The sequence below is a fragment of the Budorcas taxicolor genome, chromosome 11 (genome assembly GCF_023091745.1).
Source record: "Budorcas taxicolor isolate Tak-1 chromosome 11, Takin1.1, whole genome shotgun sequence".
NCBI classification, from domain to species: Eukaryota; Metazoa; Chordata; class Mammalia; order Artiodactyla; family Bovidae; genus Budorcas; species Budorcas taxicolor.
The window spans coordinates 52,269,712-52,391,607 of record NC_068920.1 but is presented as its reverse complement, the minus strand read 5'-3'; the positions used below and the strand labels follow the sequence as shown (position 1 = coordinate 52,391,607).

Below are 121,896 nucleotides of genomic sequence, written 5' to 3'. Positions count from 1 at the left end.
TGTACACTTGAAATTAACAAATTTTAAAAACTAGACAGTATCCTTTGAGAAGAAAAAATTCATTTTAGTCAGTGTCCAAATGAAAAACTGCCATCCCAGGCACAAAAACATCTAAGAAGTGGTTAAATGTGTGATAGATGGATGAGACAGAGGGGCAAGCAGAAAGTCATAGTAACAGATCTTCCTACAACCTTCCCTGACAACTGTATACACACACACACACACACACACACACACACACACACACACACACACACACGCACCCCTATTGTCTATTAGCTTGTAGCAGGACTTTGCCTGGGTTTCCCAGGCTGTTTCTACGGTCTCTTACTGTTTGATGGTGTTCTGATCTTCTGTATAAAAAATTCAGCCTCTTAAGTGAATGAAAAAAAATTAAAAATGAAAATAACATCAGGTGAAATCTAGTATTACTGAAAACAACAGTATCCTGTCTGCTGCTAGCATCTCAAGAGATTTCTGCAAAATAGAAAGTAGGTTAGAATGATATGATAAAAAGCCAGTTTTCTTACACAGAAAGTGGGAGGCTTCCTGGTAAACAGAGTAGATTCTGAGTGGACCCAGAAATATATCCTAGTCCATAAAGGCACATGTTAAAGGAGACAGTGGAGTGTGAGACCACCGGTAGCTTCAAATATACACACCACCAATTCTAGAGTTGACTCTGCACAGATGTGGAACCCCGTGTTGGACCTCAGAGCCTGTAACTAATGGGGACAATTCTCTTTGACGTGCACCTTGTTCACAAATTTCAGTTTTAAACAAATCATAAAATGCACACCAAGCAGAAAAATATCAGGGTAGAAAAAAATGAAAGACGTTTATTGACTCCTACTAGTGGAGATCTTTTTGAGGACAAGTTTAATCCAAAGTATAGGAGGTAAGGTCCATGAAACTGGAATTTTCTGTCAGAGTGTTTCTCCTTTCATTTATACAATGGAAGTTCCTTCTGCTCCCTTTTGAATCTATGCTCTGTGTGAAAGTTGCTCAGTCGTGTTCAACTCTGTGACCCCATGGACTGTACGTCCATGGAATTCTCCAGGCCAGAAGACTGGAGTGGGCAGCCTTTCCCTTCTCCCGTGGATCTTCCCAACCCACGGATCGAACCCAAGTCTCCCACCTTGCAGGCAGATTCTTTACCAGCTGAGCCCCAAGGGAAGCCACAAGCTTCTTTCTTTAGGATCTCTCAAAACCGTTCAAATTTTCTTGCTACAAGCTTTACTCTTTGATGATTCCTCCTGTGTATGATATCCTTCTGCTCCCTTTTGAATCTATGCCCTTAGATAATTCAAAACAAGGGAGTTTTCCAGGCTTCTTACAGGTCTCTTCCTAAAAATGCTTCAGCTGGCAACTGAGGTGTCAGCTCAGGGAATTTCTCTGATGGGCTGAAACACGATAGAGCAGGGTGAGGTGTGGGCTGCTCCAACATGATTTCTCCAGCAGTTCTCTTTAGACCACCTTCCTGGTGAGGCACCACTTGGAACAGCCACTCCTGAGGATACCCTTGGAGGAGGAGGAGGATGAAGAAAGCTCTGATTCTGAGGGCTCTCACTCTGGCCGCCATGATGAGCCCCTGTGGAGGTGAAGACATCGTGGGTGAGTATACAGTTGAGGGGTGTGGGTTTACAATTGTGAAGAATTTTTTTAATTTTTATTTTATATTGGAGTATGGTGGCTCAGGTGGTAAAGAATCTGCCTGCAATGCAGGAGACCCAGATTTGATCCCTGGATTGGGAAGATCCCCTGGAGAAGGGAATGGCTACCCACTTCAGTATTCTTGCCTGAAGAATTCCATGGGCAGAGGAGCCTGGCAGGCTGCAGTCCATGAGGTCACAAAAAGTATGACATGACTTAGCAACTAAACAACTATATATATACATATATATATACATCTTCTTTATCCATTCATCTGTCAGTAGACATTTAGGTTGTTTCCATGTCTTGGCTCTTATAAATAGCACTGCTGTGAAATAAAGGTGCATTTATCTTTTTGCATTATAGTTCTTTCCGGATATATGCCCAGGAGTGGGATTGCTGGACCATATGGCAACTCTATTTTCAGATGTGCATTCTAAATAACAAAGAGTTGTGTGTATGTGTATGTGTGTGAAAGTCGCTCAGTTGAGTCCAACTCTTTGAGACCCCATGGACTAAAAAGCAATATAATGCCAAAGTATAGCATGATTTATTATAACTTCACATTTGATTGTTTGTTTCAGAAATTTAGGTAATGTTGGTGGAAAACCTGGGAACTGAAAACAGGTTAGTCTCAGCTTGTCAACCCAAACTACCAGTCCTGTCGCCTCCAGCCAGCAAAGCTCTAAAAAGAGGATAAAAGCAGATTAATTTTGGTTAATCAGCCCTCTTGGCTCCTCCGTTCTGTATTCACAACACCTTCTTGAAGGTGGCTTATTCCACTAAATTTCAGTGTCCTGTCCTAAACTTTGTCCTACTGTGTCATTGTCAATAGTTATTGAAACCCAAAGGTGGGGTGGGGGGGTGGGAAGTCAAGGAAAAGAGAAGAGGAATGGAATGGAATCTTCAAAACATTTCCTAATTGTGATTCATTAAGTCAACAAATATTTAGTGAGGTGTCAAGCACTCCTCTGGGCATAAAGCAAGATTTCTGGGAATGCCCTGGTGGTCCAGGGGTCAGGACTCCATGCTTCTACTGCCAGAGGACAAGGATTCAATCCCTGGTCAGGGAACTAAGATCCCTCATGCTATGTGGCACAAACAACAACAGGTCAGGATTACTATCCACGGGAAACTCATGTTCTTACAATCAGACAGATAACTTTAAAAAAAAAAAAAACATTTCATAAGTAAATAAATTCCATAGTGTGCTAAGAATGAGATAGGTGCTCTGAGAAGTAAGAGATTAGGTGATTAGAAATAAACTTAAGAATTAAAATTATGTAATCATTAACTAGGGCTTCCCCAGCAGCTCAGGGGTAAAGAATCCAACTGCAATGCAGGAAACACAGGTTTGACCCCTGGGTCAGGAAGGTCCCCTGGAGAAGAGCATGGCAACCCACTCTGGTATTCTTGCCAGGAGAATCCCAGGGACAGAGGAGCCCATTGGGCTACAGTCCAGAGGCTCGCAAACAATAGGACATGACTAGCCACCTCATGCAAAGAGTTGACTCATTGGAAAAGACTCTGATGCTGGGAGGGATTGGGAGCAGGAGGAGAAGGGGACGACAGAGGATGAGATGGCTGGATGGCATCACTGACTCGATGGATGTGAGTCTGAGTGAACTCCGGGAGTTGGCGATGGACAGGGAGGCCTGGCGTGCTGCGATTCACGGGGTCGCAAAGAGTCGGACACGACTGAGCGACTGAACTGAACTGAACTGAACTGAAGAGACTAGCACACACACAAGCATTTATCATTAACTCATTTAACTGAAATCTTGCTACGTGCCATGAACCCTTCACGTTACTGGGGGTACAGAGTGAATAAGACAGCATCTCAGCACCTCTTGGCGTGTACATAACCCTCCCTAACCCTAGAATAGAAAAGACGGAAATAGGAAGTGGTATCGGACCAGGCCAAATATGAACCCACACTCCTACACAGACCACTTCTCATGTGTTTTTATTTAATCCAATTCTTTCCCCTCCCTTGTATCCTGCCTCCTTGTTCTTACCTTCCTGCTTTGGCATAGCCACACACCAGTGGACCACGTGCGCACTTACGGCACAAATGTCTACCAGACGTACGGCGCCTCTGGCCAGTTCACGTTTGGATTTGATGGAGACGAGCTCTTCTACGTGGACCTGAGGAAAAAGGAGACTGTCTGGCGGCTCCCCGAGTTTAACAATATCACCATGTTTGAAATTCAGAGTGCCCTGAGAAGCATTGTTATGTCAAAAAGAAATTTGGACATCTTGATGAAAAATTCCAACTTTACACCTGCCACCAACGGTAAGTGTGGCCTCTCTTCACGGTGTCTACCTCCTGGTCCTGGTCTCTTTTTCCTCCCCAGGGTAGCTAGTCTTCCCCCCAACACTCTAGATTGCTCCCCCTTTCTATTCCATTTCCTGGCAAATACCCAGTCCTCAGCTACAGATTTAATCTTGAAATATCCCTCCCCTAAGTTCCAAGAACCTCTCCTTGAAGTTCTAAAAGAGGATATTCCCAAGCTCTTGGCCTAAGTAGCCAAGTAGTACCTCAGCCCTTGTCTCCTTTGAAGAAAGAATTCAGCAAAGAGACCAAGCTTGTGAAATCAAGACAGTGTTTATTAAAACCAGAGTACGTGTGGAAGAGCTCATAAAAGAACTCAGAGTTTGGATTTTTTTTTTTTTAACGTTTTTTAATGGGTCTCAAAATCCTGGACAGATTTTTTATCAAGCTATTTCCATTAGAAAGTACTGATTTTAAAAACTAATAACTGAAAACTGCCACACACAAAACAAATGGTCCATAAAAGATTCTCCTTTCCTTCTGAAGTTTTTACAATGCATTGCTATTATTAACCAGTCTTTTACTATTAAACGTAAATGGTGACTCACTCCAAATGGACTGAGCTGCACACAGTAGGGACGATTTAGCTTGCTTATATGGGGGCAGTTTTCTGGGCTGTCTCGGGCCAGTCATCTCGCTTGTGCCCAGTTTTCACCTGACTCAGGATTCTTCCTGATGGGCATGCATCTCTCAGCCAAGGTGGATTCCAGCGCAAAGGTTTCTAGGGGGTTGGCAGGACACCTTCTGGGCTGGCGTCTCCTTCCTCCTTTGTCCTCCTAGACTGAAGACCTCTTCTGCACATGCCTCAGCCTGGGAAATCCCCTTGACCACAAGACGAGGAAGCTGTGGTCGCTTTGTCTTTCACCTCATCAGGGCCCCGTGCTCCTGCTGGTATCGTGTCCTAAAGCGTCAGCAGGAGAACAGTTGCAGCTGCTCAGCCCGTGGCCCATCTGTCTCCTAGCTCTCACACACTGACCCACTCTGCCCTGTGGATTCCCAGCGAGAAGAACGTGTTCTAAGCTTCACAGTGACCCTGAAGAAGAGGACAGTTCAGAAGAGAATTCACAGCACAGTTCAGAGGACAGTTCAGCATCTGTAGATAAAGATGTCAGCCCCAGTTCTGAAGTCACCACAGATAGCACTAATCTTCCTCATTCCGAAGATAGAAGAGCCAAGGTCGAAGTTTTGGACGGTCCTACCAGTAAAATAATAATAATAATGATCAATATATAATCTAAGAAACAGGTGAAAATAAAGGGAGGTTATGGCTGACTGTAAAGTGAGTCTGAAAGGACATGGGAAATAATACACTAACAGCTGGGGAGATTGTACATGGGGTGGGGGAGCCTCCCCTAAACTGAGTAAGGAGCATAAGGCACGGTTGTCAGAAATTCCAACCCATCTTTGGTCTTCATTGTAGACATCCCTGAAGTGGCTGTGTTTCCCAAATCCTCCGTGGTCCTGGGGATTCCCAACACCCTCATCTGTCAAGTGGACAACATCTTTCCTCCTGTGATCAACATCACTTGGTTTTACAATGGACAATTTGTTGCAGAAGGTATCGCTGAGACCACCTTCTACCCCAAGAGTGACCACTCCTTCCTGAAGTTCAGTTACCTCACCTTTCTTCCCGCCAGTGAAGACTTCTATGACCGCAGAGTGGAGCACTGGGGCCTGGAAGAGCCCCTCGTCAAGCACTGGGGTAAGTGCATTCCAAAACACACGCCCTTCTCCACATCCAATCTACCTGCATTCCTTCTGAATCCAGCCTCTGGACTCTGAGACTGAATCAAATCTTGGAGACAGGGTTTTGGGTGAAGCAGAAAGAACAGCTTTATTTCTTTGCCAGGCAAAGGGGGCCCCAGTGGACTACTGCTCTCAAAACTGTGTGTCCCCGCCTGGAGGGGGTAGCGAGGAGTTTTATAGTAATGGTGTGGTCAAAGAGAGTGTGATCAGCTCCTGAACATTCTTCTAATTGGCTGATGGTGAGCCAAGAGGGAGTCAGCATCATTAACCTTCTGTTGACAGCCAGTCTGGGGTCAGTGTGTTGTGGGCAGCATATAGTTAATTTCGCCACTGGTTGGAGATTTCAACAACTGCCAAACAGCTCAAAGAGTGTTGTGTGTATCCCTTGACGGGGAGCCAGGACCCTGCCCCAAGGCTGCACTGATGTTTCTTAACTGCTCCTCCCTTGTCTCCACATCCCCTCCCTTCCCTGAATAACATCTGTTTGAGCCTGCCTCTTGAACTCAGAGAGGTCATGGAGGCTGAACGAAGCCCGTTTCCTGCAAACAAGAAACGGGGAGACACAAAAAGGCTTTTGTGCACAGGAGCATCACAGGACCCTGCTCGGTATCACTTTGACCCTATAAGTCTTTTTGTTCTCAGAGCCCGAGATTCCAACCCCTACATCAGAGCTGACAGAGACTTGGTCTGTGCCCTGGGGCTGCCCATGGGCCTCATGGGCATCGTGGTGGGCACTGTCCTCATCCTCCGAGTCCGGTGCTCAGGTGCTGCCTCCAGACGTCGAAGGGCCATGAGTCATGGCCTGAAAGATGGGAAGGTAAGGATCAGGTCTAGAAAGATGGCACTTCAGGCAGGGAAGGCAAGGGTGGAAAATTGGCATCCAGGATACATACATGTGTTTGAACAACTGTGGGCAAATTGGAGATGGGTTGACACTGGGACGGAGTTACCACCAAAATCTTGGGTTTTTCCTGCCCACTGATGCTGAATAAAAAATACGGAGACAGAGTTTGGAGGAATAGAAAGATGGCTTTGGTCGGCTGCAGGAAGAACACAGCAGAACGTAGGAGGCTAGTGCCCCGCGCGATGGGGAATTGGAGGGGACCATATAGCTGGGGTTCACAGGCCAAGGTCTGTGATCAGGAACAAAACAGTGAGAGTCTTGCATTCTTCTTTACTGTTTCAAAACAGAACTGGCTTCAGGAAGCCCAATCATTGGGTCAGTTTGTCTCTGATTTATAATATTGCAGCCCTCTTTCTGCAATGCAAAATGCTACAAGGGGTGGTCTGCAAAGGGAGCGCTGGGAAGGTAAGCACCAGGTGCAGGATGTAATTTGCGTAAGGTTAAGGGGCAGTAGGTACCGGATATAATTTACATGGTGTCAGGTTCATTCTGTGAGATACAGGCTACAGTTGAGTAAGGATGAAAGGAAAGCTAGGAGTGATTAACTCCTTCAGGTCTTCTCTCCTCTGTTCACTGTTCCTTTCACTTGTTCTCAGGAAAGGAAAGTCTTCATTTCTGTTTTCGCTGCAGCATCAGAAGCACAGGACCATCAGCCTCATGCTGCTTGGTGTTTCATGTGATCAGTCTTTACAAGAAAAGAAAGGCATGGTTCAGACTCCAGTTCCCCATCTTGACCTTGACTGAGACGTGCTCCTTGGTCCACTTCATCACAGAGCTCCTTCCACGCCCTCCTGCCCTCCCTGCTGGGGTGGACTTTATGGAGGAATTTTCCTTCGAAGATCACTGACCCTCATGAATTCTCCCAACTTAGTCTTTGATTCATTGCCTACCTGTCACAGAGACCTGGATTGTTCCACCCAGCCACCAAGTTCTTGGTCACTCTAATCCAACATCTGTTCCAAACAAATAAATAGATCTTGCGTCAAGAGATTGTCTTGCTAAGTGAAGTAAATCAGAAAGAGAAAGACAAATACCATAGGGTATGACTTCTGTGTGGAATCTAGAATATGACGCAAATGAACCTTCCTATGAAACAGAAGCGGGATCAGGAGCATAGTGGATGGACTGGCGGCTGCCAAGGGAGGAGGGGGATGGAGAAAGTTGGACTGGGAGTTTGGGATCAGCAGATGCAAACTGGTACATGTAGAATGGATAAACAACAGGGTCCTACTGTATCTTCAGTATCCTGTGATAAACCATAATGGAAAATGACCACAAGAATATATACAGATGGATGTATGTATAACTGAGTCATTTTGCTGTACAGCAGTAATTAACACAACATAGAAATTTTTTAAAAAGACAAATCTCTTTCTAGGGTATTTTTGTTCAGGGTGTCCATTTTCTCTGTTCCTAGGGCTAACTCCTGTATAAGCATGGAAGCCCCTGTGTTGGAAGGCTCATGGAAATCTCAGCTCCATGGAACCTGTTTCTCAGATCACATTAATACCACGCAGCCAAAGTGTGAAAATGGTATTCTTAAATGGGGACCTTTTTTCCTCCCTAAACTTCCTCTTTGCTCTCTCTCTCTTCTTACATTAAAGTATCAATGAATATAAAGCAAAATTTCTCCCCTCAGTGCAATGTTTATATCTAACATGCAAAAAAGTGGGGGGGAGGGGGGTGGCGGTGCCAGACCAGACACTGAAATAAAATCTTTTAAACATCAAAACTGGATTTTGAGAGTGCAAAGTCCGAAACATGGATCCGTGAAGGAGGCAGAATGATGTAAAGCTCTCCTCCCCATTTTCATCCTGATGAGATAGAAAGTCTCCAGGTGGGATGAGACAGAGCATAGAAGTGAGAACGATAGAAAAAGATAATGCTGTCTGTGTCTCAGAAAACGCCCTGCACTTTCTCTTATCTGGGTTAATATCAAGGAGAAAGGAGAGACTGGCTGACAGGCCCGGAGCAGGGGCAACCTCACTGCCCTGTAGGTACCCCCATTTAGCAATACTATAAGTACAATGTAAACACAAGTTCACAAATTATGTGTTTTTTTATTTTTATTTTATTTTATTTTCAGTTGTGCTGCACGGCATGGGAGATCTAAGGTCTCTGACCAAGGATTGAACCCGTGACCCTTACAGCTGAAGTTAGAGTTTTAATCATTGAATGCCCAGGGAAGTCCCCAAATTAGGTTTATTAGCATCCTATCTTTAATCGGTGTTGTTCTATTGTATGAGACTTTGTAAATAGACTGAGATTTCAGTAATGTATTAAGACCACCCTATTTCACATTTTTATACAATATAATCCTTTAGTAACCACAAAATGGGCTCTTGAGAGGATCCACAAGATAATACATATAAAACACTTAGCCTAATGAGTGTCACACGGAAAGCACCCATCATGTTACCTCTGACTGTAATTCATGTTATCTGGAATCAAAACTCCAATCTCAATGTCCAAACTCCAGGGGTCACATTTAGTCCTTGCTGAGCATTCTTTGTGCTTAAACTACTTAATTTTATATACATCTTTACACCAATTCCAGGCATGAGGTATTCTTAACTTCCTTGTTTCTTGCCCTTTCTCTTTCTTTCCTTTTCTATTTCATATGGTTCAGTTCAGTTCAGTTCAGTCGCTCAGTCATGTCCGATTGGGGTAGAAGAGCCATAACTAAAATTCACCATTTTAACCATTTTGAGGGTGTGGTTCAGGAGCCTTAAATACATTTACACTGTGTTATGCAACCATTACTGTCAACCATTACTTTTTCATCTTCCTAAACTGAAACTCTGTAACTACTAAATGAGGCCTCTATTTCTACCCTCCCTTCAGCCCCTGATAACCACCATTCTACTTTTTTTTATTAATTTGTGTGTGTGTGTGGCTGTGCTGGGTCTCCATTGCTGTGCAAGGGCTTTCCCTAGCTGCAGAGAGTGGGGTCTACTCTCTAGTTTTGCACGGGCTCCTCATTGCGGTGGCTTATCCTGTTGCTGAGCCCAGGCTCTAGGTGACCAGGCTCAGTGGTTGTGGCTCATTGGCTTAGTTGCGACGTGCGGGATCTTCCCTGACCAGAGATCAAACCCATTCCTTGGTTTGGCAGGCAGATTCTTAGTCCCTGGACCACCAGGGATATCCCCATTCTACTTTTTATCTCTATAAATTTGACTATTCAAGACACTTCACATAAATGTAATCATACAGTATTTGTCCTTTTGTGACTGGCGATGGCACCCCACTCCGGTGCTCTTGCCTGGAGAATCCCATGGACGGGGGAGACTGGTGGGTTGCAGTCCATGGGGTCGTGAACAGTCGGACACAATTGAGCAACTTCACTTTCACTTTTCACTTTCATGCATTGGAGAAGGAAATGGCAACCCACTCCAGTGTTCTTGCCTGGAGAATCCCAGGGACTGGGGAGCCTGATGGGCTGCCATCTCTGGGGTCACACACAGTTGGACACAACTGAAGTGACTTAGCAGCATTTTAATTTAGCATAATATCTTCAAGGCTCAGCTATGTTATAGCCTTTGTCCACTTTTCCTCCCTTTTTAAGGTTAAATAATATTCCTCTGGGCTTCCCAGGTGGCTCAGTGGTAAAGAATCCACTTGCGAACGCAGGAGACACAAGAGACACAGGTTTGATCCCTGGGTTGGGAAGATCCCCTGGAAAAGGAAACGGTAACCCGCTCCAGGATTCTTGCCTAGAAAATTCCATGGACAGAGGAGCCTGGAGGGCTTCAGTCCATGGGGTTGCAAAGAGTTGGACATGACTGAGCAACTGAGCACACACAGTATTTCGTATGTCCGTATACTCCATTTTTTTAATCCACTCATCCATCAACAAACGTTTGAGCTGTTTCCATCTTTGGCTACTGTGAATAATGCTTTTGTGGACATTGCTTTTTTAGTCCCTGTTTTCCATTCTTTGGAGATATAATAGAGAGTTCCAGTTGCTAGGCCATACGGTAATCGTATGTTTAATTTTTTGAGGACCCACCATACTGATTTCCACAATGGCTGCACCATTCTACATTCCTGTCAGCAATGTACATGGGTTCCTATTTCTCCACATTCATGCCAACACTTGTTATTTTCAGAGTTTTTGATAATAACCATCCTAATGGATGTGCATATAACTACACACAAGAAAATGGTGATTCTCATAAACAAAATATTTATCAAAAGAAACAAACAGAACCAATAAATAAAGTTATTTTGTATTTATATTAAATTCAAAGTCATGCAAACGTAAGAAAAATAAGAAGATAGTTTTCACAAAATTCAGAGTAATATTTTCCTCTTAAAGGAAAAGATAGTAATCAGAAGGTGCACACAAGAAGCTCCTGGGAAGCTGGTTGTGTTTTGCTTTATAAACTGCATGGTTTGTTATTGATGAAACTCTGCACACAGGTTTATGAAACTCTCTCTACAGAAGTTACATGTCACTCTAAAAGAAATGTTAGTATTATTATATCTCCTATTATAAAAATATTAGTCTCAAGTCATGAGCTGAAGTATTGTGTGTATAGCTTTCCTAGATATAAATCCAGTTCAGGAAATATAAATCCAGTTTACTTCAGGAAATGTGCTCTTTAAGGAAAATGATGTGTTTACACTTGAGACATGAAGACCTTTTAAACTAATAGAAATTTAAGATCCAATGCCCAAGGATATGGATCAATAAGGAAAATAATTGGAAGGATCGTGATGACTCTTAGCCATCCTATCCTCGTTAAAGGACCTGCAGGCTCAGTTCAAGGTAAAAAGATTACATGAAGCGTATATTATTGGACACAGTAGAGGAAAATAGTCAACATCTTCTGTTGGATGACCTGTTGGATGACGGGAGACCTTCTTGGGAAAGTTCTTCTGGTGGCAAAGTCTCAAAAGGAACATCACCAGAGGTGTTTTAGGGCAAGCGACAGATGCAGGCTTAGGAAAGATCTGAAACTGGAAGTGGTCGCTTCACACGTACCTCAGAAAGCAAGACAAGAAGGAAGAGGGAAGCACTTCAGGGAAAGGTAAAAACCCAAAGAATAAAAATAAAGCAGAGGGTAGGGGAGTGAATCACTGGTACAGCCAGATACTGGAAGAGCTGCAGGAAGGGAGACCCAACCCCCTCCAGGGCCCGAGACTGGACACTCGTCTAACACTCGGAAATGAGCCGTCCCAGGAGATACCCGTGCTGACAGAGCTAGAGACGTGATAAAGGCGCGCCCGGCGGGGAGCAGGAGGATCGGGGAGCCCTGGGGGACTGCTCCGCCCCCTGGTTCGAGGCCCGGGTTTTATGGCGACGGGTTAGTTTCCCGGTTGTCTCTGGCCAATCGTTTTGACTCAGGGTCCTTCCTGGTGGCTCACACATCACTCAGCCGAGATGAATTCCAGAGCAAAGGATTCTGGGAAGTCGGTAGTACATACTGTGGGCGGGTGTCTCCTACCCCCTTTGGGCCTTTCACAAATTCTCGCAGTTGGTTTTCGGGGGCCACACCTTGCTCCTTATCGGGAGATCCTTTTGTGAGACAACTCATGCAAGTGGCTATCATTGTGCCTGGCCAAGGCGGGTGGTTTTGGTCAATGGTTTCCTAACAGAAGTGGCAAAACAGAGAATTAAAAATAATGAATGAGGGACTTCCCTTGTGGTGCAGTGGCTAAGCCTTGGTGCTCCCAACGTAGCGGGCCCAGGTTCCATCCTTTGTCAGGGAACTAGAGATCCCACATGGAGGAACTAAGACCTGACCCAATCAAAAAATTATATAAATTGTTTCAATATAATGAGTGAGGCTTGTGTGCCCTGCAGAAGACCTTTGATTTGGATTTCGCTCATGTAGATATGCACTGAAAAAAAGTGAATGCTGACATGTAGTTAGGGGTACTTCATCAGAATCATTTTCTCTTGAATTTTACATTGTCAAAAAAAAATAGAAAAAAGAATTGTCTGGATCTCAACAAATTACTTTTTTAATACGTTGTAAGATTGTGAAGGAAAATATTTACTGATAGAGGCACACAGAAAGAGCTGATAATTACTCCCATATTCTTAAACTCAGTCTGGGAGCTCTGTTAACAACAAACATGGAGTTAACGGCTGTTGGATTAGCAAGGTATAGCAGTGATTTTAAGAACCTCATAATCAAAACTTAGTAGATTAATATATTGTCTCTTTAAATTTACAGGGAAATAAATCCTACTGGAAATCTGTTACTGATTTTGAGGTGAGAAATTGTAATCAGAATGCAATGAAGTGTGCTTCGAGGTAAACAATTATAGGTCTGCATTTTATTTATTTATTTATTTATTTATTTTTGCATTTGTCTTAAATCAGGTTCTCCTAAAAGCAGTCTAAGACAAGGGCTTTGGTATTTTGTAATTTTTCAGTATGGTGACTTATCATAGCCAAAGGCTTGTGGAATCTTAGTTCCCATTTCCCCTGACTGAGGTGGAACCTGGGCTATGAGCTGTGAAAGTACTGGGTCCTAAGCACTAGCCCACCAGGGAATTCTCTAGGTCCACATTCTTGATGAAACATGAAAAACACAGCATATATTGGGTTTCCCTGGTGGCTCAGCTGGTAAAGAATCCATCTGCAATGCAAGAGACTCTTGGTGGATTCATGGGTCAGAAAAATCCCCTGGAGAATGGATAGGCTATGCACTCCAGTATTCTTGGGCTTCCCTGGTGGCTCAGATGGTAAAGAATCTGTGTGCAATGCAGGAGACCTAGGTTCGATCCCTGGGTTGGAAAGATTGATCCCTTGGAAGAGGGCCTGGCAACCCACTCCAGTATTCTTGCCTGGAGAATCCCATGGACAGAGGAGCCTGGTGGGTTACAGTCCATGGGGTCACTAAGAGTCAGACACAACTGAGCAACTAAGCGTATATATATATATATTTGCATTTGGGTTTCCCAGGTGGCTCAGTGGTAAAGAATCCTCCTGCCAAGCAGGACACACAGGTTCGATCCAATGGGTCAGAAAGACCCTCTGAAGAAAGAAATGGCAACTCCAAATACCAACTCCAGTATCCTTGCCTGGAAAATCCCATGGATGGAGGAGGCTGGCAGGCTACAGTCCATGGGGTCACAAAAAGTCAGACACAACTTAGTGACTAAAAAATAACAACAAATTTACATTTAACCTGGCTCTTGACAATAATTGCACAAAGCATTTGTCTTAAATCAAGTTCTCCTAAAAGCAGTCTAAGACAAGGGCTTGGGTATTTTGTAATTTTTCAGTGTGGTGACTTATCATAGCCATTTGTTCACAATCTTGTCATTTTTTGCTGATGCACGCATGCATGTTCCATTGCTCGGTGGTGTCCAACTCTTTGCAACCCCGTGGACGGAAGCACACCAGGCTCCCCTGTCCTTCAATTATCCCCTGGTGTTTGCTCAAGCTCATGTCCATTGAGTCAGTGATGATATCCAAACATCTTATCCTCTGTCACTCCCTTCACCTCCTGCCATCATTCTTTCTAAGTATCAGGGTCTTTTCCAAGGAGTTGGCTGTTCGCATCAGGTGGCTAAAGTACTGGAGCATCAACATCAGTCCCTTGAATGAATATTTAGGGTTGACTTCCAGGATTGACTGGTTTGCTGTCCAAGGGACTCTCAAGAGTCTTCTCCAGCACCACAGTTTGAAAGCATCAATTCTTAGGTGCTCGGCCATCTTTATGGTCTAACTATCACATCCATACATGACTACTGGAAAAACTGTAACTCTGACTACATGGGTGTTTGTTGGCAAAGTGATCTCTCTGCTTTTTAATACGCTGTCTAGGGTCATCTTAATTTCTGTCCATGGGATTACTCAGACAAAATCACTGGAGTGGGTTGCCATTTCCTCATCCAGGGGATCTTCCCAACCCAGCGATTGAACCTGGGTCTCTGGCGTCTCCTGCATTGTCCAGCAGATTCTTTGTTGCTGAGCCTCCTGGGAAGCCCTTTTCTGGAGATGCACGTGTGATAAATCCCTAGTCATCCCCATGTGTCTCATCTGAAGGAGCACTGTGCTAGAGTTACTACTGCCACAGCTCCCTGGGGTCGAGGTAGACTTCCAAAACCTCACAAACAAGACATTGTACAGTCTGTGCTCTCTTTTGTCTGGCTTCTTTCATCCAACATGAGGCTTGTTGTTGCCTATGAGTTTCATCCATGTTGCCTGTATGAATAATTCTCTCCTTGTTATTCTCTGAAGAAAGGAAATGTGTTGATTTCCGATTTTGCTGAGACTTTTTAGTTATTTTCTGTTTGGGACTAATATAAATAATAAACAGTAGCTCTGAACATTTTTAATAAGCCAGTTTATGGACATATGTTTACATTTCTTTAGGTAAGGATTTACAAGCAACATTGTTGTGTCATAGGATAAGTCTATCTTTCCAAGAAATGGCCAGCCTTTTAAAGCACTGGTTGTACTATTTTCACAACCAAACGCAAAAGGTGAGCATTTAGGTTACAAGGCATCTTGACATTAGATAGTCTCCGTTTGTTTGTTTTTTAATTTAGCCATTTGTGTAGGTGTAGTGATATCAGTGGATTTAACTTGCTTTTCTATATAGAGTTCTATTTTACCACTTCAAGTAAAATGTTTTACAGCCGTAAAGAGACAAAGAATGTGATTTTCTGGAGTGAGAAGACAGAAAGTGAGTGAAAGCAGAGGGAAGGACAGACACTCTGTGGAAGAGTTACCCAGATTAGTCTGTGCTTTTCTGGAAACTCCCAGCCCACAGCAGACTGAAAGAGAAAGTGCGGTGATGCTGGCTTCTCCTTAGTGAAACCAAAGCCTGTGTTTGCAAGATAAGACCATTCTCAGGCCAGCTGTCAGTCACTAAAAGAAGGAAGCCATAAAAATAGCTTAAAATAGTGCATAAAGAGACAGGCAAATCAGTGATTTCTCACTGAGAATCACACCTAAATGAACTGGTTGTGAGTTTGAGACAAGGTTGACTAGACATTGTTGTTGTTCTAAGCAGAAAATGTCTACTGAACCCAGAAGCAGTGGATCCGCACATCACCTATTGTGTAACAATATCATCCCCCCTTATTTTTTATTGTAGAGGGTTCTAGCTGGAAATAACTGATATTACTAAGAGAAATAAAGTATTTTTAAGGATTCGCTGTCCCCTGTGTAGTGGGTTTTCAAACAATGTTCCTCTTGACTTCTTCTACTGCTTCTGTGCTGTGCTATAGACAGAAAGCACATTCACGGATAATCTTTTTTTCTTCATTCTTTTTTAAAAATATTTATTTTGTATTAGACTATAGTTGATTTACAATGTTCTATTAGTTTCAGGTGTATAGCAAATTGATTCAGTTATAAATATACACATATCGATGCTTTTTCAAATTCTTTTCCATTCATGTTATTACAAAATATTGTGTAGAATTCCCTGTGCTACGTAATAGGTCCTTGTTAGTTATCTATTTCATGTATAATAGTGTGTATATGTTAATTTCAAACTCCTAATTTATCACTCCCACCCGCCTTTCTCCTTTGATAACCATAAGTTTGTTTTTTATGTGAGTCTGTTTCTGTTTCGTAAATAAGTTCGTTTGTATCGTTTTTTCTGAGATTCCATCTATAATCATCTCATGATTTTTTTAATTTTGGGGGTACAGTTGATTTACAGTGTCAGGTTAGTTTCTGCTGTACAGCAAGGTGATCCAGTTATACATATGCACACATCCGTTCTTTCTTAGATTCTTTTCCCACATAGGCCATTACGGAGTCCAGAGCAGAGTCCCTGAGCTCTGCAGTAGGTCCTTCTTAGCTGTCTATTTTATATACAGCAGTGCGTATGTGTCAGCCTCCATCTCTCAGTTTAGCCCTCACTTCTCCCCCTGGTAACCATAAACTGGTTTTCTGCATCTGTGAGTCTGCTTCTGTTTTATGAAGAAGCTCATCCGTACCACTCTCTTAGATTCCACGTACAAGTGATTTGTTGCTCAGTCACTAAGCCGTGTCTGACTCTTTGCAACCCCATGGACTGCAGCACACCAGGCTTCACTGTCCTTCACTATCTCCCAGAGATTTTTCAGACTCATGTCCATTGAGTTGGTGATGTCGTCCAACCATCTCATCCTCTGTCATCCCCTTCTCCTCCTGCCCTCAGTCTTTCCCAGCATCAGTGTGTTTTCCAATGAGTTGGCTCTTCGCATCAGGTGGCCAAAGTATTGGAGCTTCAGCTCCAGCATCAGTCCTTCCAATGAATATTCAGGCTTGATTTCCTTTAGGATGGACTGGTTGGATCTCCTTGCAGTCCAAGGGACTGTCATGAGTCTTCTCCAGCACCACAGTTTGAAAGCATCAGTTCTTCGGCCCTCAGCTTTCTCTATAGTCCAACTCTCACATCCATACATGACCACTGGAAAAACCACAGCTTTGACCATATGGACCTTTGTCAGCAAAGTGATGTCTCTTGTTTGCATCATATGACACAAGTGATATCATATGATATTTGTCTTTCTCTGTATGACTTACCTCACTTGTTATAATCATACCCACGTCCACATTCCTGGATGATCTTAGGTGTCATCTGGCTTTGGCTGATCAGAGGCATTCTAGAGAAGCTTGGACATGCTGACGGTTTTCTTTCCTGAAAAGACACCAGTGGGTGCGCTTTGTTTTCTCGTCACAGAGTTAGGAGATACTGTCACTTCATGGTGTAAAGAGACAGGTGTCACAGTAGCTTCCTGTAGTCAGGACCTTCTGTAATGTGATGCTTCTGACTCAAGCTAGCTTCCCAGGTTGCCTGATTTGTTTCCACCTCGTGTCTTGCTGATTCTCTAAGCCATAGTAAGCCTTCTAATAAACTCCTTTCTGCTTAAAAGCATTTAAAGTAAATTTTATTCCTCTGGGCTCTTGTAGAAACAGGCTATGTTTATCACTTGAACAGCCGGAGGTGTGGGGAGGGAAACTCCTTAGGCCAAATCAATGCCTGCTTCTGCCATAAATAAATAATAGTGCTGAACGCCTACTATAGTGGAGCCTTATGTTTAGGAATGTGTATTCACAATCGCTGTCTATGTCAGTGCCAATTTATTACCTTCATCAGAAGTAGACCTTGGCATCTCCACCCAAGGGCCAAGACCCTGCTTCTAAGTCTTTCTACCAATTCATCATCTTCATGGGCATTTTCTTTCAGGGTACCAAGTCCCAATGGATGACATATTGACCTCTTATTCATTTATAGAGAACCAGAACACTGAAGAGTTAGATGTACTCTGAATCATATAAAAATGTCAACTTTTGAGTACTGAAGAGGTTCTCTTGGAGAAGCCATCACTTTTTAACATGTTTTCTGTGATTAACAGAAATTAGATAAACACCATTTTCTCTTGTCCCTGGCACTAACAGCCCCAAAATAGATACTTTGAATGAGAACTTCAAAACAGATGGATGATATGCATTCAGGAACAAAACAAGTATAGCAGCTTGTAATGACATCTATTCACTAGTTTACTAGATATCTCTTTCAAAGAAGTAGAGAAAGAAAGAAGCTATAAAGGTCAGAAAGGAAGAGACAAACCTATGATTTTTAATACATTATACCTGTGTACAAAAACTATGTTTGGGGCCAATCAAAAAATTTTTCAAGATCACTTACAAGAGGAGCCCCCCACAGCAGTCCAGTGGACCAGTGGTCTAGGGGCTTTCACGGTAAGGGGTGTGGGTTCAGCCTCTGGATGGGGAAGTTCTGCATGCTGCTAGGGAATCAAAAAAAAAATCACTTTTGAGGTTTATAAGAATTTAGGAAGATTGTTGACTTTAAGATCTCGTATGATGAAGCAATTCTGTTCCTGTAGAGAACACAGTATGGAGACAACTTATAAATCCCACTCAAATAGGTCCATTTCCTATGCATCAGAGAGACATATGGGAAACACCAAAGTGACATGGGATGATAATGATGTAATCCTGCTGTAGGAAGGCCTCTGTGTGTGTCGGTGTGCAAAAGTAGCCAAGACAGTTCTGGAAAGAAAATCTAGAGTGGAAGAGGGAAGACACTCCAGATACCAAAGCACATGATAAAATTGTAGTCATTAGAAGTGTGGTATTGGCACAAGAGTACAAATATACACCCAAATAGAAAAGATTCCAGAGAAAGAGGAAGCTCTGAAACAGAGATCTCCATGAAGCCAACCACAAATATGTACCGTGTGCCTGTTCTATATCAGGGACTATACTGGTGTTGACGGGCAAGTGTGCACAACCTAAAAGTTGGGAATTACATTTTCTTCACCGGCCTTGCTGATCTGAATTTTTAAGACTGATTTCTTAGAGCATCCAGTATAACCCAAACAGATGAAGTGGAACAGTAGAAAGGCATATGATGAACTCAGAAATATGGACAAAGACCAAGTCACAGAGGATTTTGTTAGCCAACTGAGGAATCTAGATTTAATTTAAAGTACTGTAGGGAAACACTTGAGATATTTAGGCCTTCTATAGATGTGATGTGATTTAGGTTTTCAGAATATTTCTTATTGCTCTGCGGAAAGTAAATTATAGGAATTGAGAAAGGAGTAGAGAAATGAGTGGGAGGCTGTTTCAATAATTCAAAAAAGAAATGACAGTGTCTTAAACAGGAAAGAATCAAATCTTTTCAATCTGGTCCATCAAAAGCATAAATATAAATCATCTTTAAGAGGCCTACTTTCTGCTCATGGCCAAAAATCCAACATAACTAAGTCAAATAGTTTAAAAATTAAAGTATCTGCTCTGTAAAGACATTGTTAGAAGTAAAGTTAGCCAAAAAGGGAACACTCAGGGTGAGATGTGCCTGCTACCTAGGAGGAGCCAGGGAAAATCTGTGTGAGGGGGTAGAATGACCACTTAGGAACCTTAAAATGTGATGCAGTTCTTCCCTAATAAAGGTCTAAATGCCTCTCATTTGAAGATTTTCACTAGAATGTAACCTGGGAAGATGGATCAAAGGAATCTGTCTCTTTGTCATCCTTTCCTGCTCATTCACAGGAGGAAAGAATAGATAAGCTGAGGACCTGAGGCTGCAGTTGAAATACTTGAAGTCGTAGCAAAAAGAAAGAGAAGCTACAGTAATTGAGCCTGCATTTCAGGATCTCGATTCATCAAGAATTTAGTTTTATCAATAGTTACTGCCTAACAGATTCCCCCATTAGGGTTTCATAATACACCACACAAAATGATAAATTATTGCAAAAATTCTCAGAAAAACTACAAAGCCACAGTCATCAAGACAGTATGGTACTGGCACAAAGACAGACATATGATCAGTGGAACAAAATAGAAAGCCCAGAGATAAATCCACACACCTATGGACACCTTATCTTTGACAAAGGAGGCAAGAATATACAGTGGAGAAAAGACAATCTCTTTAACAAGCGTGCTGGGAAAACTGGTCAACCACTTGTAAAAGAATGAAACTAGAACACTTTCTAACACCATACACAAAAATAAACTCAAAATGGATTAAAGATCTAAACATAAGACCAGAAACTATAAAACTCCTAGAGGAAAACATCGGCAAAACACTCCGACATAAATCACAGCAGGATCCTCTATGACTCACATCCCAGAATACTGGAAATAAAAGCAAAAATAAACAAATGGGACCTAATTAAAATTAAAAGCTTCTGCACAACTAAGGAAACTATAAGCAAGGTGAAAAGACAGCCTTCAGAATGGGAGAAAATAATAGCAAATGAAGCAACGGACAAAGAACTAATCTCAAAAATATACAAGCAACTCCTGCAGCTCAATTCCAGAAAAATAAACAACCCAATCAAAGAATAGCCCAAAGAACTAAACAGACAATTCTCCAAAGAAGACATACAGATGGCTAACAAACATAAGAAAAGATACTCAACATCACTCATTATGAGAGAAATGCAAATCAAAACCACAATGAGGTACCATTTCACACCAGTCAGAATGGCTGCGATCCAAAAGTCTACAAGCAATAAATGCTGGAGAGGGTGTGGAGAAAAAGGAACCCTCTTACACTGTTGGTGGGAATGCAAACTAGTACAGCCACTATGGAGAACAGGGTAGAGATTCCTTAAAAAACTGGAAATAGAATTGCCTTATGACCCAGCAATCCCACTGCTGGGCATACACACCAAGGAAACCAGAATTGAAAGAGACACGTGTACCCCAGTGTTCATCGCAGCACTGTTTATAATAGCCAGGACATGGAAGCAACCTAGATGTCCATCAGCAGATGAATGGATAAGAAAGTTGTGGTTCATATATACAATAAAGTATTACTCAGCCATTAAAAAGAATACATTTGAATCAGTTCTCATGAGGTGGATGAAACTGGAGCCTATTTTACAGAGTGAAGTAAGCCAGAAAGAAAAACACCAATACAGTATATTAACGCATATATATGGAATTTAGAAAGATGGTAAAGATAAACCTGTATGCGAGACAGCAAAAGAGACACAGATGTGTAGCACAGTCTTTTGGACTCTGTGGGAGAGGGCGAGGGTGGGATGATATGGAAGAATGGCATTGAAACATGTATATTATCACATGTGAAACGAATCGCCAGTCCAGGTTCAATGCATGAGACAGGGTGCTCAGGGCTGGAGCACTGGCATGACCCAGAGGGATGGGATGGGGAGAGAGGTGGGAGGAGGGGCTCAGAATGGGGAACACATGTACCCCCATGGTGGATTCATGTCAATGTATGGCAAAACCAATACAATATTGTAAAGTAATTAGCCTCCAATTAAAATAAATAAATTTATATTAAAAAAATAAAGAAAGGTTATGCAAAAACAAGAAAGAAGTGAGAGAAAAAATGAATTTCCAGGAAAAAAAAGAATTAGGGATTTTACATTCAGCATTGAGTGGAATAACTGCATAGATTCGAATATGAAGTTATCTTCTATGAAATTCTGCGTCTTTTCTAATGCACAATTAAAAACACACACATAAGCTTAAAAGTTAAAAATTTCTAGGTGTTATGTCAAATCTATCTAAAGATTGTTCGTTTCATAGCAGAAGAACGTCAATGAAAGCTTACTATGTAGTGTAGATGAATAATTCTTCAGAATGGTAGACTGAGATAGTATCCTTAATTTATTTCCAAATCATTAAAAAAAAAATACCTTGGGTAAATTAAAAAAAAAAAAAAAAGAAGAAGAAGTTTACATGTCTAAGATATTCCTCAGCATCCAGAGTGCCCACACAAAGCCACGTGCCCCTTTAAACCCACCAAAATGAAGAGGACTTCTAAATTGTGTGACACAGAAGAGCCCTGTCCTGGGCCATCTCACAGAGGGGCCAGGTAGGACCGGGGCAGTGTAGACCCTCCTCGGGAGCAGAGCCAAGGTTCAGCCAGATTCTGTGACGTATTACACTCCTCTGCCAGCTCAGTGAGTTGGACACACTCTGAACCTTTCACTCATTTGATGATTATAGTCTTGTTGTGGTTATGCCATCATTTCCTCCTGTATTAGTGGGGGGTGAACTTATCATTTCACCACAACTTTTGGACCACTAAGAGCCATATCCATGGTAGAAAAAGAAATTTACATCATCAGAGATCCTAGATTTGGAAGTCAATGTGATCTGGTATTTCTCCCTTTAGAATAGGAAAGTGAAGCATTGGTTGTATACGGGCTACATAAATTCTACATAGAGGAAACATCTGAATTTTTTTTCCAACAGAAAAGCAGAGACAGAGAAACTTCAGGTATCAAAGTTTTGCATAATGGATGATGGTGGTGACAATGTTGCTTATCCATCCAGCCTTACTCTTTTCCATCCTTGTTTTGGGAAAGGAAAAATGTCTCCATCTACGACAGAGAATTGAGTTCAAGCCTGGTCAATCAGAGTCCCTCATACCTATGGATAAAGTGACCGTCCTGTGACTGTCCAAGTGAAAGCTTGGAGTGTCACTCAATCAGACTTCATCTAGATTTTTAAATTAAACTCAACATAATGGTATTTTGTCGTTTGGGTGATGGGCTGAAAATCTGAGATGGCCGTATTACCAGCCATGTGGAAAATGCTTGATTCCCATAGGAGAAAATAGGAGACACAAACAGGGAAGCGCAGAACTCAAGAGACACGCACAGAGCATGAGCCAGAGAAAGCAAGAAACCCGTATCCCAAAAGAGAGGTGGAGACAGAGAGAAGCAGAGGGACAAACAATATCAAGAGAGAATGTACAGAAAAAGATAACAGGCAGAGAGAATGACAGAAAGAGAAGCGACAGTCAGGCACGTGAGCCAGCAGAGTGAGGCGTGGAGAGGTGGGCAGGAGACATTCTCAGAGGCGGAAATGCACGTGCGAGGCACAGAGAGAGAAGAGGTAGCAAAATACAGAGAAAGAGAGACAGTCAGAAGCTGAAACACGGATATAAGAAGAAAAGCACTCACAGAGACAGAAAGACAGGAAAACCGACAAATAGATTAACAGGGAGAGAAAGGGTCCTTCAGACAGACGGCAAAAGAGAAATGGAGAGAAAGACAAAAAGAGGAAAACAGAGATAGAGATGGAGAGAGATACAGAGAGGCACGCTGAGAGGAGAGACTGAGGCAGAAGGTGGGGAGAGGGCCCAGAGACGGGCTAAGAGAGAGGGGGGAAGGTCTCACTGACATCCTGGGATCTAGGCATTTTTCTGAAGTCAAATCCGAGCACAAACTTTCCAATTACATGAGACCCCCAGTGAATGTTTCCCTTTGGGCTGATTTTAGGAGAGTTTTCATCATATGCACTGGGAAAAAATACTTGCTAATAAAACCTTCCACTGTTAATTATACATTCCGGCAGTTTGGATTCAATGAGCAATAATTTTATTGATCTTTTGCCCCAAGGAGACAGGGCACTTGACAGAAGATATTTGTGCTCTCAGTTTGATTTATCACATTAGGCATTGGGTCCATGAAGGGACCAAACCGTTTCACTTGCACAAATATATAAAAACTCGTCAGACTGTAGACTGTAGTAGAAGCCAGAAAAGTCTGCTGCACACAATCCCAGCTTCCAGGACCCACAGACAATGGAAAATTGAATTTACTTCACACCTCACTTCATGTTGTTACGTGATACCTGAATTAGACCAAGGATGGGGACCCATGACTTTCCAGTCTCCTTGCCTGGATCTGACCTTCTTGGGGGCATAACTGAACTTGAGAATCTGACCTTTTCTTTGTCAGTGTTTCCCCAGGACCACCACCATCACACTCAATAAGAATTGGGAACACAAGGCATTCACGATTCTATTTAATTTTGAAAACTATTTGATGGAAAGATAAAAGAGTCTGACACTGAATTCACGGGCAGTCTTCAGAAGAGAATGAGATCAGAAATGCCTGTTGAGGCCATTTATGGTTCAAACAGACTCAGCAGGCAGCTCAGAGAGCTGAAGAGGAAAGTTGAGTCATGGGCAGAACTTCAGGAAAAATCGAAACAAAAAGAGCATGTGACAGCTGCTTCTGGGTCACCAGGAGTCAGGTCCTGACAGATGATGCGGGTGGAGCTGGCTTGTTCACAGGTCCTGAGAGAAGGGAGGCAGGAACCATGGAGAAGAATAGCAGGACAAGATCGGGAAAGAGTCCTGACAGACCCCAGGAAGAAGAACACTGGGGTCAGTGCCGGAACCCTGGAGGAGAGACGCAGGACTCACAAGTCACACCCACCCCGAGGCAGACTCAGCCCTAGCCCCTCTGGGTCCCTTGGGGACACTGAGATTAATCTCGTCTAACACCTGCTCTTCACTATGTCTCCTGGCACTAAGGAAGGACCATACTCTACCAAAGTGAGCACACATCTTCAGCTGAAGGGCCACGTGGCCAGGTTCTGAGCACAGGTCATGGACCAATCAGATTGGTGAGAACTGTGGGTCCTGCCCTTTCTCCTACCGGCAAGTTCAGGAGTACTTCCTGTCATGGTGGAGTCTAGGGCATCATTCAGACATTCCTGAATGGCTGATAGCAAAGGCTGGGTCCTCTTCTGGAGAAACCACCTCTGAGGTTTCCTGCAGAGACTGCACAGAAGGTTCCAGACTTTTCCCTGACCTCAACTCACATGAGTGAATGTGGTGTGAACCAAGAAAGGAATAACAGAGGCCGGTGAGAGAGTCCAGACCAACCCACTCCGCAGCTTCCTCTATCTTGTGCGTGTCATTGTTCCGGACCAGAAGGGGAGGGGTCTTACCTGTGGATGAGGCCTCAGGATTGGCTAGCTGGAAGGAAGGGAAATGAAAACTCATTCACCCAGCTGGTGAGAAAATAACATCTCTGTTCATCTCAGCCTCCAAAAGGAAATGAGGGGGGCAGTTCCAGAACGTTCTTTGCTCCCACCCACATACAATAAGGATTCAACTACCACGAAAGAAGACCACCCCAATGTCACTGAGACAGTCACTAGAGAAGGATCAACAGAGGCATTTCAGCCTAGTGCCTGTCTTCCCCTTTTTCTCCCAAGGTGCCTTACCTCTCTTATCCCAAAAGTGGACAAAAAGGCCCACACCAAGGAAGATCAGCCCCAGCACAAAACCTCCAATTCCGCTCCACATCTTGCTCTGGGCAGATTCAGACTGTGCCCCTGGAAGTAAAAGCCCCCACGTCAGTGTCCCCACGGCCCACAGCATCCTCGTCTGGAAGCCTGGAGTCTGGTCGTGTGTATAAGAGACAGAGGGGCTCAGAAACCAGACAGAAGAGGGGAGGGCAGGCAAAGATCCTGAGGGGCTCTGATGGACGATGGGGGGAGGATGGTAGCCCCAAGGAGGCATGTCCGTTTGTCTGTCCTCTACGGGTCACCTTCAGATACCAGCCTCTACGTCAAAGCCCAGAGCTTGAACACTTCAGAAGGCACATTACTCAGGCTGAACTGCAGCCTGGAGGAGAGGGGAGAGGGGTCTGGTCATGTGAAGGGACCACCACCACATCTTGGGGGGAGAATGAGATAAGGACTCAACAGATGCCTTTCAACTTGAGATACTGGGATCTAGTCCTCGGTCACTTCCAGCCCAGAAATTGTATCAGGGGGTTACACAGGACATGAGGGATGAAGACGGACTCCACCCTCACCAGACCCAGCGCTCTCCCTGAATTTTTTCTTTTCTGTCGAGTCCGTAGGGTCAATGAAGCGGCCCTTACGCCATTCTACTGTGATGGGGCTCTGGAGGCTGGGGTGGTCCATGTGGCAAGCATAGACGTCTCCAAGCTGTGGTATTGTCTCTAGCATCATGTGAATCTGGTAGGTCCAGTCCCCATTCTGAGTAAGAGGTGTGAACCCAACTCCAGCTATCTGCTCCTATTGATTCCGGAACCATTTGACTTTAACTTGGCGAGGATAGAAATTTGTCACTGAACAGACCAGCAGATTATGGAGGTTCAGGGCCTCTGTACCGGCTGGAGAGACCATCACTGTAGGCTCCACTAGGAGGAAAAGAGACAAAATTAGAGAATAAGGCAACAAAGAAATTCTTACCAGGGGCTGCAGTCTGTCCTTAGAAACTACAGTAGACCAGGTAACAGGTATTACCACCGCCTCTGCTGCTGCTGCTGCTAAGTCGCTTCAGTCGTGTCTGACTCTGTGCGGCCCCATAGATGGCAGCCCACCAGCCTCGCCCGTCCCTGGGATCCTCTAGGCAAGAACACTGGAGTGGCCAGAGGCAATTACTATTCTAATTTCCAACACCATAGATTAATCTTACCTGTTTGTGATTTTCGTGTGAATGGAACGTTGCCATCTGTGCCACCTTGCTTCTCGCTTCTGCATCTCAACATAGTTTCTATGAGACCCGCGCACCTAATGGTTTCCTGTCCCTTCCATTGCTGCATGCCATTCTGTTGTATGGTTATAACTCAATTCATTTGCCCATTCGCTTGTTTCTCTTTTTAACATTTTATTTATATATTTGGCTGCATCCAGTCTTAGCTGTGGCAGGGAAGCCTTCATTACAGCATGGATATTTTGTTTGGCGCATGGGCTTATTTGCTACACGGCATGTGGAATCTTAGTTCTCTGGCCAAGAACCCCACTACCCCTGCACTGGACCACTAGGGAAATCCCTGTTTGTTCCTTTTAATTGCTGAGTAGTAGTCTATTATATAGTTATGCCTCAATTTGTTTCTTGACGAAAAGTTGGGTTGTTTTCAGGCTTTGTTATAAATAATGCTCTTTTAACATGCTTGCATGCACACCCACAAAAATAACAAATATTTGTCACCTATTAGAATTCCAGCTCTGGGTTTATTTAGCTTATATGCTAGCCTAATTTGTAAGAGAAGAATACTTTTGTTTAGCAATCACTGGTTTCTTGAACAAGATCATTTATGTGAAAGCTCTTTGTAACACAGACTGGATAATTTTTTGCTGAAGTAGGGTTGATTTTACTGAAGTACAGTTGATTTTTATTGAGGTATAGTTGATTTTTTGGAGAAGGAAATGGCAACCCACACCAGTATTTTTGCCTGAAGATTTCCATGGACAGAGGAGCCTGGCGGGCTATAGTCCAGGGGGTCGTAAGAGTCAGACACAATTTAGCAACTAAACCACCACATAGTTGATTTATAATGTCTTTATTTCTCCTGTGCAGCTAAGTGACTCAATTATATATGTGTACACATATATACTCTTTTTCATATTCTTTTCCATTGTGGTTTATCACAGGATATTGAACATCATTCCCTGTGTTCTACAGCAGGACTTTGTTGTTTATCCATCCGGTATATGATAGCTTGCATCTGCTAACAGACAGGATAACGTTTAAACTGTATATACATACCATACGTGTGCACGGGTACATATATGCCAAGTGTGCTGTGCTCACAGCTGGAGGACCAAGGCCAGCTCCACCTAGCTCCCCAGCAAAGCGGACAGAAGCACTGCTCTTGAGGTTGGGACTAAAAGGATGAGAGATTTCAATAGAGAAAAAAAGGGAAGGTGGAGAAAAGGAGAGCATTTCAAGGACGAAGAATTACTTCTGCGAGGGTAAGGATGAAGGAAGCACACAAGAGTCAGATGCTGTAGGAAGGTGTGGGGTCTAGGAGGTCACAGGGACTCAGAAGCCTCACCAGATACGGCCAGGGCTTGGGACATTCGAAGGACTGAAGCTGCCAGACACTGTTCCCAACGCCTCAGGTCTCCTGCACTTGCAGGTGGGTTCTTTACCACTAGTGCCACCTCGGAAGCCCCCAGTGATTTTCACACCCAACTCTCCCCTGCCAGACCTTCCAACATTTTTCTGCCTTAGAGATTGACACCCCTCCTGGTCCCCCCAAGATGCTGGGAAACCACAAAAGATCACTTTCCTGCGTCCTTCCCCACGAGGCTCTGTGTGAAGGCATCTCGGCCCATCCTAAACCCACCTCTCCTCTGGACAGCGAAGCCGACCGTCTCCTTGTAGTTGTGTCTACACAGCGTCTCCACGTAGGCCCGAAACTCCGCCAGGAGGTCCTTCTGGGTGTTTCAGATCTCAGCACACACCCGGCCCAGCTCTGTAATAGCCACAAACTTGCCCAGGTCGCTGTCAAAGTGCAGGATCTCTTCCTTGTTGTAGATCTGTCTGGCCACAAGCCTCACGTATTCCGTCCCATTGGTAAAGTAGCACATGCCTTTAAACTGGTACATGAAATTCTCTGCGGGACAGCCCGTGGAGTGAGATTTAGTTCAGCCTTGCATCCCAACCAGCCACTTGTCTTAGGGAGGCATGGACGACAGAAGGAAAGTACCAAAGGATTAAATAAAATCTGCTCTCAACCCTTAGAATCGTATCCCCAGGAAAAATTTAGATGAAGCTAGACCATTCTTCACACCCTGTACAAACTAAACCTGGATGAATTAAAGCTCTGAGTATGAAATGCAATTCTGCCAATACATTAGAGATGAAATCTGAGACCATCTTCATGACTCTGGAAGTATAAAGTATTTCTTAAGCAAATCATGAAAATGACAAGTCATAAAGGAGAAATGAATGATCAACTTCATCAGAATAACAGCTTCTGCTCATCAAAAGATATCTTAAGAGAATGAAAAGACAAGCCAGGAAGTGCCAACAAATATTGGTAAAGCATGGGGTGACCACGTGCTTGGTTTGGAGTATAGTATTCTTTTTATTTCTTAAAAACAAATAACAGATACTATAATAGGAAAAAAAAAAAGGAGAAATGTTAAAATAGGTACTACAATAAAGACTAAACACAAGTAGACAATAAACATAGGCAGAGTTGCCCATCCTCATTAAAATCAAAGAAATTCAAGTTAAAAATACAGTGAAATACAGACACTGCCTTTGGGAGGGGAGGAATGGAGTGGGAGTTTGGGATGAGCAGATGCAAACTGTTGTTTAAGAATGGACAGACAATAAGTTCCTACAGTACAGCACACGGAACTGTATTCAATATCCTGTGATAAACCATAGTGGAACAGAATCATTTTTTAAAAGAATAACTAAATCATTTTGCTGTATAGCAGAAATTAACACAACATTGTAAATCAACTATACTTCAAAAGAAAAATACAGTGAAATACAACTCTATATCTACCAGATAAGAAAACATAACATCTAAAATACCAAAAGTGCCAAGAACTGGGTTCTTTTTATAAGAAGCAATCAATTTGAATAACTTTTGCATATTCTGTTGTAAAGATACATATTCCATTTTGAACCTCCAATTCCATTCTAAATATACAGCCGAAGAAAAAGCAGGCTCATATGCTCCAGGATACATAGGGGGAAAAGTAGAAGCAATCCATAAGTGCACATCGAAATGGGTAAGCACGTGAAGGCTTAGGCCAGGTGGTTGGCAGTGGAGGGTGTGACGAGTGTCTGGACAGGGGCGCATTTTGGAGACAGAGCCAGCAGATTGGACTTGGGGTCCTACAGTGAAGAAAGACTCAAGAACGTCCACCAGCCTCAGGGCCTGAACGTCTGGGTGGGATGGTGGTGGTATTTACAAAGGGGAGAAAATCTGGGGGAGAAAGAAGTTTAGTGGAGAAAATCCACAGTCCATTTGTCCTTGTTAAGCCTGCGTGTCCTATGAGACAGCAAGCAGAGATAAACGTGGCAATTAACATATATATTTGCCATTACACAGAGAAAAATCTGGATGGTTATCACCTAACTGATAAAGGGATTCTCTCCAGAAAGTGGAACTGGGGGTGGGGGGAGGGGAGAGGAAGGGGAAAGAAGTTACTTCTGCTTTTGACTTTATATTAATAAGGTTTGAAATTGTTACAATGAATATGTGCTACCTTTGAAATTCAAATAAAAGGAAAAAAAGGATGGGTAAGTACATTGTAGCGCACTCATCACATGGGATCTCCTACACAACAATGAAAATGGATTGATGATTGTTACATGAAAGATCTATGACAGAGCTCAAACATTATTCTGAGCAGAAGTGAGACAATACATTCATGGAACAGATGCAACCAAAGCTTATCATACTAAATGAAGTGAGTCCGAACGAGAAAGACAAATATCATAAGGTAACACTTAAGCGTGGAATCCAAAATACGACACAAACAAACCTGTCTCCAAAACAGAATCAGAGTCCCGGACGTGGAGAACAGGTGTGCGGTTTCTAGCAGCTTGCGGGGAAGGAGAGGAATGGACTGGGAGTCTGGGGGAGGAAACTACCACATTCAGAGTAAATGAACAACAGGGTCCTACTGTAGAGCACACAGAACCTTAGTCAACAGCCTGTGATACACCGTCACGGAAAAGAACAAAAAAAGACTGTGTGTAAATGCGACTCAGCAAATGAGTCACTTTGCTGTACAGCAGAAATTGGCACGACACTGTCAACCAACTATTCTTCAATAAGAAATAGTTTGGTAACAGTAAAAAACTTGTAGGACATTTAAAGAGGGAAATAACTAAGCTATATTGTTTAAGGACATGTTCATACTTGTCCACACCGTGAAGAAAAGCAGTAATATTAAGATTAGAAGAGTCAGAATAGAGCTGACTTCTGGAAATTAGAAGTGGGTGTGATTGGGAAGACGGACATGGGGGTCTTTTGGGGTGCTGGGCATAGTCATTTCAGACCTGGTTGTTGGTTTTTTGGATATTTCTGTATCACTTTTATTAAACTTTCCATATCTGTTTTGCATAATGTCTGTGTTATACAAATAATGTTGTATTCCAAAATAACCAATGTTTAAACATAAACGGTGGCTAACAACACTTACCCTAGAGTCAGCTGTGTGCATGTGCTTATGTTTTAGAGAGATGTGTATAATGTATCACTACAGCGTTTGGAAATCTGTGCGTGCACAGCAAATATTAATTCTCTTCTTTTCTCACTACTCTAACAGCCCTGTTCCTCAGCAATATGGATTCAGGGTTGTACATCAACTCAGAATTCGTGACAATCGTTGCCTGGACCCTTCCCGTTTCTCCTCTCAGACCCAACAAAGGGCCTGAGGACCTGCAGCTCACACTCAAGGAGCTCACCCTCTTCAGAGAGTAAAGCTGCAGAGACTAAAGCTGTCTTGAATTTCTCCAACCTTCAGTCCAAGCGGACATAAACACCCCTCGCCCCAAAGAGTGCCTAGGACAGTAAATCCTTGCCACTTACTCTCTGAGCAGTCTTAACGCTTCTCATTTTGCCTGGCCTTTGGTGTAGAAATGGACTTTCTCTTTTTCTGCCAGAACTCTGCGATCCCAAAGTCTTTTCCCTGAGAGACACTAGCCTTCCCTCTAAATGCAGAGGTTGCAAAAAGGAATCTAGCAACAGTCTTTTTTCTGAAGAGGAGAACTCTGGACCTTGATAGAAGCTCTTCTAAATTCTCCCTGCGATTTGGCCAGAGTGCACTGCATCCAGCCCTAAACCAAAGAGACATCAGAGGTTAATTCCCAGACTGGAGAGCTCTGAAAAGCAGCTGTCAAGCACTTACTCGGAGCCTCTCTGCAGTGAGCCTCGGGGATCCTCAGCACCAGAAACACAGCCATCACCATTCCAGCCACAGTCCCAGGGTTCCTGGGGATGGTCACCCTCATCTTTCCACCCCTGAAACAGAAACGGTGTACGAGAAGCTCTGGCAGTCACCGCAGCTGCCACCAACGGACCCGACGCTTCACTTTGCAGATCAGGAAAATGAGAAAACCTGTGAACTTTAGGATTGGACAGTACCTCGGGGAAAGGCCAGTCAATCCGGTGACTTGGGATCTCATTTGTCTCTGGGTAAAACACCTTCACAGAAAGTTCTCCATTCAAAAGGTATTCATGAACCATTGATAGGCACCCATCACTAGGTCATCACCAAAACCCACTGAACTGGATCGCTGAAAATGTGCTTGGAGATTTCAGGAACCAAAAAGGAAAGTGAATTGGCCTATTTCTTCTTGGGACATTTTTTCAACTTTTGCGGTGTTCATATTCAGGGTTTGACTGTACAGAGGTGGAAAGAAATGAAATGATATTCCTTGGGAAAGAAGATAATTGTCTAAAAGCTGTTCACTACCCTCCTTGACTTATGAGATACCATGAGATATGAAGTAAAACAACAGATTTTGAGGAAAATGTACTTGCATCAAAAGATTGAACTCTGTAACCATATAGCCCAGGGAAATTCTACTCAGTGCTCTGTGGTGATCTAAATGGGATGGGACCCCGAAAAAGAGGGGATATATGAGTATCATGGCTGATTCACTTTGCGACCCCATGGACTGTAGCCTACCAGGCTCCTCTATCCATGGGATTTTTCCAGGCAATAGTACTGGAGTGGATTGCCATTTCCTTCTCCAGGGGATCTTACCGACCCAGAGACCGAACCTGGGTCTCCCACATTGTAGACAGATGCTTTACCGTCTCAGCCACCGTCTGAGGGAAGTCCTAGAAACTAACACAGCATTGTAAAGCAACCATGCTCCAATAAAAATTAATTTTTAAAGTAATACAATAAAGCATAGAAAAAAGATTTTAAATTTTTTAAAATTAAAAAGGAAACAAACTAATAAGGACTTGCAAGTAAATTATAACATAATTTCATACAAGAAGTATTATGCTACCACTGAAAATTATAATGTAGAGTTATTTGACATGCTGTAGAGTAAAAGAAATCATTTTACAAAAAATAGACTCTGTGACCTTCAACAAATTATATAATCTCTAGTAGAGACTTTTTTTTGAAGTAGTATTGTTTGATAACATTATGTAAGTTCTCGCCTAAACCATCCACAGACCCACCACCACTCACCTCACAGCCCACTGAGGAAGCAGAGACATCCGTACACTGCCTGTCCTTGGGGGCCATACACGTGCCCCTCTACACTGCAGGCAGATACTCGTTTACTGCACCACCAGGTAAGTCCCCAGCCTTCGTTCGTACACTTTTTCATGATGGCCACTGTGATGATCAGTGTGAGGTGATACTTCACTGTAGTTTTGATTTGCAATTCTCTGATGATTAATGATGCTGAGCATCTTTTCATGTGCTTTTTGGCCATCCGTATGTCTTCTTTGGAGCAAGAAAATATTTTGATTTTTGATTTACAAGGGTGAAGTCCTTGTAATGATCCTGTTTGGCAACGAGCATAGACAGAGGGGCTTTCCCGATGATTCAGATGATAAAGAATCTGCCTACAATGCAGGAGACCCAGGTTGGGAAGATCCCCTGGAGAAGGGATTGGCTACCCACTCCAGCGCTCTTGTCTGGAGAGTTCCATGGACAGAGGAGCCTGGAAGGCTACAGTCCATGGGGTTGCAAAGAGTCGGACACGACTGAGCGACTAACACTTACATGTTCATAAACGGATGTGGACCTGGAAATAAAGGCTGAGAAGGCAAAGCCGTGGATATGGGCTGGAGGAGTGGACGACAGTCGAGAGAGACTTCTCTGGTGAGCACATCTGTGAAAGGCCAGTTCTCTCCGTTTTGGAAGTTTGTTGAGGACAAGCACTAACTTCTTTAGCCAGCATCTCAGAATCTTTGCTCTATGGATGGACTTCAGTGTCAACATCAGAATCTTCTATCAGAGAACCCAATGTCTTATTTTGTATTTAATCGGGAAACCAAGAATTACGACCAAATTTTTCTGTGATTTTATTTATGCTAACCTCAGCAATCTTAGGTATTCTCCAATGCACTCTCTCCTTTACTGGTGGTTTAGTCGTTAAGTCGTGACAGTCTTCATTAGCATCTACTAATTAATCAATTTCTGTGCAATATTTTTGAAGTTGGCACATTTTTCACCCATACCATCTTTGGGCAACCAGTTGCATTAATTTTGCCAATGACATCTAAAGAACTCTTCTGTCATACATTTCCTCTTTCAAATTACAAAGTGAAAGTAAAAGGGGTATTCTCTTTTTCACTTTGCAGAAACTAATGAAGAAACTGAATTAGTAGATGTTTCCAAATTTGTAAAACTTGATATACACCCTAGAGGCCAGTTGTTATGAACAGCAATGGGCAGGCTATGTACTAGAGAACTGCATGTGATACTTTTGTTAGAATAGATATGGCTTCCATTGTTTATATGGCTATCAAAAAGGGAAATGTGTTTCTTTTTCTAATCTCGTCTGTGTGCCTGAATTTTTTGACTTCCTACTCTCAGTGAATCAACATTTATTGAGTAGCTCTGTTCTAGGCACCAGGAATCCATCAGTGGTGGGGAAGAAGAAAGAATTCCTTGTCTCCTGAAGCTCAGTTCTAGCAGGACTGCCTGCATTATACTCTGAAAAATTCGTGGATTGGACTAGGTCATCTCTACTGTCCCTTCTAGGCCTTAGAGCCTGTGATGAGGTGACATCTTGTGGTGACTGGGGAGCTGGTCAGTGCCCTGAGGTCACAGAACAGTCAGTTTGCCCAGTGGACTTGCTTCTTATTGAATCGAGTTAAAATAAACCAGATTTGGGTTTGTATCTACATGATCACTTCATGGGAAATAGATGGGAAAACAGTGGAAACAGTGTCAGACTTTATTTTTGGGGGCTCCAAAATCACTGTAGATGGTGACTGCAGCCATGAAATTAAAGATGCTTACTCCTTGGAAGGAAAGTTATGACCAACCTGGATAGCATTTTGAAAAGCAGAGACATTACTTTGCCAACAAAGGTCCATCTAGTCAAGGCTATGTTTTTTCCAAGGGTCATGTATGGATGTGAGAGTTGGACTCTGAAGAAAGCTGAGCACGGAAGAATTGATGCTTTTGAACTGTGGTGTTGGAGAAGACTCTTGAGAGTCCCTTGGACTGCAAGGAGATCCAACCAGTCCATTCTGAAGGAGATCAACCCTGGGATTTCTTTGGAAGGAATGATGCTGAAGCTGAAACTCCAGTACTTTGGCCACCTCATGAGAAGAGTTGACTCATTGGAAAAGACCCTGATGCTGGGAGGGACTGGGGGCAGGAGGAAAAGGGGACGACAGAGGATGAGATGGCTGGATGGCATCACAGACTCGATGGACGTGAGTCTGAGTGAACTCCAGGAGTTGGTGATGGACAGGGAGGCCTGGCGTGCTGCAATTCATGGGGTCGCAAAGAGTCGTACACGACTGAGCGACTGAACTGAACTGAACTGATCCTCTTATAGAATATTAAATTCAATGTGTCCTTCACCCAGATCTGTATCGATACAGCAGCAGACTTCCTCTGTAAGGTCGGTGACAGTAATAATTAAGAACAGTGGCCTAAGGAGGGAGGGATGGATACAGGCCGTGAGGGGACAGAAACACAGGGCTTCTCTGGCTGGACTGGAAAGCGCCTCATCACCTCTTCTCCCTTCCCTGAATTTCCATGTTGTCCATTGCTCCATTCAGTGCCTTGCAGACTGAGGTAATATGAGAAAAAGGAGACGCGGAGGCTAGTGCAGAAATCCCCTTAGAAAATGTCAGATTTCCACCGGGACTCCCCCCATGAAATTGGAGAGTTCAGTTCAGTTCAGTCACTCAGTCGTGTCTGACTCTTTGTGATCCCATGGACTGCAGCACGCCAGGCCTGCCTGTCCATCACCAACTCCTGGAGTTCACGCAAACTCATGTCCATTAAGTCAGTGATGCCATCTAACCATCTCGTCCTCTGTTGTCCCCTTCTCTTCCTGCCTTCAATCTTTCCCAGCATCCGGGTCTTTTCCAATGAGTCAGTTCTTCATATTAGGTGGCCAAAGTATTGGAGTTTCAGCTTCATCATGAGTCCTTCCAATTAACACCCAGGACTGATCTCCTTTAGGAGGACTAGTTGGATCTTCTTGCAGTCCAAGGGACTCTCAAGAGTCTTCTCCAACATTACAGTTCAAAAGCATCAATTCTTCAGTGCTCAGCTTTCTTTATAGTCCAACTCTCACATCCATACATGACTACTGGAAAAACCATAGCCTTGACTAGATGGACCTTTGTTGACAAAGTGATGTCTCTGCTTTTTAATATGCTGTCTAGGTTGGTTATAGCTCTTCTTCCAAGGAGCAAGTGTGTTTTAATTTCATGGCTGCAATCACCATCTGCAGTGATTTTGAAGACCAGGAAAATAAAGCCTGTCACTGTTTCCACTGTTTCCCCATCTATCTGCCATGAAGTGATGGGACCAGATGCCATGATCTTTGTTTTCTGAATGTTGAGTTTTAAGCCAACTTTTTCACTCTCCTCTTTCACTTTCATCAAGAGGCTCTTTAGTTCTTCACTGTCTGCCATCTGCATATCTGAGGTTATTGATATTTCTCCCGGCAATCTTGATTCCAGCTTGTGCTTATTCCAGCCAAGTGATTCTCATGATGTACTCTGCATAGAAGTTAAATAAGCAGGGTGACAATATACAGCCTTGACGTACTCCTTTTCCTATTTGGAACCAGTCTGTTGTTCCATGTCCAGTTCTAACTGTTGTTTCCTGACCTGCATACAGATTTTTTAAGAGGTAGGTCAGGTGGTCTGGTATTTCCATCTCTTTAAGAATTTTCCAGAGTTTGTTGTGGTCCACACAGTCAAAGGCTTTGGCATAGTCAATGAAGCAGAAACAGATGTTTTTCTGGAACTCTGTTTCTTTTTTGATGATCCAGCGGATGATGGCAATTTGATCTCTGGTTCCTCTGCCTTTTCTAAATCCAGCTTGAACATCTGGAAGTTCACAGTTCACGTATTGCTGAAGCCTGGCTTGGAGAATTTTGAGCATCACTTTACTAGCATGTGAGATGAGTGCAATTGTGCGATAGTTTGAGCATTCTTTGGCATTGCCTTTCTTTGGGATTGGAATGAAAACTGACCTTTTCCAGTCCTATGGCCACTGCTGAGTTTTCCAAATTTGCTGGCATATTGAGTGCAGCAACTTTCATAGCATCATCTTCTAGGATTTGAAATAGTTCAACTGGAATTCCATCACCTCCACTAGCTTTGTTCATAGTGATGCTTTCTAAGGCCCACTTGACTTCTCATTCCAGGATGTCTGGCTCCAGGTGAGTGATCACACCATCATGATTATCTGGGTCGTGAAAATCTTTTTTGTACAGTTCTTCTGTGTATTCTTGCCACCTCTTCTTAATATCTTCCACTTCTGTTAGGTCCATACCATTTCTGTCCTTTATTGCCCATCTTTGCATGAAATGTTCCCTTGGTATCTCTAATTTTCTTGAAGAGATCTCTAGTCTTTCCCATTCTATCATTTTCCTCTGTTTTTTTGCACTGATCACTGAGGCAGGCTTTCTTATCTCTCCTTGCTATTTTTTGGAACTCTGCACTCAGATGCTTATATCTTTCCTTTTCTCCTTTGCCTTTCACTTCTCTTCTATTCACAGCTATTTGTAAGGCCTCCTCATGCTGGGAGCCAGCGTGAGGAATCCCGCCTGTGGCAAAGATCATGAGGAAGGAAGCCTGACATACGCAAAGGCGTGATCTGGCTTCAGGGGTTCCCCCTGGATTTTCCTGAGCATCTACCCCCAAAAACTAGAGTTTGCCTGCCTAATTTTACTGTGCTTTCCACTCTTCTGACATTAACAGGGGCTGTCCCCCATCACCTTTCTCTGGAAAAAGTTAACTTAGAGCTCCGATTAGTCTTCTGCATATGAAAAGAATGTTTCAGCTCAAATCCCTCCGATGGTTCTCTAACTTGCCTGACAGGTTTAACTACACTTGTGAATTGTTTATGGCCCCCCAACTGCGAGAGGCATGAAGCTTAAAGCATCTTAAAGATACAGAGACTTTTCTGAAAACTAAAAATTATATTGGTGACGGGTTTCATTGTTGAGTCAATGACTGTTTCCAGGCCTCCATATTCTTTATCTTTTAGGCACCTGAAGGATATTAATCAATGCAATTGGGATATAGAAAAAGGAATATAGTAGTTTTGATGTTAGCAACACTAGACTTTTGAGTTAATTAATTTTCTCTTTGTTATAAATCACTGTACTCCTCTTTTTTTGTTATAAATTGTTGTGTCCTTGCTATGTAAGAATGTAACTTTATTTAGTGCTTTCTGAGAGTGGCACCAGACTTTGGGAAGATCACACTATTAAGACAAATAAGTTTTCTGGTTGACAGACCCTTATCAGAAAAGGGCCGTAAAATGTTAATTGGCCTTCTGGCCAGAAGATGATGTAAATCACCTAAGACTTGTGTATACAGCTAGGTATGCCTAGTAAAAGCCTGGTCTCAATAAGAGTCAGGGCTGCTGACGCTGAATAACTTTGTATTATCCATTGATCTCTATGTACAACTAAAAGTATAAAAAGCCTTTCCGGACAATAAAGGATGGACCAGTTTCTCAGACCAGCTTCTTGAACTGGTTTCTTGGAAATCTGGCTCCCCCCATGTCGACTCTCTCTCTCTCTCTTTCTCCCTCTCCCTCCCTCTCCTCTTCAGGCTGAATTCCCATCTGGAGAGCGGAGGCTCACCACATCTACTTACTTGCCCTGGCTTCTAAGACCCACACCAGAGGGAGCCCAAGGCGGGGCACCCTCCGTTATTCAAGCAGGCACCGGTGGCCTAACGTAGATGGTGCAAACCTCTTGTCCTGAGGTTTTATTAGCTCATTTTGCCTTGTTGCATTTCTTGAACTTGGAGAAAACCAACTTAAATTCCACCACGATCACCATCTGGCTGTAGGAGTACCGCATCACATTTTCAGAGCAGTGGCCCATTGTTGCCTAAGCAAAGGCAACTCGGGTTTAAGATGATTACATTGGAAATAAAAGCAAAAATAAACAAATGGGACCTAATTAAAATTAAAAGCTTCTGCACAACTAAGGAAACTATAAGCAAGGTGAAAAGACAGCCTTCAGAATGGGAGAAAATAATAGCAAATGAAGCAATGGACAAAGAACTAATCTCAAAAATATGCAAGCAACTCCTGCAGCTCAATTCTAGAAAAATAAACAACCCAATCAAAAAATGGGCCAAAGAACTAAACAGACATTTCTCCAAAGAAGACATACAGATGGCTAACAAACACATAAAAAGATGCTCAACATCACTCACTATCAGAGAAATGTGAATCAAAACCACAATGAGGTACCATTTCATCCCAGTCAGAATGACTGCTATCCAAAAGTCTACAAGCAATAAATGCTGGAGAGGGTGTGGAGAAAAGGGAACCCTCTTACACTGTTGGTGGGAATGCAAACTAGTACAGCCACTATGGAGAATGGTGTGGAGATTCCTTAAAACACTGCAAATAGAACTGCCTTATGACCCAGCAATCCCACTGCTGGATATACACACCGAGGAAACCAGAATTGAAAGAGACACGTGTACCCCAATGTTCACTGCAGCACTGTTTATAATAGCCAGGACATGGAAGCAACCTAGATGTCCATCAGCAGATGAATGGATAAGAAAGCTGTGGTACATATACACAATGGAGTATTACTCAGCCATTGAAAAGAATACATTTGAATCAGTTCTAATGAGGTGGATGAAACTGGAGCCCATTATACAGAGTGAAGTAAGCCAGAAAGAAAAACACCAATACAGTATACTAACACATGTATATGGAATTTAGAAAGATGGTAACAATAACCCTGTATGCGAGACAGCAAAAGAGACACAGATGTATAGAACAGTATTTTGGACTCTGTGGGAGAGGGAGAGGGTGGGATGATTTGGGAGAATGGCATTGAAACATGTATAATATCATATATGAAATGAATCGCCAGTCCAGGTTCGATGCAGGATACAGGATGCTTAGGGCTGGTGCACTGGGATGACCTAGAGCGATGGTACGGGGAGGGAGGAGGGAAGAGGGTTCAGGATGGGGAACACGTGTACATCCGTGGCGGATTCGTGTTGATGTATGGCAAAACCAATACAATATTGTAAAGTAATTAGCCTCCAATTAAAATAAATAATTTTAAAAATTAAAATAAATAAATAAACATATTCGAGTAAAAAAAAAAAGATGATTACATTTCTGAACTTTTCTCAATGGAAATTTTATTTGATGGTTAATCTGGCATTGTGACCTTTGCCCTCACCTGGACCTAGACCTGGACCTAGGTTTCACCTGAGTGAAACCTACTCTTCTTTCAGCTCATCCCTGGTTTGCCGAGGATGCTACGGTTGAGATTGTTCTGTCCCCAAAAGCCCACCCACGTAAGACCTGTGACTGCTTCTCTCACCTTATTACCTTCCCCTCCCAAGCACACTCTGGAGCCCAATCCTAAGAGGTCACCGTTAAAATCCTTGAGTTTGCTGCTAAGTCGCTTCAGTCGTGTCCGACTCTGCACAACCCCACAGACGGCAGCCCAACAGGCTCCCCCGTCCCTGGGATTCTCCAGGCAAGAACACTGGAGTGGGTTGCCGTTTCCTTCTCCAATGCATGAAAGTGAAAAGTGAAAGTGGAAAGTGAAAGTGAAGTCGCTCAGTCATGTCCCACTCTTCACGACCCCATGGACTGCAGCCCACCAGGCTCCTTCATCCCTGGGATTTTCCAGGCAAGAGTACTGGAGTGGGGTGCCATCGCCTTCTCCTAGAGTTTATGAGACTACAAAAAACACTGTAATTTGAACACTAGTAAATCAAGGGAAAGAATTCAACTTTGATCTTTTCTTTCCGCAGTACCATGTGGCAAACCACTCCTCAGTGAAGGGAAGGATCTCTTTACAGAAGCAACAATGCATGTAAATGAAGAAGGGATGATAGAATTAGCTCATCCCCTATCTACATTCAGTTCAGTCTCTCCGACGAGTCCGACTCTTTGGGACCCCATGGACTGCAGCACGTCAGGCCTCCCTGTCCATCACCAACTCCAGTAGCATGCTCATTTCTGCATTTCCCAGGGAGTTAATTGACCCAGGCAATGGTTACTAACTTCACGGAGACAAGCAGGGTGTGTGTCTCATGGTGAGGTCACAGCACCACCTATGGACGTTTCAGAGGAATGACATCTAAGTATAATCCAACCTCTTCAAGCAGATGCTGATTTGCGAGAGCTGCGGAGGACAGAGGCACATGGCAAACGGCGCCGGGCGTCTCAATCCACAAATCTAGACTGCAGAGAGCTGTGTGGGCCAGTAGCTCAGAAACGCCACTGTGCTAATCATAAGGAGCAGACAGGGCTGCAGGAGAAACTTGTAAGTGTGAATAAACATAAACGGCAACTAAATTAAAAGGAGTACATTTGACTGGTTCTAATAAGATAGGTGAACCTAGAGCTTATTATACAAAGTTAAGTAAGTCAGAAAGAGAAAGACAAACATCATGTATTAACGTATATATATATGGAATCTAGAGCCATCCGTTCTCATGGCACTGATGAACCCTGTTTGCAGGGCAGCAATGCAGACGCAGACACAGAGGACAGACACAGAGCGGGGAGGAGAGGGCAGGATGAGCTGAGGCAGCAGTGCTGAAGCACGCGCATTGCCCTGTGTAAGATTAGAGAGCCGGGGTATCTGCTGTATGACCCGGGAGCTCAAAGCAGAGCTCTGTGACCCCCTAGAGAGCTGGGATGGGGTGGGGGGTGGGAGGGAGGTTCATGCAGGAGGGGACATACCTATATTCATGGCTGGTTCATGCTGATGTATGGCAGAAACCAACACAATATTATAAAGCAATTATCCGGTTAAAGATAAAGAAATTTAAATTTTTAAAGAGACACCTAAGCTAGGGTGTCCAAAAATTTATACTTGAGTAAACAGACCACCAAGAAATTTTTTAAGGTAGTTGATATAACAGTCCAGATATGATTACTTCTTTAATTTAATTTACTCTTTTAAAATATTTATTTATTTGTTTGTCTGCGATGGGTCTTAGCTGTGGTTCACAGGATCTTGTTCAGTTGTGGTGTGCAAACTTAGTCGCGGTATGTGGGATCTAGTTCCCCGACCAGGGCTTGAATCCAGGCCCCTGCCGTGGGAGCAGAGTCTTAGCCACTGGACCACCAGGGAAGTCCCATGATTACTTTTGCAAATTTTATTGAGTTATAGTTGATATACAACATTGTGTTAATTTCTGCTGCACAGCCAAGTGATTCATTTGTACATATATATATGTACATATACATACATACATTATTTTTCATATTCTTTTCCATTATTGTTTATCCCAGGATACTGAATATAGTTCCCTGTCCTAAAGAGTAAGACCTTTGTATTCCTCCATCCTGTGTATAATAGTTGGCAAACATAATCCCCTTTAAGAAGAGGGAGGAGGAGCTTTGATCGGCCCACAGCAGAGAGACTTCTGCAGTGGCTGGAAAAGTTCTAGTTCTTGAACTGGGTGTTGATTACAAGGGTTTTACCTTAAGTCATGTATTAAATAACACATTTTACATGGTTGTTGGTACCTCAGTTTTATTTTAAAGGAAAAAAAAAACTTTAAAAATCAATGAAAGGGGACTTCTCCAGGGGTCCAGGGGTCATGATTCTTCACTCCCACTGTAGAGGGCACAGGTTTGATCCCTGGTGGCAGCACTTAAGATCCCGCAGCCCTCACAGTACAGCCAAAAACAAACAAAAAAGCAATGAAAAGGAAGCAGTGACTATCTGAACACTTGTCTTCTGAAGACTGCAAGGCTGCATTTGGAGGAGACAAAGTTGAAGACCACGACTCAGAGGGCTAGGGCTGGACCACAGAAAAGTAAACCATTTGGGGCTGGAAGGAGCTAGGTCTTGGGGGAATTTCTGGGCACTGTCCTTGGGAATGAGGACTTGTGTAGACAAGGAGGGGGACAAAGGGCAGGAGGGTGAGAGATGCGTGATCTCAGAACACAGCACTCCAGAGTTAGTTCAGGACTCTTCCAAGGTCTCACAGAATGAGTCATCCCGAACATTGACCTCACAGCGTCCTTCACTTGGTCCAAGGCCACCTGATGGGTCTTCAGGCTCCCAGGGAGAAGCATCAATTAGAACCTAGTGCGGCTGTGGTGGAAGCGCTGCTCTTGGGACCTGCAGGGAGAGCGATAAAGTCTCTTGAGATCCCCACCCTCCTGGGCAAGGACTCAGCAGACAGCACACCCAGCCAGAGCCACTTACATCTTATCCCTCCCTCTGCCAAAGGCTGGGTGACTGATCTGGGACCCAAAGATAAGGAAGGAGACATTACCTCATTGCCAAGCAACGGAGTCTCCACACGTCCTGGAATTAAAAAAAGAAGGAAGAAATAGAATGCATCAGTTAGGATCAAAAGTGATTATCCTGAGTGGTGGGAGATGACCCACAACATCAGAACTCCGTCTCCAATTAACCCCTGGAATGTTTCTGGCTTCAGAAAAGATTATCCCAGTGATCCCTGAGAAGTTTGGTCAACCTTCCCCTGTCACACATCTTAGACGTTAGGAAAAGTGGAAAGTGGGAGAAGCTGGGGGCGGGCGGTTAGGTAGCAGGGTGCTCCTCAAAACTTATTACCTTTCCGGGCCCTGATGTGGATGGCAATTCCCACCAGAAAGAAGACTAGCCCGACCAGGAAGGCTGCAGCTCCACTCAGCATCTTTCTCCAAGAATATTCAGACTGAGCTCCTAAGGGAAACAGGTCTCAAAGTTGGCCAAAAGCTCCCAATATTTGGTGCTCCTTTCTGAAACTCCATCCACCTGCAATGCAGAAGACCCCAGTTCAATCCCTGAGTCGGGAAAATCCCCTGGAGGAGGGCATGGCTACCCACTCCAGTAATCTTGTCTGGGAAATACCATGGACAGAGAAGCCTGGCTGCTACAGTCCATGGAGTCCCAAAGAGTCAAACATGACAGTGACTAACATTTTCTCCTGAAATCCCAGGGTCTGTGCTGGACAGCAATACAATGCTGTCCAGAGAAAGAATACATCTTTGGGTCCAAGGTTTGTACTCATGGAGTTTCTGTTAATGATTCTGATGGCCAATAAGAATGCCCCCCTAAATGTTAAGGCCAAAGTACCAGAGGACACAAGTTCCCAAAACCAGAAGTGAGTGACAAGGTGATTAGACCTCCTTATTTCTTGGAAGATCCAAGGGTAGCTATCTGCCATGATTTTTCTCCACCCCAGCCCAACGAACCCAATTTCTATGACTCCTTCAGATCAGAGGGAGGAACTAGGGCTGTGGCCAAGGTGAATAGGAAGATAACACAGGCCCTGTCTAGGGTGATCAACCCGAGCTGGGTTCAGAAAGTACAAGCTGGTTCTCACTCCACTCCACAGAAACAGGGCTCGGCAAGCTGGGATGGTCAACAAGGCAGGTGTAGACCTCTCCAAGCTCAGGCGTCATGGGCAGCATCACCGTCGTCTGAAAGGTCCAGTCTCCATTCCTGATGAGGCCGGTGGACATGACCCCCTCTCTTTGTTCCTGCCCATTCCGGAACCAGGTGACCTTGATGTCCCCTGGGTAGAAACCTGTCACCAAGCAAAGCAGCAGATTGCGGTGCTGCAGGGCTGGGGTCTTCTCCGGATACACTGTCACCTCTGGTTGCACTAGGAGGAGAGAGAAAAAATGAGAGGTGGTGAAGGAAATCCACAAAGCCAACACCGGAGTGCCTGTAGGGGCTGTCTCTGCCCTGAGTCTCTTCCCAAGATCACCCACCTGGCAACCAGAAATGTGGGGAAAGCTCACCCCCAGGACTCAGACACTGGAAATGTCAGTGTCCACAAGGAGGATGTGGGCTTTATCAGACACACCCACAATTTTCCTCGTGTTCAGGAAGACACTAGCCCTCAAAGGCGCCGAGAACTGGTATCTGGGGCCAAGACCACAGTGACCTGACCCCTGAGGACAGTGAGTGAGTCACAACTGGGGACAGATCATATATAGTCTCCCCTGCACCTGACCCTGATGGATAGATATCCTGAAGCAGGAAACTGCCCAGGACAAGGAAGAAGAGCCACGCCCAGGCTCCCACCTAGGAGACCCCAACTCCCACCTCACCTCTCCTCCCCACAGTGAAGGGTGCACCCAGCTTGTAGTTGCGTCTGCAAAGCATGTCCACAGAGGCTCTACTCCTCGCCAGTATGTCCGGCCGATTGTTCCACAGCTCAGCATCGGGCTTCCCCAGCTCCGTCAAGGCCACAAACATTCCCAAGTCGCTGTCAAAACGTGCATACTCCTCCAGGTTGAAGATGAATCTGACCACAAACCGCACCTTTTCTGTCCCATTGGTGAAGTAACAGTCAGCCTTTGCCTGGGTCACAAAATCTTCTGGAAAACCAAAAAAGACTATGAACCAGCCCCCATCTTTAGGAAACCCCTACCTGGTATATTACAATGGACCATATGGATTGGAGAGGAGGGCTTTGACCTCAGTAAATCTGACAAAGTAGCCTCTGCTCATCTGGGCCACACCCTGGTTCCTCTTAGCAAACAGACATCTATTCTTTAAAAAAGAAGTGGTACACATATACAATGGAATATGCAGTTCAGTTCAGTTCAGTTCAGTCACTTAGTTGTGTCCTGTCCATCACCAACTGCCAGAGTCCACCCAAACTCATATCCATTGAGTCGGTGATGCCATCTCATCCTCTGTCGTCCCCTTCTCCTCCTGCCCTCAATCTTTCCCAGCATCAGGGTCTTTACAAATGTGTCAGCTCTTTGCATCAGGTGGCCAAAGTATTGGAGTTTCAGCTTCAGCATCAGTCCTTCCAATGAACACCCAGGACTGATCTCCTTTAGGATGGACTGGTTGGATCTCCTTGCAGTCTAAGGGACTCTCAAGAGTCTTCTCCAACATCATAGTTAAAAAGCATCAAGTCTTTGGCACTTAACTTTCTTTATAGTCCAACTCTTACATCCATACATGACTACTGGAAAAACCATAGCCTTGACTAGATGGACCTTTGTGGACAAAGTAATGTCTCTGATTTTTAATATGCTGCCCAGGTTGGTCATAACTTTCCTTTCAAGGAGTAAGCATCTTTTAATTTCATGGCTGCAATCACCATCTGCAGTCATTTTGGAGCCCAAAAAAATAAAGTCTGTCACTGTTTTCACTGTTTCCCCATCTATCTGCCATGAAGTGATGGGACCAGATGCCATGATCTTCATTTTCTGAATGTTGAGCTTTAAGCCAACTTTTTCACTCTCCTCTTTCACTTTCATCAAGAGGCTCTTTAGTTCTTCTTCACTTTCTGCCATAAGGGTGGTGTCATCTGCATTGCTGAGGTTATTGATATTTCTCCCGGCAATCTTGATTCCAGCTTGTGCTTCCTCCAGCCCAGTATTTCTCATGATGTGCTCTGCATATAAGTTAAATAAGCAGGGTGACAATATACAGCCTTGATGTACTCCTTTTCCTATTTGGAACCAGTCTGTTGTTCCATGTTCAGTTCTAACTGTTGCTTCCTGACCTGCACACAGGTTTCTCAAGAGGCAGGTCAAGTGGTCTGGTAGTCCCATCTCCTTCTGAATTTTCCATAGTTTATTGTGATCCACACAGTCAAAGGCTTTGGCATAGTCAATAAAGCAGAAATAGATGTTTTTCTGAAACTCTCTTGCTTTTTTGATGATCCAGCAGATGTTGGCAATTTGATCTGTGGTTCCTCTGCATTTTCTAAACCAGCTTGAACATCTGGAAGATTACTCAGCCATAAAAAAGAATGAAATAACACCATTTGCAGCAACATGGATGGACCTAGAGATTAGCATTTAAGTGAAGTAAGTCAAAGGCAAATATCATATGGTATTGTTTAAATGTGGAATCAGAAATAAAAGGCATACAAATGAACTTACCTACACAACAGAAATAGAGTACAGATATAGAAAACAAACTTATGGTCGCCAGGCATAAGGAGGGGAGGGATAAATTGGGAGATCAGAAATGACATATATATACCACTGTATATAAAATAGCTAACAGCAAGGACCTGCTGTATAGCGTACAGAACTCTACTCAATACTCTGTAATGGCCTATACTGGGGGTGGGGGGGGGAATAATAATGAAAAGAGTGGATGTATGTGTATGTATAACTGATTCACTTTGCTGTTCACCTGAAACAAATACAACATTATAAATTAACTATACTCCAATATTTTTTTTTAAAAAAAGAACATTCTTTCTTCTTTGAAAGAAGCCTGAGGTCCAGCCTATCAGGCCAGCCAAATAGGAGACATGTCACCCAAAGAAGCAAGTCAAAATGAGTCCAGGGACACGAACATTCATTCAACAAATATACATTCATTTGACCAATATTTATAGACTGTTTGTGTTTTGCCAGACAAAGTGCTAAGTGTCTCCAACCCAGGCTTCCAGAAGCCCAGACTTTTAATTCTCCTTATTATCAAGTCAAAACCAACCATCCCTGTATGGAATAGCTCAATTTTCTTGCCATTAGTAGCTTCATTCTATATATTCCTTCTGGAGTAAAATGAAAGGAAGATGGAGGTGAGGTGAAAAAAAAAAACAAAAACGAATGCAGAGCAGATTCACAGTAGTAGAAATTTCCTTTCTGCTTTCCACTTAAATAGGTTTTCTCAAGAATTTTCTCCTGTGCCTTTTCCTGTACATGGTTACTCAGAGACCTCATCCCCTCTCTTGGCTCTAGTAAAGTAATGATCTCATTACCTCTATCAACTTTGGGCAAAATAATATAAATCCCTGGTTTGAATACGCCTTTATCATCATCATCACCATCATTGGCCCTATATGTACAGTTCTAGTGGTTGTAATAACATGGTGATAAGGAATATAAGCTTAACTTAAACCTTCTCTGGAGCCTTTAATATTAAGCATTTCTACTGAGAATGAATTAAAAAATCCAAATCCAAGGATTCCCTAGAGGCTCCGTGGTTTAAAAAAAAAAAAAAATCCGCCTAGAAATGCAGGAGACACGAGTTCGATCCCTGATCCAGGAAGATGCCACCTGCCGCAGAGCAACAAAGTCCGTGGGCCCGGACTACTGAGCCTGCTGTGCTCGAGCGCCCCGGAGCCACAACTAGGGCAGCCCGCACGCCCCGGGGCCCGTGCTCTGCAGTGAGAGAAGTCCTGCGGCGAGAAACCCATGCACAGCGACTCGAGAGTGCCCCCTGCCTGTCCCGACTGGAGAGGAGCCCACGCAGCAATGAAGACCAAGCGCTTCAAAGTAACTAAACAAATTTTAAAAATTATTTTTGAAACTCCAAATCAAAAACAAAATCTAAATCCTTCAATATTCTGTGAGAAACCATAATGGAAAAGAATATGAAACAGAATGTACATTATATATATATATACACACATATAACTGAGTCCCTTTGCCATACAGCGGTAATTAACACAACATGTAATTCAACCATACTTCAATAAAAATAAATTTAAATAAGTAGAAAAATAAAAATCAAACCCATTCTCCATTATGATCTTCTACTTTCAAAGTACGTTACTAGTATTGGTAGTGATTAGTTTGAGCTCTGTATTAACTTTCATACACTGTACCTCATTTCTAAATGGTTCATGTTCTCCAGAACAGTTTTAATTTTCCAAAGTTATTTAATCAGTCTTCATAGGTGAGAAAAAGTGTGACTGTTTACTATGGTAAATTCATATGTTGAAATCCCAAGGATGATGGTATTAGTTGGTGGTTTCTGGGGAAGGACCCCAGTTGAGAGTGTGAGCTCTTGATGAATGGGATTAGCGCCCCTAGGGAAGAGGCTCCAGAGAGCGCCCCAGCCCCTTCCGCCACGTCAGGACACAGAGAAGGCATCAGCTCCAAACTAGGATGACGGCCTTTCCCAGGACACAACCAGGCTGGAGTCTTGATCTTGGACTCCTCAGCCTCCAGAACTTTGAGAAATCAATGTCTGTTGTTTATAAGCCACCGAATCTGTGGTATTTGTCATAGCAGTCCAAACAGACTAAGATAATGACAGCTGTCTTAAACTTGAAGATATGGGTGATTTTAAGAGAGAAACTGGTGTGTGGCCGAGGGCTAGGTCTCGGTTGACTGGGGTTCTGGTTCTGCATCTACTGGTGTCTCATAGAAACAGACACTTCCCCTTCCTGACCTGCTTCCCCATCACTAAAGATGGGGCTTCAGTTCCCGCACACCACCACCAAGGTAGAGCTCAAAAGCATTTGGGTCAAGTAAGAAAAGAAGCAGAATGTGAGGGAGCAGATGTGGCTCTCATGCACGGTGGAGCATTACTCAGCCACAGAAAAGAACAAGATGGGGTCATTTGTAGAGATGCGGATGGACCCAGAGACTGTCATATAGAGTGAAATAAGTCAGAAAGAGAAAAGCAAATATCAAATATTGATGCATGTCTGTGGAATCTAAAAAAACATGGTATAAATGACCTTGTTTGCGAAGCAGAAATAAAGACACAGACGTAACAAACAAATGTATGGATAAGTAGGGAATGGGAGGTGGGGGGGGTGTCAAACTGGGAGGTTGGGATTGATGTATAGACACTATTGATACTATGTATAAAATAGACAACAAATGATAACCTACTGTGGAGCAATGGCACCCCACTCCGGTACTCTTGCCTGGAAAATCCCATGGACGGAGGAGCCTAGTGGGCTGCAGTCCATGGGGTCCCTAAGAGTGGGACATGACCAAATGACTTCACTTTCCCTTTTCCTTTCATGCACTGGAGAAGGCAATGGCACCCCACTCCAGTGTTCTTGCCTGGAAAATCCCAGGGACAGAGGAGCCTGCTGGGCTGCTGTCTCTGGGGTCGCACGGAGTCGGACACGACTGAAGTGACTTAGCAGCAGCACTGTAGAGCACCAGGAACTCTACTCAGTGCTCTGCAGTGACGTAACTGGGAAGGAAATCCAAAAAAAAAGGGGATACATGTGTGTGTACAGCTGATCCACCTTGCTCTACAGTAGAAACAGACACAACATTGTAGAGCAACTATACACCAATAAAAATTAATTTTAAAAAATTAAACTTTTTTAAAAAGCAGAATGCAATTCAGCACATAATGCCATTTACTAATATTTTAAATGCACACAGAAAACTGCTGCGTCTTTTCTAAAGCCACCCTGACACTTAAAGCCACAGCAGACACGGAATGGAAGGGAGGGAGAGAGGACAGAGAGAAGCGAGTGATGACAAGGCGCTGTGAGCTCGCTGAGAGAGAGAACTCCACTCTGTGCACTTGAGAACCACGTAAAAGGATTTTCAAATGGGTTAGTAGTGCAGATGAACCAGGAACGATCTCCCGGAAGAAATGGCATTTCGGCTGAGATGTGAAGGGTGGTCCTGATCTCAGATGCAGACCTGCTTTCGTGTCGAAGTGCAGAGGAACTACTGGGCTGAGTGTCAGGAGGGCAACATCCTTCCTGGGCCAGCCAGACTGATCTCAAACTCAGATGAGTCTCTAATCTCCAATTCCCTCTTTCATCTTACAGTCTAAATTAGAAAAATAATTATTTTTCTGTCAGATCTGTGTCAGAGTTTAGGTCTTACTGATCGTGTGTGTGTGTGTGTGTGTGTGTGTGTGTGTGTTGTTGTTGTTGTTTAACAGAAATTATAAGCTCAGAGAGGTTTCTGTTCTCCAAGAACAATGATCTCCTCACACCCACCCTCCCCAACCCTAGGGTTTTGTTCCTCTTTTGTGTTTAACGACTGGCATTTAAAGGGGTTCTGTTTTAAGAATGTTGTATCCTGTTTTCTTCTGATAAATATGTTTTCGGAATGTCCTGTCATTTCATGTTTGCATAGCTTAACTTCTCAGCTAGACAAATACCAGTAAGCATATGTACCTGGCAATCTGAGGATGGGCATCACACATTCAATTTCTCCTGTTTGTCAAATTGCTTGGTACAATCTGACCATGTTACAGAGGCTTAAAAACGTCAAATGACGCAGTGAAGTCCATACATGCATAAAGAAACAGTCACAAATAAAACGAGTCACAATCATCAAACTCCTGGCTGAAAGACAGTGGCAGTTTTCAGCCTGCCTCAATTTTTCACAGTTCTCCAGATGGCCATCAATACCATAAGGACCCTGAGCAAGCAATATGTCGCCCTTTTGTTGAATCAGTGGTTCTGGGACAGGAAGTCCCTTTCCCCGCCGCTCCATTTCATGTGGTAAAGCGGGAGGGAAAGCTTTTCTCTGAGAAAGATTCTCTGAAGCCAGAGCTGCTTCCTGTCTGGACTGGAACCTGGACCTGTAGGGAAAGGCCTCTCTCCCTCGTGTCAATGTGTGCCTTTATACCTGAAAGAAATCACTATGTTCTTACCTGGAGAATCTCTGCCTTGAGTCATAGAAGCATCCAGCCTGAGAACCGTGGATGAGAAGGCCACGACCCAGGGAACCCAGATAGGACTCATTCTGGAAGAAAGCAAACAAGACAGGAAAATCTCCACCTCTTTAGAACGGGGCTTGGCCACACACACTCAGTCAAATATTCATGCAGAGCAGAGATGTCTTTCTGTCTACCCCAGGATTGGAAACTCCTCATCCAGATAACCAATCAAGCTAGAGGAGCTTAGTGTCATTAGGTGCTGGGTAGGATGCCTTCATAAAGTCATGTGATACCACTCCAGAATTTTTCACCTGCAGAATCACTGACTGCAGTTCAGGGACTTGGAAACTGGACTAGGAGAAAAAAGAAAAACTACTCTACAGGGTATGTGGTCTCAGGACGACTAGGCAGATTGTTCACCATGGATCTTTGTATCATCATCCAGCACCATCCCTGGCCTGTTGTAGCCAGTAGATCTCCATGATGATGCGGTGACTGACACTGTCAACAGAGAGCATCTAAACGAAGACAACAGCGGACAGTATTCCAAGGCATGGGCCTTATGAGGACTCAGGGAAAGGGCAATTAGAAAAAAAATGGAAGAGACTGAGAATTATCTGGAGAGGAGGATTTCCTATAAACCAGGAGAGGGAGGAAAAAACAAACATGGAGAGAAGCTTCTCGAAAGAATAAAATGATGCAAAAAAGTGTTTAAAAGGATAAAAAGAGAGAGTGTGGATATGTGTATATGATTCACTTTGCTGTACAGCAGTAATTAACACAACATTGTAAATCAACTATACTCCAATAAAATTTTTAAAATACGAAAAGGGTTTGGTGTATATCTGGGAGACAATAGCTCTCATGGATTTATATTTATAATAACAGCGAAAATAACACATAAGCATGGATAGTGAATCTAAATGTTAAACTTCTTAAGCTAATACAGGTAGATTTGAAACCATGTTTAAAGAGGATAAAAGGGGGGGAAAAGCATTATTATGTTTTATAATTAATGGGGCACCAATAGCCTTCAGTGGAACAGAGTATTAAAAGAAGAGGCAATATTTCAAAAAGGTAAAGAGTGAATTAAAATGAGAAAATGAAGGCAGGACTTCAGGAATTTTGGAAGTTGACATATGTGTACTGTTTTGTTGTTTGTACAGGCGCTCAGTTCTGTTCGACTTTTTGGGGCCCCATGGACTGCAGCACACCAGGCTTCCTTGTCCATCACCATCTCCTGGAGCTTGCTCACACTCATGTCCATTTAGTCGGTGATGCCATCCAAACATCTCATTCTCTGTTGTCCCCAATCTTCCCCAGCATCAGGGTATTTTCCAATGAGTCAGTTCTCTGCATCAGGTGGCCAAAGTATTCGAGCTTCAGCTTCAGCATCAGTCCCTCCAATGAATATTCAGGACTGACTTCCTTTAGGATGGACTGGTTGGATCTCTTTGCAGCCCAAGGGACTCTCAAGAGTCTCCCTCATTGCAGGCAGATTCTTTACCATCTGAGCCACCAGAGAAGTCCCATAAACTTCTTAATCAATTGTATTATTCAGTTTAGTTCAGTCACTCAGTCGTGACCAACTCTTTGCGACCCTGTGAATCACAGCACACCAGGCCTCCCTGTCCATCACCAGCTCCCCGAGTTCACTCAGACTCACGTCCATCAAGTCCGTGATGCCATCCAGCCAATTCATCCTCTGTTGTCCCCTCTCCTCCTGCCCCCAATCCCTCCCAGCATCAAAGTCTTTTCCAATGAGTCAACTCTTCGCATGAGGTGGCCAAAGTACTGGAGTTTCAGCTTCAGCATCAGTCTTTCCAATGAACACCCAGGACTGATCTCCTTCAGAATGGACTGGTTGGATCTCCTTGAAGTCCAAGGGACTCTCAAGAGTCTTCTCCAACTCCACAGTTCAAAAGCATCAAGTCTATGGCACTCAGCTTTCTTCACAGTCCAACTCTCACATCCATACATGACCACTGGAAAAACCATAGCCTTGACTAGACAGACCTTTGTTGGCAAAGTAATGTCTCTTCTTTACAATACACTATCTAGATTGGTCATAACTTTCCTTCCAAGGAGTGTCTTTTAATTTCATGGCTGCAGTCACCATCTGCAGTGATTTTGGAGCCCCAAAAAAATGAAGTCTGACACTGTTTCCACTGTTTCCCCATCTATTTCCCATGAAGTGATGGGACCAGATGCCATGATCTTCATTTTCTGAATGTTGAGCTTTAAGCCAACTTTTTCACTCTCCTCTTTCACTTTCATCAAGAGGCTCTTTAGTTCCTCTTCACTTTCTGCCATAAGGGTGGTGTCATCTGCATATCTGAAGTTATTGATATTTCTCCCAGCAATCTTGATTCCAGCTTGTGCTTCCTCCAGCCCAGCATTTCTCATGATGTACTCTGCATATAAGTTAAATAAGCAGGGTGACCATGTACAGCCTTGACATACTCCTTTTCCTATTTGGAACCAGTCTGTTGTTCCATGTTCAGTTCTAACTGTTGCTTCCTGATCTGCATATAGGTTTCTCAAGAGGCAGGTCAGGTGGTCTGGTATTCCCATCTCTTTCAGAATTTTCCACAGTTTGTTGTGATCCACACAGTCAAAGGCTTTGGCATAGTCAATAAAACAGAAATAGATGTTTTTCTGGAACTCCCTTGCTTTTTGGATGATCCAGCAGATGTTGGCAATTTGATCTCTGGTTCCTCTGCCTTTTCTAAAACCAGCTTGAACATCTGGAAGTTCTAGGCCAAAAAATTCTATTGATCCAAACTTATTTGGGGCCAACCCAATTCTTTCTGGTGGCCTAAAAGTGATATATCTCTATGCTGAGGGTCAGTCACCTTTAAGGTTAGTACTTGTTTTTATAGCTACCTTCTGCAGTGATGAAAGTAAGTGGTGAGTAACAGTGGTTTAAAATTATTTTTTTCTGTGAAACTGGCTAATTTGATACATATAGGGAATGTATGAATCTGAGTGTACTTTCAAGCTAGATATGTACATATAAATAGAAGGTAAAAAGAATAAAATGCATTGCTTTAAAAAGAAAGAAAGAAAAAACACTTTTTCAGACACATGATTAAAATAGGAAGATTTGAAAAACAGGGGAATGAGGAAGTTCAAGCTGTGTGTGGCTTCAACAAACTTATTTTAGAACAAGGCAAGGTCTTCTGTTAAAAAGAAACTGGAAAAAAATATTTGATAAGTAAGAAGAGCAAGACTTCTTTTTCTACAAAGTGATCTATAAGTGTATTATTACTTAATTTGCCTCTCGATCCATGGCCCAATATTGTGAATCCTGCAAGATGAAACAGACATATTTCTTGTCCACAAGAAATGTAAAATTTAGGTGGAGTGACAGAGAAACAATTCACTGTAATGTCAGGAAGAATCAAATGAGCTTTAAAGCTTGGGCACACAAGAAAATTCGAGCCGTCTAGAAAGAGTTCATGATGAAGCTGATAAAGTTGATATTTCACAGAAGTGGCCAACAGGAAATGTTATAATTTGGAATACCCAGTGCATGGGGACAACAGAGAAGGAATAAACAGTGAAACAAAAAATGTGCCAGGAATTCCTTAAAAATCACTGTTTGGCCACAATAAATACATGTATGCACACTAATTCACTGAATGGGAGAAGAACACAGTAGAATTTTTTTCTTTTTCACTTCCCTAAGAGAACACATGTTTTGATGGGTGTGTAAGGTGGGACTGTAATGGTAGTAGACCCAGGGAGTCTGGAATATTTGAGTTATGTGTTACCGAACATGCTGAGAGGCCCTCAGCTGCCCACAAGCGCAATATTCTTTCCATAATGTAATAAATGTAATACTCTTACTCATAAATGTAATAGCAAATTGTAAATAAAAGGCCAGTCAAATCCCTGATGCTCTAATAGAGGGTTTTACGGTAAAGCTTCTATGAAGCATGAGACCCCAAGCAAGGTTCTCATGTTTCCACTTTTACCGATAACCAGCTGTAAATCCTGAAGGACTAGAACTTCCAAGCACATAAAGTGTAGGAAGAAGAAAGATGGCGGGTTACAAAGGAACTCTGTTGAAGATGGCAGAAATAAGATTCCGGAAAAGAAAGGTGAAACATGGAGGTTCCCCAGAGCTGAAGGAAAACAGGCAGCGTGTCTCTGTACCCCAGCTCAAGGGTGATTCACAAGAGCAGTTCATGGGACACCTGGATCCACAGAGAAAACCTCTGGTGTTGAAAGGAATTGATTTGGGAGCATGTACAAGCAAATGGATGGAGGACTTCCCTAGTGGCTCAGATGGTAAAGCGTCTGCCTACAACGTGGGAGACCCAGGTTCTATCACTGGAAAGGGTCTGGAAGAGCCCCTGGAGAAGGAAATGGCAACCCACTCCGGTATTCTTGCCTGGAGAATCCCATGGATGGAGGAGCCTGGTAGGCTATAGTCCATGGGGTCACAAAGAGTCAGACACAACTGAGCGACTTCACTTTCACAAGCTGATGGACAGTGGATCACTGAGCCAAATCAGAAGGAGGAAAGAAGTGAAGATTCACATTGCTGCAGTTGCCCATGGACTTTCTTAAACTTTTACCAAGCTGGTACAGAGGGCAACTGAAGAAAACCATAAGGAATTCTTTATATCAGAGGATCTACTGTACTTCATGCTTTGTGGATCCACTTTTTACTACAAGCATATATAGAGACATTTCTTCATAAGGCCACCAGAGAGCATTAATAGAAAAGACTGAGAAGGACAACCTAGGATCACTTGGCAAAGACCCTAGAAAGGATCTTGCAAATATCAGAAAGCAGTTTCCTTTACTGGAAGGAGATATCAAGTTTCCAAAATTCTTCAAAGACTGGTTCTTTTCCAGTGTTTTTCAAATTAAGCTCACCAAAGTTACAAATTTGGATCCACTATAATGTAATGGATAACTTCCCAATACAAGTGACAGGAAAAAAAATGCATTATACTATTCAGTCCTCAAGATGCCCAATGTTTATAATTATCAGGTATTAAATCAGAAGATAATGCAGACTTATCTAAATATCTACTGTTTTCCAAGGTTAGATGGTATGAATGTTCCCTTAAAGCTGGAGATGTATTATTCATTCCTGCTTTATTATTCCATAATATAATTTCTGAAGAGTTTAGAGTGGGGGTGAATGTCTTTTGGAAGCACCTTCCCTCTGAATTGTATGGTAAAATGGATACCTATGGAAACAAAGATCCTACAGCAGCATCAAGAACTGCACAAATTTTGGACAGAGCCTTCAGTTCAGTTCAGTCGCCCAGTCAAACAGTCAGGACTCTTTGCGACCCCATGAATCCCAGCATGCCAGGCTTCCCTGTCCATCACCAAGTCCCAGAGTTCACTCAAACTCACGTCCATCGAGTCCGTGATGCCATCCAGCCATCTCATCCTCTGTCTCCCCCTTCTCCTCTTGCTCCCAGTCCCTCCCAGCATCAAAATCTTTTCCAATGAGTCAACTCTTCACATGAGGAGGCCAAAGTATTGGAGTTTCAGCTTCAGCATCAGTCTTTCCAATGAACACCCAGGACTGATCTCCTTTAGGATGGACTGGTTGGATCTCCTTGCAGTCCAAGGGACTCTCAAGAGTCTTCTCCAACACCACAGTTCAAAAGCATCAGTTCTTCAGTGCTCAGCTTTCTTCACAGTTCAACTCTCATATCCATACATGACCACTGGAAAAACCATAGCCTTGACTAGACGGACCTTTGTTGGCAAAGTAGTGTCTCTGCTTTTCAATATGCTATCTAGGTTGGTCATAACTTTCCTTCCAAGGAGTAGGTATCTTTTAATTTCATGGCTGCAGTCACCATCTGCAGTGATTTTGGAGCCCCCCAAAAAAATTCTGACACTGTTTCCACTGTTTCCACATCTATTTCCCAGGAAGTGATGGGACTAGACGCCATGATCTTAGTTTTCTGAATGTTGAGCTTTAAACCAACTTTTTCACTCTCCTCTTTCACTTTCATCAAGAGGCTTTTGAGTTCCTCTTCACTTTCTGCCATAAGGGTGGTGTCATCTGCATATCTGAGGTTATTGTTATTTCTCCTGGCAATCTTGATTCCAGCTTGTGCTTCTTCCAGCCCAGCGTTTCTCATGAGAACCTTAAAAACCCTCAAAGAATTGCAAGAGAAATATAGGGACTTCTATGAGATCCAACCAGTCCATTCTAAAGGAGATCAGCCCTGGGTGTTCTTTGGAAGGAATGATGCTAAAGCTGAAACTTCAGTACTTTGGCCACCTCATGAGAAGAGTTGACTTATTGGAAAAGACTCTGATGCTGGGAGGGATTGGAGGCAGGAGGAGAAGGTGACGACAGAGGATGAGATGGCTGGATGGTATCACTGACTTGATGGACGTGAGTCTGAGTGAACTCCGGGAGTTGGTGATGGACAGGGAGGCCTGGCATGCTGTGATTCATGGGGTCTCAAAAAGTTGGACACGACTGAGCAACTGAACTGATGCAGGGCGAATGGTTTTGCCCATTCAAGATAAAGCCTATAGCAAAAATTTTGAATAAATAAAGAACTGAATGCAAAGAGCATAAACTTTTAAACACAATTCATTTCAAATACTGGAAGAGTGTAACAAGATGTAAGTCATTTTTTAAAAGATTTATTCTTCTCAGGGGGGCACTAGTGGTAAAGAATCTGCCTGTCAGTACAGGAGACAAAAGAAACATGGGGTCAATCCCTGGGTTGGGAAGATACCCTGGAGTAAGAAATATACACTCCAGTATTCTTGCCTGGAAAAATTCCATGGACAGAAGAGCCCCGTGGCTACAGTCCATGGGGATCACAGTCAGTCATGGCTAAGCATGCACACACAAAACGGGAAAGGCAGCTCAATCTCAGATTTATAAATTAAATAAGTATGAAGGTGGGGGAGGTGAAATGCAACCTGTAACTTTTAGTGTCCTGTGATGCCCCTCCCCCTCTACTCTTAGTAAAAATGCCCTGCCCGGGGATCTGAGGCGTCAGAATAAATATTTCTTCCCCTGGAAGGCCATGACAGGAAGAATAAGAAAAAGATGGGGAGTGTTCCCTGGTGGTCCAGGGATTAAGACTATGCTCTCACTACCATGGGCCTGGGTTTGATCCCTGGTTGGGGAGCTAAGATTCCCCAAGACATAGGAAACAAAATATATAGAAAACTATAAAACACTGGTGAAAGAAATCAAAGAGGACACTAATAGATGGAGAAATATATCATGAACATGGAGAAATCTATCCATGAACAATGGATTGGGAGAATCAATATAGTGAAAGTGAGTATACTACCCAAAGCAATCTATAGATTCAATGCAATCCCTATCAAGCTACCAACAGTATTTTCACAGAGCTAGAACAAATAATTTCACAATTTGTATGGAAATACAAAAAAAACCTCAAATAGCCCAAGCAATCTTGAGAAAGAAGAATGGAACTGGAGGAATCAACCTGCCCAACTTCAGGCTCTACTACAAAGCCACAGTCATCAAGACAGTATGGTACTGGCACAAAGACAGAAATATAGATCAATGGAACAAAATAGAAAGCCCAGAGATAAATCCACACACCTATGGACACCTTATCTTTGACAAAGGAGGCAAGATTATACAATGGAGAAAAGACAAGTGGTGCTGGGAAAACTGGTCAACCACTTGTAAAAGAATGAAAGTAGAACACTTTCTAACACCATACACAAAAATAAACTCAAAATGGGTTAAAGATCTAAACGTAAGACCAGAAACTATAAAACTCCTAGAGGAGAACATAGGCAAAACACTCTCTGACATAAATCACAGCAGGATCCTCTATGGCCCACCTCCCAGAATACTGGAAATAAAAGCAAAAATAAACAAATGGGACCTAATTAAAATTAAAAGCTTCTGCACAACTAAGGAAACTATAAGCAAAGTGAAAAGACAGCCTTCAGAATGGGAGAAAATAATAGCAAATGAAGCAATGGACAAAGAACTAATCTCAAAAAATATACAAGCAACTCCTGCAGCTCAATTCCAGAAAAATAAACAACCCAATCAAAAAATGGGCCAAAGAACTAAATAGACATTTCTCCAAAGAAGACATACAGATGGCTAATAAACACATGAAAAGATACTCAACATCACTCATTATCAGAGAAATGCAAATCAAAACCACAATGAGGTACCATTTCACACCAGGCAGAATGGCTGCGATCCAAAAGTCTACAAGCAATAAATGCTGGAGAGGGTGTGGAGAAAAGGGAACTCTCTTACACTGTTGGTGGGAATGCAAACTAGTACAGCCTCTATGGAGAACAGGGTGGAGATTCCTTAAAAAGCTGGAGATAGAACTGCCTCATGACCCAGCAATCCCACTACTTGGCATACACACCGAGGAAACCAGAATTGAAAGAGACACGTGTACACCAATGTTCATCGCAGCACTGTTTATAATAGCCAGGACATGGAAGCAACCTAGATGTCCATCAGCAGACGAATGGTTAAGAAAGCTGTGGTACATATACACAATGGAGTATTACTCGGCCATTAAAAAGAATACATTTGAGTCAGTTCTAATGAGGTGGATGAAACTGGAGCCTATTATACAGAGTGAAGTAAGCCAGAAAGAAAAACACCAATATAGTATACTAACACATATATATGGAATTTAGAAAGATGGTAATGATAACCCTGTATTTGAGACAGCAAGAGAGACACAGATGTATAGAACAGTCTTTTGGACTCTGTGGGAGAGGGAGAGGGTGGGATGATTTGGGAGAATGGCATTGAAACATGTATAATATCATATATGAAATGAATCATCAGTCCAGGTTCGATGCAGGATACAGGATGCTTAGGGCTGGTGCACTGGGATAACCCAGAGGGATGGTATGGGGAGGGAGGTGGGAGAGGGGTTCAGGATGGGGAACATTTGTACACCCATGGCAGATTCATGTTGATGTATGGCAAAACCAATACAATATTATAATTAGCCTCCAATTAAAAGAAATAAATTTATATTTTAAAAATAATAAAAATAGAAAATTAAAAATAAATAAAAGAAAGAAAGAAACAGATGGGGCAGTATGGAAGGCATTATTGGTGTTCACCAACTTTCTCTATTCCTTAGGCATACAGAAAACTGCAGCTGCTACTCTTCTATAGGTGCTAGAGACTAGTTCTAGCTCCCCTGAGAGGATAATCCTCCGCATTGATTGTTAAATTCTGGAGGACTTTCCTCTTCCCCTACTGTAACTGAGCAGGACCCCATGAGGTTTTCCCAGAATAGACCCCCCAGCCATGTCCTCCACCTGCCTTTCTCTGTAGAAAAACCTCAATTGAAGGAATGAGGAAATGCAAAAAAAAAAAAAAAAGGAAGAAGAAGAAGAAAAGAAGTATTGAAACAAGACAAAATAATAATAGCTGAGCCATTATACAAAGGCAAGGACCTTTAGTTCTTCCTCAAGGACTATAGATAATATTCTGAGTCATATCCTGTGAGCTGTTTTACAGATACTGAAAATGCTCCCTGGTGGAAGATATTAACTGTAGGCTGCCCAAAAGCATGTAGACCGACCCCAGACCCCAGGAACCAGGAGGTTGATGATGCTGACTCCAGATTACCTCATTCACCAACCATTCAGAAGAACGTCCAAGAGCTGACCACACCCCTGCTCCTTGAACGCTGTGAGACTCCTCACTATCTCCTCCTCCTGTGCCCCCTCCCCCAGCCTGGCAAAGGAATAAAGTTATTTCTTTATATTTCACCAAAACTCTGTCTCCAAGATGTAATCTGGCACCGTTGTAAAGAGGTCCAATTTTGGCAACATCACTAAGTCAACCAAAACAGGCTTGAGTTCAAATGTTGGAATCAGTATATAAAAGCAATCTAATTAGATGAGTCATTGGAGAAAGAAGGTCCCTGGAGAATCACCTGAATCTACAACAGATGCTATGTGAATCCAAAATAACTTGCTTAATTAAGGCATTTGATAATGGGTCCTCCCTGGAGGTTCAGTGATTGGGACTCCACTGCAAGGGGTCACGTTCAGTCCTTGGTCAGGGAACTAAAATCCCATAGTCCATGCAGTGCAGCCAAAAAAAAAAAAAAAGGCACCAGCAGTCCTTGTTACCACAGCCTCACTTAACTTGCTAGAACAGGAACCAGAATGTCACCCACAGTCCTCAGGTAGATTAGAATATTTATGAATTAGGAGCCTGACCACAGGTCAGAAATTGACTAAGTGTAGGGATGTGTGACCTGTTGTGAGTGTGAGTGTTATGGTTGTGAGTGTTCTAGAGCTGGGTGGGGGTATTGCTCCCAGTTGGAAAGGTGTGTGTGGCGCTGAGTTTTTAAAAAAAAAAAAAAGGTAGCCATCAGAAGGAGCTCAAGCCACTGAATTTTAATTTCCTTCTTTCTTCACACAAATATCTATGTATCTTTCCCATGTATCTCATCTCATCTGAAAATGAAGAAAAGTGTTTTGCTTGAGGCTGAGTGAGGGAGGACGTGACCTGGGGGTACCAGAAGCAGTAAAAGCCGGAGATGAGAAGGCCGCACAGGTCTCAAGCCTGTCTCCCCTCCCCTGCTGCCAGCCTCGTGGCCAGGCTCCTGCACCTTCTCTCAGAGATAAACAAGAGCCGGTGGGGAGAAGAGGATCGTGGGGCCCAGAAAACACAGAGTAAATGGGGCTTGCACGCGCATTTGGAGGAAGGAGGAAGAATCCTTAGATCCGGAAGACTGGCGGATACGGATGCTGAACTGGAAGTTAGCAGCGCCCTGCTTTCTTACTTCCGGTGTGAATGTGTCCCCAGCGCGTACGTTCTGAAGTCTAACTTGACCGCATCATAACAGTAAGAGTTAATATCTGTCAGCTGCTTGTTACAAATCATTTTTCTAGGCACGGTGTGAATATGGGGGGGCAGGAGGAGGGAGAGAGAGAATCATCAGAACAACCGTTCACTGTGATACTATCATGACTTCCCTTCTACAGGTGAAGTAATGAGAGAATGAACCAGAGTTCACAGGAAGTTAGTCCACGGGCTATGCTGTTTTCATTGCACTGTATTTCTTACTTGGGAACCCAGGAAAGCCTCCTTTCTACATCTTTAACATCCCTGCAATAAGATGCACAAAAGGTCAAAATGACTGAATTATAACTTTGGTGCCAGGATAGACCTCCATCCTTGTCTCTTAAGAGAAGTCAGTGGTCTCATGGATCAGGAACAAGGAATGACAGGGAGACCATCTATAGGAAAAGGTAGCAAGGTCAACCAAAGAGAGAAGGCAATACCAACCTGGGAATCTCCCTTGCCAGTGGCCTGTGATACAGCTTGAATAAATGGAAGCATCCGGTTGGTCCAATCAGAAGCTCTGTTGAGTTGTTTTCTGTGCTGCTTGTCACTGTCCCCAGTGGGAGGATCGGGGTTTCCCAGGCTCTTGAGAGAAACCAGACATTTCAGAGGAGACAGCTAATAAAGAGAGAGGTCATGCCTAGTTGCCCTCTCCCACATTTTTGTTTTTTATTCTACTTGTATGAGTTTGAAAAAGATGAGGGATTTTTATTTTTCTCTTCCTGCCTGACTTCAACCAAGAACTCTACTTCATAGAGATATGGGCTTTTCTGTGATTTTCCCCCAAAACTCACCCCTCATTTTGCATCTCTCTTCCACTTTCCCTCCCTGTTCTCTAGGGAGTGAGAGAAGCTGGGCATGGTAGATGCAGCTGTGTATTGAGGGTGTTAAAAAATCATTCTCTATATTACCTGGCAAAACTATCTCTTCAGTCGCTATCTTGGTGACTTTATTATTTTTTATTGAAATATAATTAGGTTACAACACTATGTTAGTTCCAAGTGTACAACATAGTGATTTGATACTTCTATACATTACAAAGTAATCAACATGATAAATCCAGGTGCCATCTGTCATCATACAAAGTTATTACCATAGTATTCACTGTTTTAGCCACCCTGTGGATTTCATTCTTGTGACACATTCATTTTGTAACTGGAGGTTTACGCCTCTGAATCCCCTTCACCCATCTCACTCATTCTCCCGAGTCCCCTCCCCTTTGGCAACCACTCTGTACAACGTGTCTTTCAACTCTTTGCTTGTTCACTTGTTTTTCAGATCCCACATGTAAGTGAAACCATACAGTGTATGTCTTTCTCTGACTTACTTTTCCTTAATGTGATACCTGCTAGGCCCATCTATGTTGTTGCTAATGGCATGATTTTCTTTTTTTATGACTGAGTGACTTTCCATCACATGTATGTACCCCATCTTCTTGATCCATTCATCTACTGATAGACACTTAGGTTGTTTCCATTTGATTTTGTTTCCTTTTCACTTAATTCACTTTGTTTCATTCTTTCCTTTTATTGATATAAGTAATTAAAGTCATTAATTCTCCTCTGAATACTGCTTTAGCCATATTCTAAAAATTTTGATGTGTGATTTTCAATTGTCATTTTTCTATAAATTTTTCAGTTGTTGCTTTCTTGCTCTCTGGCCCAAGAGAAAGACTATTTGTTTAAGTTTCCATGTGGAAGGGCATTTATCTTTTCTGACCTTATTATTATTATCTAATTTGTTCCGTTATAGTCGGAGAATTGTATCTATATCATTCCTACTTTTGGGGGGAAATTACTGAAGTTTATTGTGCCAGAATGTGTGGTCCATTTTCATTAATACTTTGTTGAAACTTGAAAAATTGTTTTCCCAGTTTTCAGTGAGAAGTTGTCAATATAGATTCATCAGATCTAACTTTTGACTAAGTTAGTAGCATCTTCTGTGTTCATAACTTTTATCTACTTGATTTCTCTGGTCCTAAGAAAAGTGAATTGAAATCACCTATTACTACCTTTCTAAATAGTTTCCTGGTATCTTCCTTAATTTCTGCTCCGTGATGGTTACTTATATGCTGTTTGGAACTTACATATCTCTTAGATCTCCATTTTTAATTTTACACTTTCCATTATAAAGTGCCTTCTTATCTCAATCAATTTGGGGAGATGGATCTGAATGCCACCTTCTTTAATAATAAGATTGTGACCTCTGCTTTCTTTAGGTTTACATTCTCTTCTTTTATGCCTTTGTCTATCATTTTATTTGTTGAATAAATGAATGACTCTTTCAGGATTTCCCTATCAATCCAGTAGTTAAGATTCCATGCTTTCACTGCAAGGGGAGAGGGTTTGATCTCTGGCCAGGGAACTAAGATCCACATGCCACATGGAGTGGCCAAAAAATTCAAATTTAAAAGTGGAAAAAAAATGAATCTTTCTGAGTCACTGTATTTTTAAGCATATCTTTTGTATATTGCAAACAGCAGAGTTTTTCTTTTAATCTAATCTGAAAATATTTTAATTTTAATATTTTAATGAGTTAAGTCCATTTATAATTATTAATATGGCAAATGGATTCAGTATGATTTGGAGAGTATTATTTTCTATTAAATATGTTTATATGAGTATTGCATTTTTAAAATCTTTCACTGTATCTTTTTGCGTTTTCCTGATTGCAGTCTTTCCGATTTGGGGAAAGCTGTTTATGTTGGTATTATCTTGATTTTGCCTTTATATAATGCTGTTAGTTTCTCCCTTCTTTAGATAGTTCCTGTTAGTTTTCTACTATAAATATCCGAAAACTGCTTATATTCTCTCTCTTTCTCTTCAGTCGTCTTTGTGTGTACCTTTGTATTCTTAGATATGTTCTAAATACGTGAAGTTGGGCGAAGTGCACCTTCACCTAGCTCTGTGTCCCAGGCAAGTGAGCAAATGTTTCTCAGACTCCATTTCTCATTCTTACAATTGGGAAAGTAATACATGCCACATAAGATTACCTTAAAGGTAAAGTAAGATATGGCAGGTTCTTAGCACAGCAGGAGCACACAGAAAGCACTCCATGAATGATTATCATTGATACTGAATACTGTATTTCATAAAAGTCCTTGAAACTCAGTATTTCCCAGGACCAGTAGATGGCACTGGATTCAAGTAAATGGATGTTCTTCTCACTCAGCACCCAAAACAGGGAAGATCTTTGTTTTCCCTTCCCCCTAGTCCTTTCTCTGCAGATTCTGACAACTCCGCACTTCCTTCTGAGGCCCCACTGCCATTCAGAGGCAAGTGGCTGCCCCACTCAGCTGGCGCATGAAAGACTTGAAGTTCAAAATCGTTCCCGCTTTGGGCAGGGCAGACAGGATGGGAGGTTGTTTGGGGACCCAGAGTAATCTGAGAGTTTCCTAAGTTTCCTCTTTGCCATTCATATCTTGCTTCGAAAAGAGCAGCACATGGCTAAGTGGAAAGACTCTGAAGGTAAGTGACGAGAGGATAGGGAATTTAAGGTGTGGGAGTGAAACGGTGATGGGCAGTGGGAGGGGAAAATGAAAAGAACTAGAACTGGACTTCCCTAGTGGTCCAGTGGTTAATAATCCACCCGCTACTGCAGGGTTGCAGGTTCGATCCCTGGTCTGGGAAGATCCCACATGCTGTGTGGCAACCGCACACCACAACTACTAAAGCCATGTGCCCTAGAGGCTGTGCGCTGCAACAAGAGAAACCACCGCATCAGAAGCCCTTGTACCATTACTTAAGAGTGCCCCACTCACCACAACTGGAGGAAGCCCGCAAGCATCAACCAAAACCCAGCACAGCCAAAATTACATAATTTTTTTTTTAAAAAAAAGAACTGGAACTCTGGACAAATCAGAAATACTAATGCCTGTGGTTACCAGGCAGACCACACTTGGGAATTTGTTGAATACACTGTCGGGGAATGTTTTTCTGTGTCTCTAAAGTCAGTTTTACCTGGAACTCTCCCTCAAGGATAACACATTTTCATGACCCCTTATGATCCTAAGGTCTGCTGCACCTTGCTGTATGCCCATCCAGATGCCTGAGTTTCCCTCCCAGCTCTCTGACTGATGGGCTCCATGATTTCAGGCCCCTTTCCCTATCTGTAAAAGATTTGACAGCTATACTATTTTTAAGGTGTCTTTCAAGTGTTAGGTATTATGAATCCATGGGTGTAATTATACTGAGGTTACCAAAGAATTTTAATAGATCCTTTTCCCCATGAAGACTGTAGTTCCCACAAGGCAGGGGATATAGAACTTATTATTCCTGTCTTGCAGACGGAGGAAGGACACTTGGTGGGGAGGGGAAAGAATCAGGCCAGTCTTCTCTCTCCCAATGCTTAATTCACCCTCAGTGACATTTGAAAGTCTACTGACTCCAGTATTCTGGCCTGGAGAATTCCATGGACTATACAGTTCATGGGGTGGCAGAGAGTCAGACAGGACTGAGCGACTTTCACTTTCACTTTCTCTCTCTCTCCCATTGCTTATTTCGCCCTCGGTGAAATTTGAGCAATAAACAGGTGTGGAGCAGCAGGACAACCGCAGATGAAGTAAAGGTTTACACACACAGGAAGTTATTTACTCTGGCCTCACCCTGATCCCAACAGTTGCCAGGCAGAAACAAACCCAAAACAACAAAAGTTCTGGTGAGTTCAGTGCTAGTCTGGAAAGTACCTGCTACTTCTGGGAAAGTGAAAGTTTCAGTTTTCTGAAAAATAGCAAATGTAAGACCTTCCATGAACCAGTGACATGTACAGCTCTGGAATGTCAGTGATTTGTATGTGTAAGGAATATTGAGATGGAAGACAGTAGAGGAAGATTTATTCATTTACCCAAAACAGTTATTTATCATTCAATGTGAATGAAGCCCTGTGCCAGGCAGTAGACATAAAGCTTAATAAGACAGATGGCCTCTCCTGCAGGGGCTCACGGTCTAGTTTAAGGACGGAGGTCAATGGTGGGGGTGGAGAATTTAACAGGGACAGTGAGCCCCCAGAACAGAGCAACAGGAGCACATGGAAAGGAGCTCTGAGACAACTAGAGAAGGATTCCTGGGAGACTTAAACCCTGCTGCTGCTGGTGAATCTGAAAGAACTAGGGCCTAACGGGGAGAGCCATTTTGGGAATGGCAGGGCGCGGCAGATGCAGAGGCACAAAGGTATCAGGAGGGCAGGAAGTTTGTCATGGATGGAAAGTCCTTTCCAAAAGGAAAAGCAGAGAGAAATGGGGTAGATAAGCTGTGTTTCTGGGGAAGAAATATCAGTGCAGAAAAGAATAGGGACACAGGAAGGATTTTTCAGGAGTGATACTGCTTTACTTGTCCCCTAGAAAGAAAAATGACTTCATTAACAACGTCTGGAAGAGATGAACCAATGATAGGGGAACCTCCTTGGACATGAGATCATTCCCTGGTGGCTCAGATGGTAAAAAATCTGCCTGTGATGCAGGAGACCCAGGTTCGATCCCTGGATCAGGAAAAACCCCTGGAGAAGGGAATGGCTACCCACTCCAGTATTCTTGCCTGGAGAATCCCATGGACAGAGGAGCCTGGTGGGCTACAGTCCATGGGGTCCTAAAGAGTCAGGCAGGACTGAGTGACTAACACTTTCACTTTCACAGCACAATGAATGAAAGTTGTAACGATGAAATTAGAGAGAAAATAAGGGATTCGGAGCTGTTCACAACTAGAAGTGAAAGAGCTTTAGGAGATTGATTATACTGTAGACTATAACACAAGATGCAATATAATTGGTTGAGAGTGTGGACTCCTGGGTAAGGCCTGGATTCCAAGTCCAATTCCACCACTGTGCAACCTTGGGAAAGTCCTTTAATCTCTTTGAGACTCAGTTTTCTCATACATACAATGGGTATGAGGGTAAACAACCTCAGCGGGTTGAGGATAAGGATTAAAAATGATAATACATGGAAAAGACTTCGTATATTTCCTACACATATTAAAACACTGTACACAGTAGCTGTTATCAAAGTTTTATTAAAACTGTTAACTAACAGTGCTCTGCTCCCCCATATCCTAGTGGACCCCAAAATATCAGACCCTGGTGGGAACTGAGAAAAATATAGGGAAGGGCAAACTCATGAATATTTATGTATCTCAAAGAACAATCTAAAGACTGATCAGACAGCCAGCAAAATAGTCATGGTGATTATCTCTGGGGCATGAAACAGTGCATAATTTTATTTTTCTCCTCCTTACCTGTCTCTATTGTCTAAATTTACTATACAAATGTATGCTATTTATGTAAGAAAAATACTTTTAAATATATTCAAGATGCCACAATACAGTACTCAGCACCAGGCAAAGCTCTGTTCGTCGAGGAACTAAGGTTCCTGGATGCAGACAGATACCACGTCTCCTGTCCCCCGCCCTCCCACGGCCCCAGCAGAAGTACCCACGGTCTAAATCCAGCTCCAAAAACAACCAGCCAGGGGAACACCCCCAGGGAAAGCCAAGGCAGGAGCTATTCCGGGTCGCTGAGACGGCCCTGGGCGGGGCCGGGGGTGTCTGGGGTCTCCACGCTCCGGTTCTGCTGCACCAGCCAGGAGTAGAGGTCCTGCCCGTCCACGAGCTGCTCGGGGCTCTGCAGCCGCCCCTGCCTCAGCACCAGGACCTGGTCGGCGCTCTGAACCGTCTGCAGCCTGTGGGCGATCACCAGCACCGTGCGGGCTCCGTGCGCTCTCCAGTCCTGCAGCTGAAGGGGGAGGATCGCGATGCCCCGGGTGCCGGGTCAGAAGGGGCTGGAGGCCCGGGGCCCACGGGGCTTAGGGGGAAGAGGCGTGAGCCACGAGAAGGTAGCCAGAGCAGAAGAGCAAGGTCAGCTGCCCTCCCCCCTCCCGGGTCAGGCAGCCTCAGAGGATCGGGAAGGTCCCCGCCCGCCCCGGCCCCAGGAGGGGTCCCGCCGGCGCGCACTCACAGCCTGCTCACACTCCACGTCCAGGGCACTGGTGGCTTCATCCAGGATGAGCACGCGGGGGTCCCGCACGAGGGCCCGGGCGATGGCCAGACGTTGCTTCTGCCCCACCGCCAGCTGGCTGCCTTTCTCCCCCACCTCTGCGGAGACCGAGAAAACGCCCTGTCCTCAGAGACGGGCCGGACAACGCCCGCTTCACAGGCGCGGCTGGTGCTTCCACAGGCACCGCTCCAGAGGACGAGTGCCCGTGGACGGGGGCGGCGGGGCGGGGGACCTCCGGGGCGGCCGCTTCTCTGGGATCAGGCCCCCGAGGGGTCGGGAGGCCGCAGCGCGCAGCTCGCGGGCGCAGGGGGCGGCGCCGCGGCCGCGGGTACCTGTATCGAGCCCGAGCGCCAGCTCGCGGATGAACTCCTCCGCCCGGGCCGCCCGGGCCGCAGCCAGCACCTTCTCGTCGCTGCAGCCCTCCAGGCCGTAGGTGATGTTGTCCCTCACCGAGCCCGAGAACAGCACGGGCTCCTGCCCTACCAAGACCACCTGAGCGGAGGCGACGGGAGCAGACTGTGCGGAAACGCCCGCGGCGGGGACCCGCCCTTGCTCCCCGCCCGCCCCGCTCACCACGGACCCTCGGGTGCCCGCCCCACGCCCCTGCCCTGCCCTGCCCTCTGCCACCCTTCTCCGTCCTCCCCACCTGACGGTGCAGGTAGTGGTGCTCATACTCGGAGACCGGCTTCCCGTCCAGCAGCACCTGGCCCTCGGTGGGCTGGTACAGGTTCTGCAGCAGCGCGGCCACCGTGCTCTTCCCAGACCCGTTAGGCCCCACCAGCGCCGTCATCTGCCCAGGACTCAGGGTGAACGTCAGACCCTAGAACAGCCGGGGAAGAGTCAGAGGCCTGCCCCTTCCCCCGGCCTCCCCTCTCCTTGGAGGCCGATCATCCGCGCAGGGAGTCAGGGGCCCAGTCTCCCCGATCGGGCACCTGGAGCGCAGGCTGGTCGGGGCGACTGGGATACGCAAAGGAGACGTTCTGGAAATTCACCCTGCCCTGCAGAGTGGGTGGGGCCAGAGTCCCCGGTGGAGGCAGATCTGGCTTTCGGTCCAGGTAGCAGAATACCTTCTTGGCTGCCCCCACGTTGCTCAGCATGTCCCCAAACATGTACACCAGGGTCTGCAAGACAGGAGGGCGGGGCTCAGCTAAGCAAAGGCAGCTGCGCCACGAACCAGCTTCCCAGCTCCCCAGCTCCTAACGCCAGCCCCGCCACACTCCACCCGGGCTGGGCTTCTCTCCTTGTCCCAAAAAGATCACCACCTTTAATTAAAAAAAAAAAAAAAAACTTTCTTAGAAAAGATTTTTTAACTGGAGAAAGGAATGGCAACCCACTCCAGTATTCTTGCCTGGAAAACTGCATGGACAGAGGAGCCTGGCAGGTTGAAGACTCGGATACAACTGAGCAACTAACACTCACTTTCCTGAATAATGAGGCAGATGTCGTTCATATGAGATAATTAGTATAAGAGTCTAAAACAAAAAGATTTTTACAAAAAATTTTGGCTGCCCCAGGTGGCAAGTGGGACCCTAGTTGCCCCACCAGGGATCAAACCCATGCACCCTGCAGTGGAAGCACAAAGTCCTAACCACTGGACTATCAGGAATAAGTGTGCAATTTGACTCAACTTAAAATGGGCAGAAAGTGAAGAGGAACTAAAAAGCCTCTTGATGAAAGTAAAAGAGGAGAGTGAAAAAGTTGGCTTAAAGTTCAACATTCAGAAAACGAAGATCATGGCATCCGGTCCCATCACTTCATGGGAAATAAGATGAGAAAACAGTGGCAACAGTGTCAGACTTTCTATTTTGGGGCTCCAAACTCACTGGAGATGGTGATTGCAGCCATGAAATTAAAAGACGCTTACTGCTTGGAAGAAAAGTTATGACCAACCTAGATAGCATATTCAAAAGCAGAGACATTACTTTGCTGACTAAGGTCCGTCTAGTCAAGGCTATGGTTTTTCCAGTAGTCATGTATGGATGTGAGAGTTGGACTGTGAAGAAGGCTGAGCGCCGAAGAATTGATGCGTTTGAACTGTGGTGTTGGAGAAGACTCTTGAGAGTCCCTTGGACTGCAAGCAGATCCAACCAGTCCATTCCGAAGGAGATCAACCCTGGGATTTCTTTGGAAGGAATGATGCTAAAGCTGAAACTCCAGTACTTTGGCCACCTCATGCGAAGAGTTGACTCATTGGAAAAGACTTTCATGCTGGGAGGGATTGGGGGCAGGAGAAGAAGGGGACAACAGAGGATGAGATGGCTGGATGGCATCACGGACTCGATGGACGCGAGTCTGAGTGAACTCCAGGAGTTGGTGATGGACAGGGAGGCCTGGCGTGCTGTGATTCAAGGGGTCGCAAAGAGTCGGACACGACTGAGCGACTGAACTGAACTGAACTGAAAATGGGCACCAATACCCCATTATTCCAATTTGTAATGTAAAGGATGGAGACCTCTTTACTCCTCCCATCCAGTGTCACCTTCATCTCTAGACCTTTCCAGCTACTGTGCTGTGTTACTTGTACACAGCTATCTAGCCTGGTGAGACAGGGACTCCTTAAATGCAAGCACTGTGCCCACCTCATCTTTGCAGCCACCAGACTGCCTCACACAGCTCTCCACACGTAAGACATGTTTATAAAAATTATAAACTAAAGCCCCAGGTGCAGAAACTAATTACTTTTCAAAACTGGTTTATATAAGGAGGGTGTCCCAGGAGGCTCAGTGGTGAAGAATCTGCCTGCCAATGCAGGAGACAAAGGTTCAATTCCTGGTAAGGAAGAATCCCTGGAGGAGGGCATGGCAACCCACTCCAGTATTCTTGCCTTAATAGCCCATGGACAGAGGAGCCTGGTGGGCTACAGTCCATGGCGTTGCAAAGAGTCGGACAGGACTGAGCAACTGAGCACACGTTTATAGGGAAAGAACTAAATACTCATTCTTCCTTTCCTAATCAAACTATACCACTCAGCAGCTTATCAGCACATGAGAAGACATCTCCCCCGAGAGATGCATCCTGGCTAATAAATGAAGGAATGGCACCAAAAATGTCACCATTTTTGCAACCCTGAATAATTTAATAGATCGTGACACTAAGCTTTATCACCACAGATGTATATGAGAGAGAAAAAAAGAGATCAATGTAATACATACCTCTACGGAACATGTGGAAATCTGACCACTGACTGTATTTGGTGAGGTTATTAATTTTTTTGGTATGATCATGGCTTTGTGGTTATATATTTGTAATGTTAACACTTAGAGATACATATTTACAGATGAAACTATATCTTGGCTCTGATTCAAAGTAATATGGGTGGGGAGAAGTCAGTGGGAGGTACAGGTGAAATAACATTGGCCATGAGTTGATAACTGTTAGATGCTGGGAGATAAAAAACAAGGTCCCATTGTATAGCACAGAGAACTATAGTCTATATCCTCTGATATATACACACAATTATATATTAAATAGATAACTAATAAGGACCTACTGTAGAGCACAGGGAACTCTACTCAAAACTCTGTAATGACCTACATGGGAAAAGAATCTACAAAAGAAAGGAGATATATATATATATATGCATAACTGATTCACTTTGCTGTACACCTGAAATTGTCATAACATTGTTAATCGGCTATATACCAATACAAAGTAAAAAGTTGTCTTTAAAAAGTTAAACAAAAAGTAAAAAAAAAAAAAACAGATGCTGAGTACAAGGAGGTCCACGTTTATAGATTTATCGTTTTCCCCTTTTTTTAACCCAAGTTTGAAATTTTAAATGACAATGAGTTGGGGTTATTTCAGTTTGTTTTTTTAAGGGGAACAAATAGAAGCCAAAGGAGGAAAATGAGAGCACGCACAGCTCCCGACTCACTTGCATATAGTTGCCCACGTCCTCCTGGTAAAGCAGGAAGGAGAGGAGCCCGCCACGGGTGAGGTCCCCGGCCAGGATCTGCTGTAACGCACAGTTCAGCAAGAGCACCTTCATCGCCAAATGCAGCATCTGGAGGGAGAGGAAAGGAGAGCCTGAGGACCTTCCACCCCTTGGCCTCCCTGCCCCTACGACGAGACATTCCATCCGACACAAAAACACCTGTTATACTACATTCACTAGACTTTGTAACTATAATAAGTAATATAAACTTTGACGATGCTGGAGCCAGGTGGCGAATGAAGGAGTAAATGGATGGATGCTTGACACAGAACGGTGAATGAACAAACTCAGGCTTTTCTTCGTTTAACTATTTTGTGCTTCATGCACAAAGGGGATTGAAAACAGGAGAGTGAGGTCCCCTGAGAAAACTGGGGGCTAATAAATCCTCACCACCTACCTCCCAACAGAGAAGAGATTCATGAAGAAGATGACACTGGCAAAGGCATCGGGAACCCCAACGACCCCCAAGACCAGCCCCCACCTGCACCCTTCCTCCAGCCCTCAGCTTCCTCACCCTCCTTAAGAGCAGATAGAGGGCCTGTTCCAGGTCCCGTCGCCACCACAGCCGCCGGCATCGTTCAAGGGCCTCCTTATAGCGACAGACCTCTTGCTCCTCGGCTCCAAAACTGCGCACGGTCTGCAGCCCTCCAACCGACTCCCGCACCACCTGCCCAGCTTTTGCCACAGCATCCTGGATCTCCCAAAGGACTGCCTGGAACAGTGGGGCCAAGGATGGAGCGGGCCAATTTGGCAGAAGAGCCCACAGAGCCCACTCCAGTCCCTTCATGCTAAGTGAAGTAAGACAGAGAAAGACAAATATTATATGATACTGTTTATATGTGCAATCCAAAAAAAAATACAAGTGAATCTATACACAAAACAGAAACAGACTCACAGACATAAAAAAAAAAGAAAAAACCTTATGGTTACCAAAGGTGGAGGAGGGGATACATTTGGAGTTTGAGATTAACAGATATAAATCACTGACACAAAGTAGAGAAGCAACAAGGATTAACTGTATAGCACAGGGAACCACAATCAACATCTGAAAATCTCTCCCTCTCCCCTCACTCCTCTCTTAAAAACACACACGTTCGCATAAAGTCCCTGGGATGATGTCTTCCCTGGGGATTCCCCAGCATCTGCACATACCTGATGGCGGGAATTGTACACCTTTTCAGCCACTATCATGAGAGGCACCTCGAACAGAGACAGGAAGGTGAGTTGAGGTGACAGGTTGAGCATGAAGCTATAAAGTCCCAGCACTTTCACCAGGCTTCGAGACAGCACATTGGTGTTATAAGGAAGCCAAGAACTCATCAGTTTGGTATCCGAGCTCAGCCGGGAATTCAGCTCCCCTGGGCAAGACAGAGCAGGCAAGGAAACCACATGTTGTAATGCAGAACCCCCAGAAACTCCCTCTTGACCTCCCGATCATCTCACGGAGCCGTCCCTCCTTGCAGAGAGACAGGTCCCCAAAGAGAGAAAAACAGCTCCCGGCCCTGGCACCAAGGATGCCGGCAGGACTGGCTGGGTGCAGGTAGGCAGCAGCGGGTGGGCAAGGAACATGCAGGGCGACCCCAGACCTGCACCCCAGGCCTTACCTGTCTTAGTCTCTTGGAAGAAAGGGAGGTCCTGGCGCAGGAGGGAAGAGAAAAGCATCTCCCGGATCCGCAGGTTGATTCTGGACATGGTTAAGACGAAGATGCTTCCTCGGCAGCCTGCACACAGTGAGCTATGGGGAAAGAGGGTTGGAGGATGAACGGGAGAGAGATGCAGAGAGGAAGGGGGAGGGAAGGAGAAGAAAAAGCACAGAAGGAAAAGAAATACAAAGTTGGGGGTAGTATATCAAGAGAAAAGAAGAGAAACAAATACGAGACATGAGGGACAGGAATCGACAGAGGAAGGAAAAAAGAGGACCCAGTGAACCTCATCCTAGTCCCAACCCCTACCACGTAGTTAGTTTGTAGACAACAGATTCCTGGCTGTGTTGAAAAACAAAAGGGAAAGTAAATACAGTGGAAAAGAGTAAAGATGCTGGAAAGAAAGGTGACAAGGCTCAGAGTAAGAGCTTCCAAGACTGACAAGATGAGTTAGGGAAGAAGAGTCAGGATGAACAAACATGCCCCCCCTGACAATAGGCTAACTGTGGAAACAAACATGAGCTGGGAGGTCAGAGACAGAAAAGAGAAATGGAACTTCATGGAGATAAAAGTGCTCACAGGCAACTGAGAGACATTCCATTCGACACACAAACACCTACTGTGCTACACTCATTGTATCTGGACTATAATAAGCAATACAAACTTTGAAGATGTTGGAGCCAGGCGGTGAATGAAGGAGTAAATAGATGGATGCTTGACACAGAGGGTGAATGAACTCATACCGGCTTTTGTTTGTTGAAGAATTTTGTGCTTTGTGCACAAAGGGGATTGAAAACAGGAGAGTGAGGTCCCCTGTAAACACCGGGGGCTAACAAGTCGCTGACCACCTACCTCCCAACAGAGAAGAGACTCATGAAGAAGATGGCGCTGGCAAAGGCATCGGGATCAAAGTCGCCCCCCAGGATGTCAATCACACGGCCAGAATAGTAAGGGATCACGGTCTCACCTGCAACAGGCAGCAGGGCCGCAGTCAGCGTGCGCTGCTAAAGGGCCTCCTTCCAACCCCCAAGTCCCTGCGCCCTCTCCCCACTCACCCAACACGGCCAGAGAGAGGAAGGAGAAGGCCGCAACCAGGAAAGGCAGGTCAGGCCAGGAGAGCTTCAGCAGCCTCCACATCAAGACTCTGTTCTCCTGGCCCTGCCCCTCTGCCTTGGCTCCTGGAGGGCTCAGCACAGCCCATAGGACCCTGCTCAGCCCCACTGCCCAGTACCCCAGCAGCAGCCAGGCCCAGGTGGCTGCAGCCACTCTGACCGGAGGGGCGCTCAAGGCCCCCGGGACCAGAGCCCTCAGGGAGAGGAACAGGGGGGTCACCAGGCAGAGGAGGGGCAGGTGTGCTTCCACACACCCCAGCAGCCCTCCCAGCCTCAGCAGCCCCCAAAGTCCACCAAGTCGCAAGGCGCCCTCCAGCCACAGGCCAGGAAGCCCGCGAGGAAGCAGGGCCCCCAGGGGCCCCTGCAGCAGCCAGAGCAAGGCCAAGTCCGCCAGCAGCAGGGAGGCCCAGGGTCTCAGGTCCGGGCGCCGCATGGCGAGATCTAGGGGTAGAAGAGAAGGACAGAGGTGGCTTCCAGTCCCCGTTCCCACTCCCACTCTGCCCAAGCGTCCGCTGGCTTCCCCCTCCCCCCCCCTTTTTTTAAACCCTGTGCTGCCCTGAAAGATGCGCTGGGTACCCCGTCTCACCAGCACCCCCCTCCTAGGACCCAAGGCATCGGCCTGACAGAGGGAGCTGAGAAGCCTGACCATCTGCAGCCTCGTCCTCTAAAACACGTCCCGTGACCCCCTCCGCACACCCCGGCCCCGCCAGCCGCCGCCGAGTTCCCAGGGGCCAGACGATGCCCGCCGCGCTCCCCAGGCCCCCGGTCCAAAGGGGCGGGAGGCGGGGGCGCAGCGCGCGTGCCGGGCGGGCTGCGCCTGTGTCAGCGTTCCAGGCTTACACGCGCACAAGCTCACCAGTGGCGGATCCCGGGCTCTTTGCAGGCGTGCCGAGGGCTGAGCTCTGAGATCCCCTCGCGCGGCCTCCGCTCCGTCTCGCCTCTGTTGGCGGGCGAGGCTCTCCCAGCCGGGGGCGGCCAGGCTCCTGGGCTTTCGCTTTTGCTTTCGGTTCCGCCTCGGCAGCCGCTGCCTGGTTGCGCGCCTGGCAGCCGGCCGGGGGCGCGCGACACCCGCGGGACGCGGGACCGGTGCCCGAGGCCGGCTCCGCGTGCCAGGACGAATCTACCACCCTCAGCCACATGTACTCTGTCGTAGGAAACTCCTGCACTTCTTAAAACTGCCATTAAGTAAGATGACGCTGTTTCAAGGATTGGGATGCTTTGCAATTGAAGAACCGCTGGATTTTCTTACCTCCGCTCTGAGGTGACCGCACCCATGACATTAAGACTTTTGCTCCTTGGAAGAAAAGCTATGACAAACCTAGACAGCATATTAAAAAGCAGACACATTACTTTGCCAACAAAGGTCCGTCTAGTTCAAAATATGGTTTTTTCCAGTAGTCATGTATGAATGTGAGAGTTGGACCATAAAGAAAGCTGAGCGCAGAAGAATTGATGCTTTTAAACTGTGGTGTTGAAGAAGACTCTTGAGAGTCCCTTGGACTGCAAGGAGATCCAACCAGTCCATTCTGAGGGAGATCAGTCCTGAATAGTCATTGGAAGGACTGATGCTGAAGGTGAAACTCCAATACTTTGGCCACCTGATGCGAACAGCTGACTCATTGGAGAAGACCCTGATGCTGGGAAAGATTGAAGGCGGGAGGAGAAGGGGACGACAGAAGATGAGATGGTTGGATGGCATCACCAACTTGATGGACATGAGTTTGAGCAAGCTCCAGGAGATGGTGAAGGACAGAGAAGCCTGGTGTGCTGCAGTCCATGGGTCACAAGAATCAGACACGACTGGGTGACTGGACTGAACTGAGCTGAACTGAGCCTGTTTTGAGAACAGCCCTCTTTCCCCCATCCAAGTTTCAGTTGTGGGATCTTGGGGTTAAAAAAAAACAGAGCAGAGACCAAGTGAGAAACAAGCAGGACTTCTGCGAAACAGACGGCCCCTCCACTCTCACCAGGACCTGTGTGAGTTTCCACCTGCAGATTCTTATCTGAGAAGGCGCTCACCCCACATGTTCATGTCTTCCTCAGCAGAGCTCCTGAGCAAGCACGTGCTCAGAAGCCTCTAAATTTGTGCTCCAGTTATTTGGGGGAATGCCTTCAACATATGAGGAAAGTGGACTTTGTTTCTTGGTCTACTCTAACACTGATTAGCTCAGTAATCGGATTTCTATAGGTCCTACCAGACCCAGAGTCCATCTGTGGAACATGCAGCTGGATTTATTCCAGAAATAACTCTTCTGGTTGAAACTACCTCTCAGACTCAAAATGTCCCCCAAGGGAGGACCACTTGAATTCCAAACCACCCTCTTGAAATGTTATTGGCACAATTACCATGAGTCACTTCAAATTTAGATTTGAAGTTAGGAAATCATTTGAACTTCTCCAACCCTGTTCATTCTGGAATTTTAAGGATCTCTCTCTAATTAAAAAAAAAAAAAAACACCTCCACACTCAGCTGCTTTCTTCTTACAGGCTTTTCTCTTGACTAACTCTCCTGGGAAAGTGACACTGTGTTGTTTCTCCCTGCAGGCCCAACATAATTCAGGGAATCTCACAATGGGGATCTCCCTAGCTGTCAAGCGGGATGTTTCTAATCCAGGAGACATGGTTCGATGCCTGGTGAAATGATTTTAATATTTAATGGAGGATTATCTGCCCTGATTTCAATAGACAGTCATTAAAAGAAGAGAAATAGAAACGATTGAGAAAATTGAACAGCACACACATCACCAAATTGGGCTAACCAACATTCCGACTTAAAACAGCTGGGAAGTCCCTCATTAACAGCACGCTGAAATCCTAGTTAGGAAAAGTTCCCAAGTGGTGCATCCACCCCATGAGTAAGACTTTGAATTGCAGTTTCAGGGGCTCCTGATTATCATTCCAAGCCACAGACTGATATCATCATGAGTTTGTGCACAAAAATACAGCTCTGGTTTTACTGTAACCTTTTGCTAAGGCTGTTTCTTTTACCTTGTGAGTCATAGGATTTCATTACATCTTGGGGGGCTGGCCAGACCTCCAGGGGCTCAAGAATTCCAAGGTCCACCCCTTTCTCTTTTTTCAATGTAATTTTATTTTTGGCTGTGCTGGGTCTTTGTTGCTCTCAGGCTTTTCTCTAGTTGTGGTGCGTGGGGGTGCTCTCTAGCTGCTTGCGTGGGCTTCTCATTGCAGTGGCCTCTCTTGCCGCCGAGCGCAGGCTCTAGGACAGGAGGGCTTCAGTAGTCGTGGCCCCCGGGCTCAGCAGTTTGCCTCCGGGCTCTAGAGCGAGGGCTCAGTGGCTGCAGCACTCGGGTTTAGTTCCTCGGAGACACGTGAGATCTTCCTAGATCGGGGATCAAACCCGTGTCTCCCGCATTGGCAGGTGGATTCTTCACCACTAAGCCACCAGGGAAGCCCCACCACCATCTTTCTTATCTCAAGTGCCACCGGACTTGCTCTGCGTGCAGACAGCCACGGAATCGGGCAGTGTCCAGGCAGGTCAGAAGCAGGGCAGAGGCCTGCTCTCCTGCTTCTGAAGCCTGATCAAGACTTCCTCCATTTTAATTTCCCTAACAGTCAGGGGACCAAGATCCCACATACCATGCAGCACAGCGAAAAGAAAAAGAACATCTCACTGTGCCTGTCTCATCTTTCTAACCTGGTTGCTTTTTCCTCATTTTTTCCCAACTTCAGTGACGCTTCCTTTATCTCCTCTTCCACTTCAATCGCAGTCTTGTCATCTTGCAATGAGTGTGACCCATCATGAAACTGGACGTCCATCTTTCCATGTAATATCCACTCTCTCTGACACAGGAGGGAAGAGGTCAGGGCCCAACCTTTCAAGGAATGACAGAGCCCAAGGACACAACATAAACTGACTGAACCAAACAGGCCCAAGATGGTGGGCAGGTCGACTCACCCTAGATCTTGATCCTAGGTGTACGCTCACTGTAACACGTAAACAAGCTAACCGACACACCCACAAGGCGCCATGACAGTTCCAAGATCAACCATCAAAGACCCAAAAGTGGGCGGGGCCCAGTTCCTGGAAATCTCCACCCCTTCCCCAAAATAGTTGGAATAACCCTCCCACTCCTTAGCCTATGAAGTTACCCAGCCCATAAAAGCTAACCATACTACATTTCAAGCCCATTCTTGCCTTCTAAGATGGCCCACACTCCCTCTGTGGAGTGTGTTTCTAAATAAATCCACTTCTTACCTATCACTTTCTCTCTCACTGAATTCATTCTTCAATGAGACGTCAAGAACCTGAGCTTCATTAAGTCCTTAAGCCAGGTGTGTGATCTGTCGGAAGATTCTGAGTTTTGTCTGGGTTCACACCCTGGCCACGTGGGTTAGAGTCCCAAACTGAGTTTTGGCTGGGTTTGAGCCCCAACTTGAGGTGAATGGTTTCATCTCCGCGGGGCTATTTGAGGTAAATGGGGCTGTGTTCACAATTCCCACACACATGTGAGGAGGAAACTTGTTCCTCCCATTCTAACGCAGTTAAAGACAGGTGTTCCAAGGCCCCTCCTCCAACATATCTAAACCATTAACAAGCGGCCACACAGGAGCCTCCTGGTTGAGAGCCCGCAGAAAGGACCCTAACCTAGGTTAACTGCACACGGGAGTCCACAGACAACACAGAGCCTTCCAGCAGTCCTGGAGGAATGAGAGTGGGAGCCCAGGAGAAGAATTTGGTGAGCCCCATTTCTTATGCATGGGTGTCTCTCTTCTCAGGAAAAATCTGTCTCTATTTCCTGTCCCCTCCCCCCAGCCACCCCAGCCCTGAGCCCACAGCCACAACACACAGCTTTTATAACCGTTTTCCTTTATTGTGCTTAGCAGGGCATCCAGGAGGTTGGGGTGGGGGTGACGTTCATTGAGACAGAGAATACACAAAGGGATAAACTCTGTGCTGCCTTCCAGTGGCCACTGGTTCTCCATCTCTGGGCCAGGTCAGGCCTCCTTCTCCCAGAGTGCGATCCGGCCCAGGTCCCTGAGTCAGCCAGGCTTCCCCCGAGGAGGCCTGTGGGTCACCGCCACCATTACTGACTGGCCTCCCGGTACTGGTGCATCAGGTCACTGACGTCTGTACTTTCCACTTTCACCCAGCCGTCCTCCTTCATGTGGTACACTGCGGGCAGATGGGAAAGAACACGGAGTCACCCTCCCCTCGGCGAGGTCCTGCTGATGCTGTTACACCAAAAGCGGCAAGAGCAGCACACGCTCTCAAAGCCCCGGTGACGGGGCTTCAGTGCCCCTCTTCCGGCTCTGAAGACCTGCTGAAGACCTGCTCTCTGCCACCCTGCCTCCCCCATACCTCCAATCTCAACCCCCCTCCCCCCACCCCAGGGACAGAGGGGACACTTTGATCTCTTACTATTGACAAAGCCTCCAGAATAGCTGTCTCGGTGGGTGGCATGAACAATTGCCCTTCGGCCCAGGTCATAGGCCTCTTCAATACTAAGGTCTGGTCGATAGCCACTATCCATGACCCCATAGGCATGGGAGTTCCCACTACCGGTGGAGAACATATTTCCTGAGAGTCGAGTCCCATTGTGATCCACATAGTAGAGTCCAGGACCCTATAGGAAGCAAGAAGGTTCCAGGTTGGAAGCTGTTGGTAACACCCAGATTCAAGTGTGAGCCACAAGAAGTGGGCCAGAAACTACAGATGAGCCCAGGAATATGGGAACTAGGAAAGCACTTTGGAAACAATTGTAGAACTTTGAGGAGGAAAAACAAACTTGGAATCAGCTATTTGATCCAAAGGGACAAGCTTATGAAACAATGGTCCACATCCGGACCCAGAAATTGCTGTTGAGTAACAGCTCTGCAACTAAGCTTTCTCTGTGCCCTGCGTCCTGTAGGGGAGGGGAGGGGAGTGTACGGTGGGGAAACTTACCTCTCCTCTACACCTTGGAATACGGAGCAGGGAAGGGACTCACCTTCTTGTCCCAGCCACAGATCATGCTGCCCATGGAGAGGCCCATGCCCCGGTACTGGCACATCATGTTGGAGAGCAGCTTGGAGGCGGCCGACACGGAGATACGCTCCCCATTCCGCAGATAGTACAGCCTGGGTGAGGGCAGGACAGTCCAGGGAGAGAGTTTACAAGGGGCAGAAGGGCAGCCCTCTGGGCAGGTTACTTGATGGGCAGAAAATGGCTGAAGAGATAAGCATCTAAAAGGAATGGTTCTGTAGGATCTAAGGATGGGCAAAGATCTGGAATTTATATAGAATTCTTTTCTTTTTTTTAATTCTATGGGTTCTTGGTGGAGCATGTGGGATTTAGTTCTTGAACCAGGATCAAACCCATGCTCCCCATGTTGGTGTGCGGAGTCTTAACCACTGGACTGCCAGAGAAGTCATCAAAATTGCCTAGAGAAATCCCAGTAAATGATATCCCACCAGGGTTGACGGTCATTGCTAAATAATTGACAAATAACCTGGGCTTCCTCGGTGGCCCAAATGGTAAAGAATCTGCCCGAATGTAGAAGACTTGGGTTCGATCCCTGGGTTGGGAAGATCCCCTGGAGAAGGGGCTGGCAACCCACTCCAGTGTTCTTCCTTGGGGAATCCCATGGACAGAGGAGCCTGGCGGACTATACAGTTCACGAGGTCGCAAAGAGTCAGACAGGACTGAGCTACTAACACGTTCTCTTTCACTTTCAATCTGGCTTCTTGGCAGGAGCACAGGCTTGAGATTAGAGAGGTTTTTTCATCACCAAAAGGTGGCTTTTTGAGATAGGACATTAGCACTAAGATGCTCTGTGAGTGTAGGGAGAATGGGGGAGGAGCAGTGTTCTGCCAGATGCAGAACCTGGGCTTAGAAGACAGTAAGAGGCCTGGCCTACCTGCACTCCTTGGCCAGCAGGCGCTCCCAGTACTGGCAGTCAGCCGCACAGCCGGACATGGTGCCGAGCAGGTAAGGGTTAATCTCAATCACCTTGTTCACCTTTAATGTGTCTGGAAGAAGATGGAGTTTGGGGAGAGGAGGGATGAGCGCACAGGTTTCCCTGAATGTCCTGAGTCAACATTTGGTCCCACTTTGCAGATACGGGACTCCTACTGAGAGGAAGGCCCAGCTCCCCAGATTCCGCCAGCCGGAACCCACACACTCACCAATGTAATTCCCAGCTGAGGCCCGAGAATCCACGGCCACAATCACCCCATGCTGAAACTTGAAAGCCAGCGTGGTCGTGCCATGAGCCATCTCGATCTGCACATTACTTTCTCCATTCCCACCCAGGGATCGGAAGAATTCAGTGGGCTAATGAGACAGAAGAGGCAGAGAAAGGACCATTGCAAACTTCCGAAGCTGGATGCTCCAGGAAAGCAAATTTAGAGCATGGGAAGGTGAAGATAGCCATACCACGAATAAATGAAGCAGTTAACAACCCAGTTTTGCAAGGAAACGATTGGGGAGAAGAAAAAGAAGAGGCCAGGACACTGACCTTTTCCATTTACCAGCACAACCAGAAATGAAAATAAATTTTTTTTAAGTTACCATAACTAAACATTTTAAGGGTAACTATGATTTTCCATTCATAGGTCATTTAATCCTCAGGAAACACGTTTTATGAATTGTATCCCCACTTTACAGAAGAGAGGCCCAGGAGACCTAGACCAAGTCCTAGGGGACTTGACCGAGGCACACAACAATGAATGGCCGGGGCCAGGCCAACGGCTCAAGGTCATAGGTTTCCCAAGAAAGTCTACAGCCCCTGTATCATAGGGTCGCCCAATAAGGAAGACTCCGTGATCTGTGTGTGATGGAGAACGGGGATCCCACCCCCAACTCTTTGTCCTAATCTGCACTTCCTAGCCTTCAGGCGGCCAGCCCCCAGGTCCCACATGGCCTCTTCCCCAGCTCCGGCCCTGGACCCCAGACGAGGCTCTCCTAAAGGATGCCCCCTGCGCGTTTCCCCGCCTCCGAACAGCCTCCAGGCAGCCCCTCCGTCACTCTGCGCACACCCTCACCGCCCCCTGCCCGTGCCCTCCCGCCTGCCTCCCACGGGATTTTGTTAGAGCCCTGACCTGCATGCCCCGGGGGAGGGCGAGCTCCGGAGATCGCAGGGAGAAGCTGTAGTGGCCGGGGTCCGAGCGCTGCCGGCTTCCCGCGAGGGGCACAGCCCAGTCCCCCAGCTGCCCTCGGAGGGCTCCGCACACGTCCAGCAGCGCCATGGCCGCCCAGCACCCAGAGATCTGGCGGCTCGAGGAGGAGGAAGTGAAAGCGAAAGCCCGAAGCCTTAAGGGGAGGGAACCAGAATGTTTTCCACATCCCCCTGCCCTTTCCGAGGAGGCGTCCCATGCGAGTCCGGTCACCGGGAGTGTTAGGTTGGGAAGGGGCTTCTCTGCTCCGCCTTCATGGAAATTGGGGAAACGAGGGTGCTGGGCCTTTAGAAGAAAGGAAGAAAGACAGCGGCTTCGAAAGCCACCCCCCCGCTCCGGCGATGAGGTTTCAGCGAAAGACACGGCCAGCCTGCTGCATCCTCCGGGGCAGTTACGGGGCGGGGCGGGGGTCATAGCATCAAAAGCGCTGCCTCACCCCCGAACGGGCTCAACTTCAGCGAAAACCTGGGAGCAGTTTCAGCGGAAACGGGAAGGGGGCGCCTAGGAGCCTCGTTTTATAAAAAGGAGGGGAGGGCTAGGAGTGCTTGGCGGCCCTGAGTCCCAGAACAGGTCCCGGGGCGACCGCCCGCCGAATATACCTGCACGAGTTGGGGAACGGAGCGCCCAGGGGAAGGCACAGTCCCAGACTTCCGCCTGGTGCCTCCTAGGGCCTCTCCCAGTTCAACGGTCTCCCCAACCTGTAGCCACCCACAAGAACTGCGCTTTCCGCCCCCAGCTCCTCGCGTAATTCTTGCTGGACCGAGCACTTCGGAGCTCGCCTTTTCTAAACCCCGCCTCGCCTTGCAACCTGATTCGGCCTCACCTGCCCAGCAACTGTTGACGTCACACGAGCACGGCGCGCTCTGAATGGAGGAGGTGTACTAGAGCGCCCCGCCCACTTCGCTGATGACCCCCCGCAGCTTCCACCGCACAGCGCGGTGAACCCCGCTGCAAAGGGCCGGCGCTGGCAAGAGGGATGAACTGCTTTCAGCCGTGCTCACCCGCCAGCCTCCTGCTCCAGGCTCTGAGGCACTGCTGCTGCTGGCGCCTTGGAGGAAGCTGCATCCCTGTCTGGCTCATTCTTGGGGGGGCGGGCACAGAGGGCTGGAGAAGTGGAGAGAGCAACCATGGGAACAGAAAACTTAGGGGAGAAGATGCCACACTTCGGACTGGGGATCACTGAGGATGCCGAAGGAGGGAAAGACCCGGCTTCCGAAGAGTGTGCTGCAAAGTTCAGCGGGCCACTTGGGCCACTGAAAACATGAGAAACCACAGTACAAAACACCAATTTTATTATAAATATCAAGAAACTACAGTGTATTTATGCGCCAGCATCCGCCTGGGGTCCGACTGGAAAGAAACCGACCTTCCATGTGTATTCTAAATATTTCTCTTCGTTGTCTGGGTGCTAGCCACAGCAACCCTGGCTGCAAACCCAGTTACACAAGGAGTTAGCACCCCTGTTTTCAACCCTGAAATCCGCATCACCACAAGAGGAGCTTGGAGAGCAGGTAACACTCATGGCAAAATTTCAGGCATCACCTAGGGGGTTACATTTCAGAAGCAGCTGCCCATGCTGCAGCTCTGGCAAGACCTCTGTTCTCAAACTCTCCACTATATGCAGGAGGGAGTGAAGGCGGGAGACAGCGTCTGTGGGTCTGAGGACTGTTTCATTCTGGAGCCCCTGGCCCGCCAGGAGCCTGCACCATGGCCCAATAGCGTCCTTCATTCATCATGAGCTGCTGGTGAGTTCCTGCCTCAATGATCGTGCCTCCTTCCAGAAAGAGGATGCGGTCAGCCTGCTCCACCGAACTGAGGCGCTGGGTGATGAAAAGCACTGACCGAGAGCCCCGCTCAGGGCTTTCATAGAGCAGCCGCTCCACCTGAGAAAAGACGTAGATTCTGTCAGAGCTGAGAACCCCTGCCGGCTCAGGAAGACACCTGTGTTTCCAGAAGTGGGAGAGACCTTGCCTCAATCAATACCACCTCTGCCAATAACCCCAAAGAGAGTGAAGAGTCTCCTTCTGAGTGCTTCTCTGTCAAACTTATGATTTGTGAAGGGCTGTTTACATGAGGTGGCAACAGCGGAATAGAAGTAAAGAGTCCTAGGGTGAAACCCAAAACAAGAGAGGGGAGGGTACTGGAAAGTCTCTCCATCCTAATTTTTATATTCTTTTAAGGAAATAAAACTGAGTAAAGAGCATGAGCATTCAAGTCAAGCAGACTTTAACTGGGGTCCAGGTTCGGCTACTCAACAGCTGCACAACACTGAGCAGGTAATTCCACCTCTCTCTCAGTGTCCGTGTGCTCATCTGTTGAATGAGGATGACAACACCCAGCTCACAAGGGTTCATGATAAATGAGGGAGAGAGTACATGTGAAGAGTCATCCAGCATGGCTGGCACATAGTAAAAGTTCAGTTCACATCAGCATTACAAGGACGGCCTTTTGCTCATGTTTGGCTTCACTGATTCAGGATTGTAGAGCATCTCTTCTAACCAGGTTTAGGCATCTTGGGCTTCCCTGATGGCTCAGGGGGTAAAGAATCCACCCACAATGCAGGAGACACAGGAGGCTCGGATTCCATCCCTGGGTCGGGAAGATCCTCTGGAGGAGGAAATGGCAACCCACTCCAGTATTCTTACCTGGGAAATTCCAGGGACAGAGGAGCCTGGTGGGCTACAGTCCAGGGGGTTGCAAAGAGTCAGATATGACTGAGCATATGGCTCTGGGCACTAGGCTACCTTGGAGAGAAGCTCGTGGGAAGTGAGAACTGCAAGGACTGGTTTGGAAATTTCCACGTGGTATAATGACAAAGGACAAGTGAAACAAGGCAGCTTGGGTGAGAAACAGGCGATAAGAAGACAGCTGTCTCACCAGGGATTGGTTGTTTGCATCCAGGGCGCTGGTGGCATCATCCAGAATGAGTACGCTTGGTTTCCGGATCAGGGCTCGAGCCAAGGCCACTGCCTGACGCTGACCCCCGGACAGCTGGCTCCCAGCCTCACCCACCTCTGCAGAGACAAGGGCCAAGGCAAGGGCTGGGTAAGCACACGTGCACACACATGCACACACAAGGACTGATGGATGCATCAGGGTAAGAAAGGTTCTGGGAAGGTAAAGGAGTTCTGAGGATATGAGGAAGGAAGAGACACGAGAACAGGATCTTAACTTCAAACTGATGTCAGTGGGGTGGGAGGAGCTAAGGAATGAAGGCAAGACTACTGGGGTTTCAGTGAAGGTAAAGATGTCTGGGGGGCGATGGGAGCAAGCACCTGTGTCGTAGCCCTCAGGGAGCTCAGAGATAAAACCATGGGCTCCGGACTCCACCGCAGCAGCTGTGATCTCCTCCATGGTCGGCTCCTGGACCAGGCCATAGGCAATATTTTCTTTAAAGCTTCTTCCAAACAGCAGAGGCTCTTGTCCCACAGCAGCCACCTAGGACAAAATACAATGCAGAGTCATAGAAAGAGGAACACAGGAGTGTGGTCATCTAGAGACGGAAGGCTGAGCATCTCCATTGAGAGCCTGTCACAAAGTGGCACGGCCTCCCTGCTGACCACACGCCCACCTCCCCCCAGGGTCTCCTAACTTCCGCTCAGAGTGCGCGTGGAGAAGGCTCTCCTGACTTGAGGCTCTCTGCCCTCCCCCATGCCATCTTCTTGCTCACCTGTCTGTGCAGGTAGCGGTGCTCATATTTGGGAAGGGGCTCCCCGTCCAGCAGCACCTGGCCCTCGGTGGGCTGGTACAGGTTCTGCAGCAGTGCGGCCACCGTGCTCTTCCCAGACCCGTTGGGCCCCACCAGCGCCGTCACCTCACCAGGACAAAGGGTGAAGGTCAGCCCCTGGAAGCCGGAGAACCACACACTAAGAGACAGCCAGAGGCCCCTAACCTTAAGACCAGATATCATCCACTCATCATGGTGTCTCGTCTACGTCTTCCCCCAGAGAAGAAAGGAGAAAAGTGGGGGAAATACGGCAACTCCTCCCCTCCCGCACACATAGACCGCTCCCCGTGGAGCAGAGATGAAAGATGAAACAAAGACAAAGGCAGAACTTAAGCACCAAGAGCCACACGCTGGATCTCAGACACTGTGGCGGGGGAATAAAAAGTCATGTTGGAAAGAAAAAGAAAATATGGAAGACTGGAGACACAGCCTCTGCTTCGGTGATGCCTTACAGGAGAACCTGTAAGAACCCTAAGAGCATCCACTCCCATTCTCCTTGGAAATCTGGACTGTTCTTGAGTTTGGGGTGGCTTTTTATTTATGCATGTATTTTGGCTGTGCTGCGTCTTTACTGCTACATGCGGACTTTCTCTAGTCGCAACAAGCAGGGGCTACTCTATTTGTCGTGCATGGACTTATTGCGGTGGCGTCTCTTGATACAGAGCACAGCCTCTAGAGCACACGGTCTTAGTTGCCCCATGGTGTGTGGGATCCTCCCGGACCAGGGGTCGAACCCATGCCCCCAGCATTGGCAGACAGATTCTTAACCAGCGAACCACCCAGGGAAATCCCTGGGGCAGTTTTAGGGGACAAATGCTGCTCATCTTTGCCTCTGAAGGGTGAGAGGGGTCTATCTATACGTGGCACTAAGCAGGCTGAAGGCAGGAAGACCATTTAGGATGGCCCAGTTGAGAGGGCGGCTGGAGGAACGGAGGGATCTGTAGGCTGTACCTGCAGCACAGGGGCATCCGGATGGTTTGGGTAGGCAAAGGAGACACCCTGGAACTGGACGAGGCCGCGCAAGGTTAAGGAAGCCAATGACCCACTCTCTGGGCATTTAGGGACCCGGTCCAGGTATTCAAATATTCTCTCTGAAGAGCCCACAGCCTTCTGTACCCTGGGGTAGCTGGACAGCAGCACCTGGAGGGGCGGTATGAACAGTGAGGTGGGACGCAGGAGGGAGCCAGTCTGTTGCCAGGGTTATGGGATGTGAGGAGGGCGAAGGAGGGAAGGGAAGTGACTTGGATGGTGGTGGCACACAGGAAGAAAAAGCACTGGGGAGTGGCCACGGAGGGACCTCACCTCAACAGCTATGGTGAACTGGATCTGGTACAGAATAAAGGTGACCAGACGCCCACTGCTGACAGACCCACTTGTCACCAGCTGCCCACCAAAATACAGGATTCCCACCTTCAGCAGCATCCCTGAGAGCTGTGGAGAGACCACAGAGAAAAAGGTACTGAAGCAGGAAGGTCAAGAACCAGAATGGTTAATATCAAGGAGAGAGAAAGTCCCTTTGTGCCAAGCAACACATGGGGCTCAACAGGGATTAAAGAATGAATCAGAGCATCCCGTGGTGTGATCACTCAGGTGCACAGGATACAAGTCAACTACCATCATCACCGTCACCAGGAATGCCTTGTTTGGGGAGCATTCTGCTCTTCACAAGAGGCTTTCATGAATGTAATGTCATCTAATATTCATATCAAGAATCTTATAAACAAGGTTATATCACTCTCATCTTTTAAAATAAGAAAATAAGTCTCAGAGAAGGTAAGTTACTATTAATAGCCCATGGCTACAGAGCTAACAAGTGGTAGCATCAACGCAGGAACTTCTGATCGATGGTCTAATTCTCTGTCAATTATATCACAGGATGCCCCTCCTTCTTGGCTTCTGCTAGCCCCTAGTCCCAGCATGAAGCTGCCCAACGAAAGCTACCTGCCATTCCCCACACTGCCCCATGAGGCAAGGAGAAGTCCTGGGACTGGAAGACATGGTGCTTTCCTACAAAGGGGGTCATGGAGATTCTGTGCACCACGGGGAAAAGAAGCCACGTAGCATGCCTGGAAAGAGGGAGGGGGTTCAGAACACTAGGTCACCCAGCCTCTGGTTGCTAGGATACAGACACTGAACCCACGCCTGCCCAGTGAAGGAAGAGTGCAGAGCAGGGTCAGGGGAAGGGGAATGGTGATGAAACATTTCGGGGACCAGGGGATAGGCATTCATGCCCAGGTGCTCACAGAGACGGTCCAGAGGTCGACCGCGTAGGCCAGGGCCTCCTTCCGGCTGAGCACCATCATCTCACGCAGCTTTTGCCTGAACTTCTGGGCCTCACCCTCTTCATTGGCAAAGCTCCGAACTGTAGGCATGGCTGACAGCACCTCGATGGCCACCTGGCTGGACTTTGCCAGAGATTCTTGCATCTGTTCTGCCAGCATCTGTGGAGATATGAACCATAGATACCACACAGGGTTGGCAAACCATGAGGGATGCTAAGACCTGAATTCTCCAATCAGTACAGGTGAGAGGCAGCAGAGGCACAAGAGAGAAAAAGACACAGCTCCTACCACTCACCAACCTCCCCCCACGCCAAAGAGAAACAGAAAAGAGGGAAATGCTTCAGAAGGGCCATGGGGGTCATATTCCTGAGATCAGTGTCATATTCTTTATTTTCTTTTCTATTACAATACAGTTTATTTGGGGGCTTCTGTGGTGGCTCAGTGGCAGAGAATCTACCTGCCAGTTCAAGAGGTATGGGTTTGATCCCTGGGTCGGGAAAATCCTCTGGAGAAGGAAATGGCAACCCACTCCAGTATTTTGCCTGGAAAACCTCATGGACAGAGGAGCCTAGTGGGCTACAGTCCAGGATGGGGGTTGCAAAGAGTTGGCCATGACTTACATGGCCAACTAAACATGGAGAAGGAAATGGCAACCCATTCCAGTACTCTTGCCTGGAAAATCCTGTGGATGGAGGAGCCTGGTAGGCTACAGTCCATGGGGTTGCAAAGAGTTGGACATGACTGAGTGACTTCACTTTCTTTCTTTCTAGCAACTAAACAACAACATAGCTGATTCACAATATTGTATTAGCTTCAGTAGTACAGCAAAGTGATATATATTTATGTGTGTATATATACACATATGACTTCCCATGTGGCTCAGTGATAAAGAATCCACCTGCCAATGCAAGAGATCTGGGTTCCATCCCTCGGTTGGGAAGATCCCCTGGAGAAGGAAATGGTAACCGAATATCTATTCTTTTTCACCTTCTTTCCCTATATATCATTACAGAGTATTGAGTAGAGTTCCCTGTGCTATCCAGTCAGTCGTTACTGATTATCTATTTTATTAATATATATATACAGTAGTGTCTATATGTTAACCCTAACCTCAGTGATCGTACTCTTAAAGACAGGTAGTGGGCAGACGTTAGAAGACACGGAGAACGTGAAAACTGACACTGAGCAACCCAAGAATGTGGACAAATGGACCCACAGAGATGCAGAATCAGTGCAGGTGCCAGGAAAGAACCCTGACAGGAAGCGAGCCCACCATGTCTGGGCGATAGGAATCAGCGTAGGTTGAAGCAAATCCCCAGACACACCTTGTGCCATTTCCCCAGCTTCTTAGGCAGAAGGAAGAGCAGGGGCAGGGCGACCAGGGTGACCACAGTGAGGGACGGGGACGTCCAGAGCATGAGCCCCAGGAGACACAGTCCCCGGATGAGGTACCACAGCAACAGGCTGAGATCCGAACTCAGAGACTCACTCATGGTGGACGTGTCATCTGTCACCCGAGATGTGATTTCACCTGTCAAGGGTTGGGGAGAAGAGGGTGGTGTGAATGAGAATCTCAGAGTGATGGGAGGGACAGGTGAGCCAGGGTGCCAGGGGAAGGGTTCTAAGAAGGCTGAGAAGACAAGGTCAGTGGTTAGGGAGACTTGGAACCTCAACACAAGGAGAAAGTGTCCAGAGGAGAAGACTGGCTAAAGACTTTTCAGTTTAAAAAAAAAAAAGATGCCCTTGTGGATTTCGTTTTCTCTGACAGATTTCTGTTCTCTAAGAACTTTTATATCCCAGGTACAGGGGCAGGAGAAACTTAAGCAAATCATCTAACATAGCTGGAGAGAAACAAAGTTGCTGTTAAACAGCAGTCCAGGAAACTGTAGCAAGCGCTAGACTGGGAATCAAGAGAGGGGTTCTGACTCCGAATTCATCTCTGTCCGTCCACATCTAGGCAAGCGCCAGCATTTGGGGACGGCCTCAGTTCCCTTCTCTGCAAAGCAAGGTGGCTGGACTCTGTGATCTCAAAATTTCAAGGTTTAAATTCCAGTCATTTCTATCTAAACACACACAGAGGGATAAGTCTGTGAGGCTTGGATGGAAACACTAGGCTTTTCTTAAATAAAAGAAGTATGTTTTGCTCTTGAGGCACGTTGAGAATAAGACATGACAATGTTTATGTGTGAGAGACAGAAATCAAGGTAATAAGTAAAAGAGGAGGTATGGGCTTCCCTGGTGGCTCGGATGGTAAAGAATCTCCCTGCAATGCAGGAGACCTGGGTATGATCTCTGGGTCGGGAAGATCCCCTGGAGAACCCACTCCAGTATTCTTGCCTAGAGAATTCCATGGACAGAGAGCCTGGCGGGCCACAGTCCATGAGGTCCCAAAGAGTCGGACATGACTGAGAGATTAATAATTTAATACTTTATGGGTGTATAAACAGTAAGTGAATGGATAGTGAAAAGAGTTTCATGAGAAACCTGCTTGGTTCTTTTGGAAAAACTCTGTCTCCTGGCGCAGGACAGCCTGAAACACCTCTCCCTGCAGGTGGCTGTGCATCCGGCCCACGGTGCTGTTGTAGATTCCATCAGCTGTGAACTCCAGCACTGCGCTACGGGGAGACAAGAGAAGGGGGCCCGGGGTGGTCAGGAGGTCCCCCAGAAGTTCACCCTGGACAGCAGCCCCAACTTCCAACTCCCACTTTTTCCGAATCCCCTGTCCCCCAGCCTTCCAACTTCAGTGCCCAGACCTGGCTATGGTGAGGACCGACATGAGGGTTACGTTCCGGGTGAAGGCAGCGGCTGTCTCATCCTGTACAATCCAGTCGGTGAGCCGGCCAGTGTAGAACGGAATGGCCATCTCCCCTGCGGAGGGGAAGAAATAGCAAGTCTAAGCAGGTGAGCTCTCACCAGGCCCTGGCCCACCGGCTTTTCACCTTTATTCATTCTCTTGCAGAGCAGTGGAGAGATACCATCTGCACCTACACGGGGCCCAAAGACCTTTAGAGGTTTAATGAGGAAGCCTAGCGGTTGTAGGATGGGCTGCCCCGGAAAAGCCCTTGTCCACGGTGGCCAGTGAAGCAACAACACGCAGGGCAGCCCTGGAGTCCAGGCGCCACTAGGGTGATCAAGACCTGAGCTGGGTCCCCTTCCCCTCACCCACATTTCCGAGAACCCACACCAATTGATCTCATTGATCATGCCCCTCGATTCCTACCCAGTTCTCCAGTCCCGTCCCCCTTCCCGTTGCACGCCCCCCGCCGCCCCCACCTTACCTACCAAGACAGGAGAGAAACACCAGGGCCAAAATGAACTGCACGTGGCTTTTCTCCGGACCCAGGAAGACTAAAAGCCGGCTCATCGCCAGGCCAAAAGCCCCGCGAGCTCCTTGCACGCAGAGGCTCCTGATCTTATACCACAGGGTGGCCGCGGGCAGTGCCGCCCAGTAGCTGAGAGCGAAGGCGTCCAGGCGACTTCCCCAGTGCAGGGGCCCGGCGCTGTCCGCGTCCTCGGGGGCTTGCCAGGAGACCAGCTCTCGGAACAAGGCGAGTCCCGGCAGGGCCAAGCCCAGCGCCGCCGCCAGCGGCTCCAAAACAGCCAGCCACCCGAGGACTCGCGTGCTTTCCCTCCGGAAGCCCAGCGCGGCCCCGACGACGCCGCGGGCCCCCAGCGACAGCAGCGCCCAGCGGCTCAAGCCGGCCACCCAGACCCGGAGCAGCGGCAGCGCCGGGGGCACCAGCCGCGAGGCCACTCGGGGCAGCGCCGGCCGGAGCAGCGTCCAGTCGGCGAGGAGCAGCAGCGCCGTCCCCAGCCACGCGACGGCGACGCGGGGGAGGCGCGGACGGCCGCAGGGAGCTGGGGACCCCGGGCAGGCCATGGGCGCGCGCGGTCCCGGCTCTCGCTGGCCCCGACGGGGTGCTGTGGGAGTCCGAGCCCCGGGCCGGAATCCGGACCGCCGCGGAGAGGGGCCGAGGCGGGCCGGGGCGGGGCCTCGGAAGGTCCCGGGAGCCGGCCGAGCCCGCGGCGCTGCCCAGAAGCGGGCGGTTTAGGGGAAAGAGAAAACGAAAGCGGCCCGGCTTCCCAGGCCCGGCCCCTGCGGAGGCGGCCGGCCCAGAGCACCTGGGAGGAGCGCAGGGACCTCAGATCCGAGGCTGACCTCCTCCATCGCCACCCGAGCCCCGCCTCGCGTGCCACCGCCTCCTGCAGGGGCCGCGCTGCCCGGGACTTTCGGGCCCCGGGTCTGCAGGCGGGGCTCGTGCGTCATCCGTCTCCGGGCAGATCCGCTGGCCCCGGTCTCTTGCGTCATCTGTCTCCGGGTAGACCCGCCCCGCGCAAGTTAGCGCCGGGCCGCCCCGCGCGGCGGCACGGAGTCGTGCGCCCCCTGGCGGGCGCGGCGCGGGGGCGGGGCCTCGGGCAGCGCGCGGCGCGCGGTCCCAGGTCGGAAACCAGAGCCCGGAGCGGCGAGCCTCGCGGAGCCGGGATGCTGCGGACCGGAGCCCCCACCCGGGACTTGCCCCGGGCAGGAGAAGTCCACACCGGGGTAATGAGTCTGGAACATCAGTGGAGGGACGGAGGGACGGGCGGACCCTGGAAGCGCCACAGGGCTAACTCGGAGACTCGCAAGAGGGAGGAGACCGCTTGCAGCAGCCGGGGCGCGCATCCCAAAAGGAACACGGGCGTCTCTACAGAAGCGGGGTGCTCGGGGGGCCGCCAAGGGACTGGGCGCGGGGGGCCGGCGGGGAAGGGGTGCTTGGGCTCCGAGGTGGAAGCGTTGAGGGGAAGCTGCTCTAGAGCGCTTTCGCTTTCACTCTGGACTAGAGACAGGGGCTGCTTCAATGAAGGGGGAGAGCTGGGGAAGGTGCGCAGAGATGAGGACACGGTGCCCCGAGTGAACAGGACGGCACTTGGGAGCGTGCGGGGAGGAACGTGCCCCCACAGACCTTTGATGGACTCGCGCCGGAGAACTTACGCCCCGGCACTGCTCACGGGGGTTCCCTGTGAGCTGGCGCTGCCAGTGCCCAGCCTGGTCCAGGAAGGCAGCTACTCGGCCCACGTGCGCCGTGCTCCCCTCCCCGTGTCTTCCTCACCCACCTCCACAACCTGCTGGAGGACTTTTGCCCAGGCTGGGCCCCCGGGGGGCTGGTGGCAGCCCTTGGCTGGCTGCCTTCTGCCCTCAAGTGACCACCACCACTCTCAGCTTCCGGCAGCCTTGTTATAACGGATTAACCTCTCGGGTGGGGTTACCCCTAATCTCTGGTCCGCTCTTCACGATGAATCAGTGTGTCAAAATGAGCACTCCGGCCAGTATCCCCGGAGCCCAGAGCAACTTATGAAGCCCTGAGGAATATAGCAGTGAAACCATTCATAAATTAGAAACTCTTCCCCTCACCACCAGATGAACAGTAAGAAGTACAAGTCAGAGCCAACCCTGGGAGCTGGATGGGGGTTTTAGTCCTGTGTGACCCTGGGCAAGTCACTTGCCTTCTGTATGATGCAGTTTCTTTCTTTGCAGGGTCTTTAAAGTTAAAAAAAAAAAAAGTGGCTTTATTCTCCTTCACTTTTCCTTAATTCTTTTCTTGACCTGGAGAAGTCAGCTCAAACTCCCCAATCAAATCCTCTCTTGCTACAGATCTCTTTCCCTGGCTATTTACTCTTTTAAAGAAAAAAAAAATTATTTTTTAGCCACACCACATGGCATGCGGGATCTTGGTTCCTTGACCAGGGATCAAACCCATGGCCCCTACAAAGGAAGCACAGTCTTAACCACTGGACCACCAGGGAAGTCCCCTTGCTCTTTACCTCTTGATCAGAAATTCTTAAATGAGACCTTTATTTTAAACTGTCCCATGTGTTTCCTGATATTTTCCTCCTTCCTTGACACGTGGCCATGGTAACCACTGACCTCTGAGATGTTTTCCCTTGTTCAGTAAACTGATTAAGGGGAGAGTGGGGTGGATGATTCTGGGCTAATAAAAAGGCTTGAGCTTGTTTCCCAAGGTCACGGTCACTTGCTGTGTGGCAAGATCTGCAGCACATCTGTGCACACACAAGCGCACGCAGAGGTCATTCATGTGTGGGGCTGCGTCATCAGGGTCTGGAAGTGCCCCCCTGAGCCCTTCACTCAGAGGGAAGCCGTGGGAGCTTCACCCCACCTCTCTCTTCACAGCGGAAAGAATTTTAGGGAGGCCATTCTTTCTATGTGATATCACTGGCCAGACTCTGATGTTCCCTTGCAGCCAGGAAAGACAATAGAGAAAACGGAAAGAAAAAAAAAATCCCATCCTGGGAGTCAACTCTGGCCTAAATTACCAGATAACCTTGAGCCAGTCGCCTCCCCTCTCTGAGAATGTTTCCTTATCTAACATGAAGGGGTCAAGGCTCTTCCTGCTCTGACGTTCTGTCCTCTGTGTCTCCGCAGACAACCATCATGGCAGTGGAGTTTGATGGGGGCGTTGTGGTGGGATCGGACTCCCGGGTGTCTGCAGGGTGAGTACCAGTGACCCTGGGTACTTTTGGAAGGAAGCCCGTGGCGCCCAATGCACATTCATAGAGACTGGCAAACTGAAGCTCTGGAGAAACTGAGTGAACCTTTCAGAAAGGCCACTATAATAAGACATTGGGTGAGGGTTTGGGTCTCTGAACTCATGGAGAAGAATCTGGGGCTTGAATGCTAACGTGGCCTGTCCCAGGGGGTCATCGAATTGGGTCTGAAAAGAGTTTAGGAAACAGGGATTTCAGAGGTCTTCCTTCCACCTGTGTTTAGAGATAGAAGAGATGGTTCTGCCGAGCAGATACCTGCTTTCTGATCCACTGTGTGAACTAAGTGTGTCTTTCTTCCTTTTGGCCAGTTTCCCCACATACAAGCAAAGTATACAGGATTAGATCAGCATTACTTATTTTATGTGCCAGAGAACACATAACTTCCTCAAGATGGTTAATAACAGAGAAAAATTAGTAAGGGGAAGATTATTCTTAATGTCATGTAGTATTTTTGTTTTATTATAAAATCTAAGTCTGATTTTGATCATCACTTGCAGTGTTTCATTTGTCTGAGACCATTTTTTCCTTCCCGCTTTAATCCAGGTGTTAAATTTCATGTACTCTGAAGCCATTCTATTGTCAAAAGAACATCAGAAATTTTAGCAACTCGCTGTATGATCTTTCAGTCCCACTCCTGGGCATATATCCAGGCAAAACTGTAACTCAAAGAGATGCCTGCACCCTTGTGTGCATAGCAGTACACGTGTTCTTCATCCATTCCTCTGTTGATGGACATTTAGGTTGCTGCCGTGTCCTGGCTACTGTAAATGACGCTGCAATGAACACTGGGGTGCATATATCTTTTTGAATTATGGTTTTCTCCAGATCTATGCCCAGGAGTGGGGTTTCCGGGTGATACGGTAGTTCTATGTTTAGATTTGTAAGGAGCCTCCATACTGTTCCCCACAGTGACTGTACCAATTTGCATTCCCATCAACAGTGTAACAGTGTTCCCTTTTCTCCATACCTTCACCAGCATTTATTGTTTGTAGATTTTTCTTTATGATGGCCGTTCTGACCAGTGTGAGGTGATACTTCATTGTAGTTTTTATTTTTACAAAAAAAAAAAAAAACGAAACAGACTCACAGACGTAGAAAACAGACCTGTGGCTGCAAGGGTGGGGGAAAGGAGGAGGACAGGGTCCGGGATGAGCAGGTGCGAACTGTTCTGTACAGAACGGATAGAGCATGTCTCTAATAATCAGTGGCTGAGCATCCTTCCATGTGCTTTTTGGCCATCTGTATGTCTTCTTTGGAGAAATGTCTATTTAGATCTTGCACCCACTTTTGATTGGATTATTTGTTTTTTGATATTCAGCTGAATGAGCTGTTTGTATATTTTGGAGATTAATCCCTTGTTGGTTGCTTCATTTGCAAATATTTTCTCTCATTCTGAGGACTGTCTTTATACTCAATTTTAAAAAAGGAGTGGATAACTGTATATAATTCACTTTGCCATACACCTCAAAGTAACACAACAGTGTAAATCAACTATACTCCTATACAAAATTTTTAAAGATGTGATATATATGCATATTATGTGTATGTGTGTGTGTGTGTGTATATATATGTATATCACAATGGACTATTACTCAGTCCTAAAAAAGAATGAAATAATGCCATCTGCAGCAATGTGGATGGACCTGGAATGATCAAATTAGGCACAGTCAGAAAGAGATACCATATGATATCACATATACATGGAATCTAAACTACGACAAATGAACATAGCTGCAAAAGGGAAACAGACTCACAGACGTAGAGAGCAGACCTGTGGTTGCTGAGATGGGGGTGGGGAGAAGGATTGGGAGTCTGGGATCAGCAGACGAAGTTATATACAAAATGGATAAACAACAAGATCCTCCCATATAGCACAGGGAACTTATTCAAAATTCTGTGATAAACCATAATGGAAAAGAATATGAAAAAATATATATATGTATAACTGAATCAACTTTGCTATACAGTAGAAATTAACACAACACTGCAAATCAATGATACTTAAATTTTTTTTAATTGGCAACTCTGATGCTGATGACTTTGCACTGCTTGCTGACAGGGAGGCGGTGGTGAACCGAGTGTTTGACAAGCTCTCCCCCCTGCACCAGCGCATCTACTGCGCTCTCTCCGGCTCAGCTGCTGACGCCCAGGCCATAGCGGACATGGCCGCCTACCAGCTGGAGCTCCATGGGTATGAAACGGTGGGCTCCCCCGTCCAGGCCGCCTAGAGTTCCCCCACTCAGTGAACGCCAACACCATGTCCTATTCCAGGGGTGCTACCGTGGAAAAGGAAAACTTCTTGCTTTGCCTTCAGCTTTCATTTCTCTTTGAACTGGCACTCTACTCTCTCAAAGCTGGTTTCTGCATCTGTGAGGCAGAGATAACTAATAGCACCTCCCTCAACAGATAGTTATTTCCCAAACCAAAAAATATGAGTAAAAGTGATTTGAACACTGCAGATCACTCTCCTAATATAAATAGTGAGGAAGAAGATGAGGACATAGCCCACCGTGGTATCAGGTGGTGACTGTGTGGGAACCAAGGTCACGGGGCAGAAGTGATGCTTATCTTCTAGACCCATATGTGCAGGGCCCCGGTGGCCAGGAGACTTTTGTCACTGGGAACTGGGGGGCGGGGGACGCAGTAAAGGGGGGAGAACAGTTAACAATTGAAACCTTCTTCCTAGTGGGTAAGGTGAGACTCTGGTTCCCCCAAACCAGTGGGAGGGGAGCTGGAGTCTGAATCCTTGCAGCTAGTGTTTAGGGGTCACCTGGCAGATATGAGGATGATGGTCTAGGAGGGTGGACCTCCAGGAAAGCATATCACCACCTATTCCTAACCCTTCCTTCAGGATGGAACTGGAGGAACCCCCGCTCGTTCTGGCTGCTGCGAACGTGGTGAGAAACATCACCTATAAATATCGAGAGGACTTGTCTGCACATCTCATGGTAGCTGGCTGGGACCAACGCGAAGGGGGCCAGGTGAGTCTCTCCCAGCGTCCCCCCTTCCTCGGAGTTCCTCTCTCCCCCAGAGAGGGAGATGGCAGTCATATGGCATTCCAGCCTTGAGTTCCAAAGACACTGCCCCTAAAAGCATAGGACGGTCTCAGAGGAGACGGGTATGAGGTGCTGGGGCTTCACTGCAGGGCGTGGAGACCACCTGCCTGTCTCAGGGCTGAGCAGAGGATGCAGGCTCCCAGAGTCTGAGTGGAGGGTGCCTCCCCAGGTGTACGGAACCATGAGCGGGATGCTGATTCGACAGCCCTTTGCCATCGGTGGCTCTGGCAGCACCTACATCTACGGTTACGTGGATGCGGCGTATAAACCAGGCATGTCCCCGGAAGAGTGCAGACGCTTCACCACGAATGGTAATACGCAGGTGGGAGGGCACCTGGGGCAGGGGTTACACGTGGTAAGGACGTCGAGTGTGAGGACGAGAAAGACATCGATGCCCATTTAATGAAATGTCCAAATGGGACGCCTTTGAGAGTGAAGGGGCAAAGGCTAAACTATATGGGCTTTTAGGAAAAGTTCAGACGGTCAAGAGTCTACCTGCAATGCAGGAGACTTGGGTTCAATCCCTAGGTTGGAAAGATCCCCTGGAGAAGGGAATGGCTACCCACTCCAGTACTCTTGCCTGGAGAATTCCATGGACAGAGGAGCCTGGCGGGCTACAGTCCATGGGGTTTCAAAGAGTCGGGCACGACTGAGGAACTAACACACTTAGGACAAAAGGCATAAACCAAGGCCCTTCTGTGCACACCAAAGAAAGATCTAGGGTAACCACAGGAAATCAGTTGTGCACTTGGGCCAGCCCGTAAGAGCCAATTGCTACATATTCAAGGATTTGGGAGCTGCTTGCCTATCTACTTGTTACAAAATCAATCATGGCAGGACTATTGAGACCATGGATGTTGCATGAAGACCTTTGTATTTTTTAAGTTGGTTGACCACCACAAAATACGCATCTCTAGGAGATGTGTTCTGAAGTCTGCGTGTAGTAGTAGGCATATGGGCAGAAGGGAAGGGAAACCATTTTTTTTTAATAGTTATTTATCTGGCTGCACGGGGCCTTGGTTGCAGCATGCGGGACCTAGTTGCTTTACCAAGAATGGATCCCAGGCCCCCTCCAAGGTTTTAGCCACCAGACCACCAGGGAGGTCCCATGGGACTTCTTCAGCTAAGCTGCTCTCACTTCCTTCTCTCCACCCGGCACCCTCCACAGCGATCGCCCTGGCCATGAAGCGGGACGGCTCCAGCGGGGGCGTCATCTACCTGGTCACCATCACAGGCGCTGGGGTGGACCATCAAGTCATCCTGGGCAACGAGCTGCCGAAATTCTATGATGAGTGAATCTCCCTCCTCAGACTCTCCTTTATTTTGTAATAAACTTTCTGGAACCAGAAGCTGGTATGGTCCATGTGCACTCAGAGAGGTGAAGCTAGGGAAGGGGGCTTCTGCCCACCCAAATGTTAGCGTATCTTTGTATTCTTTTGTCCCCTACCTCTAAAACATCTTTCCCAGAGGAGGGCGTGGGGGAGCAGATAAGAATCAGGTGTACGTGACAGATCTCAGGTAGCTAAGACAGCTACACACCTGAGAATTAGCTAGGAGCACCAGCCAGATCATGCGGAAAAGGGTTCCTCTCATAACGCATTCATTCACATTAGAGGCCAAAACGTGATAAATACTTAACTATTTGGGGAAGGGAGACTTGTGAATTTCAAAGAATAGTAACAATAACCCCAAAAAGTGAAACTTATTGAACTGAGCAATGGCTACATGCCTGTAAACCGTTTATCTCTTAGAACCCAAACCAAAAAACCTTAGGTATGGGCTACAACTATTGACACTTCTATGTAAGAATAGATGGAAGGTTACCATGAGGAAGTCATGGCAATTCAAAACTGGAGATGTGGGATTTTGTTTACAAATGCCCTTCCTCTACCACTGATGTGAAACCTGTTCCCTCAAGACTCATATACCATCTCCTCCCTGAAATCTGCAATAATTAACCCAGCCCGACATTTAACACTTAGGACGTTGTCTGATGTTTGAATAACTGTATTCAGCAGGCTGAGCTCTGGACCTATCTTTGCCAGGCATTTCCTGAGTGACAGGACAAACTACTCCCCTTCTCTGAGCCTTTGTTTTCTCTTCTGTCAAATGGGGTGTTGAGTGACTTCTGAGATGCTTTATAGCTTTGACAGTCAGTGCCATTTTACACACAAGGGAGCAGTTAAGAGGTATATTTAACAGAATCCTAGGGGACCACGTGGGAAGCTACTGTTTGCTTTTCTTTCCATATCTCGGGCGAAACATACAAAGCACCCTAAGACATCCCTATGTTCTTGGTAGTGTGTATTCGGTTTGGAGAAAATGAATCTAAAATTACTGTTGCCTTGAGTTCTTTCTAGCCATGAGATTTAACTTATTTTGAAATTCAGTGTAATAGTTTGAGTATATTTTTCCTGCTGATCACAACTCAGAACACGGAGAGTAGACAAAAGCAAGCACTAAACCACTCTGAAAAATAAACAAAAAACAGGTGGATTGTGGAGAGACTCAAAACGGGGGGGAGGCAGCGTCCTGGGGGGAAAGGAGGGCTCGGAGGCTTTTCCTCTCACGGCTCTGCCCTGAAGTCCGGCATCGACTGCAGAGCTGCACTGCTGAGCTGTGTCTCTGAGAAAAACACTATGGTTCTGGCCAGAGGAAGTGAGAAAGCAGGCCCCTGTGGGCCGGAGGGCGCAGGGGAATCTCCCAGATGAGAGAGCTGGGGATGGGCACTCCCTGACTCTAGGGATGAATCCTTGTGACGACCTGAACTGCACATGTGTGCCACAAAACCAGGCAGCACAGCAGAGGCCTTGAGAATGTAATGCAGATACAAGCGTTTAAAGACCGGAGGGCCGGCTTTTCCTTTGCTGGCTAAAAAAATTGCATTGTTGTGCCCCTCATTCCACAAAGGGCTTGTAGCCCTTACAATGTAAAAAGGAGGAGGAGGAAAAGAAGAAGAAAATAATTAGAGAAAAGACAAAGAAATAAATGAAGCCAAGAGGTAAAACTAAACTTCAACATGAATATCTCTTTTTTAAAAAGAGGAGTGATACGCTGGAGCTGTCTTGAACAGCCTGACAAAAGCAGATTGTGAAACACTCAGGAGATTCGAAAGGCAGCTGTTAACCACAGGTAGTTTGACATTGACCATGGCAGAAATATTTATACTGCAGAAACCAGAAATGCTACGTATCAGAACTTGGGGTTTTGTTTTGTTTTTTACCCCAGAAAGCCAGTTTACCAGGCCATGTATTGACCAGCCAGCTCTCCACGAGCTTAGTTAGTTTTAAGCTACAGGGTAGTGAAAGCAAAAAGGAAATGAAATCAGGTACAAGATTCAAAAGATTCATTTAAAAAGCAGGGACCTCCCTGGCAGTCCAGGGGTTAACACTCTGCACTGTCAAGGGCCCAAGTGCCATCTGGTGTGGCCAAAAGATTAAAATAAATAAATAAAATGAATATAAGGAGGAAGGCTTTATAAAAAACTATGGGGACTTCCCTGGTGGTCCAGTGACTAAGAATCCATCTTCCAATACAGGGGATGCAGGTTCGATCCCTGGTCAGGGAACTAATAAGCCCACATGCCACATTGAAGACCCAGTGCAGGCAAAAAAAAATGTTTTTAATTTTTTAATTAAAAAAAGTTTTTAATTTTTTAACTAAAAAATTAATAAAACTTCTAAGAATATTTTAAAAATAATAATAAAGGAAGAAAGAAAGTCATCCAAAAGCACCTATATATATAATTTCTCAAGTCACGTAGAAGATTTACTGAAAGAGAATATGCATGATCCCATAAACTCCAATAAACTCCAAAGTATTAATATCTTTGAAACCACACTCAGCAGCCACACTCTATTAAATTAGAACTTGATAACAAAAGGACACCTAAAATTCTCATGGTTTGCAAACTAAGAACATTTTGATAAATAGCAGATTTAAAAGCTAGTCATAAAAGAAACTTACTCATTCAGGAGCACAGGGTATACCTGTTAGCTGCGGAATTCTGGGAGATACGATTAAAGGAGTACTGGGAATTTTATAACTTAAAATACATTTATTAGAACAAAAAAATGTTTAAAATAAATGATGTAAAAATTCTCCTAAAACTTTGGGAAAATAACAAGCGAATCTAAAGAAATAAAGAAGGACATTTTTCTATGGTGGTATCTTACCCACGGCTCTGTGTTGTGCGTTAGTCACTCAGTTGTGTCCGACTCTTTGTGACCCCATGGACTGTAGCCCACCAGGCTCCTCTGTCCATGGAATTCTCCAGGCAAGAGGACTGGAGTGGGCTGCCATTTCCTTCTCCAGGGGATTTTCCAGACCCAGGGATCAAACCCGGGTCTCCTGCATTGCAGGCATTAGTTACCTATTACTGTGTAACAAATGACACTGAAATTTAGCAGCCTAAGGTAACAATCATTTACAAGTGGGCACTACTGGGATCACAGGGGACATTTAACTATGAACTGGGCGTTAGATAATGTTATATCCTAAGTGAGTGTCTTGGAGGTGATGTTATTCTGCTTCTGTAGAAGAAATGTCCTTATTCTTAAACGACACATGCCAAACTATTTCAGGGTAAAATGTCATGATGTCCATAAATTTTCTCAAACGGCCTAAAAAAAATAGTTCCTCAACAGGAAACAGATAAAGAAAACATAGCTTAGTAATACAACAGAATACTACATAAGCAATGCATATTAATGAACTACTGATAATGCAACAAGATAAATAGATTTCATAGAAATAACTTGAGTAAAAAAGCCACACATACACAAAGCTACACAATACAGTATGTTTTGAAACAACAAGGTCCTACTGTATAACACAGGGAACTATATTCAATATCTTGAAACAAACCATGATGGAAAAGAATATGAACAAAAATGTGTATAGCTGAGTCATTTTGCTGTGCAGCAGAAATTAACACATTGCAAATCAAGTATTCTTCAATAAAATTAGAGAAAGAAAAAGAAACAGTATATCTATTGCTGTGGAACAAACCACCCCTAGACTTTGAGGCTTAAAACAAAGCTAATCATTTTATGATTTCTTGTGAGTCTGGGGGTTAACTGAACTTGAAGAACTAGTGATGCAACCCATGAACCAAAGCATTTATCACAGCAGCCACTCCACACAGCCCCTCACAATTCATGTAAGGACACTGGTTATGTGTCCCATCAGACTTGAACACCTTAAAAATATCGTAAAATTTCCCCTGACTTTCTGGGTCCTGCCTTTCCACAGTACAGTTCGGAAAGCCCACTGCTGCTGGCCTTCTTGGAAGTCAGGGCACCAATAGAGGACCTAAGTCCTACTTTTAAAAAAAATCAAATTTGGGCTTCGCTGGTGGCTCAGTGGTGAAGAATCCCCCTGTCAATGCGGGAGACACGGTTCGATCCCTGGTCCGGGAAGACCCTACATGCCTCGGAGCAGCTAAGCCCATGAGCCCCGACCACTGAGCCTGCGCCTTAGAGCCCGGGAGCCCCGACCTCGGAGCCTGTGCTTTAGAGCCCGGGAGCCCCAACTACTGAGCCTGTGCCTTAGAGCCCGGGAGCCCCGACCTCGGAGCCCACGCGCGGCAGCTACTGACGCCTGCGTGCCCCAGAGCCCGTGCTCCGCAACAAGAGAAGCCCCCGCGGTGAGAAGCCCCCACACCACAATGAGGGGTAGCCCCCGCTCGCCATAGCGAGAGCAGCAACAAAGACCCAGCACCGCCAAAAATGAATAAAAATTTTAAAATAAATCAAATTCATGCACCTGAGACTCAATTCACAGTTAAGCAACAGGAGGAAACGGGAATCTCCCTCCATTCATTTCACTGGCAAAGGTGATAAGAAAAGCAACTGGCTTTGGAGAAGCAGCGTGAAAAAAGGCGAAGTTCCTGACACAGAAGTGGCTTCGAAGTGGTTACAGTGGTGGTTGCTGTGAAGTCTAATTCCTGACGACACAGCAAACAGCAACCTAGATAGAAGCAGAAGTAAAGTGGTTTATCAGACCTGTTCTGGCTGGCAGTTGCAGGAGGTGCTTTATCTGTTTATAGAGCCTCCCATATGTTGCAGAAATGTATTTTTTAGACTTTTTTAAGTGTTACCAAACATTAATCGGAATCAGGAAGAATACAAGAGGCCAGATTCAAAGAGTATTTGCAAACCAAAGATGTACATAGTCCGGGGAAATGGCTGTTAAGAGATTCAAAATGGTTAATATACTACAAGCAATAAAATCGTAACCATGGACTTATCTTCCTCACCAGAGAAAAGGCGAAGTCATCAGACCTTATCAGCTTTCTACACATCGACCTCTCATGGTACAGGGCCAGCTGGGTTTTTTAGTCAAGTTACAATCCTTGAAAACACTCGGATTTTGGTCAGGCAGGATTATGAGAAAATGTTCACATACAATATTAATCAAGAAAGCTGATTTTTGCCTTATTTCCAATTTTTGGAATATTTTTCCTATATGAGTCCTACCCTTAAGGTAATGAGCTGACCAAATAAGATTTCCCAGAAATGTTCTAACTGCATGTCCTTAATCTGACAAGCTCTTTTATATGGCCTGTTTTAGAATAAGATGTGACGATCACCTTGCTGTGTGGCTAACAAATAGAGGTCTCAGTGATATTAAGACTAGAGAGTTGTCGTCTCTCTGGAAGACTTTTGCCCATAAGGTCATAGTTTTATTTACCCCTTTGATGACCAGAAATAATTTTATTGCCATGTATCAACTTACTGATTCCAAGAACCCTCCCCCAACTCACCTTCCCAGAGCTTTGCTGATAGGGCCTTTCACTGTGGATGAAATCTCATTTTCTCTGAGACACCCAAAGTTCATCAATGATCCTGGCTCACCAGAAATTAACATCCTCTCTGGGCCTTCCCTGGTGGTCCAGTGGCTAAGACTCCATGCTCCCAATGCAGGGGTCCTAGGTTCAACCCCTGTTCAGGGAACTAGATCCCCTATGCCACAACTAAGACCTGGTGCAGTCAAACAAGGAAATAAACATTTAAAAAACAAAAATAAAGAACATCCTTTTCCCCTGTCAGGCAGGGACTTAATAAACTAGGAACTGACGTGCTCAGAGGATTTTGTAGGCCTTCTTCCATATATAAACTTCAGTCCTTTCTCTTATTACTGACTGGTCATACCCAATTAAATGAGATTTTCCTTTATATGTGACATTTCTGGCCTGCTCAGGATTCCGAATTAGGGGATGTGAACCACTGCTTACCACTACGTTGCCATAAAAACAAAGCAACCCATAAAAGCACTTTTCATAGTATTTGCAGAGAAGAACCATATACCAGATTTTCTATAGAATGATCATATATTCCACCAGTGAGGCTGGCCACAAAAATATTTTATTGTCTCTAGAGGTATGGTAGCTCTAAAAAGCAAAATTTGACTCACTATCCTTTAACCAAGAAGAGTTGGGATTTTTCTAAGCTTAAAAATTGTAAAAGCATTTGTCAGAATTCCAGTCGTTAGGGTCATCATTATCTTTCATTTTTCCTGAGTAGTTACAGTTTTCAGTCTATATTAAGATTTATGATAGAATACTTTTCCTGAGTTCTGAAGTTTCACTGGAACAAGAAAGACATGGTTCAGAGAACACTGAGTTTCATTTTCACAGGCACAGGCTAAAGTTGAGGATTATAGATAGATAAGAAGAAAATAGAATGGCTTATTCACATGCTTATCAGAAAACAGAACATTTAACACCATATTGTAAAACAAATCACCATAATTAAATATTGGTTAACAGTTTCATTCACTCTTATTCCCTATTCCATTGATCTAGGGCTGGCAGACTATCTTAATGCCAAAGAATGTTCAAACTACCACCCAATTACACTCATTTCACACACTAGCAAAGTAATGCTCAAAATTCTCCAAGCCAGGCTTCAGCAGAATATGAATGGAGAACTTCCAGATGTTCAACCTGGGTTTAGAAGAGGGAGAGGAACCAGAGATCAAATTGCCAATATCCGTTAGATCATAGAAAAGGCAAGAGAGTTCCAGAAAAACATCCACTTCTGCTTCATTGACTATGTTAAAGCCTTTGACTGTGTGGATCACAACAAACTGTGGAAAATTCTTAAAGAGATGAGAATACCAGACCACCTGATCTGCCTCCAGAGAAACCTGTATGCAGGTCAAGAAGCAACAGTCAGAACAGGACTGATTCCAAATTGGGAAAGGAGTACATCAGGGCTGTATGCTGTCACCCTGCTTATTTAACTTACATGCAGAGTACATCATACAAAATGCCAAGTGGATGAAGCACGAGCTGGAATCAAGATTGCCGGGAGAAATATCAATAACCTCAGATATGCAGATGACACCACCCTTATGGCAGAAAGTGAAGAAGACCTAAAGAGCCTCTTGATGAAAGTGAAAGAGGAGAGTGAAAAAGTTGCCTTAAAACTCAACATTCAGAAAACTAAGATCATGGCATCCTGTCCCATCACTTCATGGCAAATAGATGGGGAAACAATGGAAAAAGTGACATACTTTATTTTCTTGGGTTCCAAAATCACTGCAGACGCTGACTGCAGCTATGAAATTAAAAAACGCTTTGCTCCTTGGAAGAAAAGCTATGACCAACCTAGACAGCATATTAAAAAGCAGAGACATTAAAACCTTCTGCACAACAAAGGAAACTATAAACAAAGTGAAAAGACAGCCCTCAGAATGGGAGAAAATAATAGCAAATGAAGGAACTGGTAAAGAATTAATCTCAAAAATATACAAGCAACTCCTGCAGCTCAATTCCAGAAAAATAAATGACCCAATCAAAAAATGGGCCAAAGAACTAAATAGACATTTCTCCAAAGAAGACATACAGATGGCTAACAAACACATGAAAAGATGCTCAACATCACTCGTTATCAGAGAAATGCAAATCAAAACCACAATGAGGTACCATTTCACACCAGTCAGAATGGCTGTGATCCAAAAGTCTACAAGCAATATATGCTGGAGAGGGTGTGGAGAAAAGGAAACCCTCCTACACTGTTGGTGGGAATGCAAACTAGTACAGCCACTATGGAGAACAGGGTGGAGATTCCTTAAAAAACTGGAAATAGAACTTCCATATGACCCAGCAATCCCACTGCTGGGCATACACACCGAGGAAACCAGAATTGAAAGAGACACGTGTACCCCAATGTTCATTGCAGCACTGTTTATAATAGCCAGGACATGGAAGCGACCTAGATGTCCATCAGCAGACGAATGGATAAGAAAGCTGTGGTACATATACACAATGGAGTATTACTCAGCCATTAAAAAGAATACATTTGAGTCAGTTCTAATGAGGTGGATGAAACTGGAGCCTATTATACAGAGTGAAGTAAGCCAGAAAGAAAAACACCAATACTGTACACTAACGCATATATATGGAATTTAAAAGATGGTAACGATAGCCCTGTATGTGAGACAGCAAGAGAGACACAGATGTATAGAACAGTCTTTTGGACTCTGTGGGAGAGGGCGAGGGTGGGATGATTTGGGAGAATGGCATTGAAACATGTATATGCATACGTGAAACGAATCACCAGTCCAAGTTTGATGCATGATACAGGGTGCTCAGGGCTGGTGCACTGGGATGATGGGATGGGGAGAGAGGCAGGAGGAGGGTTCAGGATGGGGAACACATGTACACCCATGGCAGATTCAAGTCAATGTATGGCAAAACCAATACAATATTGTAAACTAAAATTAATTAATTAATTATTTTAATTTAAAATTTAAAAATAAATAAATAAAATAAAAAGCAGAGACATTACTTTACCAACAAAGGTCCCTCTAGTCAAAGCTATGGTTTTTCCAGTAGTCATGTATGGATGTGAGAGTTGGACCATAAAGAAGGCTGAGCGCCGAAGAATTGATGCTTTCGAACTGTGGTGTTGAAGAAGACTCTTGAGAGTCCCTTGGACTACAAGGAGATCAAACCAGTCCATCCTAAAGGAAATCAGTCCTGAATCTTCATTGGAAGGACTGATGCTGAAGCTGAAGTTCCAACACTTTGGCCACCTGATGGGAAGAGCCAACTCATTAGAAAAGACCCTGATGCTGAGAAAGAATGAAGGCAGGAGGAGAAAGGGACGACAGAGGATGAGATGGATGGATGGCATCATCGACTCAATGGACATGAGTTTGAGCAAGCTCCAGGAGATGGTGAAGGACAGGGAAGCCTGGTGTGCTGCAGTCCGTGGTGTCACAGAGTCGGACACGACTGAACAACAGCAACAGCAACAACAAGGGCTAGCAGACTATGATGGTGACTTCCTCTACTTCTGTACTAAAGCACTCATACAAGTTCCCATTTTTAAGTCCCTCATGCAGTTTGACAAGTGTCAATAGGTGGCAATGGGAGCTTAAAGTGGCCGGTTTGTTCTCATAATTCTATTCTCTGCAAGAGCAAGGATCAAGAAATCATGGTCATCTCATTTCAGCTGAGCCCTGAGATTCTCCTTTTCTGTTGTTTTAGAAGACCAAATTTTCCAACATTTGTTTTTCTTTATTTATTATTTATTTGGCTGTGCTAGGTCTTAGTTGAGGCATTCAGGACCTAGTTCCTCCACCAGGATGGAACTGGGGCCCCCTGCATCAGGAGCATAGGGTATTAGCCATCGGACCACCATGGAAATCCCAGAAGACCCAATTTTTGATGACAGCTTCTAGCAAAGGGCTTCAGAAATTATGAGAGAAAAACAGAAAACATCTCTTTGATCCTGTTGGCGGGGTTTAATTAATCGCAGTAACCAACAATATCAGAATAGAGGAATAGAATCTAGAAATCTCATAGTTTCACAAAGACTTACAATCATTACCCCAAAGGTAAGTACACATTCTGGACAGCGAGGGACTTTGGCAACTTTCCACAGTCTTCTAATCCAGCCTGTAAATTGCAGACTAGTTCAGTTCAGTTCAGTCGCTCAGTTGTGTCCGACTCTGCGACCCCATGAATTGAAGCACGCCAGGCCTCCCTGTCCATCACCAACTCCCGGAGTTCACTCAGACTCGCATCCATCGAGTCAGTGATGCCATCTAGCCATCTCATCCTCTGTCGGCCCCTTCTCCTCCTGCCCCCAATCCCTCCCAGCATCAGAGTCTTTTCCAATGAGTCAACACTTCGCATGAGGTGGCCAAAGTACTGGAGCTTCAGCTTTAGCATCATTCCTTCCAAAGAAACCCCAGGGCTGATCTCCTTCAGAATGGACTGGTTGGATCTCCTTGCAGTCCAAGGGACTCTCAAGAGTCTTCTCCAACAGCACAGTTCAAAAGCATCAATTCTTTGGCGCTCAGCCTTCTTCACAGTCAAACTCTCACATGGGTTTCTACTAATCGACAAGGATATTTTAAACCCCAAAACAAAGTTTCTTTAAAATGAATGTATTAAAATAAGCCTGCCAGACTTGGCATCTGAACCAGAGTGTGCTTTACTCTTTCTGAAACATCTGTGTGAGTGCATACTAAGTCACTCCAGTCGTGTCCGACTCTGCGAACCTGTGGACTGCAGCCCGCCAGGCTCCTCTGTCCATGGGGTTCTCCAGGCAAGAATACTGGAGTGGGTTGCTGTGCCCTTCTCCAGGGCTACAGTCATTAAATAAACACCTACAATCTGCAGTGGGGCTTCCCTGGGGGCTCAGATGGTAAAGAATCTGCCTGCAATGCAGGAGACCCAGGTTCAGTCCCTGGGTGGGGAAGATCCTCTGGAGTAGGAAATGGTAACCCACTCCAGTGTTCTTGCCTGGAGAGTCCCATGGACAGCGGAGCCTGGTGGGCTACGGTCCATGGGATCACAGAGTTAGACACGGCTGAGCAACACATGCACACACACACACAATCTGCAATATTTTTATCTGGACAAGATTAATCAAGGAAAGATTGAGCACCCTGTGATTTATCAGCTTATTCTACATTGTGGAGTTGATACACAAAGTAGCTCTTTTGAGAGTACAGAATGACTTCAAAGTGAATGCGCTGTGTTGCCCTTCATCACAGCGTGTGCTAAGTGCTACACTTGGTGGAAGTGTATGAAGCCTGCCAAGTGCACTCAAATAACGTTCTTCTGCAGCTCATGTGCTGACAGATTAAGCCTCTGGCGCCACCTAGTGGTCAAATAAGTAGTGGCTATCTAGTGTGGGGAACGGAGAAGGCAATGGCACCCCGCTCCAGTACTCTTGCCTGGAAAATCCCATGGACAGAGGAGCCTGGTGGGCTGCAGTCCATGGGGTCGCGAAGAGCCGGACACGACTGAGCGACTTCACTTTGACTTTTCACTTTCATGCACTGGAGAAGGAAATGGCAACCCACTCCAGTGTTCTTGCGTGGAGAATCCCAGGGACGGGGGAGCCTGGTGGGCTGCCGTCTATGGGGTCGCACAGAGTCGGACACGACTGAAGTGACTTAGCAGCAGCACCAGCAGCAGTGAGGGAGAGGGAAGGTTTTTTTAAGAGTAAAAAATAGTTGGACAATTTTAGTATTTTCAATTCAGAGTTTAGGCTTCAGGAAGGGGAAAAAAAATTTTTTTTTTCAGAGGAAACTGGTCAGTCACTTAATTAATATAAGTGGACAGGTACTTAAGAGTGGGCAGTTGTTAAAGCTTTTGCTATCCCAATAACCAGAATGAAAATAAAACATTTTAAAATAAAGAAGTTAACATAATAATTATAAGAAGCTTTAGGTCTCTCATGATTCAAAGGGTTTTTGTTATTTGTTTATAAAACAATTTAAGAACATGGACATATCAGCAAAATATACAAATTATCAGGATACTGAGTGAGTGAGAGTATTCTGAAAAGAAATGGCTGTTGGCTGGGCTGATTACACTCAAGGGGAAAAAGACAACTTTTTTTATTTCTTTGTAAGAGTGCAGTGAATATTCCAAGAGCAAATTTGAACAAATTCTCTCTTTTTTTGCTTATTAATTTTAATTCATCATTATGTATGTGTTTTAAATATACAGAAATATAGTTAGATGACAATATTATTTAAAGCTTTCAACTTCAGCTTTAAGTGTAAATTAGTCTTATTAAGACACTGAGCTTACCATCATTTTTTTATTGAAGTATTGTTGATTTACAGTGTTGTGTTAGTTTCGGGTGTATAGTTTTACATATATGCGGGCTTCTCAGGTGATGCTAGTGGTAAAGAAGCTGCCTCCCAATGCAGGAGACACAGAGACGTGGGTGCCATCCCTGGGTCAGGAAGATCCTCTGGAGGAGAGCGTGGCAACCCACTCCAGTATTCCTGCCTGGAGAATCCCCGTGAACGGAGGAGCCTACAGTCCATGGGTCGCAAAGAGTCAGACACGACTGAAGTGACTAAACGTGCACACATGCAAATGTATATGTGTATACACTCCTTTTCATTTCTCGGCCTTTTGGCCGAGATCGAGTGTAGTATGGGGGCTTCCCAGGTGGCACAGCGGTAAATAATCTGCCTGCCAGTGCAGGAGACGCGAGAGATGCAGGTTCAGTCCCTGGGTCGGAAAGATCGCCTGGAGTAGGAAACGGCAGCCCACTCCAGTGTTCTTGCCTGGAAAATTCCTTGGACAGAGGAGCCTGGTGATCTGTGGTCCATAGGGTCTCCAAGAATCAGAGGTGCCTGAGCACACATATTCTTTTTCAGATTGTTTTCCTGTATCAGTTCAGCTCAGGTGCTCAGTCGTGTCTGACTCTGTGACCCCATGGACTGCAGCACACCAGGACAAAATATTGAGTATAGTTCTCAGTGCCATACAGTGGGTCCTTGTTGGTTATCTGTTTTATATATAATAGTGTGCGTGTGTATGTTGCTTCCAAATTCCTAATTTATCCCTCCCGCCAACCTTTCCCCTTTGGTAACCATAAGTTTGTTTCCTATGTCTGTGAATCTGTTTTATAAACAAGTTCATTTATATCATTTTATTAATTACCACATATAAGTTATACATGGGACTTCCTTGGTGACTCAGATGGTAAAGAATCTGCCTGCAATGCAGGAGACCAGGGTTCGATCCGTGGGTTATATATGGTATTTGTCTTTCTTTGTCTGACTGACTTCAATTAATATGATCATCTCTAGGCCCATCTAGGTTGCTGCAAATGGCATTATTTCTTCCTTTTTTATGGCTGAGAAATATTCCATTATATATATATATACACACACACACACACATGCCACATTTTTTAATCCATTCAGCTTAAGTTGACCATCTTAATTTGAGTTTTGTAAAAAATAAATATTGTTAAGAGTATATACATAAAAGCTGATTCAGTCTTTTTCAGTATTTTTTTTCTTTTGTCTCTATAAATTATTTATTTTAAGCATGTTTCAAGTAATCAAAAGTTATTTCTTGATTAGCTCAATTTAAATTAGTCTGAAGTTATAAAATCATTTAAGTGAGACTACAAAGTTAACATCGGAGAAGGCAATGGCAATGGCACCCCACTCCAGTACTCTTGCTTGGAAAATCCCATGGGCGGAGGAGCCTGGAAGGCTGCGTCCGTGGGGTCACTGAGGGTTGGACACAACTAAGCGACTTCACTTTCACTTTTCGCTTTCATGCATTGGAGAAGGAAATGGCAACCCACTCCAGTGTTCTTGCCTGGAGAATACCAGGGACGGGGGAACCTGGTGGGCTGCCGTCTATGGGGTCACACAGAGTCGGACACGACTGAAGCGACTTAGCAGCATAAAGTTAACATAATCACTATTGATCTTGGAAGTTTTCACTTAGAGGTGAAATTTTTAATTTTTAGGGAGAAAGTAAGTGGAGAAACTGTCAAATGATTTGCAACATTGTCTAAAGTTCACAAGAACCAATAGTTTAAAAAATAAAAGCATGTCCTGTGTTAATTAGACTAAATAGGTATGCTTACATTTAGGTTTGCTTCCCAGAAATTGAGACAGCAAAATGAATCTGAGGACAGAAGTCCTTTAGTTTTTTTTTCCCCAAGATCAATTTAAAGTGATAGAAATCAAATTAGTAAGTGTCTAGAGTGGGAAGTGACTGCTAAATGTCAAGAGAGAGTGAACTTTCTGAGACAAGAAAAATGTTCTATGTATCAGTTGAGGTGGTGGTTACACATGTATTCATTTGTTAAAACTCATCAAGCTGAATACTTCAAATGGTTCCATTGGTTTTATGTAAATTACACCTCAATGAAGTTTTTCATGTTCTTAAATCATTGTAAAAGCAAATAACAAAACCCTCGGAGTCATAAGAGACCTAAAACTTCTTATAATTATCATGTTACCTTCTTACATTTATTTTTAAGTGTTTTATTGTCACCCTAGTTATTGGACTAGCAAAACCAAATAGTTTATAGGTCAAGAAGAGCACATCAAATATGCTATTTCCTTTTACGCTCCCGAATTTAGTAGATCAGATTTTTAAACTCAAATTATTTAAACGAAACTAAAACAAAAACATCTGTGACACAGATTAGAAGGATTAGAGTGTAAGGCTCTGGTCCCGTCCCTGACACTCTCCTCAGCCCATAGATCCCGTATCAACTCCAGGCAAGAAAAGTGGCACTCACTTCATCAGGAGTCCTTCCCAAATCTACCATTTACTGACCAGATATTTACCAATTTAGGCCTTTCATTCTTCTTTCTTCTGCCATAGTTTTCAAAAGTAAACTTTAAGTTCAAAAGCTTCACCATTTTTTATCTTTTTTTTTTTTTAAAAAAACTGAAGTATAGTTGATTTACAGTGCTGTTAGCTTCAGGTGTAAAGTGATTCGGTTATACATTGTTTTCAGATTCTCTCCTCTTACGGTTATTATAAAGTACTGAGTACAGTCCCCTGTGTTATACAGTGGATCTTAGTTGTCTGTTTTATATAATAGTGTGTTTATGTTAATCTCTAACTCCTAATCTATCCCTCCAAGAGTTTAACCTTTTGACCATCTTTGTCCGCCTGTGGCCACTCAAGGCATGAAGTGGTGATGCTTTATCCGTCTCTATAATAGAAAGACAAAACAATCTTCAGCTGATGTCTTAGAATTTTCCTGCTGTACATCTGAATGTGTAAAAAATACAGGAAGTGTTCTTGCAGGATATAGGCCACAGGGCACAGTTACCTTTGGGAAGCAGAGTGATAGGGGGAGGGCAAGTGAAAAAAGGGGCCCTTTTACCCTTTTCGGAGAAGGCGATGGCACCCCACTCCAGTACTCTTGCTTGGAAAATCCCATGGATGGAGGAGCCTGGTAGGCTGTAGTCCATGGGGTCGCTAAAAGTCAGACATGACTGAGCGACTTCACTTTCACTTTTCACTTTCATGCATTGGAGAAGGAAATGGCAACCCACTCCAGTGTTCTTGCCTAGAGAATCCCAGGGATGGGGGAGCCTGGTGGGCTGCCGTCTATGGGGTCGCACAGAGCCGGACACAACTGAAGCAACTTAGCAGCAGCAGCAGCAGTTACCCTTTTTACACTCTTCTATAGGGTTTGAACTTTTTATAACAAGATAACTTCACAACAAGCAATCAGGTATTTACTATGGAATTTTTAAAATGAGAAATGGATGGATTTTCCACTAGGTGGTAGTAGAGAATTACAATCAATATTAGTGTGACCCTATAGGGCAGAAGGAAATACTTACTAAGCTGAGAAGAAAAGGCTCTAGCTCATTTGTAGCTACAAACGTTTATTTAGAAGTTCAGTCTGAGGTTTCATTGCTTCATGAACACTACATAACAGATTTATCCGTTTGAGCGATGCTTTTCTGGCCATGCTCTCCTATAACCTACCTGTCTGAAAACTAGCCTGAGAGGTACTTCCAGTGAAATTGAACAGTCATAATACCGGGAGCCCAGCCTGGCTCTCTGTGATGACCTAGAGGGGTGGAACTGGGGGGGCGGGGGGGGGGGGTGGAGCTCAAGAGGGAGGGGATATATATATACAATTATGACTGATTCATGTTGATGTACAGCTGAAACCACCACAACATTGTAAAGCAATTATCCTTCAATTAAAAAAAAGTATAAAAAGCTTGCTTTCTTTGGTTGCAGAAGTCTGAAAGGATTTCTTAAAATTAAATAATTATTGAAGTTTCACTGTTATGATACTGTGTGATACTATGTCTTGTGACTTTTACTCTAAGGAGTTGAGAAATTCAGATATAACAACTTTGCATCCTGAAGGAAAGAATTAAATTGTTGGTTGTCTCTTCCATGGAAGATCTAACAGAGAAACTATAGAGGTTCAGAGACATGGGTTTTTTTAATCTGTTAATTCAACCTTTCTCTCCAGGCTTAAAAGATTAAAAAAAAAATTTTTAAGGACTTCTAGGAAAAAAAAGAAAATTGAATAATTGAGATGCATTATGGAATAATGGAATCTTGAGAAGAGATACATACTGATAACATATATATTTTTTCCTTAGCCAAAGTGAAATTGCAGAAATATACATTGAATCTGCACACATTCCGCCCCTTAAGTCTCCCTGGATAGCGGGAGGATGGTGTTCTGAAGGAGGAGCCTCCCACAAGTGGGCTGCAGCACCCTCACCGAATCTCCAGTATGCTTGACCCATCGCGTCAATGACCCTCATGTCTCCACCCAGTCGCAGTGCCCGCTCCACCCAAAAGCAGCAGGACACACGCTCTTCTCAAGTGCACGTGGGACAGCCTCCAAAACAGATCGCATGTTTGGCCACAAAATTAGTCTCAAGAAATTTAAGGTTGAAATCATATCAAGCATCTTTTGGGATCACAACAGTATAAAACGAGAAATCAACTACAAGAAAAAAGCATGGAGACTAAACTGCATGCTACTAAACAACCAATGGGCCAAGGAAGAAATCAAGGAAGAAGTCAAAAAATACCTTGAGACAAGTGGAAATAGAAACACATCTGACCAAAATCTATGAGACACAGAAATCCTAAGGGGGAAGTTCAAAGCAACACAGGCCTAATCCCAAGAAACAAGAGAAATCTCAAATAAATAACCTACTTTTACACCTAAAGGAATTAGAAAAAGAAGAACAGATAAAGCCCAACATTCATAGAGGAAAGAAAATAAAGATTAGAGCAGAAATACATGAAATGCAGACTTTTTAAAAGGAGAAAATTAATTAAGAGACTAAGAATTTATTCTTTGGAAAGATAAACAATCAACACTTAGTCCCTTATATATTTTGGATATCTCTCCTTAGGCAAAAACAAAGAAAAAATAAAGAAATGGGATTACACCAAACTAAAAGTACAGCAAAAGACATCACCAACAGCACGAAAAGGCACCCTACTGAGCTGAAGACAGTATTTGCCAGTGACATACCCAATAATGGGTTGGTATCCAAAATATGTAATGAACTCATGCAACTAAGCAGAAAAGCACAACCTAATGAAACACTGGGCAGAGGACCTGAAGCAACGCTTTCCCCCAAGACGCACAGATGGCCAACAAGCACACGGGAAGGCGCGCGACTTCACTAACCATCACAGAAAGGCAAGTCAAACCCTGTGGAGACACCACTGCATACCTGCCAGAACGGCCGTCGAGGGGACAAGAAATAACAAGCGTTCATGAGGGTGTGGAGCACAGGGCGCCCACGCGGACAGCTGGCAGAAATACTGGTGTCATCATCGTGGAAAACAGTATGGAGGTCCCGTAAAACCCTAAAAATAGAGCTATCATAGGATCCAGCAAGCCTGGGTCTTTATCTGAAGAACATGAAACATTAATATTAAATGTGATATATATACATATACATAAATACACACTTCTATGTTCATTGAAGTACTATTTATAATAGCCAAGATTGGAATCAACCTAGATGTGGATCAATAGATGCTGCTGCTGCTGCTGCTGCTGCTGCTGCTGAGTCGCTTCAGTCGTGCCCGACTCTGTGCAACCCCATAGACAGCAGCCCACCAGGCTCCCCCATCCCTGGTAGACGGCAGCCCACCAGGCTCCCCCATCCCTGGGATTCTCCAGGCAAGAACACTGGAGTGGGTTGCCATTTCCTTCTCCAACGCATGAAAGTGAAAAGGGAAAATGAAGTCACTCAGTCCTGTCCGACCCTCAGCGACCCCATGGACTGCAGCCTTCCAGGCTCCTCCATCCATGGGATTTTCCAGGCAAGAGTACTGGAATGGGGTGCCATTGCCTTCTCCAGGATCAATCGATAGATGAAGAAAAAAGATACAGCAGAATACCCCTCAGCCATAAAAAAGATGAAATCTTGCCATTTGCAGCAACATGAATGGACCTGGAGGGTATTATACTCAATGAAATGTCAGAGAAAAACAAATCCCATGTGAGTTTATATAGGGATCTACATAGGCAGTAACAGAAAAAATATGGACAACAACAAAAAGTAGAAATAGACTCACAGATACAGAGAACAAGAGGGCAAGGGGCTGGGAGGGCGGATGAAATCAGTGAAGGAGATATAAGGTAAATAAGTCACCTAATGTAATGTACACATAGGGAATATAGCAAATACTATTGTAACAGCTATGTATGGTGACAAATAGTAACTGGTCTTATTGCAGTGACCATGTCATATACAAAGATTTGGATCACTATGTCGTAAACCGAAACTAATGTAAATGTAATATTGTGTGTTAATACAACTCAATAAAAGAATAAAATAAAATGCAATTCCAAATGCATTTCTACTGCAGGGCAGCAATGGAGATGCAGAGAGAGAGAACAGACTTGTAGACACACGGGAGGAAGGAGAAGGTGGGAAGAATGGAGAGGGTAGCTTACAAACATATTCATGAAAAGACCCTGATGCTGGGCAAGACTGAAGGTGGGAGGAGAAGGGGATGACAGAGGATGAGATGGTTGGATGCACATGAGTTTGAGCAAGCTCCGGGAGCTGGTGATGGACAGGGAGGCCTGGCGTGCTGCAGTCCATGGGGTCGCAAAGAGTCAGACATGACTGAGTGACTGAACTGAACTGAACTGAACTGAACCTTATGTAAAATAGTCAGTGGGAATTTGCTGTGACTCAGAGAGCTCAAACAAGGGCTCGGTGACAACCTAGAGGGGTGGGACGGGGAGGGAGGCGGGAGGGAGGTTCAGGAGGGAACCTATGTATATCTCGGCTGACTCATGCTGATGTATGGCAGAAACCAACACAATATTATACAGCAATTATCCTTCAATTAAAAATAAATAATTTTAAAAGGCCTTTCTAATTCATAATTCTGATAATTATTGAGGAGGTACATAATTTTGTATATTTATTGGCCGTTCATATTTCCTTCTTTTGTGAAATGCCTATTCCCATCTTTGACCATTTTCTCTTGGATTGCTATTAACTATTCTGAATATAATCGTATGTAAATTATGTGTGATACAAGTAAATCTAGTTTGTAGCTTTTGGTTTTCTTTCTTTAAAGTGTATTTTGATGAAAGTTTCTAATTTTAATATGGTCAGATTTATTAACCTTTCCTTTATTTTTCTGTTTTCAAGTACTTGTGTGTGTCTTATTTGATAACTGTTTTCCCATCTTGAAGTCATAGTTAATTTTTTTTACATTTTTATCTGAAAGTTTTAATGTCTTGTCTCTAACATTTTATCCCTTGCATGCGTGCTAAACTGATTCAGTCGTGTCCAATTCTTTGTGACCCTATGAACTGTAGCCCACCAAGCTTCTCTGTCCATGGGATTCTCCAGGCAAGAAATACTGGAGTGGGTTGCTGTGCCCTTCTCCAGCAGATCTTCCCAACCCAGAGATCAAACCCACGTGTCTCATGTCTCCTGCATAGGCAGGCAGGTTCTTTACCACTAGCACCACATGGGAAACCCTTTTAAACCTTTGTTCTTTTGAAATGTATTTTTACGTGTGATGAATGTATATTCAATTATTTCAGTGTCTTTTATTTAAGAGCACCTCTTTTACCCACTTGAAGTGAATGCCCACGCTTCATATATTGGTACAAGGGGACCTGATGCTGTCTTTCTGTTCTATTTTATTGGTCCAGTTGGCTACACATATACCATCATCAGTAGTGCAGCTCTTAACTACAGCGGCACTGTAATATCTTGTTATACGGTTGAGAAATCCCCTCAACTTCCTGTTTCTCTTCAGTGGTATCTTGCCTCTTCTTAACCTTTTTCTACTTTATTTCATTTAGAATCAGTTTCTCTACATTCCGTTTTTAGGCTCCCTGGTGGCCCAGCCTGCCATGCAGGGGCCACAAGAGATGCAAGTTCAATCCCCGGGTCCAGAAGATCTCCTGGAGGAGGGCACAGCAACCCACTCCAGCTTTCTTGTCTGGAGAATCTCCTGGACAGAGGAGCCTGGCAGGCTCTAATCCATACCGTCCCAAAAAGTCAGACACAGCTGAAGCCACTTAGCACCCACATTCTATGAAATACCCAATAGAGATTATTTTTGGAGGAATTCCATTGAAGTTATAGATCATACAGGGGAAAACGGACATTTTCTAATATGGAGGCTTCCTCACCATGATTATGGTATATCTCTCCATTTCCACGGGACTTTCAATATTTTTAGTTTCCTCCATTTAAATCTTGTGTGTCTTTTCTTTCTGAGAATTTATTTCTAGTTCCTGTAAGTTTGTTATTAAATGAGACCATTTTATCTCATGTCCCACTTGTTTGTTTTGAAAGTGCAATTGATTTTTGTGTGTATTTATCCCACCGCCTGGCTAAACTGTTATTTATCCTTATATCTTAGATTTTGGGGTATTTTTCCTGTAGACAGTCATATCACATATGAATAATGAAGACTTGTTTTCTTCCTTTCCCACCCTTCTAACTATATTTTTCCTTCTTGCCTTCCGTTCTTTCTTTTCTTTTGGCTGTTGTTAAAACTCCTCAATTCTCTGCTTAAGGAACCCCATATGCCATTTTCCATTTCACAGTATAATATTTGACTCTCTAGAAGGGTCTACCTCTTTTTAACTCAATGCCAATGATAGAATTTCACTTATTAGCCTTAAGACGCAGGTGACAAAATTCTCTGTAAGATAATAAGAAAAAGATGTTCTTTTCTTCTCAGGAAGCTGGGGAGAACAATGAATGCATTTTTAACATAAATCTGTCTTTGTAAATGCTATATCTAACAAAGATAATTTGTCAAATCCTTAGACCTCAAAGACTTTGGACATAGACCAGATAAAATACCCCTTAACCTGTAAAACATCTGTAAGTCTGAGCATTCATCTTTCTTAACAGTGTAGAAAGCCCTAGTGATATTGTTAACACCTCCATCTGCAGGAAGCTAAATTTACTTGAAAATTTTTTCTGTCAAAAAAGAAAAAGAATAACTGGCATTTCTCTCTTCTCATACAAAGAATAAAATGACTCTACTGGACTTTATATTAAATAAAGAATGAGAGACAGTTGAATGACTGAACCAAACAGAAGGTAGACCCATAAGGTGAGTGATTCTATGCTGAGCCTAAAAATGAGCCCACAGTAATAATAAGAAGAAAAGTTTTTAATCCTAAAAAATCAAGTAAGACAAATCTCTGTTTGGGCTTCAGTGGGAGTCTGCCCGGTTCTGTGATCTTCCCCCAGATATCCCAAAACTTTGTCACTCAAGACTCATTTGTACTAAAACTCCAGAGC

The 121,896-nt window shown here is 45.3% G+C and overlaps 7 protein-coding genes and 1 pseudogene across 7 annotated transcripts; 3 read left to right on the top strand and 5 right to left on the bottom strand.

Annotated features, from left to right (window-relative positions):
• Positions 1–1,538: 1,538 nt before the first annotated feature.
• Positions 1,539–7,382, top strand: LOC128056359 (HLA class II histocompatibility antigen, DQ alpha 2 chain-like). The gene is given in 6 exon segments (XM_052649121.1): positions 1,539–1,614; positions 3,701–3,949; positions 5,409–5,690; positions 6,377–6,415; positions 6,418–6,551; positions 7,269–7,382. Coding segments are annotated over 6 exon segments (894 nt in total).
• Positions 7,383–25,018: 17,636 nt separating this feature from the next.
• LOC128056806 (rano class II histocompatibility antigen, A beta chain-like) lies at positions 25,019–31,771 on the bottom strand. Its single transcript, XM_052649613.1, is given in 5 exon segments — positions 25,019–25,188; positions 25,743–26,024; positions 27,960–28,229; positions 31,495–31,607; positions 31,731–31,771. Coding segments are annotated over 5 exon segments (876 nt in total).
• Positions 31,772–42,868: 11,097 nt separating this feature from the next.
• On the bottom strand, positions 42,869–51,212 carry LOC128056812 (HLA class II histocompatibility antigen, DO beta chain). The gene is made up of 6 exons (XM_052649619.1): positions 51,092–51,212; positions 44,851–45,120; positions 44,118–44,399; positions 43,364–43,474; positions 43,062–43,093; positions 42,869–42,904 (listed from the first exon to the last, which is right to left on the bottom strand). The coding sequence occupies exons 1-6, from the start codon at positions 51,180–51,182 to the stop codon at positions 42,869–42,871; spliced, it is 822 nt and encodes a 273-aa protein (XP_052505579.1). The 5' UTR covers positions 51,183–51,212.
• Positions 51,213–55,143: 3,931 nt separating this feature from the next.
• On the top strand, positions 55,144–57,644 carry LOC128055634 (tRNA wybutosine-synthesizing protein 5-like; annotated as a pseudogene).
• Positions 57,645–67,927: 10,283 nt separating this feature from the next.
• On the bottom strand, positions 67,928–76,596 carry TAP2 (transporter 2, ATP binding cassette subfamily B member). Its single transcript, XM_052648697.1, has 12 exons — positions 76,470–76,596; positions 75,557–76,054; positions 75,354–75,468; positions 74,463–74,593; positions 74,011–74,216; positions 73,373–73,570; positions 72,799–72,927; positions 69,857–70,045; positions 69,571–69,744; positions 69,257–69,416; positions 68,886–69,022; positions 67,928–68,663 (listed from the first exon to the last, which is right to left on the bottom strand). The coding sequence occupies exons 2-12, from the start codon at positions 76,044–76,046 to the stop codon at positions 68,433–68,435; spliced, it is 2,160 nt and encodes a 719-aa protein (XP_052504657.1). The 5' UTR covers positions 76,047–76,054; positions 76,470–76,596; the 3' UTR covers positions 67,928–68,432.
• A 3,838-nt stretch (positions 76,597–80,434) lies between these two features.
• Positions 80,435–84,458, bottom strand: PSMB8 (proteasome 20S subunit beta 8). Its single transcript, XM_052649010.1, has 7 exons — positions 84,328–84,458; positions 83,654–83,864; positions 82,739–82,886; positions 82,471–82,582; positions 81,562–81,691; positions 80,994–81,198; positions 80,435–80,747 (listed from the first exon to the last, which is right to left on the bottom strand). Exons 2-7 carry the CDS (start codon positions 83,798–83,800, stop codon positions 80,659–80,661), a joined length of 831 nt encoding a protein of 276 aa, XP_052504970.1. The 5' UTR covers positions 83,801–83,864; positions 84,328–84,458; the 3' UTR covers positions 80,435–80,658.
• Positions 84,459–85,010: 552 nt separating this feature from the next.
• TAP1 (transporter 1, ATP binding cassette subfamily B member) lies at positions 85,011–93,617 on the bottom strand. Its single transcript, XM_052648846.1, has 11 exons — positions 93,020–93,617; positions 92,491–92,605; positions 92,222–92,352; positions 91,063–91,268; positions 89,699–89,896; positions 88,758–88,886; positions 88,407–88,595; positions 87,399–87,572; positions 87,004–87,166; positions 86,606–86,742; positions 85,011–85,611 (listed from the first exon to the last, which is right to left on the bottom strand). The coding sequence occupies exons 1-11, from the start codon at positions 93,615–93,617 to the stop codon at positions 85,399–85,401; spliced, it is 2,253 nt and encodes a 750-aa protein (XP_052504806.1). The 3' UTR covers positions 85,011–85,398.
• Positions 93,618–94,183: 566 nt separating this feature from the next.
• Positions 94,184–100,685, top strand: PSMB9 (proteasome 20S subunit beta 9). Its single transcript, XM_052649217.1, has 6 exons — positions 94,184–94,280; positions 96,159–96,226; positions 98,340–98,471; positions 99,132–99,261; positions 99,506–99,647; positions 100,505–100,685. The coding sequence occupies exons 1-6, from the start codon at positions 94,221–94,223 to the stop codon at positions 100,630–100,632; spliced, it is 660 nt and encodes a 219-aa protein (XP_052505177.1). The 5' UTR covers positions 94,184–94,220; the 3' UTR covers positions 100,633–100,685.
• Positions 100,686–121,896: the final 21,211 nt, after the last annotated feature.

What these genes read in the sequence shown, in the direction of transcription:
- LOC128056812 (XM_052649619.1), bottom strand. Translation starts at nt 51,182, where the DNA reads ATGAGTCCTATCTGGGTTCCCTGGGTCGTGGCCTTCTCATCCACGGTT. An exon ending in TCAAGGCAGAGATTCTCCAG is followed by an intron (nt 45,121 to 51,091) that starts GTAAGAACATAG and finishes TTGGTTTTCCAG; the next exon opens with AAGATTTTGTGACCCAGGCA. An exon ending in CTTCACTGTGGGGAGGAGAG is followed by an intron (nt 44,400 to 44,850) that starts GTGAGGTGGGAG and finishes CTCTCCTCCTAG; the next exon opens with TGCAACCAGAGGTGACAGTG.
- TAP2 (XM_052648697.1), bottom strand. Translation starts at nt 76,046, where the DNA reads ATGCGGCGCCCGGACCTGAGACCCTGGGCCTCCCTGCTGCTGGCGGAC. An exon ending in TGTACAATTCCCGCCATCAG is followed by an intron (nt 73,571 to 74,010) that starts GTATGTGCAGAT and finishes CCACTGTTCCAG; the next exon opens with GCAGTCCTTTGGGAGATCCA. An exon ending in ACGTGGGCAACTATATGCAA is followed by an intron (nt 70,046 to 72,798) that starts GTGAGTCGGGAG and finishes CCTGTCTTGCAG; the next exon opens with ACCCTGGTGTACATGTTTGG.
- TAP1 (XM_052648846.1), bottom strand. Translation starts at nt 93,617, where the DNA reads ATGGCCTGCCCGGGGTCCCCAGCTCCCTGCGGCCGTCCGCGCCTCCCC. An exon ending in AGCTGGGGAAATGGCACAAG is followed by an intron (nt 89,897 to 91,062) that starts GTGTGTCTGGGG and finishes ATATCTCCACAG; the next exon opens with ATGCTGGCAGAACAGATGCA. An exon ending in ACCGCTACCTGCACAGACAG is followed by an intron (nt 87,167 to 87,398) that starts GTGAGCAAGAAG and finishes ATTTTGTCCTAG; the next exon opens with GTGGCTGCTGTGGGACAAGA.
- PSMB9 (XM_052649217.1), top strand. Translation starts at nt 94,221, where the DNA reads ATGCTGCGGACCGGAGCCCCCACCCGGGACTTGCCCCGGGCAGGAGAA. An exon ending in CAGGAGAAGTCCACACCGGG is followed by an intron (nt 94,281 to 96,158) that starts GTAATGAGTCTG and finishes GTGTCTCCGCAG; the next exon opens with ACAACCATCATGGCAGTGGA. An exon ending in ACCAACGCGAAGGGGGCCAG is followed by an intron (nt 99,262 to 99,505) that starts GTGAGTCTCTCC and finishes GTGCCTCCCCAG; the next exon opens with GTGTACGGAACCATGAGCGG.
- PSMB8 (XM_052649010.1), bottom strand. Translation starts at nt 83,800, where the DNA reads ATGGCGCTGCTGGACGTGTGCGGAGCCCTCCGAGGGCAGCTGGGGGAC. An exon ending in CCCTCCCCCGGGGCATGCAG is followed by an intron (nt 82,887 to 83,653) that starts GTCAGGGCTCTA and finishes CTGTCTCATTAG; the next exon opens with CCCACTGAATTCTTCCGATC. An exon ending in CTCAGCTGGGAATTACATTG is followed by an intron (nt 82,583 to 82,738) that starts GTGAGTGTGTGG and finishes ATCTTCTTCCAG; the next exon opens with ACACATTAAAGGTGAACAAG.